Source organism: Strix uralensis, chromosome 5, assembly GCF_047716275.1.
Source record: "Strix uralensis isolate ZFMK-TIS-50842 chromosome 5, bStrUra1, whole genome shotgun sequence".
NCBI classification, from domain to species: Eukaryota; Metazoa; Chordata; class Aves; order Strigiformes; family Strigidae; genus Strix; species Strix uralensis.
Window position 1 is genome coordinate 22352412 of NC_133976.1, and position 144179 is coordinate 22496590.

The window sequence follows — 144179 nt, forward strand, 5'->3', positions numbered from 1 at the left end:
TAATTTATCTCCCTAACTGGAGTAACCACTAATAATGCAGGTTTTTGGCTAATCATTTGACATGTAAATCAGAAAACCCCATCATGCTTCATCAGCAGATGATAAATAATATGTTTCTGTATATAGTCATGAATAAGGAATTTGGGAATGGAGAGCAAACCCTTTAAAACAATACTTTCAATACTTGAGCAAGCCATTACTATGAACATACTTTATTTATTACTACTTAAAACATGACTAAGTCATTTTTTGTTGCACATTAAGTAACAAAGAAAATTTGCATGGCAATTTCAAAGCGCTCTCTTTCAAAATCACACTGTTACATTTTTAATGTGGGTGGATTAACCATTTCTTCTCTAAGTATTGCAGTGTATTTCTTTTTCTGAATATATATGCTTCTTTGCAACTGAAGTCAATGCATTAGTCAGGCTATGACCACTATAAACAAATGTAATCTATTTCATCTATTGATTAAACCAGCAGAGCCTGAAGGAATATTTCATCATCCAGGAAACCAAATGAGTATTTATAACTTCCATTCATGCTCTTTTTGCATACAGATTGTGAAATCGTAGAGAGGGCATTTTGGTTTCCGAGCTAATGTTTTCAAACAGAGAGATCAGTCAATTTTGCAAAAGAAGCTTATCGCAAAATTTAAATAAATATTGCAAAGTCTAAGACTAAATCTCGCAGTAAGATGTTGTATATTTTAACATGAACATTACACAAGTTCCAGTCTGAAACCTGAAACACACCTGGTTTAAAGAACATTTTGTTTTACAGATGAGACACAAACAAAATAAGGAAAGAATCCTGAAGAAAATGGAGGCTCATACAAACTTTGCCCAGCTAACCTAGATGCATTCCTCAGGCCTGGCATCCTTCTTCCTCCTCCCAGCAACAGAACAAAGGAAGTTCCAACATAGCTTCCCTGCTATCTCCTGCCAGTTTAGTCATCCCTCCCATCCCAAAGACCCTCCAATGAAGAATTCTTTCTTGCTGTATCCCTTTTCCTACATTGTTGCCATTATAGGTTCCTTAATTTTTTGTATCTTTGAATGTATTGTTACTGTTTAACCAGAATGGCATATCCTCTGGCGCCATATGCATGGATCGTTGGTTGCTCTGAGTGGCCTTTATGCTGTCTGACATTAGGGATCCCACTACAAGTACCTAGTTCAAAAGAAGCTAACTGCAAAGTAGACGTCCTGACCCATCCCTTGGAGAAGGTTTATTGTTCCTGCTAGCAATGTGAGGCTGGTAGCCTCCTGGACCTCACTGTTGTCACTGCTCCCCACATCTGTGGCCCTGTGAAAGGCAGCACAGGGAATTTAGAGACATGCCACAGGGACTGAGAGAAGGAGAAATTAAATTGACCATAATCCACACCAGGTGGATTCTAAGGGAGGTGATGTAAATACGCATATTTCCAGCACATGTTTATTAAAACTGAATACTCTCATACCTACTTACGTACTCTTTGTAAGTACAATTTAACTCCACTAAATTTTCATTTTCTGAATGAAAGACTTTTGTCACAGCTTCATTTCCTTTATGTGCAATTCCAGGGGTTTCAAGTAGTTCAGAACCTCCCTGGGATCACAAACGATTGTAAAAGAAACTGTGTGTTTGGGTTTGTTGTTGGGGGTTTTTTGAGGGGAAAAATCATTTATCCAAAAGAGGTACTGTCTTGTCTAGAAGAGTTTATCTCTGCAGCCTTCTGACCATAGCCAAGAGTAGTTACTTAGGAGACTCAGAGGAAGGCTTGTACCCAGTGGTTCCTCCTCTTCTTTTTTGTAAGCTTTTGCATTTCTTGGGAAAGAGAGCATGAAGTGGTTTTGTTCATTACTTTTCCTCTCTACATTTCTTTATTTTGCCACAAAGAATTTACGTAGAGACCATAAATGTCAGAATTTCTTATTCAAATAAACAATTACATTCTGAAAAGATTTTTTTAAAAAATCTGAATCACAAAAAAATCTTCATCCCAAACTATAAGAAGAAGATATTTAGAAAAAATACAGAATTTGTAAAAGGTAAAAACAAACCAAAGGAATGGCTAACATAATTTCTGGTGTGAAGGAGGGAAGGGGCACAGTCAGGATCATCTGTGTTTGAAGTATAAGCAGAAAGTGACATTACCAACTGCTGTCTTACTAAATTCAAAAAACTTTGATAAAGACTCTGGTATATCATGAAGTTTGTTTTTAACCTGGTTGGGTGTTTAGGTTTAGATGTATCTATAATATCAAGTTATTGGTCAGAGATTTTTGCTTCTAAAACATACTAGATGACACGGTGCTCAGAGAAGAAACAGGTAAATTATTTGTAATGATTATCAAAATCCACATATGACATTTTCAGAGTCAGTATGCCAAAATACTGAAACAATACAAATTGTTAGTTCTTCCAAAGCAAAATATAAATATTTTCAAAGGTAATAGGATAAACAGGATTTGTGTTCCACTCAGGAAACGCAAATCACTTCTTTTGGATTTCCCAAAATCAAAGATGTTCTATAAGACCCTACCCTGTAGCTTCTGGCCTCTGTTCCACATCAGCTTTCTTTGGCAAAAATAACAACAAATCCATTTTGAAGTGCAAAAACAACAGAGATTAACAAATTATAAAAAGCACCTAGAAGACAAAAAGCACCATTCTCTTTTACATTGCAGAGAGTGACTGAAAAAGACATCAGAAGACCCTAGACCTATGTATTATCCCCCCAAAAAATTTAAAATAATCTGCAGACTGCAAGCAATCATGTAAAGACGTAACAAAGAAAGGATAGAGAAATCAAGAGTGTTATGCAAGCACACTTGGGAGAAAATGAAAAGTGGAAAAGCTGGACAAATTACAGGATCAGAAAAAGTCTGAGGATGGCAAGGACCTCTGTAGATCATCAAGACCATTCCCCTGCTCACAACAGAATCAGCCAGAGCCAGTTGCCCAGGACCATGTCCAGATGCTTTTGAAAATCTCCAAGGATGGAGACTCCACAACCTCTCTGGGTAAGCTGTGCCAGTGTTCCATCACCCTCATAGTTAAAAGTTGTTTCCTGGTGTCCAGACAGAGCCTCCTGTGTTTCTGTTCACGTCCCTTGCCTCTGGGCCTGTCACTGGGCACCACTGAAAACTTCTGTCTTCACTGCCCATCATCAGGTACTTATACACATTGATAAGATCCTCCTGAGCCTTGTTTTCTCCAGACTGAAAAACCCCAGCTCTCAGCCCCTCTTCCTGTGCCAGAGGCTCCAACTTAAACAACTTTGTGGTCTTTCACTGGATTTTCCAGTATGCCCATGTTTTTCTTGTATGTCTTCTTAGCATATTATGTTCACAATTGTTATTCTCCATTTGCTACATAAGGACTTTTGGACACTCAAATTAGTGAAGAAATCATTCACTAAAAAACTGCAACAAACCTACAGTTGAAAAAAAGGGCTAAATATTCCTAACAGGGCTACTCTCAATTCTGCATAATTCTAGCGTTTAGTTATGTTTATTTACTTGTTCAGAAAACATTATCATCTCAACAAACTATATTAACATTTTTTTTGTGTGTAGCCTGTGTTCTTTAAAATTTAGGTATTATAGTATAGTGTCAAACTTTCATGAAATACATGTTTGTGTGGAGAGAGGACAGGTAGTCCTTTGCTTTTTATGCTTCCAAAGCAAAGCAAATGTCCATCTATGATAAGAATACAGATTTAAAAAAAAAAATCTTGCAGCTTTTTGTATGTATTTTGGTAGTGAAAGACAATATGTATTTTTTTTTAAAGAAAAATATTACATGTAAAGACTGCATTGAATTTATTCATATCATATCAGACAGATACAGCATTAGATACATAGATAATAAACAGTTTGTTAACCATAATATCTACAATTATATTATGTCTAGTAGTAAATCCCATCTATGACACATTTATATTGAGGGATGGGAATTTTCAAAAGAAGGATTTTTTTTTTTAATTGTGAACTATTTCAGAATAATTTGGAAATACAATTTTTCATATGAGATTTCCGGAAGATGTATTACAAATTATTAGAGCAAGTGTATTCTTCAATAAATCACTGTTATTCACACATGGAAAGCCAGTAGGTCTTCTCACGCAATTAGGCACCTAACTGTATTGAAAAAAACCCAAACAAATGAACGCTTAAATAAATAACTCTGGTAGAACCACCCACTCATTTCTTGTCTTAATTCAGTTTTTAATAGCATATTCTTGCCTGTACTAGCTATAAAAAATATTAAATGTGTGCCTGTGCAACAGGCACACGCTTAATATTTCAGCTTAGATCAGTAATTATTGTTTTAGTGTGAGCAACATACACAGTATTTCTCTGAGTTCAGACATTAAATAATTTGCCAGAGTATTTGACCAGTTAAATCTGGTTCATTCTGTTGACTGGTATTGATTCTGACCAAAGCAGCTAGCATTGCATTTTTCAAAACCTAGACTCCATAAATTCACAACTACACCATTGAGCTGACAAACCAGAAGCCATACAATACATTTACATTCACAGCTGACATGCCTTCTCTGATCTTTTTCCCCCAGACATGAGGCTGTAATATGATTTATTCTACTCTATTATTGCTTTCTATGTCCCAGTCCATGTTTGTGCTTAGGGACGCATGATGAATCAACTGCCAGGGGCCAGCACACTGCAAAAGTGAGAATATGAAGACGTGATGAGGTGAAAATGTGATTACAGTTCCAGACCTGTCCCAAAAGAAAGTCCCTGTCACCACAGCTTGCACACTACAATTCAGAAGACTAATGTGAACCAAGAGTGAAAAGTCAACTAGAAATTTTAAGCAGACCATCAAAATAAAATCACAGAGTGCATGCCAAAAAATGAGTTGAAATGAGAAGGAAAAGTAAAAATCCCTGTGTCGTCTTATGTAAACTGATGAAGACTAGCCTATAATTCACCTAATTTGTCAAACATTTTCATCAGCTTGGACAGGACTGTTATTACAACATTTGCATTTCCATGGACTGCCTTCTAGAGTAGCTGTGAAACAAAAATTTACAAATCCCGTTATGATAACTGCACTTCTCCTAAGCACTGTTCAGCCCACTGGAGCTCTTGTTGCCTGACCCAGGGCTGGCAATCAGACAGCCACGGAGCCACAGGCATCGCCCTGCAGCTTCCCCTTGCCACCCAGCCAGGAGTCAGCCAGGGTCAAATGGCTGAATGCTGTTGATAACAGGAGATGTATTGTGGACACTAAAGGCACTGCTGCTGCCTGCAACGTGCTGCCATCATTACTGCCCTTTATTAAGAAAAAAGAGATCCTTTCACAGTAATGTGGAAATATTTCCTGGAGCATGAGGTTTTGCTGGAAGGCGTCATACCCAAGTACTGCTCTGCCTCTGCAGCGCTGCAGTTCTGATCCTCGATGGAATTTCAGTCTTAATCACTTTTGACTGAAGGTGGGACAAGACTAAACAGGGCAAAAGCTCACCAGATACATACTGTATCAGACCTTGTAATGAAGGGCAGGTCAGGAAGCTCCTCTCTGTTAACCGGTTGAGTCCACTGTTGTTCTTGCTTACCAGCCAATAAAGGTAAGTCAGTGCACTCTGCAGACAAGAGACAAAGACAGATGCCAGCCATTCCCACTAAAGGATTTGAATCACTTTGAGCCAATTCAGATGACAAAATGTAGGATGTTTAGATCTGGGTTTGTTTCCCCAGACTCTCATTATTAAAAAAAAAAAAAAAAAAAAAAAAAAAACAAAAAAAAAAAAACGAAGAAAGAAAAAAGTGTCTCCAAAAGGTGACTCAATCCATATGTTTTAGATACATGTCTTAAGCTGAGATGAATCACCCCTTGTAAAAATTGGGTGAGTTGTTCTCTTCTAACTATAAACGTGAGCTGGTGACAGCATGTCTAATTTTTGAAAGAGAAGTTAGGGACAGAAGAATCCCAATGACAGTACATGTGAACAGAGTAGCATCCCTACTGGACAAACCACCTGGAGCTACAGGCTCAAAAAAACTATGCTGTACTCAGTGCATCTGATCCTTCAGCTTTATCTGAAGAGCTGAAAGGCTTGTGGGTGTTTCAGAACAGACACCAGAATAGTGAATTACACATTCCCCATGTCTGTCCTTGAGACAGGAGCCACTGCCCATGTTGTGGAGTACATAAAGAATCAGATCTGGACCAAGATCATTTCTGCATCTGGATGTGATGTGATGTGATACTAAAGGCAAGCCAGCCTTTAGACAAATCACTCAAAAGCTACCTATTTTTCACTATAATATCATGCAGACATGCAAATCCCTGCCTGTCTCACATTAAAAGGGATAAGAGGGATTAAGGAAGGACTCTAAAACCTGCTGTGCATTTTTGTTCCCCAAACTTTGTTACTGTTACGTCAGGCACTCCTGCTCTCCCCTCCATCTATTGATAATTTTTAATCTGATCTTTCTGAATGGTTAATGGGGGTGCTACACACATCTGCATCTGCATAGGGCACTTCCAGGAATATGTTTCCCCAACACCACAAAGCTAGTAGTGCTGGTGTAATGACTTTTCCCCATGGCAGAATTGAGTACTCTCTCATTATCCCAGCACTGTATTTCTCCAAAAGCAGCACTAACTTCCCACTTATTTTTAAATGAAATTGTTTCTAAAGTTGTCCTAAAAGTTCCAAATTAAACTTTTTCAGAAAAATAGACCATTTCATCTCCAAAATTAGTTTGGCTGAAACTCCATATCACTGGAAAAAGCTGAAGAAAAATATCTAAGCAATTTATAAACCTCTAAACTTTTCACAAAGAAAAAAAGTTATTTTCTGGTTAATTCTGTTCACTCCTCATCATGTCAGATTTCATGAAAAATAAAGTTATTTTTCAATAAAGAACAGTTACCTCAAGTCAATATCAAACAATTCTCCAACAATTGAAACAAGAAACGCTTATATAACTAGAGATCATCTTAAATATTTATATAGTACTCCACATTAAAGTGTTTTATATTAATGTGTCTAGCGATAGAGGGAGAAAGCAGAAGTGATGGAAGACAGAAAACTGACAGAATAGGGTATGTTATGGCCTTCTATGGGACTTTTATTATGGTTTGTGAGTAAAGCGGTGTGACTTTTCTATGGCATATGACTTTCAGAGTTTGAGACCAAGCAGCAGTAACAAAAATGAAGACAAGAACAGAACATATATTAAAAAACACCTATTAAAATAAAAGCAGCATTCCTGCAATTGACAGACATACGGAAAAATCCCGAGTTAGATCCTAATGTGGTCCAGTTGATTTTCTGCAGTTTATCAAATTACATAGCTCCTAACAGCACAGAAACAGTCTCATGATCACACAAGTGTGTGTCTGTGTGCATTTATAATGTATGCAATATTATGCACATAATATGACTAATAGTATATGTGAAGAGCATTTCCAGTCCAAATGCCTTTTGCTATTGATCTGGAAGGCTATTTTAGTCCTTGAAGCTTCTAGATATGAAAAAAAAATTAGGCACAAGGATCTTTTAAATCAAGCAAATGTGGTATCTTTGATTACAATTGAAAAGTACATTCTAAACCAAAAATTTAAGACATTTGACCAGTTCAGGATAGCCCCATCTGAAAAATTGTGCCTTGAGAAAACAGTTTTCTCCTTTGCTGCATTCTTTCTTCTTCTTCCTTTTCCAAGGAGGAGTGGGTGACCCTGAAGAGCCAGTGAAAGATTACATACAAGTGCTTATCATATTTTTGTTATGATGTAAATACAGTGCATGCATAATTTCTGTTGAGCTCAAGCATTTGGTTATTAATTTTTATCTAACAGGACTAGTTTTATTATTTCAACCATTAAAAATTACAGGACAATATTTGCACTATAAATTCATCTATTAAACAACTTACAACTATGACAAAAACTTGCCTTGGGTTTAATCACTTTTGGTAGGTACCAGCACAAAGATTTACAGATGTAACCCCTAAGGTCTCTTGTTCAGTTGCAGAGTAAATCCACTAAAGTTTGAATGGCTGGTAAATATTTAATGAAACAACACGCTCCTTGAATTTTTTTAATGTAATATTTCTTTTCATCTGTTGTGCCTCAAGAAGAATTTCATACATCAAAATGCATGAAGTAACTTAAAGCAATTTTCAAGTGTCACATTGATTTAAAATATTTCCTCTCACAAGATTCATTCTTCAAATTGTGTCATGATTAAGCAATAATTGGAAGATTCTCTTCACTTCCCTAATTCTGTCTTTTAACACTAACATATGTGATGATCCGTATACAAAGGATTAAAATCCTTTTGTAGTACATCCTTTTGTGAAATTAATCACTGATATAAAGAATATGCATAATGAAATTTCTGATTTAGTGGAGGCTAAAATTACTAAGGGAAAAATAGGATAGAAGGCTGTCTTGAAATCACCACCCTTGATAGAGAATTGTAAGTCAATTGGCATTTCTTCTTCCTTATTCTACAATTTCATATTATTAATTGGTTCTATAGCAAGCCCTCACAGTAACAGAAAATGAGCTAAAAGCTCATAGTAAAGTCCTCATAGTAAGGACTTTAAGGGAAAAAAGTTTTGACCAAGACATACTTATTAGTTAGGTCTCCTTGCATTTGATTTCTAATTTTCTTTGATCATAACTGCCCTTTTACTCAGATAATTTTCTCTGCTGAGAAAAGAAGCAAAAATTAAGTATGTTCTGAGCATAGGCTAAAGCCTATATTTCACCTGGAACTAAACTTATTTAAATATTTAGTGAATATGGTTTCCCCATGGATTTAAAGGCACAGATCTACAGTTTAGAGATGCTTTCTTTTAACAACTGTTGGAAAAAATCCTAACCATGTATGTTAAAAACACATGTGCTTACAGTAAAATCCACAAAGTACAGGGAAATTTGATTAGCCCACTTTGCTGCTCCCATCTCTCACTTCAGTGACAATCATATATAATGTCAGGCTTAATCAGGAACTCTAATTTTAGGACACGTGACAAGGGATTATCCATCCTCTCTATTTCTTCAAATAGTATAAAGGATTTCTACACAGAAGACAAACAAAAAGCTAATATATGTCTAAACATGAACTTTTTGCCTATCTTTTTAAATAGCCAGAATCAATCAGCCCAAGTTCAGAAATACTTACACAGTCATCGGTAAGGAGCTGAACTGAAACTATCTAAGAGTGATCTCCAAAGAGACATCTTAGGGACATAATCTCTGCATCCTACCTAAGCAACCTGGAGCACAGGCAAAGCTCATTGATGGCTCCTTGCACCCATTCTTACATCCCTAACCAAAATGATAACAAAAGCAAGATAGCCCAAAAATCACAAGACAGAAAAATGCAATTTTGTATGCTTTTGATGACTCTTGCAATTGGGAAAAGCCAGCACAGATTCACCAAGGGCAAATCACGCTCGACAAACCTTATTGCCTTCTATGACAAAGTAACCTGTTTAGTTGCTGTGGGGTGAGCGGTGGACATTGTCTACCTGGATTCCTCCAAGGCTGTCAAAACAGTTTCCCACAGCCTCCTCCTCAAGAAACTGATGTGTTCAGGTCTAGACAAGTGGTCTGTATGGTGGGAACTGACTAACAGGCCACACCCAGAGGGTGGTGGTAAACAGCTCTTTTTCAAAGTGGCAATCTGTTATAAGTGGGGTCCCCCGGGGATCAATATTGGGCCCAAGGCTGTTTAATACCTTCATAAGTGATCTGGATGGTGGGATCAAGTGTACCCTGGTGAAGTTTGCTGATGATAACAAACTGAGTGTGGAAGTGGGCACTTTGGAAGGGAGAGCCACCCTGCAGGAAGACCTGGATAGGCTGGAGGAGTGGGCTAACAAGAAACTTATGAAGTTCAACAAGGACGGGTGTAAGGTCTTGCACCTGGGAAAACATAATCCAGGAGTGCAGCACAGGCTGGGATCTACCTGGCTGGGGAGCAACTCTGTGGAAAAGGACCTGGGGGTCCTGGTGGACAACAAGCTCAATATGAGTGAACAGTGTGCTGCAGCAGCAAAGAAAGCCAACAGGATGATGGGTTGCATCAACAAGGGCATCACGAGCAGAAATAAAGTCATTATCCCAGTCTACTCAGCACTTGTCAGGTTACACCTGGAATATTGTGTTCAGTTTTGGTCCCCACTATACCAAAAAGATGTGGACAGGCTGGACAGAGTAAAAAGAAGGGCCACAAAGATGACCAAAGGACTGGGAAGCCTGTCATATAAGGAAAGGCTGAGAGAACTGGGTTTGTTCAGCCTTGAGAAGAGAAGGCTTAGGGGAGACCTTATCACCATGTTCCAGTATTTAAAGTGTGGCTACAAAGACGTAGACTCCCTTTTTACAAGTAGTCACATGGAAAAGACAAGGAGTAATGGGTACGAGTTACTCCTGGGGAGATTCCAACTGGACACAAGAGGAAAATTTTTCACAATGAGAACAATCAGCCTTTGGAATAATCTCCCCAGGGAAGTGGTGGATTCCCCAACACTGGACACTTTTAAGATTCGGCTGCACAGGGTGCTGGGCCATCTTTTCTAGGCCATGTTTTTGCCAAGAAAGGTTGGACCAGATAATCTTTGAGGTTCCTTCCACCCTGGTATTCTGATTCTATTATTCTATTACCTTCTGCTACTCTTCTCACTTAAGTGTCTCAATAGCTGAAACGAATTTAGTCCCAAGTGGTTCATGAATCCTGAAGAAAATAAATGAATATTGTACAACCCTTAACAGTGGGATTTTGAGCTTTACAGTTATGTGCAGCTGGGTTGGTCTGAGTGCTTTTGTTTTCTGTCTCTGATATTGCATGAGATATAACTAACCTTAAAAAAATATGTTTACATTTCATATCCAGCCTGTCTCACACATTTTATTTGCATTCTGGTGTGTGATCACTCAGGCTAACCTACTGGGGTGATCACTATCTCACAGCAATCTTCATATCTGTTTTTAAGAGGATTTGTCTGTTCTTCATTAGCCAAGGTCAAATAGGACTAATGCTTGGAAGATTTGTACCTCATTAGCATTATCTTTATTGCCATTATTTCACAAGCTAACAAAACAAAAAGGAATTATTCCCCAGTTAGTCCCAAACATTCCTACCCTTCTCATTAGTATTGGCATAACCCTTTTCTCTAGGGCAGCTCAAAGCTTAGTTCTTGAAGGAAAGGCTGACAGCAGCAAAATTATAGTAGCAAGAGGGGTAGGCAGAAAACACTCTCCTGATTTATAATCAGATTCTCTTATTGTAGCAAGCACTTCCTCATTGCTGAGCTACTTAGATCAGCTCATGCAATTTGTCACCTAGTAGAAATTACTTCTCATTCTAGCTAACAAAGAAGGGCGTGTTTCCCCCCTACACTTAGTTAAGAATGCTGTGCAGAATTCTTGGAGTGGTATTTTAATACAGCTCTTAATAAAAAAGAAATACCATTCTGAACATCTGTTTTGTCCTTCTGAGTGACAGGCAAGGACAAAGAATGGTTTCAGGATGAGATGTGACATGGGGTCTCAGATGTTCTGGATTCTCAGTGTGCTTCCCATATAAACCTTGGTGATCTTTGCAATTCACTCGTATCTAAATGCATCCAAGAGATAAATCTGAAGTACAGCCAGCTTTGGAGGAGACAGACCTAGCAATAAGGCACCTCAACTGAGTAGAATCTTCTACAGAAATGGAGATGGACAAACCCTCTTGGCCATCAGTGGTGCTTCTGTGGAGCATCAGAGGATTTAGGCACAGTTTCCCTTGATTTTTGGTTTCTCATAAGTGGCACCTAGCTGTTTAGACCAAGCTGACATATATACAGGCACAAGTACAAGTACATAATACCTAACTATGATGCCTGGGAAGGGCTTGGATAATGGAGGTATCAGACATTTAGCTACAATTAGTTGAAGCCAAGTATTTTAGGTAAAGTCAGAGTCATGAGTGGGACATATCTCATTTCTTTAATCAATGAAACAGTCACCTCCAGAGGGTGATTGATCTGACTTAATTTAGGATAAGATGTTGTAGCATAAGATAGATCACTCTTTTTAGGTGTTTGTTTCATTGACTGTAAAAGGAGCTTAAAGACTTGCCTCCACTTTTTTAGATGTCCCTGACAGAAGACAGAAATCCCCACCTTGGGCACCACGAGGGTTTTCATATCACCAGACTTCAGATGCCTAAGGATCTAATTTCCTCAGGTCTCTCTATGGAGAGAGAAGGAAATGCAGAACATCAATTTTAAATTACAGCTTTACACACTTACTTTGTTGCTTCTTCTTTATCCTTATTTCTAAGCATAAATTGAAGTAATCTTAGGGTGTTGTTTTGTGGGCAAACATTTGTGTGAGACAGTCTTATAGCATAGTGTAGGTATTTAATATATCTCCTCTCCCGGGAAAAAAGTCCTCAATGCAGCGAGACTCCAGTTCAGCAGTGTCCTTAAATATGATGTCTCAGAAACCCAAGTGCCTAAACCCACTGGTCTTCTGTCAAGCCCTAAACACAAGTTTTAAACTCACCAATAAGAAAGACACATAAGGGTTTATAGACACCAATTACACATAACCAGTACTGTGATACCTGCTCTTAGAGTGAAAGGTGATCTACTACTTTTACATCCTGTTTCACTAAGCAAGATAGCTGAGGATAAAATCATATCCCACCAACTAATCCGCTGATGCCCATGACCTAGAAGGTTCATGAGTGCAGTGGAGGTTTCACTGAACTAGTTACTCAGTAATGACCACAGATCTGAAGGATAGCAGCCCTGTGATAACCTCCCTCTCCTAATGCCTAGCTCAGCTGGGGCATCAGGAACCTTTCAGCTCCACAGAGCACATATGGCTGCAGGGTTTTGGTTTGTTGTTGTGTAAGTCTCTTGCTGTCACACATAAATAAATGGACAAATGTTATAAATAAAGGTCAGCTGGAATGCAAAGCTGTAGCTGTCTAGCCAGGGTTTTATAAAAACCTTCTCCCATTCCACCTCTAGAATTTTTTCTCCTTTGAGAGAGTCTGACAGATTAAGTGACTTCTGAGTAGGTTCAGTCTCATGGGGGAGATGATTCTGTCCTTTTGCCAGCACCACCATTTGAAAGAATCCAAGTCACCAAAGGCAGAAGATAGTAAAGATATCTTTACTACTTAATATATAATCTTTACATTTCATAGCATAATAGGAAGCAACAAGCCTACAGCTGATGTGACTGACACAGCCCCCACGTTGCTTTCATAATTGGCAGATAGACACTGCACATAAAAAACAGACTACCAGAAATAAAAGGAGGGCATGACAAAATTCAGTGAAGCCAGAATTTCACACTTAAGTTTGCTTTTTTGTTTATTAGTTGTTGTTTTTTCTATCTTGACTAATTTAAGGTCACCTAACAGACTAGTAATTTGAGTATAGGGCTGATTGAAATAACTTTTATTTGACCCTCCTCCCAGCCTCTTCAAGAAACACTCAGAAATGGCAGTCCTTCCTTGCAGCTACAAATATCATATTAATCCACCCAGGAGAAATGGTTTATCCAGCATTGACAGTCTTTCATGTCCTTATCTGACCTCATCAACTGCTGTTGTAGGGGACTGACAGAGGAATCAGTCAGTGACTCTCTGATTGATTACAGTATTGATTTTTTCTTCTTCTTCTACTTAAAAAAAAGTAAAAACCCAGAACTAAATGATCCATCTTACCAACTACAAAACCATTTCAGAAGTTTGTAAAGAAAAGGCTGTGATCCCTTGACAAAAATATGTAGCTCTAAAGTGCCAAAGATTGAACAGGTATTTGGAGTCTGTTCCTCACATTAGATTTTGGCTTTCTTTAGTTTTCTACAGCCTACTCCACACCACTGAAAATATGCAGTATTTCTTTCTTCCAGCAGGGCATATCAAGCAGTTTTTGAAATTGGTATTTTATTATATACTGAGAATAAGAAAAGCAGATTGTAAACCTAGGGTATAACACTTTTCATGTCCCTAGTATAGGGATCTTAAAACCATTCTTGAATGTGAAGAACCAACAAAAAACGCTTTATTTCCTATTCCAGTGGTAAGACTGATTTTTTTCACAGTATACTTTATTCATATTAGAGACGTTTCCTAAAGCTCAGTAATAATTTTCCTCTATCAAGAGTTTTGCAGCTCTCATATGCACCTTATTTGTATATCATGTAATTAGAACCATGGAAGACATTGGAGTGAGGCCATTAGTATAAGCTTAAAGGATGCCTGCATAGACTCCCTGGGACTCTCATTCTCATTTGTGCAGAAAGGATGCAAGTAGCAATCCATCATTTAGGATTTCCATTTGAAAGCTGTTCTAACTTGATTGTTTTTGTTTAAGAACTATATTACTTGGTACATTTCCACTGACACTGGGAAGACAATTAAACAGAAGTGCAAAGTAGCAATATAAGTGCTACTTTTCAGTGTTATGATAGTATTTAAAAATAATAGTTCAGGATATCCTATTAGCTAAATAAAAAAACTTCAGGTTCAACAAAATGCAGAAGGACAAAAGCTCATCTTAATTCAGAATGTCTTAGCCGTAATGAAACAAAAGACTTGTATGATTATACCTGAAAATAATTTGCTAAATATCTTTTTATTAAAAATTTTTTACATACTAAGGAGGATTCAAAGAAAGAGGATGCTGATGTGTGTTAAGGAATTTGTTTCTTTTAGATCAGACCAGTGACCTTATTAAAATTCAGTAAATATTAATATGTTACTCTAAGTATTTTGATTTGATATTTTGAACTGTGAATCACACACTTCATAGGTTCCTCATAAAGCATATTCTACCTTTTGCATTAATTGTGAGACTGAAAAGTGATTAATTTAAATGATTATAGTTACTTTACATATAGGTAACTATGTGGGGCTTTCTGGTAAATAAAAAAAATGTTGCATTTAAATTTGAAGAACAGTGAATTTCATAGTAGTGTACAAGCATACACATTAACTAAGAGTAAAAAAGATCTTTTTGCATTCCTGATCTACACTAAAAGAAAGGACAAAATAAAAAGACATAAACATTTGTGGATGATTTTGTAATCTGTATTGCAAGTCCTAAAAAAAAAAATCCAAACAAACTCCTCCGTTCCCCAGAAGAGATAAAAAAGAGCTGAATACACATAGCATCAATTTAAGAAACAAGAGGTTTCATAAGTATGCAAAAAGTAATTTCTGAAACCTGTACCCTTTGATATGATGCAGTTCTATCACTTTCAAGAAGCTAAAAGATTTTCAAATAGAGTTAAAAAATGTTTATTCGTTGCTGATGCAGCTGAAATTCATTTTGCAGCAGGATTCAAATAAAAAAAAGAAAGCTTTAATTGTGTCCGAACCATGGAATATGACAACATAAGCATTCTTCTCCAAAATATGAACATTAATCAATTCAAGGCATGATTTTTTAAAAAGTCAGATGATCATCTGTCCTCATTGGTATTAATGATGCTTTCTTATTAAACTGGCAGTTGTGTCAGATATGGCAGATTAGACCCTTTGACAAAATGGATGCTTCTAGTTTTCAGCTGGGAATTAATATTGATTTTACCTTTGAAGTCCTAAAAGCTTGTGATAAACAGTCCATGTAATTCAGAAAAACAAAAAGGATCATCTCCAAAATACTTGGTTTTGTTGACATATATGCTAGCCCTCTTCTTTACCAAACAGTTGATTTTCTCAGAAGACACATGAAACTCTACAACATATGAGAAAACCATGTCACATCTAGCAGTTGTAAAAACAACACGCACAAAGAAAATTAAAATGCTCCTGTCATTTTGAATTATACTGAAATATAAAATATTAGTTACATAACTAGACTCAACAAATCTAAGATGATGCAGGGCACTATCATGACAGCTGATATTTCTCTTGCTGTACCCAGATCCAGGCTCCAAATAGGTTTGAGGATTTGGGGGTGATCTTGTTACTTGTTTCTACCATTTTTTTTCTTCATATAAATGGCTTCTTGAATCCAGCACATGAAGTTGTCACAAAGGCAGTGGAAGAGTGATGGCTGGGTAATATAAGCCCCAAGCTAATTAACATACAGGTAACTGAGTGACATATAGCCTCATTCTCAAAGGAAGACATTTAAGTAGACATATAAAGGACACTACCCAGACTTCGGAGGTAAAAATGAAGCTGTTTCCTCTGTTCACCTTCCAGACATCATTTGTCTCTAATTCATATTTGTAAGACCACATTTGTAAGGGAGAGAGCTAAAAATAGGCTATTCAGTTAAAAATGGAAACCGAACTTATATTTATTTGCTGTTTAAACTCCTCTTGTGGACAGCAGGCTGAGAGTTAGCCGCAGTGCCCTGGCAGCAAAGAGCGCCAACAGCCTCCTGGGCTGCATTAACAGGAGCAGAACCAGTATATCAAGGGAAGGGATTATTCACCTCTACTCAGCACTCCTTAGACCACTGCTAGAGCACTATGCCCAGTTTGAGTGGACCAAACAGCAGTCCACCAGCACCCTCAGGGATCTTTTAGGAAGACAGATCAGGATCTTCACAGTGGGACATGATGGGCAGATGAGACACAATGTGCATAAGCTGAAACATGAGCATTCAGCCTGGATATTTTTTTCCTCATGAGGATTGTTAAGCCTTGGAAGAAATTGCTCACAGAGGCTGAGCAGTCTCTCTGCATCCTTGGGGATTTTCAAGACTTGACTGGATAAGACCCTAAGTCAACCGGGTCTAAGCTCAGACTGACTCCTCCTGAGGACCTGTAAAACCTGAACTATTCCATGATCCTACCATCCCCTTGACCAAGAAGAGCAGTGATGATTTTCAGGCCTGAGTCCAGAACAGGCCCTCCAGTGGGTGCTATACTTCTGAGGCTATCCCCTGCCACTGGTCAGATCTTACATGTCTACCTCAAAATACATGTGACTGCTACCTTCCTCATGCCCTCCCAAAATGGGCTTACATATTCCTGCAGTGCCATGCTATGTGCTGGGGCTTCAGTCCCACCATGCAGCCCCAGCTGTTGAGGCCACGTCATCAGCAGAATGTCTCGTGCAGGATGCCATGGCTGGAGAACTACTATGGCTCTGGGTGAAGAGAGAAACTCTGCGGTTTCAAATCCATGCGCTTAAGAAGGACCTGTTGCCTTAGCCTCAACTTTGTACTGGTAGGTTTTCTAGCAACGGAGTGCGTAAATATGGAGAATGAACAAACCTAATCCTAAATATACCCTGATTATGCCTTGCTTTACCCGATCGCCATTTAAGTAGTCAGTAATCTGTTGCATCATCCTGATTATCTTCAAAATAGCATAATAGAAATGTCTGCAAAACATTAGATGGAAGTGAAAGGACTTGTAAATTATAAAGTTACAAAAAGCTCATATACCTTAAGATCTCCACTCTGGTACCATTCTTAATTATATAATGGACTATATTTTTTTGCAGAAACAAGTTACTAACAATGGGATAAAATAAAACCAAATAAAAATCCATGAATCAAAATTATGACTAACTTATATGGTTAAAAAATGTATATAAATATTATACAGTGTTAATTGTAAGAGGCTCATGTTTCTACAGCACTGTCATTTTATATAGCTTAAAATCTAGCAAAACAATCTCACACTGAGAACCATGTGGGCTGTATTCTGACCATAAAAATATTCTTGGCTTCAGTACAATTTATTGCAAATACAGTCTTTCACTTGTATGAATCACTACAGAGGACTGGAGTTTTGTTTTCATGCTTCTTATAACTTATTATTTTGATTTTAGAAAAAAATGATCCCTCCATATTCTGACCATGTAAAACTTTGCATAAATATAGCTATTCAAAGCACAAAGACATGGCAAGAAAAATATATCTATGAGAGAGACACAACCTATGTAGTAAAAGAGGACTATGATAGACAATATCTATCTGAGATATAACTGAGAATACTTTCACTTGAACAATGTTCATAAAACTATTTACAATTGTGTCAACTGCTCAGTTTCAAGAATATTAAGAATCCTTTGTCTACCAAGTTCTCAAATAAAGCAAAATGCTTAGTAAATCTAAAATTGAACAGAAAGTTCAGGAGGAAAGTAAGAAATCTACAAGAACAAGGTTTTCTTGACTTTTTGTATCTATACCGCATAGTCACTTGAATAAGGCTTTTTTTCTATTTTTAAAAAAAGAAAATTAATTTTTTAAAAAACTCCTGTGATTTAAACATCAAACTTATGAATATAAAATCATATATGGAGGATTTTTCCCATCTTGTTGCCTTTTCCTGTTTTCCCATCTCAGAGAGAATCTCAGATTCACAGCTGGAAATTACATGGTGCAGGTTCATCTCCAAAAAGGTAAGCGGTATAATTTAGGCATCTTTGACTGAGTTGCTATAACTCAACAAATCAGAGTTAGAAAAAAACCTCAGCAGCCAGCTGTTTTTTGCATGGACAGACCCTCACCACGCTGTCTCTGTCCCACACTGCCTGTGCAGTAATGCCTAGATAGAGATACTGACAATCAGGAAAAAATGGATTCACATGATAATATTATCAGCTTGAAAGAAACATCTACTGTAAAAAAACATAAACAGCTTTACACCATCTGGCACCAAAAGCAATTAAATCTGATTCAATTTCTAAACTATATCATTTGTATTTGACTTTACAGGCTAAAATAAAACCCTTTCCATGTCTAAAAAAAGCAGTCAAGTCTTTTAAGTAAAGCACAGAAAGTAATTTTTTTAAATAGAGATAAGTGCATTCCACAATCTGTGAGATTTTTTCTAGGAGCAAACGGAGTTCTGTAATGCACTATAATTATTACTGCTCTCTATATGTGCTAAAATTGCTCTGACAGCTCTCAAACAGGAACATGATCTACTGTTGGAAAGCATCAAAAGATGCCCCAGACATTACTAATTATGAAATATTATGTTAGTGGAGTTAATGATTTAATTTTCATTTTTCAACCTATTCAACAGAAGTTAGAGGGACTAAACAGAATTTAGAGGCTAAAACAAATATTTCTAGGAATTTTTAAAGACAGACTTTTAAAAGGAAGAGATGCGCCAGATTCTGGTCTTATTTCTACCAATCATAGGTGCCAATGCTCTTATTTGTAAATTACCATCATTACTGCAGAAGCTGAATAAGATTTTAAAGGGAAAGTTCTTCCACTTTGGCAGGACATCTCACTATCTTCAGAACTCTTCCACAGTTCTCATCAGTTTGATTCACATTACTATGATTCCTATTTGCAGCCTGTGTCATAGGAGAAATTCATGGGGTTTTACTTACCTATTAAAAAAAAAAAACCTTAAATACCTAATATAAAAAATTATTACAAGTAAGGAGGTTGGGGGTTTTTTAACTTTCTTGACACCACAACACAAGTCTTAAAGTCCTTCATTAGCCTTTCTGAAACCTAGGAATGGACTTGAACTATTTGCCTATTTTGGCCTTGTGACTACTCTGTGTCTGAAATATACACAAAGTTCCTCTATCTACACTTTTAACTGTGGAAAGTTCTTTTTAAAGGTGATTTTTAAATTGTAAATGATAGGGAGAAAGTGTTGAAAACACGTCTTCCAACTTCATGGGTTGCAGCCTCTGCCTTCTGTCAGCGCTGCAGCCACAGTATGATCCTGCTTACACTACAGCTGAATCTTTCTCTTCAGAGTTTTAGTTTTCATGTTTATCTCCTACTATTACTTTCTTTTCAGAAATTCCAATCGGGTTTAAAATCTACTTCCAACACAGAATGTGTATGTATGAATGCTGGAAGAAAATTAGATACTTACAGTTACATAGGACTAGCTTCTTAATACAGGAGTCATCACATAACCTATGGCCATGAACCAGATATCTAAACTCAGAGAATGAGCTCTCTAGGCTTTTCTCAATAGTGTCAGACAAACTTGCTTATAGAAAAAAACAAAACAAAACAAAAACAAAAACAAAAACAAAACCACAAACCTGGTGCCAAATTTATCCATTCTGTGTCTTCCTCTAAAGATACCCATCTCTCTTTACCGCATCACACCCTATCCAGCAAAAGATAGCCTAATCTCAATTATGGATATGTCCCCTTGTGTTTCTGTGATGCAGTCCTGGCAATCTTTGCAGTATATACTCTGGAGCTAGTCGAAGAGCAAACTTGAACCAGTCAAAATATTGTCTGGGCGTCACAAATATTACAGGTAGGTGTAGGACTCATCTCATCTAACTCATGGTTGATGGAAAGAAGATGTACTTCTAAGGAACTATCCACTGCATCCACTACAAGTAGACAACTAAAGAGGATAGATTAATTGTACCCTAGAAGTGTTGTGGGTTGTTTTCCAGAATCTAAAGATGCTAGAGACTGGAGAGGTCTACGTTTGTTCAGAAGAATCCTCCCTATTTCCCCTAAGAAGTACCTTGTTATTAAATATTCTCCCAGGTGCCTGGGAACCAGCAGGCTCCAGTTCCCAAGTGCTGAAGGAGATGTGCTGAGTGGACTTTCTAAAATAGCCAGTGGGCTTTGGCAAAAAATAACAAATCTCAGCAAAGCATGACAACAGTTAATGGAATGTTTCTGTTCTAGTTGCTGTGGAAATGCATACAAGGAATTACAACTCCATATACTATTGGAATCATCTATCTCATGCAATTGCTAAACAGTGTTAAGTAATACCAGAAGGAAGGAAAGGGACAGAGTCTTGTAAATTAATCACGTCTGTAACCTTCTTTAACATTATACTAAATGCTATACTTTATTTCCCTGAATTGGAGCTGGGTTAAAATAAGAGACAAGTCACAATCAGGGATTCCAAGGTCACACAAGCAAATCTTCCTGCCACTTCATACCTATTACGTTAATTCAGAAATTTTTGTTTTGTTTTGTTTTCTCCCATTATCAGCACAGTGAATGTGTTCCGTTCAAAACTGTTACTATAAGAACCCTATGGTAACATTTAAAATTTTTTCTTTTGGATAAAAATATCAGAAAATTGACGGATAAGTTGTTTAGGTAGAACAATAGGGCATTTGATACTTAATCTGCAAGCACTTAATAAGAAGTATTCCAAGTAATGGCACAGTGCTATTATCATATCACTTAGTAAAATGGCAGCAAATTATTGTATTATTCACATCTCGTTGGGTCCATGCTATTATCACAGAGATGCCTTTAAAGATGACATTTAACATACTCCTTTTACACAGTAAAGTGGTTAAAAGCACATTCAAATTTTAAAATGTTTCTGATCTCTTGACAGCTCACCGAAGCATTTTGTGGGCCCCCCTGCCTCTCCAGTTGTTAACTACAGCTCTAAAACTTCTTATAATTATGAACATTGCAGTCACACTAAATTAGACTGACAGCTGAAATACTGATTACTAAGGACTTATTAAGGACTACTTTGCAACCAATTATGCTGACATTTGACTTGATTTGACAGTTGAATTGAGTGGAAGATTCCTCCAAAACAGTAGAGAAGAATTTAATTTATATCCTCATCATTTTAAGATAATTGTTCAGGACAGATTCATTAATATACACTACAAAATTTATTTTTATCCCAGCTTGGAGCACCTATGATTCAAATGATAGTCTTTAACATGCATGCATTCTCACATATTTTGAGATTTCGTGACTGTTACCACAGGATCTCTGGCACAAAAAAAAGGAAAATTTAATGCCAGATTCCAGGAATTTTCACTGACCATCAACTCAAGCAGAACAAAAATATGTTTTCAAGTTGTGAAATATTTTTCCCGTAAAATGATCAAAATTGTTAAACAAGATTATACCCAATTTCCACTGTTGTAATTTTGCTGTACCATTACATGCAAATTCAGTGTTATTACATTGTTTCCCAGTAATTTCTCAAATGTTCCTGCAATTTAGTGAGTTTCACCTGGAAATTCTCTGTAACGCCTACTCCATCTTTTTTTTAATGTTCAAATAAAAATTAGCAGAAAAAATATTATCTCTTACTTTAAACTCAATTGGTATAATTTCAGAGCAGAATGCACAGCACAAAGTTTGGTTTAGCAGAAAGGTGACAAACATTGATTCCCAGGAAACCATCTCCTCTAAAAGAGGTGAATATGCACATACAGGAAATGAAGAGATGAAATTTCCTCATTCAAATCTATTATGCCAACCAACTGAGAAAAAAAAAGGAGAAAACAGATCTCTTCAGCCACCAAAGAATTAATGAAATATTTTCAAAGGTTTTTTAAGGCTACTCTAGGATATAAGAAATATCACCAACCTGTCACAAAGTAATAAATTAATGGCAAATACTTTATGTATAGTCTGTTTATTTTTATTTTCACTTGCTGCCTTGTAGAATTCATAGAGAAAAGGAGTTAAGTTGGATTCAAAAAACGATTTTGCTTCTTATAAGGTACTAACTCCCTTGCATGTTTCCAGGACCAAAACAACATCAGAAGTGAACTGAAGCCTGAGACTACTGTAGAAATAAACAAAAATCAGTATAATTGTCACAATAAACAGAAAAAAATCTGTCCATAATTTGAAGTAGATAGCTGATAGGCTTCTGTTTTAAATAAAATCTTTTTATAAGAGTGGCTCTTATTTCATAAAGTTGGGTAAAACACAGATATCAAGCAACAGGGTTTTCTCACAAGACTGCATTTCATTCCTTCCATTTCTTGTCTCAGGAGAAATCCAAAAAACATAAATAAGTCTGTTCTTTAATACTAAAAATTGCTAGATTTTTGTCCAAAACTTAAGGGTGCTGTTATGACTCTAATCAGTTAAGCTTTTTCACAACTTCAGCACATAGGCAAAGAACAGAATGGCCAAGGAGGCTAAAACACACTAACTTATGAAAAACCTTGTTTGAAATAGTTCATCTTACTCCCAGACAAATGTAAGACATCATTAATATTACTGCATGTGTTGAAAACACATATTCAGTATCTGAATAATTATTTTAGTTTCTGAATCTACCATTCCAGCACCTTTCTCAAAAATTGGGCGAGGGGGATTGATTGAAAGTGTGATGCTGCAAATTAGTTATATTGAGTGAAAATAAAGTTGTTGGTGGAGTAAACTAAAAAGTTTTTATTTGCTGGCATCTGAGTGAAGAGTTTTATGTGTTTTTCCTGCCATAGCAAATTTCATCATTCACATCAGCACAACAGGACATTTATTCATTTACCTCTTATTTTAAGCTACCAGTTTTCTTCTTTGGAGCACTGGCCAATATGTCATCGTATATATAAACAAAATTCTTTTCTAAAATTTCTGAAGTAAAAATCCAAAGGGTGTCAGCCCTTGCGAAGATGTTGGTTTTCCTCTATGGATCCTGAATAGCATTCTACAACAATCAGCTCTGTTATTTCTCTGATCATTCTGACTTCAGTCTTGTTTTCTTTATGGTTCCACTGTAAATTATAACATCCACTGTACAGTACCATTTCTTAAACTATAGTCCAATGAGCTCTTGATATTCATATGACATAAAAAGGTGGTCCATGAAATATCAGTATGGAAATCTGATTTTTTTTTTTTAATAAAAGCAAAATAAAATGTAGGCACACATTGTCATAAGCACAAGCAAAGAAGCAGTCAAACAAAATTTTAAAAACCCAAACAATTTATAGACAAATTAAATTTATCCTGATTTTTATTTTATGTGAAGGTGAAAATCTTTGTATTAGCACTGCACAACATGGTCCTTTAATTAAATAATGAATCAAAACATCTGTTCTGCACTAGGTGATTGAAAGTAAATTACATGATTGTGACTGAGTAAGTTAAGTTTATAATATAATAGTAAGCTTTAGATATAAACATTTCTAAAGACTCTGAGTGTTTTCTTTCTTTCTCCCTCTAATGTTTTTGTTTCGGGTTTTTTTGCTATAAAGGACACAAAATATTTTGTCTTAACAGCTCACATACCGGAACTCACTTGAACCTATGGTAATAACAGTGTTGCCTACCCAGGCACTACAGTTTAAAGCAAAATCTAAAATTATAGAGACTGCAAAATCCATCATGGATCAGGTGAAAAAACATATGAGACATCCTTAGGATGGGGTGGATATAGGACAGCCACATTATCTGAGGACATAAACAGAGTCCAAGATCACTGATGATTATCCATCTGCTGTGAGCAAGTGAAGTGAAGTAAGTGCTTTAAAGCTTAGCTTAGCTATATAATATAGCTGCCAATCTTTTTAGAATAAGCTCTGACCTGAGATTTTCATTCTAACAGTCATTTTGAAATTAAAGTATAATTTTTAACTTTTCAGAGAAGACTCTAAAGGCTGTCACATGTACACACATGCAGCAGTCACACCATGATAACTAAAAACAACTGAACTTTCAGGGAAAAAAAAAATGAAAATGAGATTGGAGGGGGATCATTCACACTAAACAGTACTATACTCCACAGGCAAATTCAAGTACATAGAGCTTCTTCTGTAATATGGTGGTGCCAAGTACAAATAAAACACTCAGAAAGAAACATTCTAATATTTGTGATAAATAGGCTTGCTAAAATTTATTTAGCTTAACTGGATTCATGCTTAGCTTAAATAAACACAGTCAGAGACAGACAGTTCTAGATTTACATTCTTTTTCTGTTCTACTAAATTTAACACATCTAAGTCCAATAAAAAAAAATCACATATGTACTTTTAATCATGGGAATTATATTGCTCATAGGTATAAGTATACACAGGTGAAGTTCCAAAACAAGTTATCTTTAAACATTGACATATAGAACTATATTTTCCACTGTCATTGATTAAGCTGCATGTGGCATATTTTATGAAGAAACAAATCATTTTTAGATGAAATAATTTAACTATTGGTTATTTTTATTCTCAATGAGTGATCACTTGAACAGTTTGCACCTTTCACATTTCTTGGACATTTCTTTTATATTGGACAGTTTAATGCCCCTTACTTCATATTAGCATTTTAGAAGACTCTTGTCCTGGGTGTAGAAGCCTTTATGTCCATTAAGATAATAACATAAATAAAAAAAAGTTGCAAATCCTTCCCCATCAAAGACAGCTAATCACAAATAAATAAATGAGGATACACCTTTTAGTTTCCCCATTTATAAAGTTATTCACTTCTCTTCCCTATCTGTACTATAAAAATTGCTTACATTTTTACACCTGGCTCAGCAAAATAGATGCTTTGTAATTTACAGGGATGCTGAGAATATTGATTAGAATCCAGACAAAGCACCGGTATAATCACTTGAAGGAGAGATTCCAGAGATGATATAGTGTTTCCATCATTACTACATGGACTTCATACTAGTCAGGCTAACTAGACTCCCTGTAAATTATCCTGTTTGCATATATACCACGGAAACATTTTATTATTCACTCGTGTTATTTATAGGATTAGATTATGTACATGTCAGTTTAAAAAAAAAAAAAAAAAAAAGTTATTGCAAAGTGAAGTTACACTTAACTGTAAAATGAATTTTTAAGCTTTTTTAATGTATTTCACAGATATCATGTATTGATGTTATTCTCCAAACCCTGATTTACATAGCTGGTTTTGCAGATTCAACCCCCTGGAATAGTTCCTTAGATGTTGTGGACTGTGTGACAATTCCTTTCCATTGATAGTGTGAAACGACAGATTTCAAAACCTTGGGTAGATAGCAGACTGAATTTGTCATTGCTTTCTTGATCCTAGAGGTCTATCACAAGCATAACAGCTAAAACTAAATAACAGCTGAAAGCGGACAGAATAAGACCCTTTGGTTATGCGTTAACCTCGTTAGCCACCTTGGGTTGGAGAAGGTGGAATCTGACTGATTTTCACTTACATAGTACAAATTTTCCGTTAACTTTGATGAAATGTTATTTGGTCAAAAGGTTGACAAAAGCCTTTCCAATGACAGTTTAACGTATTTCTTATATTATTAATGACTCTTGATGGACTGTTACTTAATGAGGCTATGTCTTTACACCTCAAAGAATTATTTGCAAGTGTTTTTGTAGGGAACCTACACAAATTATATTTATTCCCATTCAATCATCAGCAAGTATTATGCATTTATTTCTTCATCTTTCTCCAGTTAAATACCAAATTAGTTGGTGGCAAAGGTGGTAATAATTGGGAGGAAAGAGCACCTGTGAATGGAAAATAAAGTTCAAAATTACATATAAAAGCTTCTTTGCAGATTGTTTGAGGCATAACAATAATTTCGCTTCCCAATCTCACCAATGGGGTTTGAAAAAAAAACATCCTAATCAAAATAATTTGAATGCTGAAAAATCAGGCAGACAATTCAGGAGTGCTTCCAACTTCCTTGGACAGTTTGGCAACTAGGAACCTATGGTTAGAGGTGAAAATCCGGGAAAATAAGCAATAATTAAAAGTGGAAATGTTTGCTCTTCACTAATGCTGGAAGGGAAATTTCATACTACAATAGGTTTTGAAACTGTGCAGTGTAAAGAAGCAATACAGTTCCTTTAAAAAAAGAGAAAGGACAAACAGTGACTTAGGGCTACAGAGATGATAAAGGGATTACAGTATCTGACATATGAGGAGAGGCTGAGAGAGCTGGGATTTTTCAGCCTAGAGAAAACAAGGCTCAGGGATATCTTACCCATGTGTATAAAAATCTCATGGGTGACACTAAAGAAGACGGAGCCGGACTCTTCTTAGTGGTGACCAGTGAAAGAACAAGAGGCAATGGGCACAAGCTGATATACAGTAAATTCTACTTAAACATAAGAAAAATAATTTTTACTGTGAGGGTGGTCAAAACCTGGAACAGATTACCCAGAGAGGTTGTGGACTCTCCATCCTTGGAGATATTCAAAATCCAAATGAACAAGTCCCTGAGCAACCTGCTGTAGGTGACATGGTTTTGAGGATTCTGGCAACCTCAGTTGTTCACTGTTTTAGTGTCACTTGCTGGTAACAGGAATGGCTGTTTATCAGAACTGAAAAAATTTCCATGTGATGATAGAACTGAAAGAAAAGTGGTGTCAAGTGTATTTTTCAGATAGAACTAAATGCACAAAGGTATGTGGGTGCTTGAATTTAGGCATATAAAGTAGATACTAAAATTTGGTCAGCTGAGTAACTCTGTACTCCTCTGGCTGTGCTAACTAGGGGCTTGGTTCAGTTGACTGAACAAAATCATTAACACATTTGAGATTCCCTGGGTTTTCCAAGACACTGGCAATATGCTGTTTCCTACAGGAGGTCTGAGTCCCTCTGGATTGATACCTGGAGTCTACCTGGGATACTCTAGATCATCTCAATTGGTATTTCATATCCATATTCAGGCAGCGAAGACATACAGCTAATATCCATTGATTATGATTACAGTGAGGTGGAGGCACCTAGCTCATAGGAAGACATGTACATGCAGACATACAAATTCAGGTGTCTTAACTTGTGAGCTAAATCTGACACCTATTATGGATTCTAATGGAAAGTAAGCATCTAAATATTTTGTAGATCTGTGCTTAAGCTCCCTAATGTGAGGAATATTTCCTGAATATTTGAATAGTGTCTCTCTCAGTAAGGCCCTGACTTGACTAAGACTCTTGTTTCTACTATTGTATAAATGTTATGCAATTAAAAAGACACCAAGAATTTCAGCTACAATTTCATAGGCAGCAAACAAAATTATCCACTGTTTTTTTTAACTAAACTCAAGCAGTATAGACTATTCCTAGTACCCTCAAATAAACTTTTTATCCCACAGGAGAACAAAATCTTTGGAAGTTGTGCAAGTGGTAGAAATCCATAAACAGGAGGAAATTTATCACTAAGATAAGTGAATAATGTCCCAATCACTTCAAAATCTATTGCATCATGTGTAAATGTCTATTTTTTTGGGGAAGCCAGTTTGGAAGTGAAAGTGGATAAATTATGAAGAATGGTCACATTCTAGCTGGTAAAAAATGCTCATCATCTTCCTGTTGTCACTATATTAGTTTTCTGGTGCATCAAGCTGTAGATGACAAATAAGCTATACCTTAGGATGCAGTACGTGCATACCAGTGTATTCCAAGAAGGCATTAAAAAGAGTAAAAACGTCAACAATTTTCTCTAAAATGGGTACCACTGAGCAGTTAATATAAAATAAACATTTCTCAACATTTTGTATTGTAAACATTTCTCTGTCAAAAGATTTGTAGTCTTCATTTCTACCATATCTGGAAACTTATCAATATTCTGTCCTTTTTTTCTTGGGTTTCTCCAGGTCTTATACTAAAATTCTGCAGTTAAATAAAAAGAGAAGGATTAGAGCAATTTTCCTCTGTTGAAGCCCACTCTCTCAGATGAATCAGCTAAATCACTTCCCCAAAGATCTACAGTCCTCACAAGTAACTCCACATAGCAGGGAGCTTTTTCAGTGTGATTGGTTGAGCTTTGAAAAATGAAGAAATTTCCTCCACTGAGAAAGATATCCCTTGGTACTAGCAGGTACTCAGTAATTGTACATAATGAAGGCTGCACATTAATCAATATATCCAATTAACTTCTTTCACAACCAAATTGAAACATTTTTACTAAGGTCAAACTGCTATAAAGCAGTTTACCAGGTGTCTTGCCACTCCGCTTGATTGCAGTTTCAAAAAATGCAATTTTCATTTACATGGAAAAATCCTTATTTTATCCTATGCACTCACAGCTATCCTCTTTAAAAGCTTTTACAACTTCTGACACATGGAGTTTATCACAGGCCAGCAGGAGAGAGAGAATTTTATGGAAGCAGTTTGTTAAAACACTGCAGAGCAAAGCACTCAACGGAGAGAGTTGTGTATCTTGCATTTCCTTGGCAGAGCCCACAACACAAACACCACAGCACAGGCTGAGCGACAGCGAGATCTCATCTGCTATAGCCATTTTAGTCAGATGCCAAACCCACACTGAAAACTGACAGTGTTATGTTTGGTCTATATGACATACCCCATGCAGCATGAGAAACTTCTCTATTAAGCTGTCTCACTTAAGTAAAGGGTTGCTTATTTGGTAATGGACATTGTTATAACCCTACACGTATTGTGGCTCAATATGGTATAACTAATGCATCTAGTTGGTGTTTGCTGACCACATTATTGCAGTAGCGAGCAATTTAAACGGTAACCGTGAAGTTAAATATGACATCTTTTAGACAACCTTAAAGATACCTTTTCCAACAGCATCAGTATTTGCCTTTCCAAATGCCATCTCTTTGTACTGTCTTGGAAAACTTCTAAATCCCCAAGACATAGCCATGGTTTTGCTATTTTGAAATTATCTTTGTATAAGATCAGTATTTTGTGCTAGTATTAACTCATGTGTTATTGCAGTAAATCATGTGTAAAATCATGAAATCCAAGACAGGTAGATCATACAGTTGCATTATTATTTGAAAAGATTGCAAGAAGAACTTCTAGAGGTGGGAGGAATAAAAAAAAACCAGTTCTTGTCTTTCAGGTCAGGGTACTTCACAGTGAACAGACAAGGCTAAAGTGGGAATGGGCTGTTCATGCAGTCATGAACAGTCACTTTCCATATACTAACACAAGATGGGAGAACACCAGCTGTATGGACCTGATTTGGGATTAATGAAGGAGCGATCTGGTGCATTCTGGGTGAAACAGTAAGCAAAGAATACAGCCTTGCCACAGATATATGTAAAGTCCACCACAGCAGAACTTCTTAGCTCTTTAATAAGTGTACAAAGTCACAATGGACTCTGAGTACAGGAGCTGAAGTAAGAATAAGTATTTCAGGGAGGATGAAAATCAAGCCTCAGAAAGAGAAATATTTATTAAAAGATGGTAAGTTAAAGAAGTGACAATTTGTCATATTACTATAACTCTTAATCATCAATGCTATCAATAAACTACCAATCTTTAATCACCAAATGCTATTAATAAACTACCAATGCTATCAATAAACTACCAATATATAGAAGTATAAGATTTTTTTTCCTGAAGGCCAAGTAACTTAAGAGATATATTTAACTATGCTAAAAGACATATTCATGATTATTGCAACCACATTCACGTATTTAGTATCATGCAAAGAGTATGTTAGAGAGCTAGGAGCTCTTGGCACACATAAATACAACTGTGAAAATGCACATGCCCATTTACAGAACACTTGGACCCATATTAAAAAAAAATACAGTAATCATCTAATTGAAACATAGGAGCCACACAAACTTTGGAGAAACAGATTGCTGTCACTCTCATATAACAGAACACTACCACTTTCTTTTCCTAGGTTCAATGAACTACTGATTTGTTATGAAGTTATTACACAGAAACTGCACACTGTTCAAGAGGGGAACATACCTCTCTTTGCATACAAGTAAACAGGACATACCTTTCAGCATGGTATTTGTCTAGAAATTATTTAAGTTTTATATTTTAGAAAAACATCCAAGGAAATATAGCAGGAGTGATCATTTTGTGATGGATTTTTTTAATCCTTTCTGAAGTAAATACCTTAATATTATCTTCTTTTTTAAGATTCTAATTTTATTAAACTAACTCCAAAAGCACTACACATAAACTGCATTTTCTATGGGGGCTGTATAAAATCATTACTGATTTGATCAGATGCCTTACTGTCCAATAAGTGCTGTGCAATTTGATGAGTGCGTGATATATCAACCAATGTCTTCAATTCATCTTTACGAAATTAATTGACTCTTCCATTTGATGGCTCATGATACCTGAGCAAAATGCTAAATAAAAATTGGCATCAGTCTTTCATGTTCCTGAAGCCTTAAAATATTCCATTGTAGCTCTCAGAAAGATACCAAGAGTAAGGAAGGTAAATAGCAGGTCTTTCTGCTTATGAACAAGATATCGAAGATTAGCAACTAAATGTACTGTTTGATGTTCAAGTTGGAATTTGGGGAATAATAGCAATGTTTGGTGGTGCTGCAGTTTTCATCTGGTAAACTTATTTTAAAAACAAAGCTTATTGTATTACTAATAGGAGTACAAATGTCTCCATAAGAAAGTATAAATGCTCCATGATGGAAAATTATGCAATATACCTATGAGAGGAAAATTTTTTCCAAGCTTGAAAATTTGTTTCTCATTAATTTAATCTGTAAATTCGAGTAGTACCAAACTTGGCTCCTGAAGCATACTGCCAGACAAAAAAAAATTCAGATGCCTTTGTTATGGAGAATTTATGAACAATTTTAATTTGCCATAGGTTGGAAGGGGCAGTAAGAGACAACAATCAGAACTGCCAACAATGTGAACTAACAGTCTTACTGTGGCAGGATTATGGCCCATATTGTTCCCAGTTATTGCCTGGCACATTTTCAGCTGCTCATATGATTTACCGTGCTTTTCCCTGTGTGCATCAGAGTGAGGAATGGCACACCATTTTCACTCATCATCAATGCCTCTCATATTATAAATGCACAGGATTCAATAGACTCTGGTCTTCTACAGGGTGACATAAACAGTGCATTAAAGCATGGTAGCTCTCATTAAACCCTGGTAACTCTCTCTAGATTTAAAGTCACTTGACATGCCCCATTATAAGACCACATCCTAAATTACTTATAATTTTGCCAATTTTTAACCACTGAGTTGGAAACTTTCCCTGCTGAGTGTCTGTTTCAATACAAAAAAAATCATGTCTTCAAATTTCATAAAAGTACGTCAGATGTTTCTTAAAGGAGAAAAATTTTGCCTCTGCTAAAATCTTTGTTAAACTGCCTTTGAGTAGCTGAAGGTGATCCATGTTTTGGATTGACAGTTTGTAATTTGGTAAGGTAAGTCACAAACTGTGTCTTCTCCTGTTTACATTAAAATTCACCTTTTTCCCAAGTTTCAACACTGAGAGCAACCTAGAAGATGTTAGAGATAAGGAAAGTAGGCTGGGATCAAATGAGGAGTCCAGAGTGTGGATCACGGAAAAAAAAAAGCAAAAAACCAACAAACAAAAAAAAACCAACTAGGAAGCAGGAGAGCAAATAGGATAAATAAAATAATGAAAAATATCAATATGAGAGAAAGAAAATGAAAATTGATGGAAAATCTCATTGCTGAGATGTGGTGGCAGGGAAGGGGAAGAAGACACTTGAATTTTTACCCGATTAAGCATCCAGAGAAGGAGGGCAAGAGTTAGCTGGACAAGGGAACTATGAGGAGAAATGAGGAAAGGGAGGTGGGAATGAGAAAGACATTGAAAGAGGTATGTTCCAGGCATGCATTACAGCACTCTCTTCCCTGGTGCTTACAGTCACACCTGGGTTTCCTAGTTTTTCCTCATGACCACACTCATGCAAGGGTCAGGAGTGCATCACATGGCAGATACAGCTTAGGGTGTGCTGTGAAAGAAAGCTATTCCATTGCCTCTCATCCTATCAGCATGAACCTCTGAGAAGAGTTTGTCTTTATACTATGTATACAGAGAAAATTTTTAAAAGTTTTAAAAGTACTTAACACTACATCATTTTCTTTAAAAGAATAATAATTCTCTCTAATAGACCTTTTGACCCAAATCTCCCTGACTATATCCATTACCTTTATTCAATGGTCTCAAGGTCTCAAGACTTGTCTTGTTACTGTCTACCTTGTTTCCTGTCAAGAATATGTTTAAAGTTTTCAATTAGCTCAAAAGTAACCTACATTACAAGATTACAGGCATCTAAGTTAGATGACTTGAATCCCTTCAAATGTCTCCATCTACTGTGGTGAATAAAACAGGCCTGTTGTCTGTCCCTAACAGCCGTTGGCAAGGTGCAACTTGTTTCCATAGAGCTAAACTCTCTTCTTCCCCCCCCACAGGATGACCTCTCTAGTGAGAACAGTCCTCTGTCCTTGAAAAACTGGGTATTTGAAGCCAAGTCAAGCCCATGCTTTACTTTATATTCTGGTTCTGCTCAATTTATTAGTATAGTCATAGCCAGTGATGGCACATGGCTGAAAATGAGCGGTAACAACCTCACTCAGATTCTTCTAGAAAGGCTATGATGTTTCCTATTTCAAAGGAATAAATGGGTATATTTCACATAGGAAGTCACGTACCCTTCAAGGGAAATACAGAGACATGGATACAAAACTGGAGAGCACGCCCTGCATTCAGGACTGGCTATTTCAGATACAGCCTCTATGCTCAGTTTTTCATCCGTGAAATGGAGAATAACATCACTTTTTTCAGCACAGATACAGTGAAACAGACTTACTGCTGTCTAGAAAACACTACATATCACATTGATAAGCACAACAGGGAACTCCAGAGGGGATTTTCAGTAGTGTGAAATAAATGAGAGGCCAGACACTGAAGAATAAAAACAATATACTGAATAGCTTCTCAGTCAGTGAGCACTGAGTGAGATTGGGATCTTACGAAAACATAATGTGTTCCTATAATTAAGGACTGTGTAATGTGCACACAGAGAAAGAGCAGTAAAAATATGCAAGACAACCTTATATCCGACATTTCCTAACTTTTGAGTCTTTCCTGGCTTCTGTTCATAACAGGCTTCTAACACACTTTTTATGTGTAATACTCTTTGCTAATCTAACACTTTCTTAATCTCAAAGAGCTAGAGCAAGAGCTGCAAACCATCTGGAACAGTTGCAAAGCAAATTACTGCCAAGAAATCTGTACTGAAATACGTCCTATCCCACTCCAGGTCTGCCCTGCATCAGATTTAAGGCTGCATGACTATAGGAAGACACATGTCCTAATTAGCCAATAATACTTCATGCTGCCTCTAAAGTTTGGAGTATTTCCACCTATATCTAAACCTCATTAATATGTCAGCATTCAACCATTACTATGACACCTTTAATGAAAACAGCAATAGCATTATCTCTTCTGTCACTTAGGATCACCAGCAAAGAATGGATCAGCCAGGTGTATCTCAAAAGGCATTTTCTAAGATGATCTAGGGTGCTCTTCTGCTCCTAGCTGACATTAGATATCATACATTTATGATGATAAATCTATGTGACAACACTATATTTCCCCTTAACATTGTCATGTGAACTTTTTATTAAGTATTCCCATAGATAAATAAAATAGTGAAGGGGATTTTTCTGATTTATATTAGTAGCCTCACTTAATTTCTAATTTACTGTAAATTATATAGGATTATTCTTTTAATATAAAATGGTTTATAATTCTGAAGGCTGTTAAATAGATGCATAAAAGAAGGCTACCCAAGCAGTTCCTTCAGACCACTTCACATTACTAGATGTCTTTGACTGATGGATATTATATTGACACAGACAAAAACATTCATATCTATATATCCCTCATATTGCCCAAAATCCAAAAGCTCAGAGCAGTCTAGAGGCGATTGGATAGTATATAAATCTGCTCATGAACAGTTAGCAAACTTAAAATATAAGTTTTGATCCAGGTTAATCAAAGTGATTTAGCACTCATTCCTTGAGAAGGTTCCTAGTTGTAAAGCTTTATTAGTGCAAATGAAATTTATGAACACAGCAAGAGAGCAATCTTTCTCAGCTAAGTCTCCCTTAACTAGAATCACTTTTTGCTCAGGCAAATGTTTATGTCATGCAGGGAAGGATTCACTTCATCTAATTTTGGGTAATTAAGAGTTAAAAATCCCAGCTTGTCACTTTAGGCTAGTCCCACAGTCTGTGGGAAGAAGCAGGCCTTTTGAAGATTGCATGTGACTTAGCAGGAATGCAGGGTACTTCACAAACATATTGTGGCTCTGTAGTATAACACATAACATAATATAACATAGAGCAGCCACAATGGATCAACCCAAAATCACATCTAATCCAACATCCTGCCTGTAAAAGTGGCCAAAATCAGATGCCTAAGGAAGAGTAGAAGAAAATAAATGACACTTGACCTAAGTAACCTCCAGGCATCTAGCTACCAGGGGTTCAATGACTTCCTGAGCTAATGTTTTTCAATGTGTTTCGTCATTTCCTTTATTTTTTTCCCAATGAACTTCACCAGACTCCCCTTGAATTTCTGTAAAGCTTTTAGCTTGAATCATGTGGAAAAGGTTTCTACAGCTTACCTAGACACTGTGAAAAAACACTTTTGTTTGTTCATTAGGAGTTTGCCTGCTTCTAGTTTGATATAAAGACCCCTAGCTCTTGTATTGAAGAGAAGGTGATTGGTCCCAATACAGATTCTTCGTGCCTCTCATGGTTTCACAGATCTCTATCATATTACACATGAATTTATTCTGCAAATCTCCAAACTCAGACAATGAAGGTGAAGAATGACTGTATTAACACATATGCAAAGCTTGAAGCACACCTGTTTGTAGCATTTGTGAGCTCAGATGCATTAACTTTCCAGAATGACCAAAGCAAGCTCTCAGATAGCCACCAACACATGACAGAAGTATACTCCTAGACTTTGGGTGAAGAATTAAAAATGAGAATTCGATAAAAGAGAAACAATATTCTTTGAAGAAAGGATTTCAATTTTTTTACATCAAAGTATTGTTGATACATACAAACAGCTTCATCTACTGGCATATAAGAGAACTGGTCATATTACTCATAAGTTCATAGATTCAAGACAGGAGAATGATTTCTTGGCTATCCATGTCTCAAGGGTCCATTTATGCTAATCTGATCATAAGAGGACACATGCCTGAAAAGTCTGAACATTAAAAACGCTCTGTTGATGTGAAACTTTTCTGAATGAGACAAAGCCAGCATAGACTTCTACATCTCATGACTACTACATCCACTGTAAAAGATGGAGGCTTGCTGATGAAAGGAAAGCGTGAGGGCTTTAGCTTCCAGTAGTAGCAGTTGATGTGGCATATGTTCTTATACCATGCAACATGATCAGAAAAAATACACAGGACTGCATTTGGACCCTTGGCAGATGTCATTATTTTCAGCTGCCAGAACAAATTTTGGCAATCCAAGTGTAAATTAGATTAGCCTTGGAGTTGCTGTAACTCAGGCCAAACCCACCACCAGCCAGACTGCAAATGCAACACAAAGGTGGCCTAAAACCACACTTGTTCTCATTCATTTGTAATGATTGTATCGCAGCTTGAACTAAAAATCAAGCCCACAGCCTGTGGAGTAGGGGAGAACAGTGTATTCACTACCCAGAGCTCAAACCTGCTCTTTTCAAATCCTGAAACTGAGGCTGTTTTTTGCCAGTGAACACCTTTCCTGCCCATTCTGCATGCTCATTAGCTATCATAACAATAATTGATTTGGGTATGAATAGCACATATAAAACATTGTGGAGCTGAAAGCTCTCGTTTTTCTAAGCAGCATGCCCCTTTTTAAGATGTGGGAATGCAGTAGCTCTCACCATGCAAGGCTCTTTTAATATACCTCTGGGAGAACAAGGCTTTCCTGGCAAATCTATCTTTTATAAAAGAGCCTTAGCAAGCCCCTCGTCTTTCACGCAGTGGGAGGAGCAGGGCGTTCAGTTCCACTGAGACCCAAGTATCTCACGTGGAGCACAGACAGCCTGAGAAGTTTTATGGTTACTTTGCTCTCACTTATCACAATGAACCTTATGAGTCTTATTCTATAGAGGCACTTGGAGATCATTTTGCAAGCTTTCACACTCTGTCAACATGGAAAAAGCCAAATAAAATACGTCTGTTTCAGGTAATAGTCTTAAATTAGAGGAGTCATAACAGACTCTAAGAAGCAGTGTGAGTTCTTCATTCAAGTGAAACAGCTACAGGGTGACCTGATTCACAACAAATCCTGGTTCTCTTACGGCAGAGGAATATATAATTATAAAAAAATCTGGAAGCAGCAAGGATTAAATTACATTGCCAGAGCAGCTTGTTTCTAAAGGGCTTATTACAAGCATGAACCGCAAACCTGTGATTTTTCTTTTTTCACATGAATTGATGTCATAATGAGGTTTAAATGGAGACTCAGTGTCTACTTTGCCTCCCAAAGGAGAGGGGTTCCCCCTCTACCCTGGGCATAGTGCCTTCTTCTGCTGTGCTACTTAATACAAATGTAAACAAAAAGGAGAGTCAAACTATGAGAGCTGAATTCATTTCCAACTGGCTGTCATGGGTTTTCACTTTGGCCTCCTCATGGTTCACAAGGGTACCTTTCAAGTCTGGTTTATACAGAAGATGCTTATATGATAAAAGGGTAGAACCTAAAGCAGAAATACAGTACTGATTGTGAAGTGGAAACAAATCTGCTTACAGAAGCAATCCATGTGGAACCTTGATTGTAGAAATCTTTAACACTTCTATTATTGGAACAGCTGAGACTAGAGCAGAAAATCTCAAATGAACAGCTATTTTTTCTACCAGTCCTGAAAACTAATGTTTTAGTATAAATCTATCCTTTCCAACACATATTGCACCCCCTCAGGGCTAGCTCCACTACGTAGGCAGATTAAGTGGTTGCCTATGGCAGCAAAATGTTAGGCACAGCAAAATGTTTAGAGACTGTTTATTGTGTGACCATAAACTGGATGAAGCAGACATTTTCCAGTGTGTTCAGGGCTACAAAAACCCTGGAGACATCAGCAGCTTCCCTGGTTCTTCCTCATACAAGTGAGCAATAAAAATGTGCAGTTTCACAGCAAGGAAATCGGTTTTGTAAATCACAAGCTCAGTGATAGAGAATAGTGAAAGCCTGTACCTTTTAATAAATAGATAAAAAGAATATTGAAAAATCCGATGCTGTAGCATACCAATTAGTGTGCTTTGTACTCTAACCTTCAACAGAGTCAGAACTGTATCATTTGTATGTCAACCTATTAAGAGCTACAGGGTCATCACCTTGAGCCACGGAGTATTCAGGCAACTGCTGAGTATTTGAGAAGGCACTTGCCAATCCCAAAGTGGAATGAATATAATTATGAATGTTTATTCATGCTAAGAATCTGACCACAGGGACTTTTACTCACTACACTTCCTTTAAAAGAAAATTGAGTCACTATTAAGGACACATATTAAAATATTATTTTAGCAGAGCAAATATTGAACATGGGGAAAGGATGGCCAAAGATGAGAATACAGCAGCAGGGCAAAAAGGGATATATTCTTTCTGTAATGGCACCTGCTCAGTCTCCAGTGTCAAACCTGTTTCTCACAATACACTCCACCATTGCTCTTTCTGCTTGTTTTATACCTGCAGTCAGGGCCAGATCTGTGTGGTCATGGGAGTGCTGAATCAGACTAAAACATGAGTCTTCAGCACTGCACCATACTCACCACTCCATGACAGATATTTCTGCGCTAGTATGTATGATGGTCATGACTTTTGTTCAGTAATTATCAAGTCAATGGCTGCATCAGCCAGTGCAAGTTACCAGAGGGGTGCTTAGACACTGAGAAGAGCCATGCCATTTAAGAGGGTGACAAGCTTGCTTGACAAACATAACTGCAAGGTATAATTGACTGCATGAATCAGGCCTGTGGGTAGTTATCATTGCTTAGGCTGTAGTTTCTGTCAGTATGTTCATGCTAGCTCTTCAGTAGCAGATGACTTGCCATGGCACAGATACGGATGGCACCACAGGGCTCTGTGCAGGGCTACTGTCTGGGGACTTATCCCATCTGCTAAGCATGCTGAATACATGCCTTTGTAACTACACCTGGGGACTATGCTGGCCAGCTAGTTTACACTAGCCTGAAGTAGCCAACACAAACTGCAGGGATTAAGCTACAGAAATGCACCCCAGTCTAGAAGCAATCTACACCTCTAGGAGACAAGGAATTTCTAAGCACATTTCTTTCAGGCTGAAGTAATTAAATGCCCTCTGGTTTTATTGGGAACTGGCGTCTATAAGAAGACACTGATGTAATGAGCCATAGGCAGGGCTGCACTGTTTGGACTAGGAGATGTCCCTGGGACAGGAATAGGGCTTTTTTAAGAGAAGACAGGGGAGGCAATTCTAAATGCCACCTGCAATCAACAGTCTCTTTGGAAGTATTGTATGCTGGCTGCTTTCAAATTAATATCCAGGCCTCTTGGACTTGGTGTCTTAAATGGCACAGAATGATTCTAATCAAAGGAATTAGGGAGTGGATTGGTGGTGAAGGTGTACCTGTTTGTTTGAAGTATAGTTTGCAGTATAAAGTATACAGTAAAAAGTAAGGAAAAGAGCAGTGAATCAGAGAGCTTTGAACAAGTAAAGGGTAGAAAAGCAGACTTGTAATTGTTGGCTGGCTGTTTCTTCTGCCTTCAAAGGAAGAAGGTTTCATGGACTTGTTTAACTAAGAAAACAAATCCACTAGAATTTATTATCATTAGACCCTCCATCAAAATATATCCAGTAATTCCAATGGTAACTTCTTGTCGTGGTTTAAGCCCAGAGGGCAACTGAGCACCACTCAGCTGCTTGCTCGCTCCTTCCCCCTAAGGCATGAGGAGGAGAAAATAAAACAAGAGGCTCAGGAATTGAGACAAGGACAGGGAGGGATGACTCACTAATTATGGTCATGGGCAAAAGACAGAAAATTGTTCTAAAAAAAGAACATCCGTTTAATTTGAACACCACCAACACTAATTTATCAATCACAGTAGAACAGTGAGAAATATAACCACATCTTAAAAACACCTTCCCCACACCCATCCCTTCCTCCCAGGCTCAGCTTTGCTCCTGATTTCTCTACCTCCTCTCCCCCAGTGGTGCAGGGAGCAGAGGACAGGGTTTGCAGTCAGTTAATCACCTGTTGTTTCTGCCACTCCTTCCTCCTCAGGAGGACTCCTCGCATTCTTCCCCTGCTCCAGCGTGGAGTCCTTCTCATGGGAGACAGTCCTCCACAAACTTTCTCCAACATGAGTCTTTCCCACAGGTCTGCAGGTCTTCATGAGCTGCTCCAGCATGGGTCCCTGACATGGGCTGCAGTCCTCCCAACACCGAACTGCCAACAGTGGGGGCTTCCCTCACAGTCCCGGCCTTCTTCAGGCACAGCCATCTGCTCCTGTGTGGGGTCCTCCATGGGCTGCAGGTGGGCATCTGCTTCACCATGGACCTCCACGGGCTGCAGGGGGACAGCCTGCCTCACCATGGGCTGCAGGAGAATCTCTGCTGTGGTGCACCCCCCACCCCTCCTTCAATTCTTCAACTGACCTTGGTGTTTGCATAGGTATTTCCCTCACAACTCCTCCTCCTGTCAGGTTCCCCTTTTTAAATACATTATCACATAAGTGTGGCCACCATCACTAATGGACTCGGCCTTGGCCAGAGGTGGGGGAGCTTTGGGAAGCTTCTCATAGGAGCCACCTCTGTAGCCCCCTCCTCCACTACCAAATCCCCACCACACACAAACCCAACACACTTCTTCAGACAAAAAGACTAGTAGAGCAAAGCAATGCCATGAGCACACTTTATCCTAATGTTAATCAGTATTGGCTGATGAGTGGCTCATGCTTTGCTTGCAATTCCCAGGCAGTCCTTAGCCGGACTGCTGGGGCTGAACCTGAACCACAGGATGTGGAATAAATAAGCCAGCAGCTTGGTGTACTGTCCCACGATGGGACATAGTTGCCTGCCCATCCTGTTACACATCGGATGTGGAACCCCGTGGCTGCTTTTTTGCCCACTCTGACATTTGAGTTAGTTCTCTGCATCCTGTGTGCCTGCTGTGTAAAGATTTTAATGTCTGAAGTCAATAAATTGAAGTCAATAAATCTACAATAGAAATCACCAGTCAGGTAACAAATGGCAGGTTTTCTGCCATTATTTAGCAAACTAATTTATGAAAAAATAACTACCCCTCCCCTTGACCAGCTCTAACAATCAGTTCCTTTAATTGAATTGTTGTCTCCTCTCATCAGCCCAATTATCACATATAAATTACTATTTTTGGCTCAGATATGCAAGTTCAGTTGTAGGGTTAAAACCTGAAGTTAATCAGTATCTTGCTGTGGACACCAAAAGGGACAGGATTTCACTCAAGGTTGAAAGGTCTGGCAAATTCCTGTAATAACTGCATGGATTTGTTGACTGCCTCAAATAAAGATACAATATTTTAGAGTATTAAATCCAGTTATCGAAAACGCATTGTTTCTCTTTCTACAGATCATTTTCACATAATTTATTTTACCTGTGAATACAAAATCTAAAAAAATATTTAAAAGTATTCCAAAAAAATAAAATTATATTTTCTTTTCAATATATTTTGTTTCTATATTCTAGCATTTTCTAAATTAAGTTCTGAATCCTTATTTCAGATTTTTCTTTCTCCCTCTGGAAGTGTCATAAATCTGAAACAAGTAAAGGTTTAAAAGGGTTAAATAATTCCTACCAACTGTCCCAATCCAATGTCAGGGGAGGTTTCAATATGATCCCAAGAGCAAGATTAAGACACAAATGAATGCCATACACCCAAAACAGGTTTTATTATTAAAAGTGAAAAGTGGTAGTGATAGGACAGAATGGAAGGAAAATACAGAAATCAAGCAAGCATCCGGAATAGAGTCGCAAGAATAGACACCACCGTGGTTCCAGCAGCATCCCGTTGGTCCTCAGTCTTCAGTTCTTCACACACAGCAAAGTTCTCTGTTGCCTTTTAAGCTCATTTTATCAGCTGATTTGCATACTAGACAAAGAGAGGCAGGTATTCGATGAACTCATTTCCATGAGCAATTGAGTCGGTGGTCATGCTCACCCTGCCCACCTTTGTTTTTGCCTCAGTTCCCACAGGTCTGTTGACTTCATGCTTCTTGAGCAATCATCTGGCTTCTGGAGCAAAAATGATCACCTCTTATCAATTCTTACCACCTCCTCACTGGTGAAGTCGGTGAAGTTTGCAAGGTATGCATGGCATCTGGCGTACACAATAGAGCCATAGAGTATCAAGCTTACACAATGGAGCCGGTGATCAGCGGTCCTTGTGCTTGAGGAGAAAGGCCTGGTTTCACTCAGTCCACGTTTCCCCCTCTTTGAGGATTATCTAAGGAGTTTGTCAATACAACTGCAAGGGAGTGGGGTTGTGCATCCTTCGATACACTCCTGCTTCCTTGGGTGACATTCCTTAGACTAATTACAAAGGCCACAGCTGGTCCTTGATGAATGTTTGAGGTATTACTTACACCACCCCGTGACTCAAAGCACACACACAAGCAAGCTTTGAGACAATCATTTGACATTTCAGTCTCACACCAGCAAAAAATGTACTTCAGCTAAAATGAAAGGTTTCAGATGAACTAAATTTATTATTGTACGTTTTTGCCAAAACAATTTGGCAATTTCTGTTTCACCTCACCTTGGTCTGAAATTTATTCTCGCTACTGGTTCACTTACTGGACTTAAAAATTATATGTTCTTCTACCTCTAATTCTGAGGAGTGACAGATACTGCCTTGGACCTATACATGCTGTCTGAATGCACCTCTTTGGAAGTAACAGAACCATTTCTGAATGTCATTAGCCTTCTATCCATAAAAATTCTCCCCCACAGATGGAAATTTCAGCTATAAAAAATATTGGGTGAAGGAAATTATAGTTTTATGGCCCAACTTTTATGTATCAAGTTCAAATTCACAAAACTGATTTATTTTTAATTTATCCCACCTCCTTCACGGGATCCAGACCGCATATGCAGGGCACTTTAATTTCTCTCCTTTCTTAGAATCTGAACCCCCATAGGAACAGTTCCTTTGCGCTTATTATGCATCTCCAGGGTACACAATTCAAACAAGAGCTACCTTGTGCTAACAGAGTGTTGATTTGCTTGTGCTCTACGAAAGCAAGGAGAGAGCTTTTCAGGATGGGAGCCAGGGAGGCGGGTGCGGGATGCTCTAGTTTTTAATTAAAATATTCTTTCAATAACATTGTAGAGTTGTTGAATGGCTGCAGATTTTTCTCTTCCATATTTTAATTGTTCTAAAATGCCATTCACTTATGAAAACAGAACTTTCTTTTCAACACATAACTTCTATGAAAGAGTTGTCTTGAAGGATACCATATTATTTATGGTTGAAAAATATCACTCTCCTCTGCTTTTCCTCAGCATTTTTTTCCTCACCCACAGCATACTGTGAATTTTAGGATTCAGTCTTTACTCTCTACTTATGCATAAACATTTGCAGAACTATGGCCTTCAGCCCCAATCCTGCAAAGATCCAGCCTGTTCCTAAGCCAGTAAAGTGGCTACTGTTAAACACACGATTTAGAAAACCTCTAAAATTCTGGAGTAAGGACTGCCTTTTACAATTTCTCTGAAGCATCTCACTGAAATTCTTTGGAGTACTTTAAAGTAATTCTTGCTATGGAATAATTTTCACATTTATAATAATTCATAGTCTTTGCAGAGTGTTCTAGCTTTCTGCTGTTCTTTTAAACTGTCATTAGACCACTTCAGAGGTGAATAAAAACTTTACTTCTCCTTAATTATAGTAGAATGTCTGAAAAATGTATTGTCTTTATGCCACTTGTTATGCATTATTTCCCTGCATTTCTTCCCTTACTCTTCATTGCTAAAAACCTACAGATTTACTTTCTTAGTCTGGATCATAGTATCTTCTCAATATATAAAAATACTGTTTTGTCTGAACCAATTACACTATCGCTTCATTTGTCAAAAAGTTTCTATTTCCATTTCTAGAGAGGGTAGCTGGGGGCCTAATGAATAAGCAGCATTGCTGGTGAGAGTGGCCAAGAGGAAGGAGGGTTAGGGGAATGAACACGTGTGGACCTGGATGGTCAGAGATGAGCCCTGCAGAAGACTGTGGGAGCTCAGGCGTATATTTATCAGTAAAATCGCAAGCAGCAGTCAAGCACTTAGCACTGAAATGGTCTGCCAGAATATTCTTTATAATTTGGTATTTCCTGTTCTTAGAGGCAGGTGAATAATCCTTAGCAGGCAATGGTAGCTGTGTTGGCTTTCTGCTTCCATCTTCCACTCACCCCTTTGATCACACAAATATTGCTTAGGCTACAGCAAGCAAGTAGGATTCTGGTGTGGGAGCCATAATCAGGCTTAATTTGACTTCAACGGGCTAAAAATTTATTTTAACACCATTGTAGAAATATCATAAAAATAACACTTGAAGAGATCCTGGCTACAATCCAGATTCCTGGCAAATGATGCAAGTGCATCAAGAAGAGTGTCATCAAGGGTTAAGGGTAGGCCACCCGTCTCCAGGAGCTTCCAGCAGCAGCAGCAGTGTACTGACCTAAAAGGCAAGATCAGTACAGGCAGGATCATCAAGCAGTTGACAATAACAGTAAAGCATTTTGGTAACCACAATGGCCATCAGTACAACAGAGAACCACTCCTTGTAAAGAAAGAAGTGGAAAAGGTCAGAGAATATGGTGATGAACGTAGCAACTAAGGAAACATACATCCCTGGGTGATTGCTGTATGTGACTTCTTGATGCACATAAGCCACCGGTGGCATGGACCAAAAACCTTACAAGAGGTAAATATTGCCTCCTAATTCATAGCATAGATGCTAGTTCCTACCTCAAAAGTAGGAAAAGTGGAGTAGTACAACTCAGGAGCTGCCATTTTCCAAATTAAAAATGCTTGTCTTCTTCTCAATGAGAAATTGAGCATCTTAGGATGCTTTGTCAGATGCGCTCAACAAAGAGGTCCATGAACATTGCCTTTTTACCTCAGCACTCTCCCTTTACACTCCCTTCACATATTTGCAGAATGACACTCTGCACGGGCATTGTTTTTCTCATGGCTGCAGGTGTTCCACAGTCAGAGACACGTGCTTTACAGCCTTGATTGTTTTGTTTCATGAGCAAAGGAACAAAAGCCTAGCAGTACATCTGGCTCTTCAGTTGTTCTTTCTTCTCAGCTTGTATCCTTTGCCTTCCCTGAAAAGGAGGCAGTGCTTCTCCCAGCAAAGCCTGTTCACACGTGATTTCATCACCTGACCCTCCTGGGAAATGGCAACCTTCACAGCCCTTGCCAAGCACAGACTCGTGTGGCAGCATACCGAGGCTTGGAGCTGGATGCGGAAAGCTGCAGACCTGGGTGTGCTCTGGACAGCAGTGCAGTGTAGATGCAAACGCATCTTCCTCATGCTGATCTTCCAGAGAGCGCTTTCAAAGATGGGACTGAGTATGTATGTAGAGAGTCTGCCCTAGAGCTGTGTGAAGGCATGGGTCTGTGGGGCCCAAGCACATTGTTCACAAGGGGCCTCCTCACTGCTGGCTGCCCATGAGCTTGAGATGTCTGCTACATTCATTAGTCCCGATGCATGTGTATAGCCTCTCAATTACACGAGTAATGCAGCAACCAAGGGAGTCGAGTTAGGAGGTAACTTAATGTGGTATATTGGGCAGACATATTATCAGCCAGCATAAATAACACAACATACACCCTGGCAAATTCAACAGAAATACATAGCTGTAAATACATGTGCTCATACCTGACCTAAGCTTGTGGTTGCTAATGCTGTCTAGACTTAACAACTGTGGGACCATGACTTTAGTCACTCTCTACAGAGTGTCAAGGGCAGGTGGAGTAGTTTTACTTTCCTTCTCTGTTTTTTCCACATAAACCCAACATGACAGGACTTGGCCAAGTACATTCCCAAGGTCATATGTATAGATAGGTATCCTGAACACAGCTGCACAAAGTAGTGGCATATGCTACAGTAAGTTACTTGGAACATACTGCGATTCAGCATTACATGGCTTTCAACACATTAAAAAAAAAAAAAAAGATGCAAGGTGGAGCAAAACAAGCATGTAGGAAATATAAGTGGACTCTTAAGATCCTGGTTTACTGAAATCCCTGAAGTTAATCTCCAGCATCTGAATCCCAATACTGTTTATAGCACTTCAAATGTGTTACGTTTTTCTCTGATTATTTAAGGACTAATCAAAACTGTACCTTCACTCTGGGAGACTTTGCACTTTCCTCTGATGGCTAATGACATCCCAAACAAATCTGAGTACAGGCATTTTTCTGTGGGTTTTTTCCTCCTCTTAGATGGATTAGTGCTGTCATCAGCAGGTGTGGGGAAAATGCAGAAGCCCAAGCACTGAGTATAACAAGTAAGCAGGAACTGCATTTAAATTAATTTGAAATGCAAAGATAGTGACTCACCTCCTAAGCAGGATTTTGGAATGCTGGAGCATCCTGTTCCCTCACTGGGAAGGAATAACTGATGCCCATACTAGGGATTGTCTCTCTTGGCCTGATACATGCAGCATCTCTTGAGAACTACTCACATCTGTGACATGAAAATATATAGATATATTTCTGCTATCTAGCCAAATAGAGGGTTCGGCTGTTGTTGTGTATAAATATATATGTATATTATAACATATATATGTATAAAACAACAGCAGAACTGTATTATGCCAGTTCCAATTCTAGAACTACAGTGAAAACAGCATCTGTGCTTTAATAATATTTACTGTTAACATCCTCCTTGTCCCCATAGCTGACGCTGGATCCCATCTGCACTATGACAATGCAGAATAAACAGCCTTCAAAAGCCCCTTCTACACATAAGCTACAGTAGCCAGTCTCTGAGATGATGCTCCTTTCATCATGAGTTAGACTCATTCTACCTCTTACCTGTCACATTTGACTTCAACCCACTGATTTTGAATTAATTTAGGGAAGGCAAATTATGTGTGACCTACTTTTTAAGCTGACAGTGTTTCACCTAACCAGGGGTGCCTAAGCACCATCACCCTGTGGTTAACTTTGGTGCCTTTGATGAGTCAGTTCCCTGATGCTTCCCCTGCCAGGGGTGCTGTGACCACGGGGCTCCCTGTCACATGCAGCAGAGCAGGCGAAAGGGTAAAGTCCGGGGGGGGCGGGGAGGGCAGCCATTAGCTGGTCATTAGCTAATGACGGTAAATTGATCCACTAAATCTGAGACAGCCTTTGCCTACTTGTGTTAGGTGTGTCTAATTCACAAAGGCAGCCAAGAGGATTATGTAAACTGAAAATTTACTTACCTTGGAGAGGCATGTCGCCTGCTGCCGGCTGGGCAGAAGCTGGGGGCGAGCTGCAGGCAGAAGCACGGGCTCAGGGCAGGGCCTGGGGGCACACAAAGCCCTCACTGACCCACGGCTCTCGCCTGGCCGCCTGCCTGCCCACGCAGCAGCCTTTATTGCTTTTCCCAGGGTGTCCACCCAGCACCTACAAATCATCTTTCTTACTCATCCCCGCACTGGTGGGCAGAGCCTGGGGTCTCCCGGAGAACATCCTACTGCCCTCCAGGCACCTCCCTTGGCAGTCGCCCTTCCTGGGGGTGCAGGAGCAAACCTCCACCCCTGTCTCAGCCCAGCTCCTCGCACCTCTGCAGCCACCAGCAGACATCTCCCTCCCTCTGCTAACACGTCTCTGCAGCCCGTTTCCAGGTGGAGAGGGAGCAATCCCCCTTCTCCTCCACCCCTGCCCTCAGGTCGCGTCTTCTGACTGACCCCGAGCTGACGATCCAGGCTAATGACAGGATTGTTTTTAACCATAGCTAGAATAACACCGACAAAAGGACATTTTCACATGTGTATCTACACAAGTAAGAGTTCCAGGGTACTTTGATGCAGATTTACATCGATGCCCATTACCAGTGCTTTGGAAGTAGAAAAAGGCTTGAAAGTAATGTTCACCGCCGAAGTGATATAGAGAGGGCATATGGAAAATGAAAATCAGGGGCTTTTACGTTTTGTTTTTTAATCAAAGCCTTGCATTTCATCATTTGAAGTATTCTTATAACTATCAAAATATATTCCAAGTGCTTTTCACCACAAATGTTGATCATTATGTAAGCACTGCAAAGTTTATAAAGATTATACTTGCGGTTCCATTGCCTGTATCCTGGGGATGTGAGAAATATCCCTTTGTGTCACACAAACACACAAAGAGTGCAATCACATCACAAAAAGCCACTTTCCAGGAGAAATCGAAGCTTTATGCAAATTCTTCCAAGTGATGAAAAATGTTTAGACCACTGAACTGCAATAGCAACAAATAAATGCAATATCATTAAAGTTACAAAATATTTTTTATTTTTATGTTCTTTTTATGTTTATGTTATAAACCCTGAATATTTAAGGACTGCAGGCCAAAGATGTAATAATTCTTAGAAAGAGTAGGAAAACTTAAAATATGGAGGAAATAAGACTTCATAAAATACAAAGAAAATTCAGAGTGGATTTACACAGAGGAGCTAGTGTGTGTTCTCCTCTAGCCCTTGTACAATGTATACATTGTGGTCAGATTCCCCAGTTTAATAAATTTCACCATTCCTAATATTTCTCTTTATGCCTTGGATTCCCAACCAAGTAATTACATGAGAACTGCAGTTTTCACTTCTTAAGAAAAAAGTATTTTTCTAGTCCTTTGAGATGACTAAAATTTCCCAAAAGAATAAACCACAAATGAAAAGAAGAATGTGTCATTTTTAAACAATTCTGCATTTTGTGCAGATGTACTTCTATACTGACTGCTGTGCAAAACCATGCTGTTACATTTATCACTTCAGCCCATGGTTAACTCAGCCAAAGGGCACAGTACAAGAGAGTGTAAACTATATTGATGTGGGCTCTTTTACAAAGACTGTCAGACTGACCTGCACCTAATTACTAATGTGTGGCTCACACAATTTCATAGTGCCTCTTGTCTAGAGTTGCAGTTTCCCAAGCAGGATTCCTTCATGAGTTGGAAGGAGATGGAGGAAAGAAATGATGCCCTGTGGAATGTACCCATATAGATGACAATGCAAAATTGAAGTCTCAGTTCATTAACATTTCATATTGCTAAATTTCCCACTTATTTTACTTTGATTGTGGTGAAGACTTATTACAAGAGTAATGAATCACAGAGCAAAATAACATTACCACAATCCCATTTCTTCATATCTGATGCTACTCTGCATTTAGAAGAGCCCTGTAGAGCTTGGGGTCTTCTTTAACTTTTGCTGAGATCAGTTTGTAGCCATGAATCTATTTCCATTATTCCATTCACTTAAGAGATATAATCCAAAAGAAACAGCGCATAGGTCAAGATGCACAAATCCAGGCTGGGGTAAGAGTGGATTGAGAGCAGCCCTGCGGAGAAGGACTTTGGAGTATTAGTGGATAGAAACTGAATATAAACCAGTCATGTGCATGCGCCATATCCTGGGCTGCATCAAGAGAAGTGTGGCCAGCACGTCGAGGGAGGGGAATCTGCCCCTTTCCTCTCATGAAACCCCACCTGCAGTAGTGTCTTCAGCTCTGGAGGCCCCAATATAAGAAAGACATGGACCTGCTTGAGTGGGTCCAGAGGAGGCCATGAAGATGATAGGGGGCTGGAGCACCTCCCCAGTGAGGACAGGCTGAGAGAGTTGGGGTTGTTCAGCCTAGAGAAGAGAAGGCTCCAGGGACACCTTATAGCAGCCTTCCACTACTTAAAGGGGGCTACAGGAAAGATGGGGAGGGACTCTTTATCAGGGAATGTAGTGATAGGATGAGGGGTAACGGTTTTAAACTGACAGAGGGTAGATTTAGATTAGATATTAAGAATAAATTCCTTACTGTGAGGGTGGCGAGGCACTGGAACAGGTTGCCCAAAGAAGTTGTAGTTGCCCCCTCCCTGGCAGTGTTCAAGGCCAGGTTGGACGGGGCTTTGAGCAACCTGATCTAGTGGAAGGTGTTCCTGCCCATGGCAGGGGGGTTGGAACTAGATGATCTTTAAGGTCCCTTCCAACCCAAACTATTCTATGAATCTATTCTAGTCTATGATTCTATGATTTTTCAAGCAAGCTGCTCACATTTGCAGGCATTTCCTTAATATATTTAGGCTCTCAATAAAGAATTTTGTAAAACCTAGTAGGATTTCACTTCATTTTTTTTGCTTGAATTTAACAATTAACAAATAAAAAGTGTTGAGTCATCAACAGCAAATCGATCATAATGTTGTTGGGTTTATTATGTGCTTATAATGAAAATTTAGTTTAAATTTAGACTTAGATGAAATAAATAAATCTTATATGCTATGCCCTTGAAGCAAGTTTTGTATGGAATCTTCAATATATATTCAGGTCCGAAACAGGGACAAATGGTATCTTCAGCACAGTGCTTTAATGAAGAATCCTTAAACTGCTGTCTTGATAATCCTTAATTTCTACCTATGCCATTGAAGATTTTCTAGATTTCTGAAATGTTTATTTTAAAATGTACTTACTTCTACCATTGTGCAGTACTAAAGTGACTTCATTCATACTAAGTGGGGAAATAGCATCCCTCTGCAGTGCATTATATGATAGCTACCTTAACCATGCACATTTAATTACTTCACCTGCACTACATCTACTAATCATACCATACTTCAAACTCCTTGGGGTACACCCTGTTATTTTCTTCTCATGTTTCTCATCTCTTTCAGGTCCTGCTAGATTTATTTCTGTCTTTTCTAATGTTTACAGCACCTTCTAATTTAGCATCACCTGTGATTTTTCTTAAAGTGCTTTTTACCCTCTCTTCCAGAATGCAAATTAAAATATTCCATACCATCAGTTCTCACACGTGCACTAACACTGATACATAAGCATACATTTCCAGAAAATCATTAGCTCTATCTTTCTACTGCAGTGCACTGCTGCTTACCACTGGTTTGCAAAGGGGAATTTTGTGCTGTTTTTTGGTTGGTTTTTTTTTTTTTTAATAACATTGAATTAAGCTATTCATTCTTAAAATGGCAAGGAAGGAAAAAAGAATCATTTTAACTTACTGTAAATGACCTTCTGAAAAGAGTGTCTAATTTAAAGAATTAACTAGCATGTAAACAACACTTTCTGACACCTTCTTCATGGACTTTGGTATCGAATTATTGCTAGAATGGAATGGAGGAAAAAATAGAAGAAACCTCATTGTGAATCAGCACTTTCCTTCGTTAAATTCAGCAGTAATTCCTAAGTAACTGGGTCACTAGTAAATGATGACAACTGTAGTCAGGTCTCTGGTGCTGTAATTAGCAGCTATTTGTGGAGCTTAAAATACTTCAATTCAGATAAACAAACTAAAGATCTAGGTTCTTTCTATGTAAATAAATAGGAGAAAAGACAGATGTAGCATATAAATACATGACAAGCAGGCAAAATAGCCATTTTAAAATGCAGAGCAAGTGATATCAATTTGTAAGCTATCTGAAATTCAAATTTTTGTTAAGAGCTTGCTGATTCCAAGAAAAGACAGTTGGCATTTTGATTATAACTACTTCATTTATTGGCTTAATGCTGTATATAATCTTTCTAAAAAAAATACACCAAATTAATAATTACACAAACTCCTTCAGTGCTCCCAAAACAGGATTCACTGTAGCTCAGCGTGGTGTGTGTGTGTATTTTTTTTCCAAGCAATTAAACTGTATCCTTTAAGATCATTAAGGCTCAGGGTCAGACCAGGCTTTTTATTCTTTTAAACAGATGTTTGGGGGATCCTGGATGCCCTTTTTTTTTATCACCTTCTGCTAATTACTATCTGCCTATTCTCTCCACTCCCTGGCTTTCAAGCGGCCGGTGGGCCCCTGAATACCATCTGCTCAAAATTCTGGTCTCTGCCCTCTGTTAGACCTCGCTAGACCTTAGTCTTTTTTCTTTTCCATTATGAAGATCATGCATGCATTAGGTGGGTCATGTTCCTTTTGCTATACACAGTGGCACGTGCCAATGCCCTTGAGGAATCAGCTGCAGGGCTAAATTTACAATTGGCTTACTTCCTCCAAAACAACATTATGCTTTTGTTCTCCCACTCACAATTTCATAGAATTACAGATATATAACTGTCTGCTTTAGATCATAATGAAATTTTAAAATATCTTTTTAAAGCAACAGAGCTTAATTGAATAGAGAAAGGCTACACAAATGTAGCTGCCAAAGTTTACCATTTTGAAGTACCCACTTTGAATCCTTGGATTTAGGCAGATTTCTCAGCTTCCTCTGAACAAAAGCTAAAACATGACACTTATCTTAGACACAAGCTACCTCTCTCCACCACTTCATTTCTGTAATTTTTTTTTATCTAAGAAACAGTGAACATCAAAGTGAAATAAGGAACGTAGTCATGTTAAAAGGCATCTATCAAACACTGCTTGCAGCTCCGAAAGGCGGTAGAAGGAATTCCCCCTGTAATAAACAGAGTTCCCGTCTCACTTTGGTTGTCACTGTCACCATACAAATTACTTTGTGTTGGTCATATACTGCAGCCTACAGAAAGAGATTTAAGGAGATTTGAAAACAAAGAGCAGAGGCTGTTGCTTCCTGTACTGCTATTATGATTAAACCCTAGAGACCATTTTAAGACTATGTTATAATTTGCACATCTTTTGTATAACATATGAGTCTTTGGAGCGTCCAGCAGTTCACAGTTGGTTGACTGTCTTGCTTGAACAATTAAAAAAAGGCATTCTCTCCCACAGAAGAGATCTAGCTGAAGCCTATGGAACAGCCTTCCAAAGCCAGTGGCAGTATCACTTGTCAGGGTCATAAAATCTTCTCTTGCACTCTTACACTCTGACGTATTCTGCAGGATTCATCTATAGCAGAAACATTTATATTTAAATTAATCTAGTTTCAACTGTATTATCCCTATCAGCATAGATTGCTATTATTATCCATACCAAATGGATTGCTATTATTAGCAAACTTTTGATAATTTCTGACTGGCAAAAGTCACAGCCACTCAAAGCTGATGCTGTTGGAATAAACAATGCTATGAATTACATAAATGTAAATTAAACACACCATACTATATTTTACTCTATTTCCTGCTCCCCTTGTGCCAGTCCACCTCTACCAGACTGATTTTGATAGTCAAAAAAAACCTTCCTTAAGCAAAAAGCCTATCTCCTGGAAGAACATTTTTTTTCTCTTCCAGTCTCTTCCAGTCTGTGCATTTCCTCCAAAATATAAACACAATTTCTATCTTGTGACACAGAAGATATAGTTCTGGGAAAACGTCATTTTCAAACTTGTGACATATTTGTGATCATAAAGTGTAAACACTTTCCTCTGAGCCACAAATTGTTTGAAGTAAGAACCTATTCCATGCCTATTGATGTCATTTAAAAGACCCATATTGACTTCAGTAGGCTTTCAATCAGCTCCTGGGAATCTGTCTCCACTGACAGAGGGATAAAATACCCAGGATAAACTGTATGTCAGCTGCTTTGATTATGAAACATCTAGAGTTTATGGTCTCAGGAAACATAGTGCTTAGGAGAGAAGGTTCAGTCAGAGCCTCACTGTCGTGTATCACTGGGAGTTTTCTGGCATGAAACCAAAAAACAGAAACGCCACAGACATACAGGTTTTCTAGTTTTCTTTGTTTTAATAACAAAAAATTGTCTTGATTCTAATGTAAAAGTAACAAAACTAATGCCACAACTTTCCCCATCTTGGAATAAAGGTTCCATCATGTTATCTTCTCCAGTGTTAGTCTTCCTATTCTGAATATCAGTAATATCATAGCAGCAGATCAGAATTAATACCTTTATACCTTTTGGAAAACTGATGGAAAATTTTTTCACAAAAAAAAAAAGGTTCCCTAATTCATATTGAAGTGTAGTTACAGGTAATTTTGCAAACAACAGTTTTTATTCTCAGAAATTCTTTTGGATGTTTTTGTAACTCAATTTAATTATTTTGCATATTAGAAGACATTTTAGTGTAACATTTTAAAATGACCCATTGTTATTAAAATAAGTTTCATTTTCAGAAGTGAGAGCATTTCAATAACAATAAGGTTCCTTTAGCAGTACTGTCAAAGTCTTTAAGTGAGATGGACTTCTCTATGAATTTTTTTCATACATAGGAAACAAAAGAATTTAGGAAAATGGTACTGAAAAGAGCCTATAAATCTGGACATTCAGTCTCCTACTCCAATCACTGTTAAACCTACTGGTCCATGGGAGTTCAAACAAAAACTAACAAATGCTGAGTCTGTATTTTCATTCAGCTCTAGCTATGCTCCACATTCGCCTTTAATATTTATGAAGAAAATTGAGAATATATTGCTTCAGAAATGTTTCTGTACTGTACAGAGAGAACGAAAGAGCTCCGACACTCTCCTTGGGAATTAGATCTTTTATATAAATGAATGTATTCAAAGAGCTCAGGTATAATAATGTCAATCTGAAGAATGCATGTGTTTTCATTAAAGATTTACAACTGAATTTGTAATGGAAGTGGAATAATATTCTGAGGACTATTTCAGAATTGTACTGAATTAAAGAGCATGTTGTATCTTATTTACCTGTTAATTTGATCTATGCTTGTCCTCAATTCTCAGTTAATTAGTTTGAAGGCACATTCGAGACTTGGACTGTGTCTGAGTACTGATATGTCTATCATCACTGTCACAGGTGAACTTTCTGTGAATCTGCACCTCCTGTTGCTTTTCATTATTACCTTAAAAGAAATGACCATTCTTTCTATTTATAATAATTGTCACAGAGGAGGCACCCAGGAAGAGAAAGAGTCTTCCAAATGTTAATATTTTTACCACTTCACTAGATAAAATGCCAACAAATAAAAGAAAGCAGCTGTGAGCGATGGTCAGAGAAAGGGAGAGTGCTGGTCACCTGAAAATCATCTCACTTTTGTTTCCAGATATATCTTTATACCCATTATGGACTGGGCTTCATGCTCAACAAGGGACTCTCACGAAAATTAGTGCTGAATCCTTACACAATCACACAAGAAGGCTTTCACCTTCTCCAAGAAGTAGGCATGGAAAGTTAGGGAACAGTACATGTAAGATTCATCTGCCCTATTCTTACACATCCAGAGCATATACAGGTACATAGGAGCTAGTCATCATATGTTCCCATTACAGCTGATGAAGGAAAATGAACATCTTCAGGATGTAGTACATCTAATATTTATTAAACTGCTAATTCAGGAAGAAAAGGATTGTTGTTGGCTAAAATGACTAGGTACCCATGACTATCAAGGAAGCCTAAGCCTGTGTGTTGATATTAAATGACTACTGCCCATAGCACAGGATTATCTCAGATCCTTCTTGACAAGTCAACTTCCTTATTAACAGGCTTTCCAAAGGTATGCTATGCAGATAATGGACAAAGCCTCTTTTAACTGTCACATGGCAGGGCAGAAGTCAAGGGGTTTTTTTCTCCTTCCTAGAAATAAGTTTAAATGTGGGGAAGGGGAGGAAAAGCGTTGTTTCATTTTTGCATTCTTGAATATAGAAATAATAGACAGGGACTAATTCCTGTGATTCAAGAAGATGGAGCAACTGGCCCTCAGAGTTTCCCAGTACGTTTCTGCTCCTGTGGCAGAAGCACTTTGGTGCACAGTCAATATTCTGTGTGCCATTTCTTACTTAGTCTTATTCAGTACTTTCTACCAAAATCATATTGATTTCTGTGTCTTTAAATGGAGCTTTAGAAGACATATGGCTTAAAGGATAGCAACGCTTGGGTTCCCCGTAGCGTAGTAATACAAATTCTGGACACATGGGTTGTTCTTTGATGACTTACTTTATTAGGTTTCCAAATCACGCTGATGCCCAGAGGGTGTGAATAGAATTGAAATAGCTTTACACTGCCACAGGAGAGTTGAGAAGGCCCCATTTTGTGAGGCCGAGGTTAACACTAAAATAACATGTGACAGATGGTCACTTTTTGCTACCCATCTTACTTGACCAGTATTTTTGTAACAGACACAAGCAATCCCTTTCTCTTTTCTCAACAGAGAATAAATCCATCGGAAATATTTTAACTGATGACTTATTTCAGCTTTACTGTTTCTAACCACAGCTGAGGAGGAAAAATTATATACTGGCAGGTCAGTAACATTTACTGGAACATTTTCTTCATGAAAAACAGTCATTGAGTAATAGAACATTTGTTTCATCTCTAAGAGTTTCTGTTTCTGTATTTACAAATTTATTGTTTTGAGAAAGCTATCCTACCATTTTTGTTTTCAGTGTGCAATGAGTTTTACAGTAGTTAAGACCAAATTGTCTGTTTACTCCAATATCCCATTTCTGACAGTAGCCAGTGGCAGATGCACAGGAAAAGATAATCAGAAACTTGATAGGTCGTTAATGTTCCTTCTGTTCATTTACTTTCTCAGTTTCTGGAAATCAGAAGTTTAGGAGTTCCTGAGCTGGATGTTTTATCTAGACCTTTGTAGCCAAGATTTATTCCATGAATTTGCCTAATCCCCTTTTCAATCAGTTTATATTCTGACTATCACAATATGCTGTGACAACAAGTTCCACAGTTTAATTACATTTTAGGGGGAAAAATGCTTCTTTTTGTTCATTTTAGGCTTGCTGGTTTATAATTGCATTGAATAGTCTACATATTTTCATGTTACAAGAAATATTGTATAACCATTCTTTGTTTAGCTCCTCCACAGCCCTCATATCACTTAGTAGACTGATCATGTTAACCCTTGCCCATTTCAGTATATTTCTTTTTATTCCATATTAACTTGTGTGATTGTCTACAACTTTTTTTTTTTGTCTTCTCTTAGAATTTTTCATTATTTGAAGTTCTAGTCTGATGGTCTTATGAGCCACAACCTCATGAGTGTTTGATGAGAGACAGTCACCTCCAATCATATACCTAATCAGCTTGCTTATATAATCTCCTCTTAATTTAGAGAGGATAACATGTTTTTAATTACCTTTTAACAATAAACCTTACTCACAAGGGTACAGCCTATAGTACAGTTTACTCTAAGCCAGTCCCTGAGTAACATCTGAAACAGGTTATGCCTCAGCACTTGGTTTGCTAGGTCTAGTCTTTCAACAAAGGTTACTTGAATCATCTAAGTACTTCCAAGTAAACAAATCAAAACAGGCCATAGTGCATTCTTCAAAATCTTCAAGTCTTTCTTCTTGATGAAGAAGATTTAAAAGTCTCCCTCTCTCAAAGCCACTTCTGGTGCTTTCAGCAAGAAAATATTTCCAAATCATTTTTCTTGTCACATGCTAAGAAATATCCCATGCCATCCCTCCTCCTTTCACCACAGTTCTTATATCCTTCCCTTTAGTGCTGCCCTTCTCAGCAATCCTTTATTATTCTAAGCCTCTTTATTATCCTCATGTTTCTTCTCACTTCAAACCTCCTTCTCCTTTTTCTAGACCTCTCCAAAACAAATTTTGCAGGATGGGAAATACATGGTATTCTCCCACACTCCCCCAGGTTTCAGAATCTTTTATGCCACAGTGGAGAAACTTCCTTGACAAAGAAGGAAACACACACATGAAGGATTGCACAGATATCAACCATAAAGCACAAAGCACATGGTTAGGGGGCAAAACATACATCTTTTTCCAGGAATAGAAAAGGGTTCCTCTCAGAACTGCTTTAGACAGATGTTCAGAAAGATGTAACAAGCCTCAGAGAGGAATAGGACATCATCAGTCAGCTTACTCAAGCATCAGTAGTTTGAGTAAAGCCTGCAATGCAGCCCTCCCACCATTAATGATTCTACTTCAAAAGGTGTTCACAGGTTGCTTTCAGTTCAAAGTATAACCCTTTACAGTATGTACAATTTTTGCAACAGTGGTGAAACTTAGACTATGGTAATCCTCCATTAACATTTCTGTAAAGTTCCATATTCCCATAGCAAAGATGGACTCGTTATCGCCATTGATGGCAAAATTTCCATCACCTCAGGATCTCCCCCTCAGTGAAGCCTGTCAATCAGACTTCTTTTCAAGTCCTTGCATATTGCTACACAGTTGTTTTCAGAGTTCAGGATCTAAGACTTGCTATCAGATTCATTATCTATACTCAACATAGTTTCTGTAACTAATTGAGTTATATTATGGATGACCTATATTTTTTGCCATCATTAGGGAGGGGAGAAAAAGGAAAGAGAGCAAAGAAGCAGATTTGAGTCCTAACTATGAGGTAGTATATAAGTAGTGCAAATTACAGCTAAGGAACAAAATTATAGACATCTATAATAGTGTGCAAATAAAGTAGGTGAAATCACCATAAGGTCCTTTGATTTTTAAGAATTTAATTGCAATGAAAATGTAATACTGATTAAAAAGCTAAGATTGTGCCATGTCATATTTCTCATTCTTTTTCTTTTATCATAGTGTTTTAAAGAACATTTTTTATTTTCATAAAAAAGCAGTCTGAATATTTTTATATCATAATAGCTCTTATTATTCCATTATTTGCATGCTGTACAAATGAAAGTCAGTAAAAAGTCAAAAGTAAATAATTAGTTTCTCTTTAAAATGGGGAGAGAGAGAAATGTTGATATTAGCGTGTCAGTGTTTGCTATTTTTTATCAGAAATCATTTGTTTGCCATTCAATAGATTTTATTTTCTACTGACTTTTCAGTCAATCTTAAACAATAAATGAATGCATGAGAAATCTTAACAGGAGAACAGTTACGACAATACAGAAGACCAGATGGCATCCAGGCCCAGCCATGCCAGGTTGATATTAGCTCACTTAGCTAATGTGTAACTTAGTTCAGTTACTCGGGAGACCTCCAGGTTCAAACTATAACGAAAGAGACTTGAGAATGGGAAGACCTATAGGAGGATTCACCTTAACTAACTTCATATAACAAATTGCAGAAACCATGGGTTCTGAAACAATCCAGTTATTCCAGACTCCCTTTACAAACAGTGAGAATAATGGGCACATTTTAGAGCAATTTTAAAAATCCCTTTTAACCTAAGAATTACAGTCTGGATTCTACTTGATACACTGACTGGAGAGGTGTCACCCTCTATGTCAAGGACCACCTGGACTCCATGGAGCTCTTCCTGGAAAAGGATGAGGAGTCGACCAAGAGCTTATGGGCCAGGAGTAAAGGGAAGGCAAGGACAGGAGATGTTATAGTGGGGATCTGCTACAGGCCACCCGACCAGGAAGACCGAGTGGATGAGGCCCTCTATAGACAGATAGGAGCAGCCTCACATTCACAACCCCTGGTCCTCATGGGGGACTTCAATCACCCCGATATCTTTTGGAGGGACAACACAGCAGGCCATAAGCAATCCAGGAGGTTTCTGGAATGCATTGATGATAACTTCCTTCTCCAAGTGATAGAGGAGCCAATGAGAAGAGGTGCTGTGCCAGACCTTGTTCTCACCAACAAGGAGGGGCTGGTGGGGAGTGTGAAGCTCAAAGGCAGCCTTGGCTGCAGTTGCCATGAAATGGTGGAGTTCAAGATCCTTAGGGCAGTGAGGAGGGTGCACAGCAAGCTCGCTACCCTGGACTTCAGGAGAGCAGACTTTGCCCTCTTCAGGGATCTGCTTGGCAGAGTAGCATGGGATAAAGCCCTGGAGGGAAGAGGAGCCCAAGAAGCTGGTTAATATTCAGGGATCACCTCCTCCAAGCTCAGGAGTGATGCATCCCGACAGGTAAGGTAAGATACCCAGTCAGGTAAGAACACCAGGAGGCCTGCATGGATGAACAAGGAACTCCTGGACAAACTCAAACACAAAAAGGAAGACTACAGAGACAGACAGCTTGGGAGGAATACAGAGAAACTGTCCAAGCAACCAGAGATCAGGTTAGGAAGGCCAAAACCCCGATAGAATTAAGTCTGGCTGGAGACATCAAGGGCAACATGAAAAGCTTCTATAGGTACGTCGGCGATAAAAGGAAGACTCAGGAATATGTGGGCCCTCTCCAGAAGGAAGCAGGAGACCTGGTTACCCAGGACATGGAGAAGGCTGAGGTGCTCAATGACTTTTCTGCCTCAATCTTCACCAGAAAGGGCTCCAGCCACACCACCCAAGCTGCAGAAGGCAAAGACAAGGACTGGGACAGTGTAAAACCTCCCACTGCAGGAGAAGATCAGGTTCAAGACCATCTAAGGAATACCCAAGTCCATGGGACCTGATGAGATGCAGCCACGGTTCCCCTTGGGAAGTGGTGGATGAAGTGGCTAAGCCACTATCCATCATATTTGAGAAATCATGGCAGTCCGGTGAAGTTCCTATTGACTGGAAAAAGGGAAACATAACCCCTGTTTTCAGAAAGGGAGAAAAGCAAGTCCTGGGGAACTACAGGCCAGTCAGTCTCACCCCTGTGCCCGGCAAGATCATGGAGTTGATCCTCCAGGAAACTATGCTATGGCACATGGAAAATAAGGAGGTGATTGGTGACAGCCAACATGGCTTCACTAAGGGCAAATCGTGCCTGACAAATTTGGTGGCCTTCTACAACAGGGTTACAGCACTGGTGGCTAAGGGAAGAACAACTTATGTCATCTACTTGGACTTGTGCAAAGCATTTGACACTGTCCCACACAACGCTCTTGTCTCTAAATTGGAGATACATGGATTTGATGGATGGATGATTCAGTGGATAAGGAAATGGCTGGATGGTCAGACTCAAAGGGTTGTGGTCAGCGGCTCAATGTCCAAGTGGAGACCAGTGATGAGTGATATTCCTCAGGGGTCGGCACTGGGACCAGTGGTGTTTAACATCTTCACTGGCGACATGGACAGTGGGATTGAGTGCACCCTCAGCAAGTTTGCTGACAACACCAAGCTGTGTGGTGCGATCGACACGCTGGAGGGATGGGATGTGCCATCCAGAGGGACCTTGACAGGCTTGAGAGGTGGGCCCATGTAAACCTCATGAAGTACAACAAGGCCAAGTGCAAGGTCCTGCACATGGGTTGAGGCAATTCCAAGCACAAATACAGGCTGGGCAATGAGTGGATTGCGAGCAGCCCTGCGGAGAAGAACTTTGGGGTATTAGTGGATAGAAAACAGAATATGAGCCAGCAATGTGATCTCGCAGCCCAGAAAGCCAACTGTATCCTGGGCTGGATCAAGAGAAGTGTGGCCAGCAGGTCGAGGGAGGGGAATCTGCCGCTTTCCTCTCATGAAACCCCACCTGCAGTAGTGTCTTCAGCTCTGGAGGCCCCAATATAAGAAAGACATGGACCTGCTTGAGTGGGTCCAGAGGAGGCCACGAAGATGATCGGGGGCTGGAGCACCTCCCCAGTGAGGACAGGCTGAGAGAGTTGGGTTTGTTCAACCTAGAGAAGAGAAGGCTCCAGGGACACCTTATAGTGGCCTTCTAGTACTTAAAGGGGGCTAAAGGAAAGATGGGGAGGGAGTGTAGTGATAGGATAAGAGGTAACAGTTTTAAACTGAAAGAGGGTAGATTTAAATTAGATATAAGGAAGAAATTCTTCACTGTGAGCATGGTGAGACACCGGAACAGGTTGCCCAAAGAAGCTGTGGCTGCCCCCTCCCTGGAAGTGTTCAAGGCCAGGCTGGACGGGGCTTTGAGCAACCTGATCTAGTGGAAGGTGTCCCTGCCCATGGCAGGGGGGTTGGAACTAGGCGATCTTTAAGGTCCCTTCCAACCCAAACCATTCTATGAATCTATGATCTCCCCTAACTAAAATGCAATCCTGGCATAGGTTGTGTTGCCTGCCCCTTGGCAAACACAAGGTGTTACTTATCATCACAGCATGCACACTCAGTTCCTGACGACCTGAGAAATATCCTGTCATCAGCACTGCACAACAGTTAACATAAAGAAATACATTTTCACTGATAGATAACAGCTATCAAGCTCAGGAAGCACCAGCGGTGAAAATCTGGTTCTGTTATGTGCAAATTTGTATAGCAGAATCAGATTTTTGTTCAGCTGTTTAAAACACCGTCTATTTACTTCACTGTTGCTCAATGTTTGTGAAGTACTTTAATACCTGATTCCATTATGCAGTGTATTTTCTTTTTAGTTAGTATTTGTGGTAATAAGATAAATAAAGGAAATTAATACATGACATTTACTGACTTAATGTTGTGGAAAACTGAAGATTTAGTACCCTTCAAAGTAAATGTAGACTTTGGCTTTACCCAAGCAAAATATTAACTCTCATGTCAGTAAGTCTCGATGTTCATTGCTTACTTTAATGGGAGTCAATTTCAGTTTAATCTGGTTTACAGAGAAAACTACGTTCCTGCTACAGTCAAATCATTTTATTTCAGCATCATAATAAAATGCAGCCTTTTTGGAGAATCCAGCAGTACAAATTTTCATGATTATATCTTAGCCTCATGAGAATTGTTGTTTTCTCCTCTTGAAGTCATGTTATTTTGGTTATCTCTTCTCATCTTTGTTCTATTCAAATAAAATGAATCATCCACACTTGTGGTTTCAGAAAAAATGCTTGAAAAATATGAATCTTAAATCTCAAAACACAAAAGTTAAATTAAAAGAGACTGCAATTTGTTTATGTTTTCAGCTTATCATTTTTAAGCGGTACAATTATTTTTTAACACTGAGGATTGCAATTGGAAAGAACAGTTAAGAAATATGTTGGGTTTGTCACAACTGATCATAAATGATTTCACAGATTAAACTATTTATTCTGAAGACCTGTATTTGCGATAAGAATATATATGAGAGGTCAGAACCTGGCAATTTGGAATGTCCATGATACTAGAATAAAAATATTTTTCTAATGACTGTATCATTCAGATACACTACTCTTTAACAGTGAAAATGCATGTTTACATGACAGTGACAAAATTCTAAATCTTGGCCATAAAATATAAGTGTACAAAATCTTGAGAACTTCATAAAGCCAGGAAATCTTCCATTAAATTGAATAGAAATGTATCTATATATACAAGTGAAGTCTTTGTATTACCAATTGTAATAAAAATAACATATGCCATGGCTGTATTCCAATAGACAGCTTCCGAGATATATCAAATTCATTAACTGTCAGACTGCTGCATGTCATTGATCATGTTACTATCCTTTGAACAGTTCGCTGAAAACTTTCTGCTAGGGCTCTCCTGGCCAGAAAGGTGTTACAGAAAGAGTAAGTTGTGTGTATTAGAAAGTTCTTTTCCTAGTATAGGTGAATGAGGGATAAAGATCTGCTCTCCATGGCTCCTTCCAGCCTCACCTCAAGTGAGAGTGTTATAAGCACCCAACAAAGATATAAGGATGGGCACTGGTGTCTTAGTTTCAACCTTGAAGAGCATTTGCACTTTAGCATTATACCATGAATTAATGGTCAGACTCAATGAATGAAATGTGTCTTGGATAGCACATATCCTCCCTGCATGCATAATGGATCAAACACCTAGGCTAGGAGATGTTATTTTTTCAAGTCAATTGAGTAAATGAGGCATCAGGAAATCCTGGCATTATAAAGTGAAATTTTGTAGCATAAACAGCTAACAAAGAAAAGTATAATAGTTAATGGAAAGCAGAATATGAAAGCATAATTAAATCTGGCATGCATATCATCAAGTCAAATTATCACTTGGTTATGGAAAAATGTGGTAGAGAAACATTTATGAAGGGCACGGTGTAGCTTTAGTCTTCTTTTCAAGTGTTGTATAAAATTACAGCAAGATTGTGTTTTATTTAGACTGGCAGTGTTCCTAGAAAGCACTAGTTGTGATGCATGGAGCCTGAAATAGTGGCTTTTTATTTGTACTCAAAGCTCTAGAGTATTGTCTGTTCAATCACTTATAGATCAGGCTGCTCAGTAGCTTTCATAAGCACTTGAACAGTGTGAATAAATTGTACTGACAATGCTGACAGCTCCATACCCTGTCTAAGAAAGGCCTGAAAGGCTTTAAACTTTTGCTTTTTGCATTCATTGAACGGTGTTCCTTGTGTACAATACATTAGTCTCCATATTTTACAAGACTTCCCCCTTCTTCCCACACACACAACTCTTTGGCAAAATGAAATAAGCTTCCTACCATTAGTTTCTAAAGAAAGCATTTTAAATCAGTCTCTAAATATAATTTAGAAGACCAAAAGAAAGCTATGTGAGCACAATAAAGTGTTGTTCTTAATAAATTCCCAGCTGGCAGAGGTCCAATTCCTCTGATATTTCTAATCCTGTCCAAGTTTGCTCCAGACAGAAATAAAAATACAATAGAATTTTCTTAAAATAGTATCCAGGGTACCAGTTCCAGACAACCCCCATATTCAGACCTTCTTTAAAACAACTATTTTTTTTATTTTTGGTTTCACAAAATTAATTTTTAATTCCCTTTAAACTATTTTCCTTCTCCCAAATAAAGATTGTTTAGATGAAGTTTCCAAAATTTCTGTGTAGTTGACAATTCACAGTATTAAAGAGGGAGTGACAAACTTAACCATAAAGACATTGAACTTGCAAGTTACTACAATAAAGGAAGTAAAAGCAAATGTGTTGATAACTCTGAGGCAATTAGTCTTTTTCACAAAACTTTTTGCCACTGGCCATTCTGGAACTGCAGACGGAGATGCAATAGGGACACATACCATACCTTTATCACCAGATTACCTACCTGCCTTCTTTCTTTTGTTATAGACATTCCTTGATTAGAAACATGTATTTATATACCTTTTAGTGAAAGGAACTGCAGTAGTTTGAAGGTACATAGCATTTTGAAGAGTTTCCAAAGTACCACAGTATACAACTGTCACTCCCTCACATTCAATACAGCAGGAATTCCCAGATTTTGTGCACAGAGGATTACACTCAGCTTCCTAGGAGGCAAATAGGTCAATTTAATCTGCATACAAATTGAGAAAGCTTATTATGCAGGGACCTACCTTTACATTTTCAAAACAAGAACAGTTTTATCAATGTAATTCTATTACAGGAGGAATTTAGCAGCTAATGTCACCTTAGTTACTTATTTTCCCTCTCTCTTTTACAGCAAAGGACAGCAGAAAACTGAGTGGTGTGGTTGACACACCTGAGGGATGGGATGTCATCCAGAGGCACCTGGACAAGATTGAGAAGTGGGTCCATGTGAACCTCATGAGGTTCAACGAGGCCAACTGCAAGGTCCTGCACATGGGCCAGGGCAATCCCCAGTATCAATACAGGCTGGGGGTTGAAGGGATTGAGAACAGCCCTGTGGAGAAGGACTTGGGAGTATTGGTAGATGAAAAGATGGACGTGACCCAGCAATGTGCACTCACAGCCCAGAAAGCCGATGGTATCCTGGGCTGCATGAAAAGAAGTGTGGCCAGCAGGTTGAGGGAGGTGATTCTCTCCCCCTCTACTCCACTCTTATGGTACCCCACCTGGAGTACTGTGTCCAGCTCTGGAGTCCTCAGCACAGGAAAGACATGGACCTGTTGGAGTGGGTCCAGAGGAGGGTCACAAAAATGGTCAGAGTGCTGGAACACCTATCCTATGAAGAAAGGCTGAGAGAGTTGGGGTTCTTCAGCCTGGAGAAGAGATGACTCCAGGGAGACCTTATAGCTGCCTTCCAGTACTTAAAGGGGGCTTATAGGAAAGATGGGGACAGACTTTTTAGCAGGGCCTGTTGTGACAGGACAGGGGATAATGGTTTTAAACTGAAAGAGGGTAGATTTAGACTAGATACAAGGAAGAAATTTTTTACAGTGAAGGTGGTGAAACACTGGAACAGGTTGCCAGAGAGGTGGTAGATGCCCCCTCCCTGGAAGTTCAAGGTCAGGTTAGACAGAGCTCTGAGTAACCTGATCTAGCTGAAGATGTCCCTGCCCATGGCAGGGCGGTTGGACTAGATGACCTTTAAAGGTACATGCCAACCCAAACTATTCTACGATTCTAAGTTCATCTTGTTGTCTAATTTACTCTTTTGACCTTAACTTATTGATACGTTAGTGATCAATAAGTGGATATTTCTGCCTTCCCCTAAGCTAAGCCTCTAGTATTTTGTGTGAAACTCCTAATGTCTGCCCCTGGATTCAGAGTTTGCAAGCTTCTGGAAAGTAAATTGCCTTCTGAATTTTTCTGCAAATCAATAGATGATAGAAGTATTGTAACTCTTTGAAAGATGTCACACCTGTCTGTAAACAAAACAGGTAGACCATTTTTCCCTGCACTAGAGTGAAAAAAAGGAAATAATTGTGTCACACGGTGCTTCATCCATCTTTTCACTATGCTCACCAGCTTTTTCACCTCATTGTGAAACGTACATACATTGGCTTCCTGCACTACGTCTTTATAACTGGACGTGTGTGAATACACACATGTGTTTGCACGTAGTTCCCAGAACAACGGGTCAGTGACTACAGGTTACCACCATTTTAATATTAAATAGAAGGGAAAAGAAGAAATGAGGCAAAACCACAACATCATGAATGCCAGAATGCATTATTACTGTCAGTTCTCAGACCAATATCTGAATAAATTTGCTGTGATAAGAATGAAATACCAAAAGTGCAAAGCCAGAGCTCCCCATGGTCGTAAAGTGGAAGTGGAAGGAATTGTCAGAGCCTGAGTCTAAGGCCACAGTCTGTTGATTATTGTTCTATTGTGAAAAACAAACAAAAATGTGAGCTTGTACAGCATATGAAAACACACATCAAATTGCTGGCAGCATTTCAGCTTTCAAATGCAGCAAATGTTGAAACATATTTAAATTTCCTTCTTAGTCTTTAAATCCTGCTTTATCTCCTGTCATTTAGATGACAGGGACTGAAATTTTTGACAGCTGAAAGAGGTGCCAGTGCTGTACACCCAGAGTTGGATCCAACAGCAGCTGAATTCAAAGGGCATCTTTCCCTTGACTTCAGTGGGAGCTGGGTGACACTCAGTATCAAATGAAAACCCAATTATGAGGGGGTACAATCTGAGTAATTACCTCACAAGTGCATTTACCTCAGATAATCCTCTAGTTCTCCCAACATTCCCCTCAGTCAGCCATGAGAAGCAAATCAGACTCAGGAAGCCTGGATCCCCCAACCTCGCAGCCCACTCATGAAAGGAAACAGAAACATCGCTTTCATTAAGGCTTTTTGTCTGCTGGTAATTCACTCTGAACCTCTAAGTCGTTTGATGTTGCTTCAGGAACTGTCCTCAGCCTACTTAGCAAAACTTCTCCGTAACAGTAACAAATGAGCTTGTCACTGTCGTACTGGCACAGGAGCACCCTGACAGCAAGGGGCCAGCATGAACATGGCTCTCCCAGCAGATCTCCCCTCTGAACTCATCCCCACCCCACTAAAGCTCTCCTGGCAGGATTTTAGCAGTGGGGGGTGATTTTGCTCATTATTTACTACCTGCATGTTCACATCTTTAGACCGTTGTGCCTGTATTTTTGAGGTAGAAACTGTCACGTTAATAAGGGGAAAAAAGGTTCTCCACCCTATTGGAAAAATTCTGATATTAATGTTTTTCTTGGAGACAATCATTATGAAAAAGGTCAAATGGTGAGTGGTGTTGTGGGGTTCTTTTTTATAATAGAGTGGAAAAGTTAAGACATTCTTTGACTCAGAAGTATGAGATGTTTTTTAGTTTTACTCCAATGTTGAAACACTGCCATAGAGCTGCAGTTCCTGATGTGACAGGCTTTCACAGATTCTCTACCACTGCACATGCACAACTCAATGAGAGATGTGTGCAAACTCTCCTTTTAAACCCAGCAATTCCACAACTTCAATCAGTGAAGGCATACCCTTAGAAAATTTAAAAAAAAAAAAAAAAATCAAATAAAAGATTATATAGGAATTGGATACATAACAGGAACCTTTAAAATTACGGTTTGGGAAAATACAAAACATGCTTATGGCTGCCTGGGTGAGCCCATAGCATTACAGCTGCTGGGGAGGTGAAGACCTCTGGACCACCAGGTCCTGGTTCCCAGATATTGACCCCTCTCAGAGATCTGACACAATTTGCACAGTTTACCAAAAATTTTTCATTCTACAGAGCTAGCATTGACAATGGAAACATCATCAAAAATGTTTTGTTTAGTTTTAATCACATGTGACGAGGTGCTAGATGGAAAGACACAAACATGCTTGCCAGAGCTCTGGATGCATACAGAGCCAGGAGTCCCAGTACATGTATCCCTGCTCCCTCCTCAGGCACAACCACATGGAGTATAAACACAGTGATATTTGAAGAGGTTATCATTCATGTAAAGACAACTATCCTGGTCATAGTAATTTTAAAAGACCAATTATTTTGCCAGCAGGGTCTTTGTAAGAAGGATTAGGTGAGTCTATATTTCTGAGAACTCCATGTTGTTTTGATTGCATCAGTAAGAAACAGATCATTCAATTCAGTTGACACTATAAACTCCCTCATTATTCTTTTAAGGAAGACATTCCTATTTTGTAATTTAATAAAATTTAAATCTCTCTATTTTCATGATCTCTTCAGACAAAAGAAAATAAATCCATACAATCTCAGACGTTCCTTGTTCAGGAGACAGCAGAGAGCAAACACTCCAAGGCTTACTGAAAAGCATGCACATGTTTTAAAATCAATAAAGGAGAACTTAGTCAGTACAAGAGATCTATATTCAATATAGTGATATGTTGTTGTGGGGGGCAGAACTCAGAGAAGCACTGGGAACAAGCAAGCTGTATAGGATGTGGCTTATAGTATTTTGGGTGGTTATCAGCACACATAATTGCAATGGTGGAAGGAACTAATTATTCAAAATATTCTCTTCTCAAACTAGTTGATTTGTGGTTTAAGATGACAGTTAATTTCAACGGAATATGTGATGAACAGCTCGTCACTGGGCTGTATGTATGACACATACTATACAGTGATAAGACATGGGATAAGTTAATTAACAACTACTGACGTGACCAAATGACATGCATACTCTGCAGTCATTTCTATCCCTTCTTTCATCTTTGATATTCCACTTGTGTATGATAATGACAAAGTTATGAAAATGTTGTGACGGTCTGATTGAAGAGACTGGGACAAAGAGACAGAAAATAGAATATATAATAATGAGGCATGTTAGGTCTCTATTTCCCTTTATATTTTAAAATATTTTTTCTGAATACTTTCTGGAGGAGTTTTCTTTTAACACAGAAAACAAAACATGCCATACAATTCACACACAGATGTGTCAACCTTTTGTGTAACTCCTTGGCTTGTTGTCTCAAAACCCCTACGTCGATTACCATGCAAGTGTCATCTTTGGATGATTTCCAATTTATGGTTTAATAAAAAAGACCAGTCTTCTTTTGTCTTTTGATCAGGTCTTGTTCTGTAGAATATCCAGTTCTAAAGAAAAAATGTTTATTATATTCTGTTGATAGTAAACGTATATACAGCTTATTTTCATTGTCATTAGCAGAAGTAATGATTTATAATTACAAGTCACCAACTGTGAAATATAAGAAAGTGCATAGTCATTTCTAAATTCAAACAAACTGATTGTGTTTTCTGATATCTGATGACCTGTTCATAGAATAAAACAAAAATGGAGTGAGTCTGTAGTGTTTGTGGTCTCAAAACAGCTATTGTTGCAATCATCATCAATTAATGTGTAATGCACTGAGTATCTAATAGTGTGTAATTTAATTTTCTTATGTCTCTCTGTCATCCATTTGTTAGACCTATAGTGGCTGTAGCTTTATTTGAAACTGCCACAAAGAAGCCCCCCCCAAACACCTTTATTTTTATTCTGTCAGATGTCTCGTAGGGGAAAACAGTGTTATATCTCTCCCAAATAAATTAGTTACTTTGCAGGCACAATAATATGATAAAATGCTAATACAGGCTGAGTAATGTCCTTAAGCCCTCCTTGGCCTGGAGCAAACTAACTTATTAAGGAAATTCGCATTTGCTGTGTGATGCAAGTACAGGCTTTTTTCATTTCTTTGATGAGAACTTCTGCTCTGAATACCACCATGTTTGATGAATGTCTTTATGAACATGATCCATTGCCAGTGTCAAGACTTTAAACACCTAAAACACTAAGGTTGTGGCATTAGTTCTTTCCATTAAGACTGGGCTTTTTTCTTCACAATTAACTGATATTAAGAAAAGTAATCTGCAGTTCCCTGTACTATGTCCAGTACTGATCTGAGGTTTTCAATTTCATGAGTGAGCCAGTCATTTTAAAGTGGCCATGCGTCCTGGTTTGAGTGGGGGTTTTTTGGTAGCAGGGAAGGGGACTACAGCAGTGGTCCCCTGTGAGAACCTTCTTGAAGCTCCCCTGGCTTTGCACCAAGGCTGGGCCAGTTAGCTGTGCCTCTTTGATAACATTATTTAAGAAGGGGAACCTGGGGGGTGTTGTGGGAGTTGTGAGGAGAAGTTGCAAGGAGAATGTCTGTGCAAACACCAAGGTCAGTGGAATAAATGAGGAGAAGGGGGGGAAGTGAACCGGAGCAGAGACTCCCCTGTATCCCATGGTGAGATGGCAGGACCACCCCCTGCTGCCACCCATGGGGGTCTATGGTGGAGCAGATACCGATTTGCGGCCTGTGGGGACCCCATGCCAACCCAGGTGACTGTGCCTGAAGAAGGCCAGGACCCTCTGGGAAGAAACCTCCACTGTTGTAGTTCGACGCTGGGAGGATTGCAACACGTGGGGGTGACCCACAGACCTGTGGGAGTGACTCATGTCGGAGCTGGTTTGTGGAGGGCTGTCTCCTGTGAGAGGGAGACTGCGCTGGAACAGGGGAGGAATGCCAGAAGTTCCCCTCCCCGAGGTGGAAGAAGCAGCAGGACTGACCGCTCATTCCCTGACCTCTGTGCTGCTGGGGGGTAGGAGGTAGAGAGATCAGGAGCAAAGCTGAACCCGGGAAGAAGGGAGGGGTGGGGGAAAGTGTTTTCAGGATCTGGTAATGATTCTCACGGTCCTACTCTGTCTGTTGAGTGTTGTTGTTGTTGTTAGTGTCCGTATTAAATTTATGTTCTTTTTCTCTTCCCCTAATGAGCCTGGTTTTTCCCTGTGCCTTAAAGGATGAGATCATCCCTCCTTGTCCTTATCTCAAAGTCCTGGGTCTTTTGCTTCACTCCTTCTCAGCACTGGGAGGGGGGAGTGAGCAGCTGTGTGGTGCTCAGTTGCCCTCTGAGCTCAAACCACGACATCATGGAATTACTTTCTATTTAGAACAGTATGCCCACTTTTCCTTTATTTTCATCATTTTGCAATATCTTTTTCAAACACACTGAAACCAAACCTTTTCATTTATTTCATTGTTAAAACCAAGCAGTATTACAAACCAGGCATGCACACAGATTCTCAGGGGGACTTTTTTGCTGCGTACTCCAGTATGCTGTCTACACAAAGTGCAATCTAAGCACACTACAGTATTGTCACTTAACACTTCTGCATCTATTGCTTTTATAACAAGATTAGTGAGTATATAACAAACCAAAACAAGTTCTTTTTCTAAGTATATTACAGCCTTTGAATAAATACTATTTTTAGTCTTTTCTTGAGATACTTTTACAAATAGTAAGTTTGTTTTCACTCTATGGACTGCATTTACATGAACCTACCATAAAGTTGAGATCAGTAACCATTTTCATTTACGTCAAATTTTTGTCTATACCATACCACCTGTTATAAACCATCTTCTGGAGGCGTGATCTCTCTAGTTATGACGTAAGGTTATTTTTTTTTTTTCTTAGCTGATATGCACGGAGATAAAATAAACAGTCAATCAGTGACATTTTTACCAGGAGGCAGAAAACTAGTCTTCAACACTGTATAATTCCAACACCCACGTCATAAAACAAACTGTAAGGAGTTAGGATGAGGGTCACTTCAATTAATAATTTAAAATTAGACCTTCAAGACTCAGTTCTGTTGTCTACACATAGGTATTTAGTCTCATCTGAAATGCTTAGATCCAACAGATATGACAGTAGATGTAGAAGTCCTGTGCTTTTCTGGTGTGGTGGCTGTCAACCAGACAAGATAGCTCTAGGTATCTCAAATGGCACTGAGTGCCTGTGGGTGAGCAACAGAATCAAGCCATGACTGAGACAGGTAGGTAGCCTAAAACAGGGGGCAACAGACTATTTCAGGAGAGAGTTCTCCTGCAAGACTGATTGCTCCCTGTTCATAGCAAAGAGAGGTCAGGTGATAGCTTAGACTGGACATCCAGAATGAGATCAATTTTAGTTAACTGAGATCTAGTCTATGCTGTCAGCTCACTCTAAACCAGAAACTGACAGGTCAGCCAGTCAGCTGAATTGCTGTCAAGTTCCCTGGATTGTGTTGACTGGATCTCTGTTGACTGCAATGGAGACCTTGACATCTCACCCACATGGAGACACCTGAACGTAGGTGCTTTGATGGGCAAGCTCAGTTCCATTCTTCACCTTTATAGAGCAAAGTCTATCCAGTGTTTGTGACTCACTTCCTCTGCTAGGAAACTTTCCATTCTTTCATACTTTGTGTACAGGACTGTTCTACATTGCAAACTTCAAATTATCATTCAAACACTTAAATTTGCCACCATCTCCTTAGCTTTTTCCCGACACCGTTTGGTTTTATACTTATCCCTTCCAGCCACTCAACAATTCCATCACCCACAACACCCCGGCTGCATTCTGCATCAGCAGCAATGTGCAGCACTCCTCTGGCCACAGAGAGATACCTTCTCCACAGAGGAACTGGAAATGTTTTCTTCCTTTCCTTAGCCTCCACTATGAAGGTTAGTTTTGAAAAGCTAGGTGAAGAAAATATCCACAAAACTCAATGAAGAGAGGAAAAGACAAATAAAGACATTTAGAAATATTGCAACTCTGGAGAAATTATGGACAGGAACTGGTGAATTTGTCATTTAAATAGGTGAACAAAAGGATGTAAAGAGTGGTTTGTGTCTCTGACTTTCACATGTTTAGGATACTGAGTACTTAGGTAATTAGTATACCCATGAAATGGAAGGATGCATGGCAGCACTGTGATCTGGACCTGAGCTCAATATGTCTGAAAGGCCAAAGCTTCACAGCAGGACTCAGTTTATAAGAAAGCTTAGAGAGTTTTACACATAGAGGAAAGATGAGTTTGGTTTGAGAATGACTTAGGCAGTTTGGGTAGACAGTCTCTCTAACCTCATTCTTGGAGCTGAGTTGCTTCATCACAATTATTGAGATTCTTGAAAGAAGGGACAGCCAGCAAGTTATGTGTAAGTAACTCTCTCTGGGAACCAGAGAATATAACTGAAATAAGAAAGTACTAAGACTCTGAATCATTGATTTTTGTTTCCCCCAACAGGAAATTAATTTGACCTGCTAGTCCCTGCCATCTGCTGCTATTTGGTAGAGAAGTAACATTATGCTTTTTAATGCTTCTGTTCACCTTCTTCCACATGGTACAATGTTACTGAATCTTATGCCTATGTGTATCGTCCAACAAAGATGTTTTTATGATGTAAACTCTGAAATCTTAAGTAAATGTATTCAATATATACAGATACATAGGTAGGGAAGACAAGATATGCTGTTACCAGTTCCGTGCCTTTACAAGACACACTAAATGGCAACAAATGTCTGATCCCTGCAAGCTACTGTGCCCAAGAAATTGGGAGGTGGGGGCATGCAGATCCATGAATACAGAATTATAGAGAGATAGAAGAGTAGATTCTTTAGGTATCAGTATGTCTCATTTTACCTCTGAATAGATCTGTGGCATTTTGCATGTTCAGCTACAGTCAAGCAGAACTGCATTTTGTCCCTCCTTTCTGCAGGTTTCTCTGCTGGGAGAGAACCAAAGTCAGGCAGGAATGGGGGACATACAGCATCACCTTCCCAGAGCTCTGCCACAGGAGCCACATGGGAGGAAATGCCATTGCAAAACCATTATCTCACAAAGCTTACCAAAAGAAGTCTGTGTTTCAAATATATACTAAAAACCAACAAATCTGTCCTCTCACAGATAAACGTCACAGGAAAATAAGACATACGGCCATAGATGATTTCTGCTTGATTCACATATAGTTTTCTGTATGACATTCTAAGACAAAGGAGGTGCCTCTTCAAACACTCACTGTTCAGCCTAGTTTAATTTTGTCATATCATATGATCTCTTCTTAACTGGATTTGTTGTGTAATCGTTAGAGTTTACATCTATTATGTAATTTCTGCACTTTCTGCTGCCCTACTTTTACCTTATCCTATTCCTTTTCCCAATTTAATCACATACAAGTCATGCTCTGGCTCATACAGCTAAGGGAAAGAGATGTCCCTTTTTTTATGAAGATCATACATCCCAGGGTAGTATTCACAGAGGAAGCTGAGATGCACTATTTCCTGTCCTAAATCACATGAAGCACTCAGCATCTACACCTAATTCTTGGTGATGTCAGCAATAGGTACAAAGCCAGGGTTAGATATTTTTTTCCCAAAACTGAAAAACACTTTCTAACAACATGGAGAACTGGATTCAATGGCCAAAATATCCAGAAGCCTGGTCTTTAGAGAACACACAAATTCTCCAGATTATCCAGTGCTTGTGCCAGTTAGTCTCCTGTAGGTTTTATTCCTTACACCAGGCTTCACATAATTCAAACATTAACTGCTTACATTGCTAGAAGAGAAAAGATTTCTAGTCTACTCTTCCTTAAGAGGAGAAAAAGTATAAAACTGCAGTAGGAGTAACATTCAGCCTATACCACAATATGTCCTCAACAACAACTTTAGCAGTGATCTCATCAGAAAAACAGTCAAGCATTTTCTGGAAAGTAACCAAAGGTCTGCTGCAAATGAATCAAATATTTCATTTACTATTTGGTTGCAAGTGTTGAACACATGGTGCTCAAAAGCATTTTTCCTCCATTGGAATGCAATAAAAGCCTCAAACATTTTGATTAAAGCATTGATCCAGTCCACTGTCCCATCTTCACACGTGACTGCATTGCAATCTGTCTAGGCCTCTTTTTAAACTTACCGTGCAGCAGCAAATGAGATGGGCTCTTAAAAATTTATATGTATATATATCTTTCTTGTTGCAGCTACAGTCTCTAAATTCTGACACATGTAAAGGCCAGAAAAATCACTTAATGTACCTGATGGCTCAGTTCTGTCAGAAGGGGGAAGGGGGGTGCCTGGCGATGCGTGCAGTGAGGCACAGCTTGCTCCCACAGGTGTGCCATAGCTCCTTAAAACTGCATACACACACTTGACTAAATTCATAAATAGGGCTCTGTATTTGCTACTGTGGTTCAGTGTCTGATGCAGAAGTTAGAGACATCTTCTGTGCCCTGGCACTCATTGCTGAGGGCTCCTGCCCTGTTGTCTGGGGATGTAACCCCAGTTCTCAAACTCTTTGCTCACATTGCAAAGTACATCACATGGCAAAGTCCACAGCACAAATCCCCAGGTCATATCCAAATTCCCTTCCTCTTACATTGTTCCACTTGTAGCACAAGGTCAGTAAGCCATCACACTTCATAACCAGGCTCACAGGTAGGATAATGTCACTGGCACACTTACTGCTTTGTAGTCTGGTTTGTAAACAATAAGCAGAGAACAGAAGCAATACCTATGTGCAAAATGCCCAGGTAGTGCATCCAGTTTTGCCCCACCCAGAGGGCAAGAAAGACCACAGGGTGTCAGCAGCCTGTTCCACCCTGCACTGTAATCCTGTGCTTGCTAAGGTGTGGAGAATTGCAAGGTTACACAAGGTTAAATTCAGTGGTCAGTTTCTTCATTTTCATGTGATTCGGCTACCCTGAAACAAGTTCTTTGAGCAAGCTCAGAGTACCGCACAGAAGAAGAAGGTGTCGGATTCATTTTAAGTTCTCTGTGCTAATATTTGGCATTGAATGCAGTGAAGAATAAAGTTTATTTAAGGGTAGTAGTAGGAACCATGAGAGAACTTCAGCCTAAAATAATAGACCACAGCAACTTACTGCTTCAAATTTCAAAAGGTGTAATGGCTTGAAGGTGACTGAATTGAGCCTTTGACATAATATTCTCTTTGTCCACTTGAACCCATGGAAAGTCTAATAGTTCAATTTTATAGTTCAGTAGTTTTAAATTAAAAAATACTTTAGCCTTTTGTTCAATAAAATTAACATAAAATCCTGGCATCACTGCAAAATTAGCATCCACAGTAATCGGCAGCTTAAGCCAGCTACTTAGAATGTCTCTACACAACATTATTGCTTCCTCCATTTAAGATTATATTTTCCAGATTCTTTGCATAAAAAGGCACGGCAGTCCTGCTATCAGGTTCCTTAGGCAAAGATGGTATTTCAAATACACTGTCAATACTTTCTTCTCAAAAGGGATACTGGAACTAATTGTACTAACTGAACACAACAGTATATATCAAATGACCAAACGTCAGAACATTTCTCTGTATTTTGTAGGTACTTATTTTTGAAACTAAATAAAAACCCTAAGTATTTGTGGTTAAAAATATCTGATTACTATTAAACTGTTGAAACATTTTCATGCTCAGTTGGCAAGTTCCATCAGAAGTTTTAATTACATTGGCAGCTTAATTTTTGTTGTCAATTTCATAAGTGGAACCAGAAGGAATATCTGTTGCCGAGGTTACCCGAAAAAGTGCAGGTTAAAGACCCCTTCCCAGTTGTTTTTACTTTTGATATCCATAAATATTATCTGTCCTGAGGGAAAGGGAGTTGTCACTGGTTCTGGGGTTTGTGTCTGTGGTTCTTTTTTTCCTGAGGGCAATGGGGAGGAAGAGATTAGCTTCAGCAAGTAATTATTGGAGTGCAGAGGACTGCGAGAGCTAAATTTTCATCATCTTATTGACATTTTCCCTCTTTGGATCAGGGATCTACAAGAATTGTGAGACTCATGAATTTTCTGAGATGTTTCAAAGAAAGCATAAAAGATTTTTCTAAGTTAAAATTCTTTAAAATTTTCACAAGAGCAGCTGTAGAAGCAGATGCAAAAGAATCTAGAGATTGTAAGAACTACAGTTCCTGGAGGTGTTTCAGCCAAGATCTGCCTAAAGAACATTTCCTTGGTCATATTAGGAAAAAAAATAGATCAACTAGACAGTTATATTGGACTCCTTATTAAAATGCTTGAAATGCATCCCCTAAAAAGGGATGATCCAGACAGGAATATTTTTTGGTCATTTACAATTATATCCATAAATACTTACCATGGATATTTACATGTGGTAGCATCTAATTGTGTAGTTGACATGGGCTTTTTCTGGACACATGATGTTTAGTATGTGTGAACAGTGAGGAAATGAGAATACAAACATGTTTGATGTTATGCCACAAAGATTCATTGCTGTTCTAAGCACTCAAGGAGTTAACACTTCCATATGAAACAGGTTCAGTCCCCAGTTAGAAAAGATGTCATTCCACACCAGAAAGTCTGTCCCCTCCACAGCTGCAGTCTTTTTAGTCATGTCTCACATATTTCTTCACTCTTTCACACTTCTCATAAGATACAGAAATGCTCAATACATAATGCCTAATATATAACCCTGGCTCAGCTCTCTTGGTTTATTAGATATCAGCCTTTGTTGCTAAAGGCATGCTGGAATTGCCACAGAGTCAGCCCAGCATTTGCCAAAGCTGGATGGGAACCATTCATCCCTTCCCAGCTCCCAGCACTGGATGGTGAGATGCCAATACAACAGGGTCAGGGAAAGTCAGACACATACATCTGTGAGAAATGTATCACAGCTTGCCTGCTTCCCAGGAATATTTCTTTGAACTGCACAAAGCTTTAGAGTTACAAAATTGCCTTGCTGCAAGAAAACCCAGGGCTTGCCATGTCAGAATCAAGTCTTAAAACAATTCTTACATATAGATGTGTGGGAAAATGTCAGGTTTTTCTTTCCAGAGCTGCTATATCTTGCTTTCTGCTGTTGCACCTACCTGTGGTCAAGGAACCCACAAGTTGCTGTCTGGAAAAGTTGATAATGTAGTTGAGGTAATATCAATAGAAGAGATATTGCAAAAATTATCTGGTCCTGCCAGCTTATAGTATGTGAAAATATTGGGTTTAATCCCACATGACAAATATAGCTTCAAAATTGCCTATATTGGGATCAGAAAAGTATATTGTATCTGCAGTGCACTGACTAGTCTGTCAATGACAACTTTCAGAAGTGTGTTTGACACACAAAAGTAAAGAGTTAACAGACAAAATGGAAGCCTACATCTGAAAACAAAGCCCTGTTTTATTTCTGTGAAGGCAAGATTCTCCTGCAGGAGGCAGTTGATGTGAGAAGAGAATTTCAGGAACCACTAGCCCAGTGTTCTGATGGCAACCAAACATTATCTTAGTTCAGTCAAATTCAGCAGCATCATTAAAGTGCTGGTTTCAGACATCAATTATTGCTGCTCAGCTACATTTTACCGTGAATTTCCAGGATCATGCCTGGATGCACAAAGGAACAGTATCTCCAATTGCTAATCTTAACTGCTCTTTCCTTCTGTGTACTGTTCACAAATGCATGTTTATTTCTTTTCTCTCTTTTGGTTGTATTTTACCACTTTTTCATGACAATAAGTACAGCATGTTTATCAGGAGCCTTGGTCTTAATACTCCTGTATGGTGCCTCCATTCTTCTTACATATTCCTGTAGAATACATAAGCTATTTAAAATGGAAGGGAGGCCAGGAGAGGGGGGAGCAGAACTGACATCCTGGACTTCCACAGGGCTCACTTTGTCTCGTTTGGGCACCTGCTTGACAGGATCCCTTGGGAGACGGTCCTGGAGGGTATAGGGGTCCAGGAAGGCTGGACACTCTTTAAGAAGAAAGTCTTAATGGCTCAGGAGAAGGCGGTCCCCAGGTGCTGTAAGAGAAGCCAGTGACAGAGAAGACCACCCTGGCTGAACAGGGAGCTTTGGCTGCAACTCAGGGAGAAAAGGAGAGTTTACAGCTTTTGGAAGAAGGGGCTAGCCGCTCACAATGATTACAAAGATGCTGTGAGGCTATGCAGGGTGGAAATCAGGAGGTCTAAAGCCCAGCTAGAAATTAATCTGGCTTCAGCAACCAAGTACAACAAGAAATGTTTCTATAAGTATGTCAACAGCAAAAGAAAGACCAGGGAGAGCCTCCATCCCCTGCTAGACGCAGGAGTAAACACGGTAACAAGTGATGAGGAAAAGGCTGAGGCGCTTAATGCCTTCTTGCCTCAGTCTTTAATAACAAGACTAGTTGTACTGAGGGAATCCAGCCTCCTCAGCCAGAAGACAGAGACTGGGAGAACGACCCCCCCGCATTCCAGGAGGAGATAGTCACCTACTGCATCACATAGACATACACATGGGACTGGATGGGATACACCCAAGGGTGCTGAAGGAGCTGGCTGGGCTGCTCGCCAAGCCACTTTCCATCATTTACCAGCAGTCCTGGCTGACCAGGGGGGTCCCAACAGATTGGAAATTGGCCACTGTGACACCCATCTATAAGAAGGGTCAGAAGGATGATCCGGGAAATTACAGGCCTGTCAGCTTGACTTCAGTGCCCAGGAAGCTGATGGAGCAGCTCATCCTGAGTACCATCATACAAGTGTGGGACAACCAGATGATCAGGCCCAGTCAGCATGGGTTTATGAAAAGCAGGTCCTGCTTGACAAACCTGATCTCCTTCTACGACAGGGTGACCTGCTTATTGGATGAGGGAAAGGCTGTGGATGTTGTCTACCTTGACTTTAGTAAGGCCTTTGACACCATTTCCCACAGCATTCTCCTGGCGAAACTGGCTGCTCATGGCTTGGATGGGCACATGCTTCACTTGATAAAAAAACTGTCTGGATGGCCGGGCCCAAAGAGTTGTGGTGAACGGAGTTAAATCCGGTTGGCGGCCGGTCACGGTGTCCCCCAGGGCTCGGTTTTGGGGCCACTCCTATTTAACATCTTTATTGATGACCTAGATGAGGGGATCGAGTGCACCCTCAGTAAGTTTGCAGATGACACCAAGTTGGGTGGGAGTGTTGATGGGCTCGAGGGTAGGGAGGCTCTGCAGAGAGATCTGGACAGGCTGGAGCAATGGGCTAAGGCCAACTGTGTGAGTTTCAATAAGGCCAAATGCCGGGTGCTGCACTTCGGCCACAACAACCCCCAGCAGCGCTACAGGCTTGGGGAGGAGTGGCTGGAGAGCTGCCAGTCAGAGAGGGACCTGGGGTGTTGATTGACAGCCGGCTGAACATGAGCCAGCAGTGTGCCCAGGTGGCCAAGAAGGCCAATGGCATCCTGGCTTGCATCAGGAATAGCGTGGCCAGCAGGGACAGGGAAGTGATCTTACCCCTGTACTCGGCACTGGTGAGGCCGCACCTCAATTACTGTGTTCAGTTTTGGGCCCCTCACTACAAAAAGGACATTGAATTACTCGAGTGTGTCCAGAGAAGGGCAACGAAGCTGGTGAAGGGTCTGAAGCACATGTCGTATGAGGAGCAGCTGAGGGAACTAGGGTTGTTTAGTCTGGAGAAGAGGAGGCTGAGGGGAGACCTCATCGCCCTCTACAACTACCTGAAAGGAGGTTGCAGAGAGCTGGGGATGAGTCTCTTTAATGAAGTAACAAGCGATAGGACAAGAGGAAATGGCCTCAAGTTACACTAGGGAAGGTTTGGACTGGATATTAGGAAGCATTTATTTACAGAACAGGTTGTTAGTCGTTGGAATGGGCTGCCCAGGGAGGTGGTGGAGTCCCCATCTCTGGAGGTGTTTAAGAGTCGGGTTGACATAGCGCTGAGGGATATGGTGTAGTTGGGAGCTGTTAATGTTGGGTTGATGGTTGGACTGGATGATCTTCAAGGTCTTTTCCATCCTAGACAATTCTGTGATTCTGTGATTCTGTGAATACATTTTAAGTCTTAGGAGTGGAGAAGGCAATACTGTGCCAGGAAGGGCCAGGTGGCAATCCATCACCAAAAAAAGTAACAGATCATTATGCATTGATCGAGTAAAGCAGTGTACTTGTTCTTAAAATCAAAGGGAATCTGGTTTCATTTAATACTTATGTAGGCAGGGATACAAAAATATAAAGGAGCACTCTGTTTTTAAGGAGTATATCTAAACTCGATACAGATTGTATACTGGAAAGGCAGCATCAAAATGGCTTGTTTTTAAATATACCTTGTATGATGTTCTTTGATTAGCCAAAACTTAACTTGAGAAAACTTTATATTTCTCAGAATTTCTTGTATTAAATTCCCCTAAGACAATGACAGAATTGAAAGAATGTCAACATTAAAAGACCAAACCATTCTGCTGTCTGCCAAATGTGTGAATGTTTACCTACTCCTTGAGCTTCTGGCTAAAAATTATTGTGGGATTGGTTATGAATGAATATATTCCATGCTTGCAAGAGTGAGGAAAATAGATTCACTGATATCTGACTTCTGTGATTAATTGATTCCTTTAGGGAAAGTAAATATATTTATCACCTTTAGACTGCAAGAATCCTACAAGGAATTGTCATATCATTATAATGGATCGGAGAATGTACAGAGAATGTACTCTGTGCTCTGATATTGCAGAACATCAGGACAAGGTGAGAGAGGGAAGATTAATCTAAGACTAGCAGGTAAAGAACAGCTAGAAGTGCATGCCTACGTGTTCACCTTAGTGGCACACCCCACCATTCCCTTCTCCCGACAATATTTAGGAGCATGTACTTTGCAGCACTTGAGCACCAACAGTTTCAATGAGTGGACAGCAAAACGGGAGGATCCAGCTTAGATCTGGGACCAGTTTTCTAAGCCTACCCCTGTATAAGATTGGTCAATGCAAAAAAAAAAACTTTTTCAAAACATTTCAGGGAAAAAAGAAGAACCAAGTCAAAAACCTTGGCATTCCAACAGAAGTTGTAACTGATCAGAAGAAAATGTTTCTCTCCACACCTTTAATGAATGCAGTTAGCTTATAGAAATTCCCAGTATTTGGAATTTAAGCAACATGTAATATTCAAAAAACATCAAGAAAATTAAAGCCAGACAGATGGTTCACATACATATTTAATAAAAAAGAATTATCTTACTTTGATATTGCAAGGCTAATGACCATGTCAAACACACAATGTTGTGTGAATATACGTAGATACACATGAAGTGGGAGTCATTTGACCCTACTTAGACATCTGAGGAGTAAGTGTCTAAATGCATTACCTTACATTCCCCTGCAGTTTACAGAGAAAAATAGCTAAATGCCCCCACCTCCCAGGGACAATTTATTACATCTAAAATGCTTATCTAAGACAAATCAGGTGAATCATCCTTCAAGGATAGCCACGTCTCTCCATGTGTTTCAAGAGGAGTGTACGGTGGCCCATTAAGCCTTTTCAACAACTAAAGGTGACTGAGGTGAAACCCACTCACAAAGTTTTATAATATGGACATTTTTCCTTACAGAAATGCAGATCTGAGAACAGGCATGCACTGGAAAGCATCAATCATGTGGCTGGCAGCCACGCTTCCACAAGTACTTTGCAGGGTCCTGCTCAGCTTCACACAACCATGCGTTTTAACTGCTGAATGGAAAACAGTTAAACTGTTATTTATTGGAACAGACTATGATATAATGTGATCATAAAACACTTCACACAAGGAAAATTCCTTATTTGCCTCTTGAATTTAAATGAATTAAAAGAACACGCAAAACTAATAGTTTTGAACTTGAGTCCCTATTAGGGAAAATGTCCTTATTTGAGAGAATATTTAAACAGATGTTTAATATTAGGTCTGTGCTTAAATCCCATTGAGATCAATGGGCTTCAAATGCATGCTCAAATTTAGTCTTGTGCACAGGGTCTTGCTGAATAGGAACCAATTCAGCATGCACTGAAGAGCTTCCCTGAACTGTAGCCTGAGAGATTAACTTAAATATGTTTTCAACTGCACAACCACACACACCCTAGTGAGAAAATTTAGTCACAACCTTTATCTTGGTATAGCTTAATGCATGTTGTTTATTGCCTTACTGGTTTGACACTGTTCTTCTAGAACTATATTTTGGGAATCTGTTTTGGTTTGGGTTTTCTTTTTAATAACAGTGGTCACTTTTTGCCTTTAGCCAAAGTATCAGAGGAGTGAAATTTATTCCAAGTGAGGGGCAACTCAACCATTTTCTCCATTGCAGTTTCACAGAGCTTTCCTATTCTGAATAGAGGTATAACACTTTGCTTTGCTTTTCTCATCCATGCTCTGAGGAAAAGCATTTACTTTCTTTCTTCAGCAATCTGTGCTGCGATTTTGACATGGAGGTTATTAAGTTCTATTTGATTATTATAATATGGATACCACTAGCTTTTGATTATTAGGGCAATCTGTTGCTGTTATTGACTTGTCCATTTTGCATTCAACAGCATGACAAATTCAGAAGTGTGCATCACCATTTATGTGGTTTAAGACCTGGATAAAGGACCCTAAATGGTGACATTATCAAAAGAGAGCAAAAAATACAAACCCAGATATTTTACTGTTAAAGACATTCATCTACACAAGAATAATGCTCTGTGGTCTACATTTGCTTTTTCTACTTCAGGCACACATTCTAGAAATCCAGTGGTGGGGGTTTTTTTTCAAATTTTCAATATCAAAAAATAGCCCAACTGTTTAAATTTGCTGAAAACAAGACGTAAGTATTGTTAATGTTATTCTCATCTTAAAAGAAAAAAAAAAAAAAAAAAACAAAACAAAAAACAAACAACAAACCTTGAAGCATAAGATTCTCTATTACAAATAAATGAGATTCTTTAGCATTATTCTCTATGTCACACCTAACTACTTCAGTGACAAGTCTATTTTTTTATCCTAGTTATTCCCATAAGTGATGGTGAGGCACAACCAAAAATACTTCTGATGCATCATAACCACAACTGCTTACTAAACTTAGAAGACCAGTCAAATGAAATCTATACCAACTCTTTGAAAGCTTCAGGCTTTGCTTGTTAACCAATGGTAGAAGAATCTAACTGCAAAGCTTTCATTGAGGATGACATAAAATATCACTTGGTATAACTGTAAGTTTATTTTGGAAAATAAGCTCAGTAAGTGTTTGAGTCCCATATAAGTTACTAGGATCCGATATAGCACGTTTTTAAGGATACACTTTAAATATTGTCATTAATTTATATCAGAACATTGGAATTTGATTCAAAGCCAGTGAAGATCCCTTCCAGCATGGTCACTGAAGTTTGAATCAGGATGTTAAACTGCGACTTTTACTGGTGCTGAACTCTTTAGCATAATAAAATCCATGAAGAAACTAAATATTCAGAGAGGGTTTTATAGATATAAGAACTATTTAAGTTAAGCACAGGAAGCAGAATCAGTCTTTTGGGGTTGATTACAAACCTAGTGAAGTAATGTATCTAAAGACTAAGCAGTTTTATTTATAAGGTAATTGTCATTTTCAAAGCATCTTAAAACTTCAGTTCATGCTATGCTTTTGAGTAATCAGTTCATGGTATTTAGCTAGCCTTATTGCAACAATATCTCCTCTTGCTCTGCCACTAAACCCCTGGTGTTTAGCAGATTCTTTATATTTTACTTAATATTACAAAAGCACTCTATAATATAAAGGTTGTGAATTATTTACTGGAAAATGGCATACACCACAATATGCAGGGATCTTAATTTTTTTAATGGCAGTGATACAGAAAATAATATGAATACATTACAACTATATATGTTCCAGAATGTTTCTAGGGCAGGCATAATTCTGGTTTTGTTGTAAGATAATTTGTTTAAATTTCACAAGCTAGATATGAAAATCACTGATATTCTACTACAACTATTATGTGGTTAAACTACTAACACATGACAGTCATTTTCATTGGAATGTGTCCAAGTGCCTTTTATAAACAGAGATTACGTCTCTTCTCCTAATCTTTTATATTGAAAATCTTTACAGAACTGAAAGGGTGACTGAATTCATGCAGAACATATAGTAGCAAGGTGAACCATAAGATATGTGAGCCACATTTTTACTTGATGAATAGATAGAATTCATGTAATAGAAAATTTAAACTGCTAAAAAAATCCAATAATGTATCCACTGAAGATGATGGAGTTGAAAGCCTGTTCCTTCAATGACATTTAAACTAAAGCTAAGATGATATAAGACTGCATATTTATCAGGCTACCTTGTATATTTTAAATGTCTGTCATGTGCTGTATTCACAAAAAGTACTTATGAAAATAAAGTAACTGTAAGGAAATCCAAATATAATCCTTTTCTAAAATATCAAAACAGGAGCAAACAAAAAATTTGAAAATAATTCTATACTTTAATTACATTGTTCTCAGCAATCATCTTAGATTTCTTCTTGCACAGTCAAAATAAATTAAAACGCTATCACCCTCATGGCCTTCTGGTTCAGCCAGCCAGGCTTGAGTGCATTTCTGCCTTTAATTAAGTATGGATAGATAATGTCCTTTGTTCTTTTTCTGATGTGTTTGACACCTGCTGTCTTTGTAATCAGCAAAATTAGGCAGGAAGTTCCAGCAGAGAGGCTTTTAGTCAGAAGCAACACCTGGGTCCCCATCTATGTTTTCACATCACCTAACACTGTCCTGCACTGACAACAGAGGAGATGAAAAGCTGAACGAGTGGTGAGCTTTCAGCTCCAGATATAATATAGGCTCAATGGGCTGCTGTTGCAATCAGTGGCAAAACTCGAGCCATATGCTAACCCCTTCTTTTGCTAAAGTGATGGAAAAACTGCCGCCTTTTTTTTTCCCCCTCATTTATTTTAGGATGATTTATAAGGGAATGCTGTTGCATTCCACTTAAAGCAAGAAGCTAGGGCCAAGTCTATGAGTTTTTGTAGCCAGGCCTGTCACAATTCCTTACAGTGTGATCCTGGCCAAAATCACCATTTCTGTGGACTGTCTTCACTTCAAAGTTATCTTGAGTTAAAGTAGTCACTGCATCGTTTCTTCCACACGGTAAATGCCTTAGCTTGGTGAGGTAACATGTTTAACATGAGCTCTCTCTCCACAGAGGGTATGGGCTAAAACTCATGCCAGATCTTTAAGAGGTTATTTCTGCCTGATTGGTTTTTAGTGGAACCCCCCATTCATCATGCAAATTCGGATTGGCTGCACAAGTCAGAGCCATGGGGCATGGGGAAATAGCCTATAGAACAAATTAGCATATGGCATGTGAAAAAAGCTGTGGGATTTACCCTGCAGGTCTCAGAGGCTCCATACACTAGTGGTTATAGTCCCACTATGAAGACTGGTGGTATTTCACACTGACACCGTTTTCACTCAGACTGATTTTACTTGAGAGAAACTATTCATTTGTAAGTAAATTCAAGCTAGCTACAGTAAAGGTACACCTAACAACTACATTAAATTCCTACACAAATAAGCGGAAGTGAAAGGGGTGATGATGAGGAGATGGTCCCTTCCGGAATCAGTAGCTTCAGTTAGAATTTCATCTCACTTCATAAAATTTTGCATTTCCTCATTTTTTCTTTTGTTCCTGTCCACCCTGCCTGCACCCATGTAAGCAAGTAAAAACTTTTGTTGTCCTCTCATAGTCTTATTGAGACAGCAGATGAGTCCTTGGTGGTGCAGCAGGTCTTGTCCTTCATTATAGGACATCACAAGCTCAAAATCAGCCCTATCCCTTCAGCCTCCCTGAAGTTATTCCCTCTTCGCTGTTCACTCCCACTCCTCCATGGTGGTCTTTCCCCAGCTTTCAGAAAGATTGGCAACAGAGATTTCCCATCTTCCCATTAGCATCTGGGCACTCCATAAAGCGAGTAACAGTTAGGGGGCCGAGCTGCTCAAAACTGCTGGGTTCTTTTTAGTACTTCCTACCTACATTTTCCTTCTTTCCCCACAATGATTTGAGCATCCTTGGTTAGCTGCTCGACTGCCATGAAACAGGCAAGTTGATGCAGACAGAAGATCAGAGAACAGGTTGGGCTGTAGCTGAGCTGGAGAAAGTTTCTTCTCTTACCAAGCCCTTGTGCAAAATCCCACCATTCACAAAACTTCTATGAGCTGGCAACTGTGACTTCTTCACACAGTATGTCTAAAGTTTAATTATTGTTTAGAAAACGTTCAGAGAAAGTTGTCTTAAGAAAGACACCACTCCACACAAGTGGTGACACCAGCACCTAGCCTGCAGTTTGCTGTGTCGCTTTACTGGGTTTAGACCCATGTGCACTCTCAGACCTGAAAAAACAGCTTTCTCTCTGCACACTGGGTTTTGAGATTTGTGGTATATTTTCAGGTCTCATTAGGGTGAAAGCACAGTAAAAAAGAAAGGCTGGTGGTGAGAATAATATTCTGAGAATAAATTAGAGTCATGGGTCTGAACTGGGCAGAACAGGGTCTGAGTGATGGCCTCCAGATACAAATACAAATGCGGCTGGTGCAAGCATAATGCTAACCACATGCAAGTACAGAGGAACCAGAAAACGTAGCTGGTTTGGAGAAGGGGTTAACAGTGGTTCCCTTGTAACCTTAATTTGTGAACAACATTCTAAAACGTTGTTAGAACACAGCGTTTTTCAACATATTTTGCAGATATTAATGAATTAGTCCTTTCAGTGTTGAAAGCATTACAGCATTATCTCCTTTTCTGCAGAACTGAAGAGAATGAAGCAGAGGAGATTAATAACTTATAGAAAATGACAGCAAAATAACATGGTAGAGTCAGGTTTAGAATTATTATGTTTCCACTTTATGATTCTGTGCCACAGTCTGCATATCATGGTTTTCCTGGTAAAAAAAAGGGGGAAAAATGTAAAAGATAGGTATAATAAAATAATATTATTTCTCTAATTTGACATTTTAGACATTTGCAGTGTAATTCCCTTCCTTCCCCCCCTTTTCTTAAATTTATTTCCCAACCAATGGCTCATAAATATTCCTAAATACTGAAGATCTCCATGAACAAATTAAGTATCACTGCCTGCTTGGATTTTCCTACACACTGATTATTCTTTAAATATAACATTTTATTTATTATTGCTGGTGATTAAAAGAATCCTCTTGTGCATCCTCTTTCAGGTCTAGATGCACCAGCATTATTTTTAGTGTGCAAAATTCTCCAGCTATTCCACTTCAAAACATACTCTGTGTTTTTCATAGCTTTCTGGATTACCCCAAGTGAAATTATGTCAACTTTAGAAAACTGCTGTAATGCTACAATGCCACCATCTGGTTACAGTCAAGGATCTGATCTTGCAGGTGGTGAAGGCTCTGAGCCTCAAAGAATTCAGCAAGATACCACTGACAACATAAGCTGGGTATGGAACAGATGTATGCACCAAATTGGTCTTGTTTATTGAGGGATTTTGATTAGCCAGAGATTGAGAGTAGTATTAAAGAGCAAGTAAAGCATCTGCTTTTCCTGTCTTTATTTGCCACATCAGTTCTGCCTAAGAGGCTGTGAATCCTGAATAAATCATACATATATGTGTGATTGCGCATAGCATTTAAAGAGCAGTTTCATCCTCCTGATGCCCCCAAAGCCTTCTTCCAGAAGACCCAGGGAGCCGTGCTGGGGAAGGCCGGGGCTCTCACCCAACAGCCCCCACTCCCAAGTCCTCGGGCAGACCTACCTCTGGGCAGGGCAGTCTGAGCCGGGCCCTAAACTCCCAAAATCTTACAGCAAAAGCTGAAAAGGTTTACTGAGGAAATTCCAAATATTTTAAGCATTGTAAACTTCCTTTTGAAATCGTATCATGGGAAGTAATCTCACTCTTCTTGGAGCAAAATATAGTGCTTTCTTGCTTTGGAAACATCTGAGCACGTGGGAAAGAGCAGAAGCTGATGTGGGAGCATGAAGCAAAAGAACACCAAGATAAATAAAAACCTGCATTATCTCTGAATATCAGTCACAGCCAAAAGGGGTGTCTATTTCAGTGTTTAAACCTGACTAGCTGGAATCAGATTTTACATATGTTGACTGCAAGCAGCACTGCAATATTTCTGCTTACTTCTTCCTCTCTCGTAAAATGCTAGTTGGTGGGGAATGCCAAGCAGCCACATTTTACTTCTTGCAGCAGAGAGAAAAGGCATTAAGCTGATTTGGAAACATATATTATAATTTGTTTCTGCACTACTATTCTGAGTGCTGATCTTAAATCAAAACCATTTGGGGCTCCTAAACTGGTTTCTGCTGAATGTGAGTAAAATGTGAGATAAAATGGTATAAGCAGCAGGAGCAAGTCCTAAGTCAAAGGGCAGCCTCTCTTATTACAACTCATTTTCATGGGCTAAATGAAACAGAACAGTAATGTTAAGAATATAAAGGGAAATGAAAGAGTTAACAGTGGTGCCTCAGAAAAATACATTTTTAAAATACATTTTGGAAGATTAAGTCATAAAACCATCTGCTCTTGAGAACCATCAAGGCAGAATTATTTGTTTTCTGTGTTTTTATTGGAGGGGGAATCATTCTAAAGAGCAGAGTATGCAGGTCCTGGCACATAGTATAACAGGACCGGGAAATTACATCCAACAGAAAGGTAAAAACAGGAGATGAAGGGATTGGGGAGGCATCCTATTTTTCTATCAAAGTTACTAAAGGACAGGGAAGTTCATTCAGTTTCATATCTGAAAAAATTATTATTATTCTTGGGACCTAGGTGAGCTTGCTATAAATAGATGTATAATACAAAATCAACAAAACATAGATTCACACCTAAAATATTAAACAACAGATGGCAAATTTGTCCTAGGACCCTTGTGTGAGCTATAAAATTGTAATATTTGCTAAAATTCTGTACTTAACATAAAGCTAGTAGGAAACCCCAAAATGACCCAGAATAAAGCATAAACCCATAGATAGTGATGTGTTTTATCATGAATTTGAGCACAACTAAAAGGTAAGGAGTTGCCTTTATATGTTCTAAAAGTGCAATTTATCATTGATTTGTACCTTATGCAAATGTGAATATCTCAGAAACAAAGGTGTAAAAACACAACTTTTTGAATGTGGCATAGCTTGCATTGTGTAGATAAGAATATTTGGGCCAATAATTTCTTGAACAAATAGACATGTTAGACTCCTATCTGTTGCCTTGCCAAAACATGTGACCTGTTCAGCTTTTTTACTGTTGCAGAGACCATGTTATTCCCATTCCATCACAACAGGACCTACTTGCACAGGCACTGTAGACCCAGGGATTTGCAAGACCACTGGGCAAGTGGTACATCAGCTGCCCAGAGCATCTGTACAGAAATATCTTTGTTTTGGGAATGAGGTTGGCTGGGAAAGAGGTCATCAATTAGCCATGAAGTCTGTTCTCAATCGTCCATTTCTTCTGGACAATTTGAGAATGAACTCTGGCAAGAGTCCAACTTGGACCCATTTTTTGAGATTGCTCCACTATATGACCTGCATGCTTCCATATACATCTTCACACCTACCCAGGAAATCCTTACTCCTGTAGGTCTTTTGTGTTAATGTGTGTATTTTAACAGAACGTAAACCAGAATTTATAAAAAAATATTCTTAATTTTGCTTGAAGAAACATTGTTGATATGATTGTTTCTACATTCAGCATTTCTGAGCAAACAATTGCCTGACATGGACACACTGAGATACTCTGGTTGCCTTTGCAGAGGGGCACAGGTATCCCATAGGTCTTAATGACATCCACCAGCCCCATGTGGCTAACTAAGACAGGGTATCTTAAATAGAAACCTATCTTTAGACAATTTAATAAAGCCCTGAATATTTCAGAATGAAAATCCCTAGTGTTCAACCACAGGCAGGTAGTGTATTCAGAAGACAGAATGGCCTAATTGCTTGGACTTTCATTTTTTTTAAAAAAAATCATCCAAACTAACATTTTTAAACTGTACAAAGTTTGGGAAGTTTAACTATTTTCATGCAGCTTTAATTGGGACAAGAAGACAAACTACTGGAGTAGAAGATTCCTTTCACATCATTCTTGAACCGAGTGTGGTCATAAAACAGAAAGACAGAAAATACAACTACTAGCAATAATTGCAAATGATTACTATTTATTCATCAGCATACACTTCATCAATATTGTTACCACAGTTTTCACTTGGAATAAGAGATTGAATTGTGTCATTTCTGATGACAAATATTTAGTTTCAAGTCCTCATCATGCTGCAAACGAATGCCTTAGTTTCTGCTTTCTGGGTTTCTACATTATGCTAATTATTTGTTTTATAGGCTACTTTCTCCTGCATTCATTCAGTCTCACACTGTAGTTTTCTTCTATATTTCTGGTATCTTTCTCTGCAGATCTCTGCAGATCTCTGTATTACCTAGCTGACACTAGTTTTTGTAATACCTCTCCAGCTGGTACTTAAAGAGTTTTACTGTCAAAGCATTTTATATCCTGCTTCTACCATTAACATCTTTGTTAAACAACAGCATGGCCCTGAAAATCCTTGCTAAACAATAGTCCTCATGTATATGCCTACTGAAATCAACTATGTGATTAAAGACTCCATAGAGGAACTACATGTTCCTAAGTGAAAAATGCTTAGTGCTGACTACATGGTTAGACATTCTCCTATCATAAGTCATTGACATTAATCATTATATGTTTTACTTTAAAATAGCTTGAAATAAGAAGTAATGTGAAGATGTCTCTTGACATCAAGAAATATCTCTTGATTTCTATTAATGTCGGAAGCAGTGTTTTATGAGATCTTCTTAAATGATTCACCACAGCCTAAATAATGCAGCTACATTTTCACATCAAGTAAGTCTGTATACTTCCACATATATTGTAATACACGTTAATATACTGGTAGTTCTGTCATCCTCTCTAAATGGGATAGGTAGGACAGAAGCACCATTCTAGGGTATGTTTGCTGAACCAGGGAAAAAGTAGCAATCCATTGATGGAGATTTTAAGGGGAAAAAAACATGGGACTGAATGTAAAATGAGCCTCTAGCTACAGGAAGATGCATGAGGAATAGCTATTGGAAAGAGCATTATTGAAAAGGCAGCAGGTAGCTGAAAGCAGGACCAATAAAAGCTGAGAGCTGAACAGGAAAATCAGGGAAGAGCAAGCATAGGGAAGAGGCAAATTATACTTATTGATGAGGGCCCTTCCAGGCAAAAGAAGGTTCTGGTATGAGCAGGGGACCATAAACTCTGGTACTAAACAGCAGCTGAGTAGTACCTTGAAAATGTCTGATCCCTTTGAGCAGGGACTCATGAAATCACCCTCTTCACACCTTCCTGAAGCGAAGCAGTTATGTGTGAAAGGGCTAAGACAAAAGGAACTGAGATCTCAGGACATTCATCCAGCCACCTCGTCCATTAAAGGCTTCACAAAATCAGTCCAAGAGCAGGAATGAGAAGCCACATATGACTAAATTATTGATATTCTGTGTGTTAATTTATAATCTATCCTCTATTGTTGTGTTGCTCACTGATTTCCACCCTCTTTCCACCAGTCAGCTCTCCAGTGAAGAGCCTTTCTATACTTCTTAATTCCTCTGAGGCAGTTTTTCTCAGCTTGTAGTTTGCAGACTGTTAGTATTCAGGAAGGCAGAATAGTAGTCCGCAAACAACTGAAGGTACTCAGGTACCAACTTCCTATGCATGGAAACATGTGAGCAAACACAGAAAAGAGGGAAATTAAGTAAAGAAATATTTCAAGGCTTAGCCAACTTTTATTTGATGGTAAATGAAAACATCTGTGGTAAAGAATTTTGCCTGTGCAATCTGTATCTCCTAAAGGTCAACTGAAAAATTCTAATCCTTTACAGAAGAAAAAAATAATAAAATAGTGTTCTCATTTTGGTTATTGTCACAAAAAATTATCAGTAATTTTTTCCTCCTCTTTTGAGAGGCTAACTTCTGAAACTGCTCATAGACCTCTGTTTTATAAAAATATGTAAATATATATTTATTCAAATGCTCTAGCCCTGGACAAAGTTCCTATTTATTTATTCATCTATTTTCAAACTCAGCCCAAATCCTTTCTTTTGTTTTGTTAAGTTAGGCCCCTGCATCAGTATAGAATAACATGAAGCATTAGAGGCTTTTTAGTCAGAGCAAAGCCTCTCTTCTTCTGTAAAGTCAGAGCAATCTCTTTTTTTTAAAAAAAAAAAAAAAAAAGAACTGTCTTGTGGAATAACATCTTCTGATGCCATTTAACAGCAACCACATTTTTCCTATTCTGGGAGCACATACTGCTACTGTAGTTAACAGAATTTCTGTCCGCTACAAGACAATAAAGATAGCAGATGTGGAGCCACAAGACCCAGGGACCTCTACCAATTAAAGGTCAAAATCTGTCTCACTTTACAGAATGCAGCATTTGAGCATGAGATCTTGTGTATATTTGTCATCTTGTTCAGTCAGGAAGATATGACAACAAATAGCTGGTCAAAAGCTGTCAGGGTCAAACTAAACTTGATAGAGTGCCCTAGGTCACCTCTGTGATTCCAATTCCAGAAATCGCCCTGGTGTCAGTTTGTATTGTAGTCAAACAGTACGTGGCACACAATAGAACTGTATTCTGCCACTAATTGCTTCTTTGACCTTCTTGTTAACCAAATATTTTGATTAGAAATATGTACTGTGCTATCATGTTCCACGGCAATGTAACAGCTGCCTTGTAATAGATTTGTAGTATTGAACGTCTTTTCACCTCACACACAGAGAAATCACAATTAAGGTTGTATTAGAGTTTTTGTTTCAAGTGAAAATGCAAGAAGATAATAAAGCATTCTATATATAGGAAGGCATACTCCAGAGAATCCACATTTCAGTGACCTCTTGGTAGAATAGATTTAATTTTTTTTTGCAGTTTTCAAAGAGGTTTTTTAAACACTAATTTGGCCTGCAGCTAGACAAACAAAAAGAGAGATGATTGTGTAAACATTTCAACACTTTCTAGTCAAATGAGTATTTCTCACTTCTAGGAAAAAACTGAAACTCCCCTGCACAATTTTTAGGGTGTCCATACAAATGGATACTGAATAAAGAAGTCATTTGTTACTGCTTTGGAATTCTGAGATGCGATTTACTAATTATTCCAGTGAACATGACTGCAGAGAAAGCTTGGACTTGTAAAGCGTTCTCAGCTTGTTCAAGCAGACTCGGTAAAATTCATACAGAGACTGCAGAGTGCTAAATCCTGATCTCCAGCAGACTGGTTCCACAGCAAGTTAGAAACAATCAAAGCTTTCATGCTTGTCTATTCCAAATTTTCTGTTTAACAGATCTTTCATTGTCTCCATTTTTACACACACACCCCTTTTACTTTCTTTTTTTTTCACTTAGCAGTTTTCTTCTATTTTCCTTTTTATATCATTTTTCTCAAAAGCAGAAGTAACTTCTTTTCATCTAATTTACAAATTTCGACTCATCTCTTTCCCTTTTCTATTTCCCAGCTAGCATTAGCATACTTACAGTATAATAATTTTAAAGTAATAACAACACTACACTTTTTGTTATAGGAAAATAAGCCTTTCTGTGCATGCAATAGAAAGCACATGTTAATGCATGAAACTTAAGACTTTTAATATAAAATTTGTCTTCACCCACCTTTTGCAAAAAAAAGAACATCAGTTTTGGCATAATTGTGTTAGAAAGTAAGATTTACAATTTAAAATCAGGCTTTTAAGTTCCTTGATTTATTAGCAACTATACTGACAAGAAATGTATTTGAGCAACTTCAATTCTCAACAGACACGTTATGAAAGCATTTGACAGAAAGCAAATAGGACTGAAGCTCTTTTACCCTGAAATTTCTCACATTTTTTACATATTTTTCTGTTCCAAAATTTTTCTTTGCAATTTACTACCAGCCACATTTTGTAGAGGTGGTCATATTTTGCTTGCTTGTGCTGTTGTGAATATTTTCAAAAGCATCTGTTCAGCAGAATGCATGTTTCATTTTGCACATGTATGTAAGTGGATAACAGAAGAAAATATATTTACACCTGGGTGGCAGGAGTAAGAAGACTTACAGAGATTTTCCCCACTGCAGCCTACATGCAAGTAATGTATTTGGTTCCCAGGTGCAAACTTCTGGTGGTGCCTACCCATGGAAGGAAGCTCCAAATTCCTATGGTTATGACTACAGCAGCTCCCTCATGGGAAAGGCCTGGGGCTGGAGACAGTTGTTCTGCAGACCACCCTATCCCTGGGAAGAGGTGCAAACTGCTGCTAGACACTGCTGAACACCCTGAACCATTGTGCCATTGTGGTCCAAGCACAACTCTCTGTTTGCTATGGTGACCTCATTATCCCATGCACAGCGAGGAAAATATTTTAGCAACCCTGTTTCAGAATCACTGGGGAACATTTTATTAATTTCCTTTGTGCAAAATGTTTACCTCTGTGCCTTCATAAATTGCATTCCTGGCCCCAGGAACCTTTGCAAATTTAATGAAGGAGCTCTATCTATCTATGTTCTTGCATCGTCTTTTTACAGTTCCCAAAGAAGAAAAATTAAGAAAAAGCAAACACTTCTATTATTTCCCTTTGCAAAAAAGCTTATACTATTGCAATGTTGTTTTAGTTGCTGTTTTACAAATTATAAACACTGAAAGTCTAGGTGTGGAAAATAACCCTTGCTATTGCTGCCTGTATATGGGCATGACCCCCATTTTCATAATCCTGATACTAAGTGAACTTTAAGATAGGAAAAGATAGAAATGATTTAAATAAAAAAAAAAAAACTCAGAACAATGCTTTGATTCTGAAAAAGACTTTCAGACATGTTTAACTTTACACATCTAATTAGTCTCAGAGTAAAATCACACTGAAACCTTTGATTTGCTATAAATAGAAATCTGATGTACCTCTAAATCATCTTATTGTACTTAAATAAGTACAAAACCACACATTTTTTACTTGAGCCTTATTATTGGATATAAATTGCTACACCATTTCAGAAGTGGTCAGTGCAATTAAGAAACACTTTAAGGTGTATAAATTTTGTATTGAATGGAAAAATATATAGGTCAATTAGAAGGTAAGATGTCAAATGGAAGAAGGGATTGTCCAGGCCTTGCTTCAGGGACCACTAACATGATGTTGTGTGTCCATATACTTCTCACAAATCTCCCTTTAGGGCACTTCTGGACTACCACAATGGGAATAACAGCAATGATGCTAGTGAAGGTAGTACAGGACGAGAGGGAACCAAAAGGAGCTGCTGGTTCAGAAATATATATGGGCAAGATCCACTGTGATTAATGAAGGTACCTGAAGGTACGTAGAAGTGCAGTTAAACTGTAGATAACAATCCCAGTGTGGCTTACAGAGGGAAATAGTAAACTGAAGTTCTCCCTTGGGTCTCCCTGTCTACCTGAGCTTGATCCAGGCTAACCAGCGCACGCATCTATGTTCTGCGTTTGCTGTTCATTCAGCAGATGCTTAAAAGGACATAAGAAAAGATGAAGCCACTTGGCCATATGACAACACAAGTAGCTGGAGAGACCAGGGGGAACTCAGACCATTTGTAGGATAAAGGATTACACAAAGGGGTAACACGCCAGGATTAGAAGAGATTTCTATTAATTCAATAGAAACTGAAATCATTATGTTGTAAAGTAGATAAGCTCCACTGAGCTTATTTTTGCCCTAGTCCAACAACTTTTAGCAACCTGTGGTTACTCAAGATAAAACATTAGTATTAAGTGCCTATAATTTAAATACAGTCATTATCTTATGTGCAAATTGCTGGTGAAATCTTACCAAGTTCCTTCCTCTTCTAATACTTTATATTAAAGTAAAGTCACAGAAGCTGTGTTGGCTAAAGGCAAAGTCTTCTTCCTAAAGAAAGTGTGCAGAAATATACTAGATCTAAGAGTTTTCTTTCCTAATATTATTAATATGTTACTTTGTGTTTCAATTAAATAACCAGGATAACTTATATCTTAAAACTTTCAAGATCATGCCAGTGAAGATATATTCACAAGATGTAGTGTCCTGGAGAAATCACTAAATGTACAAATTACCCTCATTAGAGAACTAGAGTTGTCTTGTTAATACTAAAATGTATTGTGGTGGGAACAATACACCAAAGAGCCATTGTTTTAATGGTCTTTAATCCTGCCCATTTGTCAATACACTGAAGTTACTTAATGAACTGTCTTTTTTTAAATATCACTCCAATACAAAATGTAACATTCTGCACATAAAATGAAATTCACTCTTATGTAGATTAAAAGCAAGTTAACATAACCTTTGACATACAACTTGTTAAGAATTTATAACCATTGCCCGAATAATGAAATCACTGGTTTTGTACTACCCCTGTTTAAGGTACAGTGGTTTGAAAAAAGTAATAAGAATACCTTATAGAACAGCAGGATAAAGGACCAGATATACTACCCTACAACAGTGAAATTAAAAAGTATTATTTACATAGAGCCATTGTACACAATGCCTTCAAAGCATTGAAAAGTATCTTCCTTAATACTTTTAAAACATAGAGATCAATTCTTGTGCTCCAGAACCAGTACAAGTCTTTCACTTAATTTGGATGTGAATTTGGTTGCTGTCTTAGGTAAAATTCTGCATTACTTCGAAAAGATGACAGTTAAATCTGTGTTTTCACAATTCAAGAAATGGCTGTGTCACAATAATAAATGCCAAAATAATAATTTCTGTTAAAAACAAAGTAATTGTAACACTAAAGCTGTAGTGGGAAACAGAAGTAAATAGCTTTTATTTGATAAAATGTCTCCCTGTTGGATTCTCAGCCAGATCTCACAGTTCAGCTGTTATTCTCCATTTACTCTTGTTTTCTAGCACCAGTCCCAGTCCACTGTTTTGCCTCCCAAACAATTTCTTCATCCCTGTTCTACCATCTTTTCCTCACTTTTTTATATCTGAGTTGTGCCTGACTCCGCACCACAACCAAATCGATGCAGCCCCTAATAGAATCCTAGCATTAATAGCCAATGCATGTAACCAGCTGACTGTGTCCATCCACCAAAAGCAGACATCTCTTTAGTCAACTGTTTCTAATACAGAAATAAGACACTTATTTCACATTAATCACTTCCAAGTCACTGGGGCATCTCAGTCAAGCCATTTACCTCAATCAAAATCAGACTGCAAAACAAATTTTATTCAATCACTAAATTTTAGTTGGATAAACAGAAACATATTTGCATATAGAGACCAGATGTATATTTCATATGAACAGACAGAAAAATTACTTTTGAATACTTTAACCCAAGTATATTTAATGCCTTTTTACAGAAGATTAAATTTATTACAAATTGCTCTATTATTGTACACATGTACGTATGCAATGAAGGAAGAAAACTATTGCAGGTGAAGTTACAACTTAAAGTTCTTCTTCTTGCCAATCTGAGCAAATGTGTTTTACAACAAAAGGAGTTGCATGGTCCATGTCTTCCCCCCATTCCACCTCAGCTGGATCCTGAGATGGAGAGGAATGATGGCACTTCATTTTTCAGGCACACCCAAACCTGTTCTTTCCACTGATGCCATCTGTCAGATTTCCAAAGATAGAGTGAGCTGAATTTGAAAAATTTTGAACATTTAAAATTAAGAAATCATAGAATCATTCAGGTTGGAAAAGACCCTTGGGATCATCGAGTCCAACCATCAGCCCTACTCTACAAAGTTCTCCCCTACACCATATCCCCCAACATCTCATCTAAATGACCCTTAAACACATCCAGGGATGGTGGCTCCACCACCTCCCTGGGCAGCCTATTCCACTGACTAACCACTCTTTCTGTGAGAAATTTTTTCCTAATGTCCAGTCTGAACCTCCCCTGTTGGAGTTTAAAGCCATTCCCCCTTGTTCTGTCACTAATCACCTGTGAGAAGAGACCAGCACCAACCTCTCTACAATGTCCTTTCAGGTAGTTGTAGAGAGTGATGAGGTCTCCCCTCAGCCTTTTCTTCCTCAAACTGAACAGTCCCAGCTCCTTCAATCTCTCCTCATAGGATCTGTTCTCCAGGCCCTTCACCAGCTTCATTGCCCTCCTCTGCACTCGCTCCAGCACCTCGATATCCCTTTTGTATTGAGGTGCCCAAAACTGGACACAATACTCAATCTGTGGCCTCACCAGTGCAGAGTACAGGGGGACTATCACCTCCCTACTTCTGCTGGTCACACTATTCCTAATACAAGCCAGGATGCCATTGGCTTTCTTGGCCACCTGGGCACACTGCTGGCTCATGTTCATCTGCTTGTCAATTAGAACCCCCAGATCCTTCTCTTCCAGACAGCTCTCCAGCCACACCTCCCCAAGCCTGTGGTGATGCATGGGGTTGTTGTGGCCCAAGTGCAGGACCTGGCACTTGGCCTTGTTGAAGCTCATCCCGTTAACGTTGGCCCACCGATCCAATCTATCCAAGTCTCTCTGTAGTGCCTCCCTATCTTCATGCAGATTGGCGACCACGGCAGGACGTGAACCTGCAATCTTCATAGGTTACTACAGAAGTATCTTCTTCTGCATATTGATGTGTTTTTTCATATTAATAATAGCTCAGTAAGCCTCTCAGTGAAACACACCTTGTCAATCAATAGTTCTCTACTGCATGTAAGAAGCAGGTTTACAAGATATTTAATGCAATAAAAATAGGCTTAACTAACATTCAATTAATTGTTTTGTCCATCAGTTATGCTTATCAGTATTTAATGTATATACTAATAGTCTGTGAATATGTCCATTCTTTAACACAAGAAACAATATGGTTTTAATTAAACTACAGAGCAGTTCACTGCTTTACATATTTTCACTCCTCTGGCAAATGAATGTTAATTAGTATATGAAAGTATAGGCTATTATAACATCAACCTTTAATCCATTTTCAGAAATGAATATTGGTTCAGTGGCAAGATCAGCTGCAGTGGAATTCATGTAAATCATCTAAACTAGTGAACAAAATCTGTTCATTAATCCTTCCTGACAGGTTAATTTCATTCCATTTCTAAGTTGTCAAGTTAGAACATGGAACAAATAATCAAAAACCTTTAAATCAAATATACCAAATCAAGACTAATTGAATATGCTTCAAGTATGTCAATAACTAGATTCATTTTTCAAAATCTAATAGGAAAGCTTGTTAAACTATAACAATACATGCCCTGCTAAATCTGGGAGGGCAGGAAAAACGTTGGCACAGCAATTTTATTTTTTTGTTAACTGTATTCTTTGAATGTGTAACACAATATTCATAATGCACATACATATATATGTCTCACACACTCCTTTCATATGCACATGCTGTGTGTATATCAAACAGCTATGTAAAGTATTGAAGTAAAATACAATTGCTCCATGAATTAAGAGGTCCTGAATTTCACATTCTGTATAATTACACTGTTTTATAGAATCACATATTTCTGCCCAGATCATTAATTTGTCTAGAATTTGGAATGTCTTTTCAAGGAAATGGGACTGGCTTTCAAATTACACTGAAGATTAATGACTATTAGTAAATTGAATAGGGCATAATTTTTCAAGTATTGGATCTCCATTCTTAGATCTGATGTAAAAATTCTTTTTCCACTTAATCACTGGTGGCAAGAGAAGTTTAAGAAAATTCACTCAAAGGCCTGCTCAAGACATTTGCCGAATATTCCCAACTTTCCTTATACTATGTCAGATTTGCTAGTATTAGTAATGATCTCAGTGCTACTGCTGGATGAGAATTGTCAGCCATCACATGGAAACATTGGGTGGAGCAGTTTTAAATGAAAACTCCCAAATCTAGGAGTCTACACGAGCCACTGTCACTTGAGATACAGAGCTTTATTCTGCTGTCCATACATAGTCCTGCAGCCAGAAGATATGGTATTGTAACAGCTTATATGCTGCAAGAAGTTGTTCTGCTTCTTCCAGTTGCAAAGCAGTCAGGTTACTACAGTCTGGACTCTGTTGTCACCACCCCAGCTCTGCTTACCCTGCTCAGCTGCTACAGGACAGCACCCTTCAATGAGGGCACAGCCAGAGGTGGGCTCACCTGTGGCACCAGGCTTGTACCCCCTGGCAGAGCTCCTCTGCCCCTGCTGCTTCTCAGCAGATATAGCCCATATATCTTAACTCCATTGTCAACTTCATCCCATTAAATTAAATTACTTAAATTGAACAGTTTATATTATTGGCAGGAGCATGTCATTTAACTGGACTAGCACCTGCTGTGGTTCTATTTTACTTGGACTGGCAACAAATTCTTGGATCCATATATGGAATGTGCTCTTTTTTTCACAAATCACATCACAAATTTGGATGTGACAAAGCATCTAGGGTACTCCAAGACATTGAGTAACACCAGTCCATGTAGGACTGGCAAATATGACATGGGACCTATATGACATGGGATCTAGAGCCTTCTGGATCCTTCTGAAGTGGCAGCTGGAAGCCAAGCAAGAAACCCTAAGGAATCCCAAGGTGCTCTAGATATCTGTTTATGGGGGAAAGCAATGCAGTACTAAATGTCTATTTCAGGGTGACTTGAATCTCTAGGGTCCATTGATTAACAGTCCAGAGACTGCAGTGAGAGCTCAGATATCCAGCCCATGTGTAGATGCCTTGTAGACTCCTATTATTTCATACCTTCATCTGGAGCAGAGTCCTACTCTTTGCATCTGTTATACTTGCATTGACACAAACTGGGAAATACTAAAGTTAAGGATATATAGCCATCAGTGATTTTTCCTGTTGAGCTCCAGAGGATGTAGCAGACACAGACCTGACCTGGAGTCTGTGGGGGTGAAAACCTCCTTGGTTCCATTTGCCTCTTCTCTCTGTCTCCAGAGATTCATTCAAATGTGTCTACACCACAGCATTTTAATGAGTTTAAATGTGGCTGCTGACTTTTCTTGGGCTCTGTATACAGGAGTCTGTTTCATGGCAACTAAATAATTAATCAGTGCTACTCTGCAATTAACAAAATAATCTCAGATATTACGGTAAAATTAAGGAGCTCATGTCAGATTATATTTTCTTTTATGGCAAACCAGACAGTTACACTTCTGTAGCTGACTGATTTCTTTTATATTTCTGTTTTGCTCTGCACAACTTTATTTTCTTTCTTACCAAAACAGTATATTCACAGCATCAATTTTAGGCAGCTACAAGAACTCTGAAATACTTTAATTTATTCTGTGTTGTTCTTCAAATGCTCTAGATTTCATTTCATCTTATTTCCATCTCCCTTCATTTGTATCGTTAAAATGGCAATATATTATGTAAATAAACTGAGGGTAATAAGTTGAGTTTATTCTATATTTTCTTCAAAAGAAAATTGCAGCTAAGAAACTATATGTAAGCTTTATTTCAGCTAGCTTTATATGACTAGAAAGGAGACACTTAAGCTAGACATCTAAGCAAATCACCCCCAGCATCTTCATAGGTATTGTATCTTCTTGTAAGGTGGGCAATCTAAAGTAGATGAGTCCTAGGCACCTATTTGGTGATCTGAATAGCTCTCATCTCTTTTGACCGCAACGGCAAAACGTTGTGCAGGTTGGAAGGCACCTCAGGAGGTCAGACTAGGTTGCTCAGGGCATTAGACACTACGGTCTTGAAAATCCCCCAGGATCTTAAAACACAGGAATATATTCCCTTCCAAATTCTACTGCATAATAAATCAATTGAAAAATAAGTTTTTACAAATTGTAGTGTGGAGTTATTTATGTCATAATCTACATTTTAGAGCTGAAAAGCTGATTCTGAGTTTCCAGAAAATTTTGAATCTAAAATCTGAGAAAAAATTGGTGATGTCAAGTCATCACTCAGTTTTCATCTCATTTCTGTGTAAGTTTCGTAACTCTGTTACAGATAATTTTTAAGTGAAACAATTACTTGAAGTATTTTAATTACTTTTTGTTAAATAACAGCTATTTATCCAAAACAAACAATGTCTTAATTCAAACTGAGCAACATAACCTTAGCACAATCTATGCAAACTTTCAAACAGAACATTGCTAGAAATAGTCAGCTGCAAAAGAGGTTCCGTTCTTTCCTATGCATTCATGTTTCTAGTAGAAATCATCTTTTTGGGAAGTTGCCGGAGCTTTCAATTCTGTTTAATTAATATCTTTAGCTAATATCTGGTACCAAAAATGTCTGCAACATTAAGAGCTATTCTTAGTCCTTAATTCAAGTAATCTCTTTATAAAGTACAACAATTAAAGCTTCCTTCTGAACTAGAGAATTTGAGACTTTCAGTTATGATCTCTAGTTTTACAGGTTTATAATTGCATCTGAAAACATAATATATATCTATATAACTTCATTTTTATCTTGAAAAATAAAAACATAAATAATAGATATCAGTATTCTGAGTACATAGTAAGACATGGAATTTACAAGGTATGCATAAGTATTTCCTGAAATAGGACTAAAAGAAACTGGGTGTGGTTTGAATTCAAGTCATTGAGTTCTAATATATAGATATTTAAGCATCTAATATACATGGATTTAAAGCCATTTTTACAACTGAGGAATTCATTATATGGTCCTAATCATGCACAAAGCTTCTAATCAGTGATATCTAAATGTTTAGTATTTGAAAATAATTTTGTACCTTTGTCTTCCAGGAGCACATTAGTATATTTGCATAGTTATGGAAATGGAAATTGCAAACTGATTACTCACTTTAAGAAAATGAACAATACAATAGTACTATATTTGAATCATAAATCTAAGAATGAATTAATCAAGAATATGCATGGATTTTCTAGTATGTACATCAACTGCTCATCTTCCCACTTATATCAGATTTCAAAGCAATACAGGTATGTATGAGACACACAAGTGGTTCAAGTCAATAACATCCACCTGTGACCCTACAAATTATGTTGTTCAAACTTCAGTGATATTCCAATGGAAACTTGAAACAAGTTACAAATCTTGAAAAAATGTTTTAAAATAAGCTCAACTTAACTGAAATGACCACCTCTACATAATAAATGTTATGGAGTTTGTGTTCTTTTCCCGTACACATCCACTCAGTGATGCCTAATGCTAGTGGGAATGCCCACACACTGTGGGCTACTGCGTAGGTGCAGTGTATTTCCCGTGTCATGGTGGCTGGCTGGGTGCTGGTATAGTGCACCACCACACTTAACACAGCAGGGAACTAAGGCCTGGGATGTGTTAAGAGATTTATAAAGGTCTGGTAGGGATGAATCCTGCTGCCTCCAGCATCACAAATATCCCTGTTCCCACCTTTCAGATATTTAGATTTCTTGCTCTGAATTTCTTGTAATAATAACATTTCCTTCTGGAATCATTACAGCTTTCTTACAATGTCTACAGTCTAAAGTTTCCAATGTATATTCTAATATTTAAGCCCAGCTTTACAAGCTGCATCTGGAAATAGAATATACATGCATAAATGTGTGCGCATACACATGAAATACGTACACAGAGGTGAGCACAAGAATATACATTTAATAATGTTAGATTATGGAAACTTCTTTTCTTCAAATGAGAATTTTATCTAAATGAACAGATTTAGGGTTAATGACATTTCATTTTCATGGCTTCACTTCAAGAGCATCAGGTATATTACAGTACATTCCTGATGGAGTGTGTTATCTTTTCAACTTGTTGCAATTTGCAAAGCACGGGGTAGCTTTTGATTGAAAACTGCATGAAGGCATTCAGGCAAAAAATTTGTCAAGTCAAATATCAAAAATAGCATTTTGTCTCCCAAAATGAATAAAGGCATATCATCAGCAATCTGCTATAGCAGAACCTTATTGAAAGTAGTAGTTCATACTACAGTGAAATTAAGAATATATTTCTAAATTGTGTTCATTCTAAATGTATGTGTATTTATATGTTAATCACCATAACATTCAAAGGAAAAAAAAACAAATTTTAGAATTCATAACTCTTAATTAAAAATCTTTGTGAGGAAAAAATGGTTTAATAAAATAAGTGTATGACAGTTATAAATATGTATATGGCAGTTAAAATAAGACCAGTTTTTGCCTGAATAAAACTTCCATAATTGCTTTAGAAAGAAGTTAATGCTAAATTGAGTTTAGTTTTATTTATTTATTTTATTTTATTTCACGTTTCAAATATGCCATATTAGAAAGTTAAGGTTATACGAGGTAATGCATTTTCTCAGTATTATGAATTTATTATTTATGTCTGTAATTTCTCTTTTATGTTTTGAAATCTTTTTGTTTCTTCAACTCTGAAATTCTTAGCCTAAAAAGAAAATTAAACAATCTAGGACCTTTTAGGTGTTTTGCCATAAAAAGGGGTGATAAACGGGCAAAAACCCAAACAGGATCTGCTGTGTTTGGATAATCAACCATATCTAGAAGCAAAATATTGGAACACTCCAAGTCTGCATAATTATATTGGTGTACTCATGAAGAGACCATCTTAAGAGACATCCATCCAACACAAGAGGTACAAATACTAGCAACAAAGAAACCAGTTCCATTCTCATTCAGCTCTACCCTGGCTGAATTCATACTTCAGTGGAATTACAGCTTTTCCCAGTGTTTAAGATGCCCCTACTCTTCATAGCAGTCCGAGCAGCTCCATACCTCTAATCTTTGACAAGTTCAGTATGCATTTCCTACAGTGAAGTCTAGTGACTTTAACTCAAATTTTTTGGTAAAACACTGCTGCAAAAACAATGCTATCAGTCCTTGACATGCTGAGGACATTATATGCCATTTTACCTGTGAGCTCTATCTACAGCTGAGTGAATAACAGGACACGATGCTGCTGAGGCCCAACTGCAGAACTATCCCAGTAGTCTTTGAGGAAACAAAGTTTTGCTTCCAGTATTTATATGGAAAAAAAGATTCTATAGTCACAGAACACTCAGTATTCAGAGTAATACAGGCTTTCTTCATCAGTAGCAAACTCTTAATTATGGAGGAGCAAAGACTCATGGTGCATACCCAGGAGGGTCAGAAGCAAACAGTCTGGACAGGTTCTCAAAGTATTTATTTCATCTGCCTATGCCCAGGCAATGCCTCTACTAAATGGAACTTTGAATAAATCAAATTGCAGTTACTATAGTGAAGTCAGACATTCTGTATGAAAAGTATTTAATTTCTAAACATTTTTCTGATGCTTTCCCAAGTAAGTAGTGGAACAGAACATCTTCTTACAATATGCTCTGTTGTTTAAATCAATTTTGGTATAAGAGCCAAGAGAACTGTTTTCAGTAAATTATTTATTCAGCTAATGTAGCTCCCTCTTGTTCGTGAACAAGCTGATTTTTTGCAAATCTACTTCACTTAAGTGTTTATGCAGCCTCAATTACAGTAGTATCAGAACGAGTCACAGTCTTTTGATACATATTTATCATCATAACACAATAGTCTACAAAGCACTACATTTGAAATGGTCTTAATATATTATCAGTATTACTAGTATGTAGTATCCCAGTGGGGGACAAGAGCCCCATTTGGCTAGATGCTATACAAACACAAGGTAATGTAACAGTCCAAGATCTATTTCAGGGTGAGCGCAGCCATTCGTAGCCTCCCTTGCACCATACTGACACTAGGTGCTAAATTCAGTTACCCAGACATAGGAGTATATTTCCATCCAGATGGTCTAGGTTATTCTGCCTGGTCTCTAGCAGCCACTCCACAACACTGCATTTCTTTCATGTAAGATCTGAACATGTCTTAGGTGATTCAAAGGGCAGTAAGCACCTGTGATCTGGTCTCCATTGACTCTAATAGGAGTTTTAACACCTTGGTCACACATAGGCTGGTGCAGGTATGCATGTGACATCTTAATCATAACCCCTCTATCCTAAGTAGGTTTGGGGCACATTTCCATACACAGCTGCCTAGCAAATTACTGCCCTTGGTCAAGTGTTGTTTCTTTATATTTTCTTGTTTAAGAAACTGCTGAGTTTTTATTGTCTGGAAATCAAGCCATTAAGAGAGTCTAAAAATGGAGACTTCCAAAATCAAACCTTTTATCTATAACTGTGTTATCTCCTACTCACATTGAGCAACTGGTTATCTAAATCACATTATTTGCATTTAAGTCAGACTAGTATGAAGGCCTTACACAAATGAAATAAAGGCTCACTCTACTTTCCTTCTTTCCCAAACGGTTAACATATCTTTAGACTACTGAATACATTTTCAAATTTTCTGTGGCTGCATTTCAGATAAGTTTGAAATATCAACACCTGAATTTTTACCTAATTTAAAGTAATTAAGTAAATAAGTTATAAAAACAATTCTGAATGCTTAGACAAGTCTAAAGTTAGATTTTTTTTCCAAATCTGTTTTTATTAGCCCAAGCCTGAGTGAGTGATAGTAATCATAAGCATAGCATTGGTCAAGTTACAGTAGTTGACAGACAAAGAGAAAGAAATCCAGGGTCTTGGACATATTAAAAGAGGCAAAAAGGGATTTGAGAAAGTCTCTAAAGTTTTAGGAGGGCAAGTCCCATTGAAATCTGTGAGAAATTTCTTCCTCAGTCCTTTTGACTTCTGATTGTCTACTCAGGGTTGCAGTCAATAGACACAAATTTCTTTTCACAACTTGTGCAAAAGTGCAAAACAATGTAATGAATAAATAAATTTGAAGATTGTGAAGAATTCATGTTAGTAAATGCCATGCTAGCAAAACATCATGAAATAAGGAAAGCAGAACCTGAAGTTTTTAATAACAAATAACAGCGATGGACAAAATAAATAGTTTTACATCTGCAAGAATTCTGAATAAAGTGTAAGCTCACTTACACTTTTCTAAGTGTTTGTATGGAGTTTATGCTTCACTTGAACTGTAATTTTGTGCCATGTCAATGGGAATGATCTTTCTCACTTCAGTTTTAGATGTGGTCACCTTGTCTTGGAGATAAATCAAATATCCCACCATTTGCAGGAGTTTACGAAGATACGAGGTACACTTACTGCACCCTGTAGGCCAGAGGTCTTCAAAACTCATCTCCAAAAAGGAAAGAAATAGCTTGGGAAAACAGCTTTCAAGAAGAGCTGGGAAGCATGTGCTGATCTTAAACTGGCTCAGCTTAACTCCACTTCAGAACACACGTTCTTAAATTGTTGACAAAGAAACCAGTCCAGGAAGAGTCACTGCTTTATTCATAGCTGACTAGTGCATTCTGGCAGTGGATTCTGTTGTGAATAGCTGAGGGTTAATAGTGTGCATCTTTCAAGATTGTAACCAGTGAAAAGAAAATAAGGACATTACTAAGAGATAAAATAGTAGGGAAATGTAATATCTTTTGTACAAAGATTCCACTGACAACCATTAGCATTATTATCTGTGCCAACCAGGAAATCACTATCATTTTAGATACTGTTTGACAGCTCTGATTTATTCCTGGAGAACTCAACTTCATTCTCACCAATTAACATACCAGATCCATAACCAGCCTTAGACATGCCACGTCTATTCACAGGGGATTATCTATAAGCCATTTATTCCACATGTCTGTCCATTCAAAGTAGCTGTATTTTCTGCAAGATTACAGACTCTCAACATTATTCTAAAACCAGTCACCAAAGCCATTCTCCCCTGCTGAAAAACTTGTAGAAAAGAGGACAACATCATTTATCTAGCAAATATACCTTTCACCAGATGCAAACATATTTTCTATACAGCAAATAGTCTCAGATCTCTTAAGGGAAGCCATTTCCCTTCTCTCTTTCTCCTCTCTCCGCCTTTTTCTCTTCTCTCTCTACCCCCCAAAACATATACACACACCCCCCAAGAGTAACACCAAAGGAATTTATGGACAGGAACAGAAAAATATGAATCACTGCAATTAACAATACTGATGTGTATTTAGAGCATCTTTCACCCCAAATAAGTCTATGGTGCTTTAAAAAGCCTTTTTCTATATCAATAAATTATCTCACCTAACAAGTACTGCTGTGACATGGTTCTTGGCAGACACATAACAGGAATCATTTATATTATTCAATTCGTATAAAAGTGAAAGTGGAGAACATGATAGTCCATCTGCTTGAAACTTTAGGTAGATAGATTTTACTTCAATGGCATTTGGGGAAGTCATTCATAGGATCATAAGATAATCAGTGCCCACAGTCCTTTGCTGTTGCATAATAACCCCAAAACACCTTCAACAATGGTCCTGTACATCCTAGCCCCTAAAACTGCCTACAGAGCAAAGGATGATACCCTACATTGCTCCCTGTGTAGCAAACTTTTCTTGACAATTCATATAGAGCTGTTTAGCAAAATTTGTTAACATTGTCTGTGAAGTTTCCCCAGGGAAGGCCTCTCACATTAACGTGAGTTGGTGGGTGTCACCTCTGAACCATGGAACTGGTCACCCTCCCAGGGTAGCCCTGGGACGAGCCAGGTCAGGGACTCCTGATGAAGTTCTTGGTGTTGCCCCACGTGTAGTTGTTCCTCTGGGCTCCTTTGTGTTCATGAAGATGAGCCTTTAATCACATAACCTACCATGCAAGGATAGGGTAATTTTTCTTGGTTGATCCAAGGAGCTTTGTTAGAACTAAGGTTTATTTTAGTTTTCAGTTACTGTTATTTTTAAGTAAATTCAAATGTCATTTTGAAACAGAGTCTGAATACAGTGGTTCTTTGACATGGGAAACCTAAATGCAGCCCAGGCTAATTTGCATATACTAAGCCCCTGTGGACCCAAAACAGAGTAGCAACTTTCTTCATAGAAACCAAGGCAGGGCCAGCAAGGCTTTACCATACATGATTATATGGTTCATGACTTGTTTGGTTCTTTTTACATACCAGACTATCAGACTGTCATTACAAGCACAGTACAGTCCCATTTCTGCCTCACACATTACTATCATTATAATCAGTATACACACCCTATATATATGTGATATTTTGATGGAAAGTAGCCATTTGACTCCTTTCATACTCAAACAATTAATATTCTTGCTCTGCTACTCTTGTAATTGTGTCCAATATCTGTGCAGAAGGAGAACTAGTTTGGTTATTGTATTCACATATCAACAGAAAGAAAAAAGTTATTTACCTATCTGAATCTAATTATCTACAGTATGTTATTAGCATGCCACTTCCAAAGTGTGTAAAGGAATGGGTAGAACAGCACAACCTTTCACATACGGAGAGATGGTGATAGCAGACCTGACTACAGCAGAAAAAAGGACCGAAAGTTTTTGAACCAATATAGACAGAAGATCTTAAAGAGCTGTGTTTATAAAAAAACAAGCAATTTCTCTTTGTTCTTCCAGAACTTGCTTTTATGTTCCATTCTAGTTACTAAAAAGCCACTTGTTAAAAGACTGCAGGCATGTGCTTACAGTCTAATCAGGAAAGCAACTGCAATGCACTTGTTCTGAATCAGGCATACAAACAAGCTGTCCTAACACCTTCTTCATATTTAATAAAGAAACCACTGCATTTATTTATAGATTAAATCCATTAGTGGCAAGGGAACATGGAAATAACTAGAAGGAAACTCCTGAAAATCCACTGCAAAGAGGTGTTTTCCACCTAAATTTCAGTGAGTTGATACTTCTAGAACAAATGTGTACATTTTTATTTTATTTTCTGTTTTACAACAGTTTGGGTTGGAATGGACCTTAAAGATCATCTAGTTCCAACCCCCCTGCCATGGGCAGGGACACCTTCCACTAGATCAGGTTGCTCAAAGCCCCATCCAATCTGGCCTTGAACACTTCCAGGGAAGGGGCATCCACAACTTCTCTGGGCAACCTGTTCCAGTGTCTCACCACCTCACACTAAAGAATTTCTTCCTTATATCTAATCTAAATCTACCCTCTGTCAATTTAAAACCGTTACCCCTCATCCTATCACTACACTCCCTGATAAAGAGTCCCTCCCCATCTTTCCTGTAGCCCCCTTTAAGTACTGGAAGGCCACTATAAAGTCTCCCCTGAGCCTTCTCTTCTCTAGGCTGAACAACCCCAACTTTCTCAGCCTGTCCTCATAAGGGAGGTGCTCCAGCCCCCTGAGCATCTTCATGGCCTCCTCTGGACCTGCTTCAACAGTTTTCAATGCAGTCAGTGTGGAGCAGGCAGAGCAGAGCCCTTGAATGGCTCCAGAGGAAGATTCTTGAAGTGATTCCTCTCTGAGACGACAATCACCAAACAAGTCATTTTTAAAATTAATATTCCCTTAGAATTTTTTCACATGTATGCAGAATAAATCCACTGGCAAATAGGAAGAGAGATGAGAATGAGCCAAGCTTTTTCTCCAAAAGGCTGATGAAGAGAAGGGAAAGAAATAGAGGAAATCAATCTTTTTAAAAAAAAAAAAAAATATCTATGTGACACTCACAGCAAGTGGTGAAACAAATGAATACTTTAAAATTATTACTAAATACACTGCTTAAAGTTAAAGGGGTAGGAGTGAGATATGTCATTCCAGAGCTGAATCTCAAAATGACAGGTGTCTGATTTTTTTAAGGTCTTTTTTCAGAGGTAAATCAAAAGTATTTGTTTCAACTCCCTTTCTATTTGGAAATGGTCATTTGGGAGCTTATATAGATCAGCCTATTGTGATTCCATAAGATGAGCAAGGTCTGGAGAGGTGTCTTTGTTTTGTACCAGAGGTTATGTGCAACCACAATGTCACTACTGTTCCAAAGATATTTTAATCCAAAGATGAAAAATTCTGTAATCATTCACCTTTTACCACCATCATACCTGACCATGAATCATCACCTCACTTAAAATATTACCTTAAAATATAATCACATCCTGACTTCAATTGCTACTAAATTCTATATTAAAAGAGTTAGATCACTTAAAAACTTTCATCTTTCAGGGTAACACAGGCACTGCAGGTACTACAGGAAGTTACAGTGTTTAAGATTGCATCATAGCACACTAATTGAGCTCTACAGCTACTTTTGTCTAGTTGTTAAAATACATAATAAATCCATTACAAAAATACTGCCGACTTCTTGGCAAGGCTGTAAACATCAATTATGCAACACTATATTATAAAAGTGACAAAAGGTTATTAAACAAAATTGTTCAGTGAAAAATTGAACCTCTGTGTTAAGGTTATGATTCCTTCAAGTCAAACTCTAGAGCAGACAAAATAATTGCTGATGTGTTTCTGACATAACAAATAAATGTTGAGTTTTTAGCAAGTTTGTTTCTAACAGCTTCAGCAAAGTGTCAAAGTGGAATATGTTAACCTTAGTTCTTTAAAAGTAAAATCTTATATTTATCAATATTTAGTAATAGTAAAAGCTAATATTTTCAAATTATTAAAGAAGATTGCTAACATAAACATTAAAAAGACTCCTAAGTACATCAAAATGCCAATTGAAACGTAAAGGCACTTCAGTTTGTCATATGAGTAGCTCTGTTGACTTAAATGGGACGACCCAGACACATGGTTCAGAATTATTTAAGAAAATCTAAATACATTGCATCTAAATTTTTAGCGTCATCTTGAACAGAAATTAATAAATAAATCACAACGGTTTTACCAGGACTAAGGTTGGCTCCTAATTCACTGATTCTCTTAAGAGTCTTAAAACCATCTTTAGCTAGTGAATTCAGGTGATCCTAATAGGTATTGCTGAGAGGTGAAAATCACTGAGCTGGTTAAAACAGATTTCCCACTGCACTCCCACTTCTTTAACAGGTCTCTCAGTGAATAGTAATGTACAGAGCAACATTCTGTTTGCTTACTTGCCTCTCCTGCTTTTAGTGGCTTGCAGAAAAAAGGATGTCTATGCACCTGACATAAACACTCTTGGCCATGGCCGTGTGATTAGCATAATACTGATAGGATCACTTCTGTATATCAGTTGGGGTCAATGAAGGGAAGAGGACTGACACAACGGGCACATTCCACCTATTCGTTAGTAACCTAGGATCACAGCGGAAACTGTGCATATTGACAAGCCTTGGAGCACTCGTGTATATCCTCCAACATGTCCTCTCACTGGCCCTGGACTACACAGGGCAGCATTCCCCAAAGCAGACGGCTGCCTCAGTTCTTGCAATCACTATCATGATTTCAAAGTTGACAGCAAAATGAGGAGTACATATTGATATGTGGAGTCCCTTCCACAGAAGCTTAGTGAGAATGGAAGAATTTAAGAATCTGCATTTCTCTGTTGTGCGGCTGTACAAACCTCCACTCAGAGTTACACTTAGACCAGTGATCTCATGAAGGAAGATAGTGAGGGAGCCTGTGTTAAAAAAAAAATTTAAAAAATTTTAAATTGTGAAACTGTTTTACCAGTCAGAGCATCCAAACTTGAAGCTAAATCAAAGATGTAATGGTCTGCAAAAGTGTAAATGAAACAGCTGTTGGCAGCTTTTCTGATTCCAACAACTGGAGCATGTCAAAATCATGCAGGCAATGCTCCTTGAAACCCACCACACTGAGATTTCATACCTTCAGGTAATATGTAAGAGCCAGCATACATAGTACATAACCCAATTCTCCTGAGTAGAGTGTAAAAACACAAACTATACTTTTCTCTTCAGAAAAAAATATTAGAAAGGCTTGTATAAACTTTTATCTAAATTCTGACCCAAAGCTCTCTTAACATTGAATGTATGAATGTTAGATGTATGATACATGTGTGATTTTGGGAAAACCAAAACTGTTATTATTTCTTGGACTAAGAGACATACAGTAAAGCATATATCTTTTTCCACATGGAACACAGTTAAATTTTGGAACCCTTTGTCACAGGATGGCTGAAAATGCAAGGGGACTCCTCAACATTGAAGAAATTGAGAGAAGACAGTGCTATCAGCTGTTATTGAGTACAGTGTTTTAGAGGCAACCTTTGGCCCAAGAAGATCTTACACTGCCACTGGACCAGAATCTCAGGGTCAGGACCCCTCAGCTACTACTTATATACTTGTACTGACTTTGCTGAATATGAAAATGTGCCAAATATTTTTATAGAAATCAAGCAGATTTTAAAACTACTCTGGTTTCAGGTACATCTACCTACAAAAGTTCTTCAGGAAGTATAAATAAGAAAAATCACCAAAAATACAAAAGAAAAGATTGTAAAAGTTCGCATACATATTGCTAAGATTTTTTTTTTTAATCTAATAAAAGCAACTCCTGAGTGGACAGTGGTTTGTTGTCAACTGACATATGAAACAGTAATTCAGCCAACATTTGTACTTTCATCATGATAATAATATACTTACCTCAAGCAATACTTAGAGAAAACTAGGACTGGAACATTTAAAAGGGGTATTCTATTCCTTTTGGCTTACAAAAATAATTCTCTATTTCTTCCTGCAATTTTTTTTTATCTCTTTCTAGAAGTTAGAGGGAGTTGACTATGTGAAAATAATTATAGTCATTTCCTGACTGTCTTGGAAGCATTGCACAACTAACTATAACTTCACTTTTACTCCACCATTCTATTTTGTCAATTACTTTGGAAAACTCCTTTTAAAACCCAGTGAAAAAATCTGATTTCTTATGAGTTTCTCCTGATCTATGTGATAACTCAAACTTTTCCTGAGTTTTATGTGTTCAGAATAACCCATCAGACAGACTTATGCTAATGGTTTTTATTGATTAATAATACTTGTATCATCTTAGTACAAATAAACATCCAAGTCTCCTCTTCTTGAGTGATCCAGTACTAGAAAAAAAAAAAACAAAAAAAAAAACAACAACACCAGACAACACTTTATAACAATCGCAGGTGCATGAGAAAATATAGGAAGGTGGTGTGCTGATGACTTTTCATTGCAGTAATATGATAGTATTGCCAATGAAATTGTCTTATAAAAATGGATTAAACCAATTTGTAGACCAATTCTCCCAAGAATAAAAGGATATTATGAAGCCAAAGATCATTAGCTGGAAAAAATGTTGATATAGTCATTTAAACTGTAGATTTAAAGTAAACAAGTTATCATCCTTCTTAGGCATTGCGAAGTTTCCTCAGTAAAGCTCTTTCCCTTTACATTTCTCCAAGACTTCACATAAACCTAGACAAAGACAAAAGTTTCAGTTTCAAGAGATTGGTGTGATAGGGATTTAGTGTTCAGACAGAAGGAAGAAATTTGACAGAAGAGGAAGAATTTCAGATCACTTGAATTATTTCAATGAAATATTTCTTCCTTAAAATTATTGTATTCATAAATGATAACATGCTGTAACGGTTAACATTGCTTTTGAATATGCTATAGAACATTAAGAATGCCTGAGCAAACAGGTCTACAGCAAATGTAGCACTGACTTACAGCTTAGTTAAAATTAGAGTTATAATATTGAGAAAAAAATATAAAATTATAATTGTAAGAGAAGTCCACCAGTAACCTAGTCCTTGACTTAGAGAAACTCTTTAAACACCCTGGCATATCCCAAATGCAGAAGTGCTCCAAAACCTATGAGAGTTCAATTCACTTTTCCACTCTGATACTTATTAGAGAGCAGTGAGAAAGTATGAGTAGTATTAGCATTTCTCTAAGCCAAGCAAGGCAGAACAATTTAATTCTTCACAGCAGTCTGGAAACTGTTTTAGAAAAAAATTCCATAAAGTACTTATTAGATCAAATTCTCTGTTTATGTTTGCTATATTCATTATACCGCTGTGACATAATTATACACACCCAGACTACTTTGTTATGACACTACTGACCACTGTACTAATAAGAGGTAGCAAACAATCTGTTTACTCTCAAACTGATTTTGAGCAAGTTACAGTAACGCAGTTATAAATCATGTTATAGTGTTCTGAATGCATAAAGCCCATGCACTTTAGAAGACAACTTATACTTTACCTATGTTACAGCTGATTGACTCAGTAATTATAAAATGGAAATGTACATCATGCAGAGCTGTGGGTGCATCAGTGCATCTTTTTCTAAGGGAAAGATTCCAAAACATTATAGCAGAGATAAAATACATTGCCAGAACATACTCTTTTTTGATAGGAAACATGCTAGTTAAATTCTGGATGAAGAGTAAAGTATGCCTGTCGTTGTCCCCTTCCAGGTATACAGAGAGCTGCTCTCTGCAAACAACATTCATCAAAAGGTTGCAGTCACTCATCAAAAAAGAAGACAGGCCAGCAGAACTATTATTTTAAACTACTTAAGCTAACCTAGTTCATTTTTCTTAGAAAAGGTTAGGGAGTGCTCACACGAGCAGTGTGCAGACAAATCTGAGAGGGCAATCATCTTTGTCAGTGAAACAAGGAGCTGAGGGCAGTAACCTTTACCACCAGCAAAGCTAGATGGTATGTCCATCCACAAGGCTACAGAAACCTCTAGTGCTCCAGGAATGCAAACCTTCAATGAGGACAAATTTTGAGCAGCCAGGAGAAAAAAAACAAATACCACCACTGCTACTGACAAGCATTAGTCGTAATTCATCCTAGCATCAAAAAGGCAGATGGTTCATCTAACAAGAAAAATCAATAGTATTTGTCATACTTAATGTTGACATTTTTTAAACTTCTCTATATTTGCAGGGCAAAGGCCAGCCAAGCTATGCATATTTCATCTGCTGGAAGATATGATGACCTTACCATCTTGCCCTTTTTCAACCCTGACCTTTTAAGACTACAGTGAAGAGGTAATCATCATTAAAGAAGGCATAGATATTCACATGAACCATAAACTAAGTTTTACCCCATTTTTTTACCTAATTCTTCCATTTAAGGAGTAATAAGATTTTGGCTCAGTTTCCATCACCTAAAAAGCAGCTTTAAGTTTGCTTTGTTTTTTACAAATTTGCCAGCCAGTCAAACTAAATTGTATGTCTTCAGAAGACCAAGGTTATTCCTGTAAAGTAGGAGCATTCCCTAGTGTAGTAGGAGCATTTCTGGCCACATCAGGTCTGGAATTTCCAGCTGAGGAAGCGATACAGAGCGCTGGAGATTCTCAGGAAGAACATGCTGACCTGATGTGATACATCATGAACAAGGCAAGGTAGTTTCCTTTCAGGATTAATTTTTTCAGTGGTTGTGTCAATATACGGGCTTGCTAAAGGAAACACAAATTAGTTGTGTGTCTCCACTGCCAAATGAATCACAACTTAGTTTTGGTACAAGTGATCATAAAACAATATTCTCTGACAGCTGCTAATAGACTTAGTCTTTTCACTTCAGTTACTACTTCTCCATTTTTTTATTTGTAATATGTGCTATGAGCTACTGATTTCCTCACTTCATTTTCCCTCTATTCTTGCAATCACCTCTCTCTCATTCAACCAATCACTTCTACTTTCCTTAATTTTCCTTCTCTGTCTTGCTTTCCCCACTAATTTTGCTCAGCTGCGGACCACTTAACCTCCCATCCCCCCTTAATGTGTTCTAAATAAAAGGGGTGAAAAGCAAAATCTGGTCTTTGGTTTGCCTCTCCTTTTATCTTCAACAGCACCTTCCTATATTCTGTTGGGTATTCTGGATTTCATTTTCAGGTACATGCAGCACAAAGCAAGGTTTTGTGATACCTGTTTCCATGTGTTTTTTTGGTAGCTGGGTACTGCTTCTACCAGATGCAGAATGCTATTTGCTCACATTAATCTCAGAGTGATCTGAAACTCTCAGCATCCAAAGGCTCAAGTACTCAAATGACAGGAGCCTCTGGAAAAAGGCAAAACCAAAATCGTTCTCCCCACTGAAGTCAAGAAGAGTTTGCTTGTTTCTTAATTAAAGCTCACTCAAACTATTTATTTGCTGAGAAAGTCTCATCTACTGTATAAATAGTGACATGAAAGCAGAGCATGACTTTTTACACAACCGTAATTACTAAACTACGGAATTCAGTGAAGAGGTGTCCATAGAAAAATTACTAAATGGTTGCTAAGGGGTATACTTAAGAGATTTAGCATGTTTACATTAAGTATCTCTTTAAGACTAACCTACTAACTCACATTTTGGCAATTTAAAAAGACTAAGCATAGTACCATATTGTGATAGCCAGGTAGCAGAAGCGTTTTTAAATGCTTTCCAGAAATGAACACAATACCTATTTGTACTAGCTAAGTCCTTTTGTCTTACTGATTTGATTCACAATAGATCCAAATTACCTCAGTTTATTTTTTTTTCCTGGGGCATGTTCTGAAAATGAATTCATATACTTTATTCTCTAAAAATAGACATTGTCAAAATTATGAAGGTGATTATTCCTAAAATAATTACTGAAACAAAAAGCTAATTGACCATGACTTAAGGTCCTTTATAATACATTCCCTTTGTGAACCATGCATGAATCTCACTCCTTAATGTTGTTTGTCTGTTGTCCATTCTCTTCATTTGCCACCAGAAAGCTGTCTTTAAATAAGATATTGATGATGGAAATTTCATGTAGCAATCAATTTATTTACAATGATTTCCTTATTACAAACAAGGACTCACACAAGTGAATAACATTATAGCCAACGTGAGCTAGTTAATCCATGCTTAGACTACTCAGGAATGCATATAATAAGAAGTGACTCTGTCTTTCTGTATGTCAATTTCTTGGATTACCATTTTATTCTGTGTTTTAGAGCGCACAGTAATAATAAAATGCATTAGGCATGATTCATTTCCAGTACTGTCATCTACATTTTAATAAGTCTCAAAATTACAGAGAAGAGAAATGACAAAGATTTATGATAGTTAATACAAATTTCAATCTATACACTTCATTTTAAACAATATTCTAGGCTGTTAACTAAGGGTGAAAAGGGTTTGTAATAACAAGATCTCCTTCTCTGAAGAGAACTGAGACAAAGAAAGACTAGTGCTATGTGAAATATGGAGGTAAAACTGACACAAAGGTACCCTCAATTCACTAAAAATGACAATGAAAACTGATGAAGGGCATAAAGTATACTTGTTCATATACAGTCAGATAGCTTTCTTGATGTTTAGTGAAATCTCAAAAAAAAAAAAAAGAAAATAAATCAGATCTAATAAGATTAGTTTATTGATATCAAAGGTGGAACTCTCTCACTTAATGCTATTAAAAAGGTTTGAGAGACTGATCCCTCTGGAGAGTGCTTTGCACCTTCCTAGGTTGAATGACTAAACCCAGTAGGGTGAATCGCCCTGGGGAGGTACCAATTACATCTCCACCATCTACTGAAAGAGCTGAGACAAGCAGCTTAGATGAGGCAGGTAACTCTCAGAGAGCACATTAGAAGAAATGAATATCTCCCAGTGAAGGTTTATCTGCATTGCAGATGAGACTGCATTTGAATACAGGAAGACATATCTGCTCCAAGTGTAAGTTTACTAGCACGAGATAACAGTAATGAAAAGTTGTCAGCACAGGCTTCGGCAAGAGAGATCCCCTTGCTGGTCGCTGGCCTACATTCAAGGCAAGGTACCACATGATCACTAAAGTGATGCGATTAAAGTCAGAGCAGGGTTTTTTACCTGTCATATAATTATACCTCTGTTTGTTCCAAAGACTTGCCTGAAGCCTAGAGGTAACCTTTTCACCTCAGATTAGCGCACACACAAAAATTTCTTCACAGAAACAATGGCAACTGTTTCTACCTCTGAGACATGGAAAATTACAACCTCCAGGAAATCCTGTATTTTAACATTTAGTTTTACCCATACAGGGATAAAAAAGATAGCAGAATAAATCAACATTACCCAGTAGCTAGGTGGGATAAACTAGATGGGCTGCCTGATTAATTCAGTGGCCTAATACAATGGAGTGATTGCATCAGGGGACAAGGGAAGAGTTATGGATGTCATCCACCTAGACTTCTGTAAAGCCTTTGATACAGTCACCCACAACATTCTTGATGCTAAATTGGAGAGATATGGGTTTGACGGATTGACTGTTAGATGAATAAGGAATTAGGTGTGTGGTCATCCAAAGAGTTTATAATCAATGGCTCAACGTCCAAGTGGAAACCAGTAACGAGGGGTGTCCTTCAAGGGTGTATACTGGGACCAGTACTCTTTAGTATCTTCATCAGCAACATAGACAGTGGGATTCAGTGCACCCTCAACAAAATTGCAGATGACACCAAGCTGAATGCTGCAGTCAATCCACTTGAGGGAAAGGATTTGAGGCCAGGAGAGGGGGCAGCGGAACTGACATCCTGGACTTCCACAGGGCTCACTTTGTCTTGTTTAGGCACCTGCTTGACAGGATCCCTTGGGAGACGGTCCTGAAGGGTATAGGGGTCCAGGAAGGCTGGACACTCTTTAAGAAGAAAGTCTTAATGGCATAGGAGCAGGCAGTCCCCAGGTGCTGTAAGAGAAGCCAGCAACAGAGAAGACCACCCTGGCTAAACAGGGAGCTTTGGCTGCAACTCAGGGAGAAAAGGAGAGTTTACAGCTTTTGGAAGAAGGGGCTAGCCACTCACAATGATTACAAAGATGCTGTGAGGCTATGCAGGGTGGAAATCAGGAGGTCTAAAGCCCAGCTAGAAATTAATCTGGCTTCAGCAACCAAGTACAACAAGAAATGTTTCTATAAGTATGTCAACAGCAAAAGAAAGACCAGGGAGAGCCTCCATCCCCTGCTAGACGCAGGAGTAAACACGGTAACAAGTGATGAGGAAAAGGCTGAGGCGCTTAATGCCTTCTTGCCTCAGTCTTTAATAACAAGACTAGTTGTACTGAGGGAATCCAGCCTCCTCAGCCAGAAGACAGAGACTGGGAGAACGACCCCCACACAATCCAGGAGGAGATAATCAGTGACCTACTGCATCACATAGACATACACAAGTCTATGGGACCGGATGGGATACACCCGAGGGTGCTGAAGGAGCTACCTGGGGTGCTTGCCAAGCTGCTTTCCATCATTTACCAGCAGTCCTGGCTGACCGGGGAGGTCCCGACAGATTGGAAATTGGCCAATGTGACGCCCATATATAAGAAGTGTCGGAAGGATGATCTGGGAAATTACAGGCCTGTCAGCTTGACTTCAGTGCCCAGGAAGCTGATGGAGCAGCTCATCCTGAGTACCATCATACAACACATGCGGGACAACCAGATGATCAGGCCCAGTCAGCATGGGTTTATGAAAGGCAGGTTCTGCTTGACAAACCTGATCTCCTTCTATGACAGGACGACCTGCTTATTGGATGAGGGAAAGGCTGTGGATGTTGTTTACCTTGACTTCAGTAACGCCTTTGACACCGTTTCCCACAGGATTCTCCTGGCGAAACTGGCTGCTCGTGGTTGGATGGTGTCCTGGTTTCGACCAGGATGGAGTTAATTTTCATTGGAGTATTTCATACCATGTGATGTCATGCCCAGGGGCGGGGCTCTCTCTCTTGGGCTCGCTCACTTGCCTTCAGTAAGCCACTGTTGCATTTTACCCATTTTCTTTTTGAGCTCACTATTGTTACTGTTGTTCTCTTGTTATATTTAGTAAATTCTTTCTTTTTACTCAACCCATGAATTCTCTTCTTTTGTTCCTCCCCTATCTTACCAGAGGGGGGAGGGGGAGGTGAATGGCGTCTGGCTGCCGGCTGAGTTCAAACCTCCACAGATGGGCACACACTTTGCTGGGTAAAAAACTGGCTGGATGGCCGGGCCCAAAGAGTGGAGGTGAATGGAGTTAAATCCAGTTGGCGGCTGGTTACAAGTGGTGTCTCCCAGGGCTCGGTTTTGGGGCCACTCCTGTTTAACATCTTTATTGATGACCTAGACGAGGGGATCGAGTGCACCCTCAGTAAGTTTGCAGATGACACCAAGTTGGGTGGGAGTGTTGATGTGCTCGAGGGTAGGGAGGCTCTACAGAGAGATCTGGACAGGCTGGAGCGATGGGCTAAGGCCAACTATGTGAGTTTCAATAAGGCCAAATGCCGGGTGCTGCACTTCGGCCACAACAACCCCCAGCAGTGCTACAGGCTTGGGGAGGAGTGGCTGGAGAGCTGCCAGTCAGAGAGGGACCTGGGGGTGTTGATTGACAGCCGGCTGAACATGAACAGCAGTGTGCCCAGGTGGCCAAGAAGGCCAATGGTATCCTGGCTTGCATCAGAAATAGCATGGCCAGCAGGGACAGGGAAGTGATCTTACCCCTGTACTCGGCACTGGTGAGGCCACACCTTGATTACTGTGTTCAGTTTTAGGCCCCTCACTGCAAAAAGGACATTGAATTACTCGAGTGTGTCCAGAGAAGGGCAACGAAGCTGGTGAAGGGTCTGGAGCACAGGTCTTACGAAGAGCAGCTGAGGGAACTGGGGTTGTTTAGTCTGGAGAAGAGGAGGCTGAGGGGAGACCTCATCGCCCTCTACAACTACCTGAAAGAGAGCTGGGGATGAGTCTCTTTAATGAAGTAACAAGCAATAGGACAAGAGGAAATGGCCTCAAGTTGCACCAGGGAAGGTTTAGACTAGATATTAGGAAGCATTTCTTTACAGAACGGGTTGTTAGGTGTTGGAATGGGCTGCCCAGGGCAGTGGTGGAGTCCCCATCCCTGGAGGTGTTTAAGAGTCGGGTCAACATAGCGCTGAGGGATATGGTAGTTGGGAACTGTCAGTGTTAGGTTAATGGTTGGACTAGATGATCTTCGAGGTCTTTTCCAACCTAGATGATTCTGTGATTCCATCTGAAGTGACCTTGAGAGACTTGAGGACTGGGCCCGTGCAAACATCATGAAGTTCAACAAGGCCAAGTACAAGGTCCTGCACCTAGGCCAGGGCAGTCCCTAGTATCAATACAGATTGGGGGATGAATGAATTAAGAGCAACCCTACAGAGAAGGACTTGGGGATACTGATGAATGAACAATTGAACATGAGCCAGCAATGTGTGCTTGCCGCCCAGAAAGCCAACTGTATCCTGGGCTGCATAAAAGGAAGCGTCACCAGCAGGTCAAGGGAGGTGATTCTGCCCCTCTCCTCCACTCTCATGAGACCCCACCTGGAGTACTGCTTCCAGCTTTGGGGTTCCCAGTACAAGAAAAGCATGGACCTGTTAGAGCAGCTCCAGAGAAAGGACATGAAAATGGTCAGAGGGATCAAACACCTCTCCTGTAAAGAAGGGCTGAGAAAGTGGGGTTGTTCAGCCTGGAGAAGAGAAGGCTCTGCAGAGACCTTACTGCAGTCTTTAAATATATAAAGGGGGTTTATGGAAAAAACAGTGAAAGACTTTTTACCAGGGCCTGTAAGGACAGGACAAGGGGCGCCAGTTTTAAACTGTGAGAGGGTATGTTTAGACTGCACATAAGGAAGAAACTTTTTTATGATGTAGTGATGAGACACTGGAACAGGTTGCCCAGAGAAGCTGTGGATGTCCCATCACTGGAAGTGTTCAAGGCCAGGTTGGACAGGGCTTTGAGCAACCTGATCTAGTGAAAGGTGTCCCTGGTCATTGCAGGGAGGTTGGACTAGATGACCGTTAAAGGTACATTCCAACCCAAACCATTATATGATTCCATGATAAGGTAACTCTGTAAAACATTGTTTGGACTAGCTCTGCTGGGGAAATAAAATAATTTTATTGATTAATTCCTGCTTATAATTAACATAAGATATGAAATTAGTGAAGCAAAACTGTGTATAACAGGATGAAGCAGATGCTTGTTTAAACTTAGCTCCTGAAACAATACAGCTACAATATATTTGCTTTCCCCTTAACATATTTTGTTGCATTTTGAGAGTAGATGGGATTATTCAAATTTGTTATAATGGCCCTGTAGATACCACTTTGATGCGTAAAATGACGGTAACTAAGAGCTAACTAGAGGAATCTGCAGTTGGAATATAGACAAAATTCTTTGCTATATGTTTTTCCTCTGTCTTCAAGCTAAGAATCATGTTTTCTTGCAGTTTAACACAAGTAAATAATCTTGTTTCAAGGAATTGAAGCAGTCCATATATGTATTTCATTTCTATGCCTCTTATTTTAAATCATTCTGAGTTACTCTCTGATGATTTCTTATTTTCAGTCAGAATTTCTTATCTGTCTAATCTCTGACTGGCATGTATGTAGGTCAAAGCAATTATATTCTTTTGTTAAGCAAGCTAGCTTGAAACAAGGGAAGCCATCTCCCTGTTACATAGCCTTAAGCAGAAATAAACCATTCAAGCTGGAAAATTTCCTGAAGAAAGACCTGGAGAGGAGATGAGGACACTGATTATGCACGTAGGAAGTAAAAAGCAACCAGAAAAATCAAGACATGCTAAAGAATAGTTCCCTAGAATGGGCTTGGGAAAAGATAGAACTAAAGTATCATGATTCAAAACTGCATGTTGGGATTGGCATTTCTGGCTAAAAAGAATTGCTTTCTCTGTTTCTGTTGACTCAGCAGAAAGAGATTTCCATGTGTACTCTTTGTTTAGCAACCGGATTTCACTAAGAAATGCTGGAGCCAGAGTCTGTCCATTACCTTTTGGGGTGGTGCAAAGAGGATAGGCTTGGAGGTTGATTTGTGGCTGTCCACTGGTTTTAGGCCCTTATGTCCACACTACATATTAAACAGAAAAGAAATTCACTCCAGTTGCTGATCCTAGATGCACACCACACATGGGATCTTACCTGGAAGTGGGGTGCTCTAGATGGTGCTCTGGTGCATGAGTTCATCTCTCCAGGAGAGAAACTAGTGGGTGCTTGAGTATCTACCCCAAAACACAAAGTATATACAATAGAAATTACCAGATGGGCATATCACCAGATTCATTTTCATGCCCACCTATTTCTAGGCTCAGATCTTCTGCTGAATTGCTGCAGATCAGATTGCTGGTGGAAGACCTCACTCCACCAAATTTATGTCATCAAGGAGTTTCCTGTAAAAACAAAAAAAAAATTCTGCCTGACAACCCCAATGATACTGTGAATCCATGATTCTATAAATATGTATTCTTATATAGCTGTGTCCTCACTTTATTCTTCTTTCCATGATATATCTGTGCTATTCCTTCTTGAATACCTGTGCATTGGGTGCAGGTGCCCAGGTGCTGGCAGCAGGGACCTCTGTGAGGAGAGGCTGGGGCTACCCCATGCCCAACACCGCCGGTTCCAGCCAACCCACAGCAGGGCACAGCTGAGCCCCTCGGCTGTGATGGTGGCACCTCTGGGAAAACAGATTTAAGAAGGAGCAAAATGCTGCATGGCAGAGAGAAAAAAAAAAAGTATGAGAAACAGCCCTGCAGTCACAAAGTTTGGAGAAGGGGAGGGGAGGAGGTGCTCCAGGTGCTGGGGCAGAGATTCCCCTGCACCTGTGGAGGAGACCACAGTGGAACAGGTATTTCCCTGCTGCCCATGAAAAGACCCCAGTGGAGTAGGAACCCACACTGAAGCCCACAGAGGGCCCCACACCAGAGAAGGTGGATATTTGCTGAAGGACTGCAGCCTGTCGAGAGGACCCATGACAGAGCAGGGAAAAAGTGTGAGAGGGAAGGAGCAGCAGAGAGGAGCGGTTATGGATTGACCACAACTCCCATTCCCCACCTATCCTGTGCCACTCAAGGAAGGGAGGAGGTCGAGGAGTCAGGAACAAAAGAGTGAAGTTGAGCCTGGGAAAAAATCAGAGAGGGGAGGGAAGGTGCTTTAATTTCTGTCTTTGTTTGTCACCATCCAAATCTATTTTAAATGGCAATACATTAAATTGATTTTCCCCAAGTCTGTTTTGCTGTGAGAATAATTCGTAAACCATTTCCTTGTCTTCATCTCAACCCATAAGCTTTTCCATCTTATTTTCCCCCTCTGACCTTTTGAAGAGGGGGAATGAGAGAGCAGCTGGTTGGGCATCTGGCAGCCAGCCAAGGTCAAGCTACTAAAACCAGGCAGTTTCTTAAATCGAAACAATACCTTGGGAAACCCTCTATCTATGTAATCAAATTATTAATCAGTCTTATAAACTCCATATATGACAATGTCCATCTGCTTTGATTAGAGGTTCCCACTGTTTCAAATACCTTTTTCTATAAAGGGACATCAATGGCTTTTTAAATTAGCTTAAAACAAAAGACAATGAAAACAACAATCATTTTTTAAGAAATGTTTTCTAAGGTGCACACTGTAATACCTTGACCTTTTGTCTCTCTCTACTTATAGCTTAAAACCAAAATTTAGGCAGTAACTACTCCAAATAGCCTTTAGTAATCCTGTAATGTATTTTTGTAGTTCTAAAAGCTTTTTCAGTAACACAATTACTCTTTTATCCAATTACTGAATTCAGAGTAACAGGCATTTTCAGAGTACACTTCTCACATCCTGGCTAGATTTAGTTTCTTAGAAAGCAGTTTTCTTTCAGAAGAGAGCTGCTGGAGCAGTGATGCTACTTCAGTTATAAGGAGCAGTCCTTGGAGCAAGACCTGTGACCTACTGCTCTTCAACATAGAGGACTTTGCTGACAACTAAATTAAAAGACAGGTGCTCTTTTGCACAAGAACTTTCTTCCTCTTCTCTTCTTCCTCTCCCATAAATCTTACCTTCTTTTTTTCAAACACTTTCTTAACTCCAAGAAGAGGTGTTGAGGCTGGAAGCTCTGAGAACAGATTGCAGCATGATGTTTAGAGTTGACTCCTGAAAGACAGGAGAGTAGGTTTTGAACACCTTAGGGCAAAAAGATCAAATATGAGATTCCCACTTTCTGCATGGATTTTTTGAGGACAAAGCTATTGTATAAAAAGCTCTACCCCACAGGTCGTTGGTGGCTATGTTATGAACTTAAAAAGACTGAGTTTTGAACTGTATGATTTTTGAAATAAATCCTCATTCTCTTGATCAGGATTTATATTCCAAATAACTATATTTTCTGTATTTTCAGTTCTGGTAAACTGCAGTGGAGCAGCTCTTGGGTTTCTAAAAATAAGGAATTGGAAATATGGAAATAATTCTCTCTCATAGGCTCCATTTTATGGAAGGCTTATATAAATGTATGATTCCACTGCTTGCAGATTTATGCTATGCCAATACAAAACTTTAGACTCTTTACAGATGCTTCAGTGTACATTTTTCTACAGAATTACAGATATACCAAGATGTCAGATGCATCAAGTACTGCAAAAGCTGCTTTGATCTCTGCTGATAGGAAACTTACTGCCTGTTCCACATACCATACTGAAGTGCAAAATCAGCAAAGCCACAGTAATGGCACTTAACACTATAATGCAAGTGAATTTATAAAAAACATCAAATCATATAGCAATACTGCTACTACAGGCTGCTATATATCATTCTGGAAAAATACCATTAACATCATTCCACTTTTGAATGATATAATATCATCATGGAATCAAGGAAATTCCAAAATTAATCTGCCTCTTTTCAAAGTCATCAATCTGATGCCTTTTCCAGATTCTGTTCCATAACGTTCACATTTCTAATCTCCATGTAAGAGAGCAGATGTGTACTGGGATGCTGCTCAAACACCCTGCAGAGGGAGAACTGAATAAATATGTTCCTGAAAGTTAATTTATTACTCTTATGCTGCTTTTAAAGATCAAGACTTTGAGTGAGCATCTTGACAGATGAAACAGATGGACAGCTCCACAGAGTAAACATTTTCCAGAGGAATGTCCCTTGCTTTCCTGTTTACTCCACAGTTTTAAAGCAGTGTTGACTCACCCAAGTGATATCTATTAAATGACAAACAAATAAATGACAATACAGAATTTTGGGGGCATGTATGAGCAATCAAACTACCCTTAAATACTAACAGAAGTCAACCAAGAATTTATATTTAATATGTACAACTTCATGTTTTGTTTTCTGAATGAAAAATAGGGTAAATATTGCTTTGTTGATTACATTGTACATACAGGTCATAATATCAAAAGATCCAATGGCCTTTATTATTTACATGCATTGAAGTGCCTAATTATTAAGCTGTATTTATCTACATGCTTCTATATGCCTCTGTATGCAAAGAAATAAAGACAATGATATTTGTTTCAATGTGCAGCTACACTAAAAGTACTAAAAGAACCTTTTCTCTCTCACACCAATAGTATAAAAGTTTACTGAAAATACTTTAAATGAAGCTGTGGAGATATGAAAAAGCTCCAGATTCTTCCAGAAGGATAGCCACTTTTAAAATGTTGTATCCATCTGAAAATGGACTAATATTTTAATCCATCTTCAGCTACACCTTCATATACCTTTTCTATAGCAAAATGAAAGTTTTAGATGTCTGTTAGCTGATATACACGTTCTACTTTGCCAAGTCTCAAATTATCATTTGTATGAGAGTTTCTGAACCTATAACCATTTGTGCAAGCACTCAAAAAACACAGCAAAGTCTCTGCCCCAAAATCTGTGGTATGCATGAGACAATGAAGTGTTAATAGCCTTAATTATAGTTAATTGTAGTTAGCTGTAACTGAAGCAATTTCCTGAGGGAGCAGTTTAAATTGCCTTCTTGTAGTAATACATATAGATCTTATTAAAATGATTGTGAATTGCTTAGAAAATTAACACACACAAACACCTAAAAATTCAGTCAAGCAATAAAAATGATCAATACATTACTGGCCTATGTATGTGACTTTCATCAGAAAGCAAAGAAGAAACTGTTTTCTAGGCTACCTGAGGCCAATATGGTCAGTCACCTTGGTCAAATATTAAGTGAAGGGTAAATTCCATAAAACTGATTAAACTTGTACTCATGGTTTTGGTACTGAAGAATATTTTATAAAATGAATTGCAACATCACATTTATTTGTATATCCACGTACTTGGTTAGCATTTTTGGATGAAAGGGGTGATTTAATACCTAATATAAAATTTCTGATAATATTTCAAAGATATACTGTAGTACATATTAAGCAACGTTTTTCACACAACATATAGAAAGACTAGGCCAATGAACAGAGTACAAGACACAAGTTTTACCATGCACATCTTCAACCTACCAGCAACTCAGCATGTCAATGAAGTGTGACAGCACCTCTGGGCCATTTTCTTCTGATGCCTACGCTGAGAGAGACAGCCAGGTGAACGACTCACAAGTGTTAAAAATTCAGTAGGAAAATCATGCAGGAGCATAAAGTGCTCCTGCCCAGTACAAGGAATCAGGAGAACTCGGGTAACTACTCCTTCACTTCTGTACAGTCCTGCAAAGGGCAATGAGTAGGGAATTCCTTCATTTCATGCACACACCACACTTGTATGAATCCACACTCATCTTCCAGCTAGGCTGCTACAGCAGAATATCCATAGGAGTCTACAAAGAACTTGTTCTCCTTGAGAGAATCTAATCATTTCCACACAGCTCCAAGGTAGACACCTCCTCACAACCTAAATTTTATCCTCTCTGCCTCACTAGAAATGGAGTATAGGGGGTAAATGCAATCAAAATATGCAATCCCTTTCAGTGATTTCCTGTTGTGGTGCCCTGGGTTGAAACAATTTGTGCCACTTTGCCAGAAAAGATCAAAGGCTTTAGTCTGCTCCTGTTTTCTCTCCATTTGTCAGAGGGATGGTCCCTACATAGTCTAACATTCCTTGCCTCAACCAATTATTCCAACTGGGACAACTGGCACTGGAATGCCTCACTCCATACAGCAGCTTCAAACAACTCAATTTCAAACTGCTGTTTGGGTCTGCTCTCCAAAACAAGATGCAATCCTAGATGGGTCTCACAATAACACAGAATATCCAATATGCACCCATGAAATCTTAAATTAAGCAAAAAGATCAATCAACCAGAAACCCTGACTGCAGCACACCACATGTATTTGTTGAAGAAGAAATAAAATAAAATAAAAATAGATCAAACTCTTAAAAATAAAAGATGGGCAGGGAGGAGTCAATTTGTCAGGTACCTTTTCACTTCTTAATTTTTGTCTGGTCCTAATCTTCTGTACTGAGAAGAATTTATAAGTATGGGAGAACCGTACTGCTGGGTTCTCCTTCCCCCCCCCCCTTCCTTTTCATTTTGGTGATAAAATTCAAAAGCTAATAAAATCAGACAGATTATAGCAGCATTGATGAATGGCCATGTCTGGATTTCCTGTCTGGAGACCGGAGCAGGCAGTGTCTGAGAAAGAAGACAAGGCAGTCACTGCATAGAGAGAAAAGGAATATCCAGCAGATGGATTATGTCTGGCTGCTCCCATTATTAATACTGATCTGTATCAGGCAGTGATGAATACATAGAAGCACTCAGAAATACTAATGGTTTCACCCTTTAAGTACTAATTTCTACCCTTCTATCCTATTTAACATTAAAAATGCTTTCTGATCTTGTCATTGATGGAAATGGTTATAATGAAGAGGCAGGACTCTTGGGAAGAAAGAATATACTAGATTTAATGAAAAATATTAAAATCAGCTTTAGAGGTAGAGAAGTCATAAACTACAATCACAGAATATCAGAGAAAACTCTCTCCCCAAAACAATTTATATTCTTATTTAAATGTAATTTTTAAATCCTAAATCTAAGGTTATTTTCAGTTATCAAGACTGAACTAAATACATTCTGAGCTATTAAAAAAACATAAGGAAGACAGGACATATTAGGTAACATATAGAAGTATAGACATATAAACAACATTCATGCTCCACTGAAGTTAAGCTTAGTATTACAAAATCTCTAAAAGTCCATTTCCTTGAATCTTTAACTCTTTTAGAAGTCTCCCTGAAGAAGTCAAAGAATGTGTATGCAGTGACTACTAAACAGGTCAAAAAAAAATCTCACCTGAAGGCCTTAAAGTGCTTAAATATCCACTAGATCAAACTGGAAATGGAGGTAGCTCACCAGTCTGGAGGGGACAGCTAAAGAGACCAACCAGGCTGTAGTACCTACTAGTAGCACTTACCCAGGATGAAGGAGAGGAGATCATTTGGATCAAGGAGGGTTCAGGTGTTGACTCTCAGACTGCAGTTCTTGTTGTTTATTCTGCTAGGAGCTATATGGGTTATTCATCTGACCCAGGGTAACAGGATAGGCTCTGGCCTAGCTGATAACATTTTTTTATGAGCTCCAGCTGCTTCATGACACTCAAGCAATTTTCTTTTTTGACGTGAAAAAAAGCAAAGTGACATTTTCTCCTGAGGCACTCTGGGATTTGTGTGACATGTATTTAAGTACCAGGACAGGCTTTTAAGTTCTAGTTGATGAAAAGGAGTTGCTAAAGAGAATGCAAGCTTGACTTGATGACTAAGGGGAGTGGGGAAAATGTAAACAACTACAAACGTAACGTAGGTGGTATCTATCAGCCAAGATAGAAATTAAATAACAGAACTGAGAATGACAACAAAATTTCTCATAGTGGCTCAGTCTAAGGATTGTAGGCACCAGGTTCCCAGCCACCAGGTGGTTGAAATCTGTGGATCTGCATTGTCATGTGCCACACCAACCATTTGCATTAACCAAGAAACTTCTCCTGAACTTAACCTTCATTATGAAATGCCCCACAAACAGATGTATAAGGGGAGAAGGAAAAAAGAGGTCTCTATCATTTGTCTTCCCTTCTCTTTTTCCTGGAAATACAGGTAAGCTTTGGTCTGGATCATACTATAAAGGTAGGCAGAACAGGGACTCCTAAAGCTGCTCTGGCTCCTGCCTATGCCACTGATAGAGTGTTCCCTGACTCCTTTTTCTGAGTCTGAGATCCTATCCCACAGCTAAGAGTGTTTATAAGCTTAGTTGTGGGCTAAGAGAGGACATAAAACTGTGGAGGTAGGTCACTAACTTTATAAACCCTGCCAGCTAAAGCATTTCTTTTGTTCTAGCCAGCAGATAGTTCTGTTGCAGTTTGATGCTTTTTGTTTAGAAAAACAGGTATGTCTTATAAATCTATGTCTCAAATGCAGAATAGTCTTCTAGACTACATTATTCCCAAATAATCTTATGGACTATTTTATTTAGAGCAACCTTCAGGAACTCCAGTATTGTTTTGAACACAGTGTCACAAATTCAGGGCCCCAAGAGCCCTCTAGGAAAGCCTATTCCAATCACAAAATACAACTTTTTGATGCAAATTTTCCCTGAAGTGAGACTTCATTCTCTTGAAATAAAAATAACATTTGCTTTTTCTTCATTTTTTTCTGTCATTTGCCATTTTTAACCCCAGATTTCAATCACACTGGAGAAGCTGTGGTTCCATGCCTAAAACCAAGGACAGGAAATGAATAGTTTTGGTTATTTTCATTACTCTGCCAGTAACTTTGTGTGCAACGCCAGGAAAATCAGTGTCTAATCTGTTATTCTCTCATTTTTCTGTAAAATAAAGGTACTAATATACACTTTTTTTTTTTTTTGATGTTTAGTTGCAAGCTCATGTTATATGACCTTTTGTAGAATGCTTTGACATTTCTTGGAAAAAAATCAAAGTCTGTAAATGCCATCTTCTTATATATATATTCAACTGAATCATTCTTTCCTTCCTTTACTTTCACCCCTAAAAATAAGAGGTTTATTCTTGTTTTGTTAGCAAACCTTCATTTTTACAGTGAAGTCTTTATTATTACATACATGAACTCCCAAAAAAACAGAACATAATTTTCAGAAACTTTGTCTCCTTTCCAACAACCCCCATAAAAACTTTTTAAATTTTTCATTCTTGAGGAAACTAAAGGAAGAATATTGTAGAACCTTTCAGTAGGCTTTCAAGATACCCAGAGCTCTTTGCAATTTCCTGAAGGAATTGAATGAACATTGCAAGCCTTTTCCTCGTGTGAACAGTCTCCAGTCACACAAGATGTTCTATACAGTTGGAGAAAACTTTGATACTCTTACTAATACTGAGTAATATTTAACCAATAGGTTTCAGAGGAAAGTATTACTCAACATAAGATTCTGAGCAAGTAAGACTATTAGAGCCAAAACTTTTTATGTAGCCTTTCCAGAATAATTTCTCTGAAAATGTTTTTAGATCTAGACATAAACAAAGTCAAAACAATGCACATTATTAATTCCAGAGGGAAAAAAATATCAAACAAACATAAATAATTGTTTTTACATTTCTGTTTTACTGCCTTGTGGATACTATCACAATATCATTGCATACACAGGTTTTATCTTCAGCATTTCATCCTGATTTTAAAAGCATTATAGTTCATGTATCAATAAATTTAGAACCACTACATTGGAAAATTTAGAGTTTCTTTATACATTTAGGTATGAAATTAAGTTATTGAAATTACATTAATAATTTAGAAAGGGAGGCCGTATTTTTCAAAACATAGCACAAGCCATTAGTTAACACAAGTATTTTAAAAACAACTCTACCAACGTGGATGGAATTTATTTTAATAGCCTTAAAAAACCCATGATTTATGATGTCTGTCAAAAGGCATTATGCATTTTTACAGTTCCTATTAAGATCAGCATATTTCTAATCTCATAATGTAGTATGGAAATTAACTGCTTGAATTTCTCCATTTTGCATTTCTATTTCCAGTCCAACACATTTCTTTAGGAACATGAAGTTCCATATGTCTCTCTTCATTAAGTCAACAGTAAAGCAAGATATGTTTGTCTAAAGCCTTTACAGTTGTCTTCTATTTCCAGATGTTATTGTACTATTGGGTATTATATAGTCTCTGAAGAATGAGATCTCTAAACAGTTATTTCAGGTGTGTATGCCATTAAAACCAATAACTATACTAAATATTCAGAAAGGTCAAGGCAAAATCTAAATGAACTTCTACAGGATTTGGGAGTTTCAGCTATAAATCAACATCAAATATTTAATGATACTTCTTATCTGCATCTTATCCTAATATATCAATAACATCCTTCTTGTTGTAGCTGAAAACTAGGGTTGAAGTTCCAATTTTTCTCAAGTCAATATCAAGCCTCCTGACAGCTTTACACAGAATTGTGATTAGGAGAACCCACTAATTTCAGCATTTCAGAGACGTCTGATATAACTCTGTAGAGTTAGCAAGCCTGGAACAGCCACCCATACATATTTAGGAAGGAAGAATGATGAGCTGGTTAATCAGGGGGAGGAGTTTTATGAAGGCATTTTGTAGCTCCTACAGTACCTCAATTTTAGCAGATATTTGCTTAACAATTTCATGCTTGCACACAAGTAGACTCACAGATAGTTTCTACGATATGGAGCTGCTTATGGTATAACATTGGCCTTCAATTCATTGTACCAAAGGAAAATTTGGAGAGTGCACCCTTTGTAAATTCCTTCTGCACTACCGAGTTTCTGTTTCATTCCTGTTTCAGCTGCTCCAATCAGATACGATTCCTGTTTTTTAGGAGGACCCGTCTTTGTTTCACTGCTATTGCATAGCTCACTGCATCAGAGTGTTTGCTACAGGTGAGGGAAATGACCAGTGGCCATTCTCATGTTTCCTGAGAATGTTAAAAGGAACAAGTCCACCACAAGCAAGGAAATAAAGCAAATATTTTTAAACCATCATTCCTAAATGTTTCTTTAAAATTCTGTAAGATGTATTTTTAATTTTCAGACCTCTCCTCAAACAGGAATGCTTTGTCCAAGTCTGGAATGCATCTGTGATACTCTTCTCTGAAAGGCAACCACCTGTGCTGTATGTCAGGCACTTAGTTTGGCTTTGACAAAGTTAAAGAGGGGCAAGAATCCAACTGGAATGAAAGCTGAAATCAGACTTGGTTGAAGTTGCTTGCTGTGAAGAATGCTGTGGGTGAAGACAGACCACCCTCACAAGATGGTAATCACAACACAACATTAGCTAAACACAATAGTTATGCAGGGTGATAGTGCTGCTGCCATCCTAACAATGCAAATCCAATTACTTCTATGGAGCTTTCATTAGGATTTAGGATAATAGAAAAAAATGCATGCTTTCAATACACTTTTGCAGAGCATAGAGTGTAGTTTAAGCCAGTTTATCAGCCTGAATAATTTGGAACCTCACTGTAGACATCACTGTACTTACCATTTTTTCACATGATCTTTTTTATTGTGTCAACCTTAAAGGCATCCTCGTTTCTCTTTTGCTTCTTTTCCAGTAAAGACCTTTCTCTCCTTGTTGCTACACCAATCACTCAATTTCTAAAAGATCCTCCAAGGATTAAACTCTCCCCCAAACTCAAAAGCCAGTGAAACTTGAGGGCATCCACATAATTAAAGGTGCTGATCTTACCTGTGCCAAGAGCAACAGTGGTACCTAAAACAGCAGATAAGACTCAAACTGAAAGGAGGAGGAGATACCTCACACCACTGTTTGTGGCTCAAACTCAGTCTCTTCTGCTGTGATTCACAGAAGTCCTTGACCTTTGGTTACGAGACATTTCCAGCCCTTACCCACAAATGGACGAGGTGCCTTTAGCAGCTCCATTGTCTGGTTTGTTGCTTTTGGTTTTAAATGCAAGCTTGTATCTCACAGAAGTGACCTATAATAAAATCAAAGAACCTATTTTAGCATAGTTTTCAGTATGTCTTCCTAGGTGATCCTAAGGCAGGAAATGATAACACAAAGCTCTGTGAGGATAGTCAAACAGGCAAGCTGAGAGTCGTGAAGGAAATGGTGGAGTTGGACTTCTATCATTAGTCCCTATCACCTCAGAAAAATGACAAACACTGTCTCCACAGAGATCCAGCATGCACAGAATAGTGAAAACAGCACATCATCAGGTCAGTTCAATCAGCAGTGAGAATGCCAGATAAAGGCTGCCCTGCCTTCCACCACCCACAAGAGGAGAGCTGTAATTCTGGAGTGTAATAGTCTTCCCTCCACTCCATATCTAGTGATAGGGCTCTTCAGTTGTCTGTGGTTCACTGAAAAGATATGGAGGCCTGACTATGGGACACTCTTGTCCCTAAAGATAAGGGACAATAAAGCACAGCTAAATCATAAATAATATCCACCAGCCATGGCTTGTCGCCAAGATACATATGAAAACTCGGGCTCTCCCAAGAGAACAGAGTGAAGGCAGCAAGGAAGAAGCAGTTCCACCTATGAAACCTGTTTATTACATATCAGTTTATTTTTTCACTGGACAGGCCACTACTAAGGGAAAGTGACTTTAGCGCTGGAGCACAAGGAGGAGGGAGCACAATGGGACAGATGAACAACAGACTTCAAAATATGCGCTGTTAATGCAAAAAAGATAATGAGCTCATCGTATAATGTAAGCATTTCTGGAAAAAGCTCCACGTTAACAGATTTTTTTCTTTTTCCAAATTAGGATTGCTAGTTTTCAGTTACTCAACACAGTTGAAGCTGGAAAAAATGAGCTATATAAAATGTTAAGAATGATATAATAATCATAACAAACAGTATTTTCACCCTTCCTTCCTCCTTTGTCTTTCACAGCTTTGAGGAAATATAGTACATGCCCATAGACAGCTGTACCTGCAAGTTGTTACATTGCATTTGTGTTGCCTCTATTCACCAGGTCCTTGCTTACAAGATAGAATTGGACAGGTTTATTCTGTTAGAATTTTATAGGCAATATAAATTTTTAAGTCTTGCCTGTACTGTAAGCCCTGTCTTGGAAATGCAATCTGCATTAACAGGCTTTTGTAGGAAGGAACATCTAAATCAATAAGGTGAACCCAAAACACCCCAGGTTTTGCGCATTCATTTTTGGATAAGTAACTGGAGAGCAGGGCAAAGCTTTTTTGCATGCCAGCTTCTTTTATCTTCAAACAGATCCACAAATGGATTATTTATAGATGTGACAGCAGCCCTCTGAGTAAAGCATAAAGGGCAGAGATTACAAAAGATTGATTTCCACAGCTCGTTACTGCTATAAACCTATAACCCAAGCAGATGCACAGGGGAGAATTCTCTTCCTTAGGTCAGCTGTTTATTTCTGGCACGTGCTTACAAATCTCCAGGGAGGACTAAAAGGACATCTATATACTACAGTTTGAAAGGGCCAGTAAAGAAGTCTTGTTGCTGTAGTTTCCCCCAGTGTTTGCCTCCATTTCATGAATCATGTGGTTAACTCAGAGAAGAGATCCATTTCTACCTGTAATGTAAGCCATATGCATACTTGTATGTGGAAACACCACCACAAGCCTGGTATTCTGTGTCCTCTTTATTGAACTCACAACTTTATGAAAATCAGCAGAATGAATTTACAGATGGATTTCAGGTTATTTCCCAATTCCATTTGGTGGCCAAAACACAGACAGGAGTTATTCCTGTCTCATTTCCATGAACAGTGAAAATATATAACATAAAACACCCCTAAACCTAAAACAATGTGGACCTGGACATCATTTCAATTGCTCACAACATATAAATGCTTTTATGGACTTAAGACAGTGAGATGTACAGTTTAGGATCAACTAAATGACAGTCAACAGTGCTGGGTCCTGCTCTAATTATACGTGTAATGGAACACCCTAAAAATTATACCAGCTCAAGTCCTCATTTTCATTTTTTAAGAATTCTTATCTTTCCTATTTGAAGCACAGCTATAAATATGATAATACAAGTATCCATTCTACCAATTTTAATTGATTCAACTTTTCAAGCAGGTTCAATCTCTCCCTTTGCCTATTTGTTCCTTAGAAGTCAAGAAAGCTGAGAGTAAACAACAGCAAACTAAGCTCCTGGCGGTTCGTAAGATAACTCTTCTACAGAATCAAAACTAATATCATTAAGTGTTCAGACACTTCTGTCAACTGACAAAAAGATATTTTAGTTCCATTTTTAAACTGAATCCTTAACAGGCTGCTTTGTTCTTCCATTTATTACAGTTTTCGCCAGTCTGCTCAGTTCAGGCATAGATCCCAGAACATGTAAGGTACAGTTTTCATTCATTGTATCCTAAACATAGGAAGAAATCAATACATTCAGCTTTCCCCTTCTGAGCTAAAGAAGCAGTGCCTAATTGGTACAAGCAGTCTTCTGTCAGTTTGCTGCAGAACCATCACTCTGCAATGTTACAAACACCTCAAACACAACCCACTCAGCAACATAAGCAATTATATTGAAAGTTAGTAGATATTCTTCCATCTCCGCTTTGAATACAAATCAGCTTCTAATTTAGCAGCTAGCCTCTTGAGACACACACACACACACACACAGAGGAAAAAAAAAACACCCATAATAGCAGCTGCTTTTGTGGCCAAAACTCTGCAGTTCACATTCCTATGGAGAGCATCAATCCAGTACCAGCAGGGCTCTTCTACTTCACACAGAGGCCAATTCTTAGTTATAAGTGTTTTCAGTACAAAAACAGTCAGACTGCTTTACTAAAAATAATGATCTAGGTCCTATTGCATTTTGGCCCATCTATCTTGTGCTAAGACAGCTCCTCAGTATTACTTTTTTCCTTAATAAAAACTTTGTGGACTTTGAGGGGGAGTGGGGAGAGGGAAAAGAGAAAGGGACTGATATCAATCCAATGTGCCCATTTGTGGCAGCTGTGAATTTAACTCTCCTCTTAGTAGGCATTCAGCAGTTGTGGACATTAAGCTCTCCACAGATACTTTCTTAGCCTAGAAATTCATGACAGCTGCTACAGTTAAGCAAGGTACCTTCAGTAGATGTACTTAATATAGTGTCTAGGTGGCTTTGATCAAAGATATTTTTTATTTCATGGGAATAAATGTACTCAGTGTGGAGAAAAGCATTACCATCTCGATTTCCATGGCCATGTGCCTAAATATGTATTAACTGGGTGAAATTAACTACTGGCCCTCCCTAAAATTTATCAGCCAGTTAACATGTAGTAACATACCAACTTGAGCTTGTGGCCTAGATATTTACAGGTGGGCTAATATTATTTTCTCCTCCCTGTTTCCCTCTGCTCCTACCTCATCTGTGTCTGGAGACATAGCTAATAAAGTCACATTAAAAGGACAAAAGGAAAAAGTGCACTCATGGCAATGGGTGGCTTGTTCATTCCTAAACAATAACTGAGTCTAGAAATCCAAGATATGTGTAGCAGGAAAGAGCCATAAAAAAATTTGGAACATCTCACAACAATATATAAACAGTGAGGCACTGTTCCCAAGTTTTACATCAACACTTTCATTTTTGACAGTCTTTATAAAGGCAATATTTTAAAAAGAACATTCATATCTTAAAAATTGGGCTGAACTGAACTGATTTGATAAAAAATGCTTAGAATTGTCTTTAGAAATACATTAGATTGTATTATTGCAGCTACAGTTGGAAATTAAAAGCAAAATTTTTGTTAATTCTGAACACTCAGTCTAATGGAAACCTTTCAAAGATTACTATATGCATAAGAATATGGTAAGTTAAATCGCTCAAGTAATTTCTCCATGTCAGACTTCCTAAATAAGCTCTGGTACAGAGATATAATGAATTTTAATTGCATACAGAAAATGCCTGAAATCTAACCACAGGTATAACATGTTGTGCCAGCTATTTCAGACCTGCTTTTTTTGTCCCTTGCATTTCATTTTGATCACCCTTTTAAGAATAAGCTCATACGCACAAAGAGAATCATTTTTCTTTTAAATTATTAATTAAAAGATTAATGCACACCTTCAGATCTCCCATAAGAGCACTGTTCCAATATCTGTACAGCTTTTAATGAGGTGAGCAAGAGAGATCCAAAACTATTCTTTTCTGTGGTCATATTTTCAGTGTGAAGAAAATTATCATCCAGTGAAGCACAAGCCTCAAAACGTGCTACAAAATGTCACATAGACTAGGTTGAGATATGGAAATAGCCTCTTACAGAATTTCAGAGAAATGGCTAGAAATGAGGACTGCTCTGTTGGACATCCCAAGTCTCCCAGAACAACTCCTTCACTCAGTATGCATATCAGTAAGAGATCGCTATAATACTGCTGCCACTCCGCACCATCCCCTATTTTACCATGGGCTCATTGTTTCTACAGGGAAAATTAAACAAATACACATTATTTCAGTTAACTGAATATGCAAAATATACCATTTGTTTCAAGAGGTATTAGGCAAACCTTCTAGACCAAGATCCCAGCTCATGGCATGCGTAATTTCATATGTCAGCCTTCAAAATGCCTAAGCAACTCAGTTCTGCCAGTCCTGCTATGCCAACTCAAAGGCCAATGCTAAGCATGCACTTTTTTCTTTTATTTGTGGCTTCTCTTTTGAAACATATACTCACTTTACAACATCCCCAGGGCCATCTGGTATCAGGTTGCCTTTCTAGGCATATCTGTCCATCCCCAAAGTATTACCTGGCTTGAGCTCAGAGGTTAAGAAAGCTTACAGATAGAAACAGGCAAATCAGATTTTAGCCAATAGAGAAAGAAATAAGTAAGTTTTTAGATATATTATGTTACAGTTCTTACACTGTGGTCCTGACTAATTCCTTTACTCCTGATTTCCCTAAGCCAATTTTTTTTTGCATTTTAAAAGACAAATTTTAAACTGCAGCAAAAACAAAGAAGTGATTGAACTCTTATTTTTTCTTTATGCATTACAATTACAGGAAAAATATAAGATTGCTCTGGGTCAATCTTCTGTGAAAATTCACAGAGTATTAAATAGCCTTACTTTCAGCATACATCATTTTAAATTGCATAAGCAACAGATGGGAACAAAGGGTCATTTTATCCATTCTAGTGTGTGTGTGGTTTTTAAGTGTTTTACTTCTAGTTGTAAAACCTCTAAAACTGAGGCTTTATGGAAGAAATTACGTAAAATAGCAGATAGTTAAATTCACCACGGGAAAGAAAGACAAGAAATAAATATGATAATAGGATGATTTAAAACAGCATGATCTCCTGATTGCAGTCTCAATACCTCTGTGTTTACTGTCCTAGTGCATGGAGAGAAAGAGAGGAGTCAGGATGACAGACTGCAACAAGCACTCCTGGTGCTCAGCACCCAGGGACTAGGATCACTGTTAATGATCTGTGGACAGGATTTGATTTGCCCATTCCTGCCATACAGAAAGGAAGAAGACTTAATTAATGACAAATTATCACTTATCTGATAATGCATATGGCTCCTTGCCATACTCTGAAAATTACTTTTATAGTCTTAAATTGCTCTTACTCTTTTGAAAGGTGTTATATATTGACCAAAAAAACCCATAAAATCTTGGTTTTAATCTTATTGCATAGTAGAAAGCAAAAAATAGCAAAGAATAGTGGAACAAAAAAAAGCTGTTTTAGCAGGTAGACTTTTGTCTGAATTCAGATTTTCATTTAGTTTCAGCTGTAGAGGCTCCCTTTTTTATGTTATGCTATATGAAATTCCTATTCTGACATTAAAGCAGTCTGGTAAACTACTAATTAGAGCTATTAGCCTTAAATGTCCTTTGAATTTTGTACATTCAGTCAGCACCCATCCCAAACTGTGCTTTGATCTTTGATGCAAATGTAAAAAGCATCCTCACATCCTCCCTTGGGGAACATAGTCCTGTCACTTTAACTTTATGGTTGATGCTGCCTGGGGTTAATATGCTATTGCTCCCAGATGCAATAAAGGAAGAGACCATGTTTTGCTGAGAAAGAGAATTAGACTCACAGTCCCTACAGACTCTTGAATTCTAGATGTCTTATTTGATATTTCAAATATTTTATTTTGTACTGTATTATAAAAAGAAAATAATTTGAATATTTTTTATTGTCTGCAGATAAAATGCAATGTTTCATTCTGCCACAGAGTCCCTTTTCCTTTAAGAATGGCTGTATGGATGATTTATTTTGAAAAGATTCCTTAAAGGACATTTTGTAAGACAACAATTGTAAATTAAAGCACAATTATAATTTATATTGAGTCCTTCTGGTCTTTTATGGTCTGACTCTTTATTAGAGCTACTATTAGCAACTCCCCGCAGAGACTCTTTTTGTAATCAAAATGACAACTCACACCATCAGTGGTAAACATTGTTTGAAATGTAATACAACACTTCTTTGACAGAGGCACAGGAAATTTTAAATTTACAGCCCAAGCCTACACTATCAAAATCAGTGGGAAAGCTCATCAAATTCAGAGGGCTTCTGATTAGGACAGGAGTCACATAAATAAGTAAATGTTTCAGGTGTCATTCTTATACTGATAAGAAAATTAAATCATTCCTGTGTAGCTTTGCTGTTCTGGGGTGTGATCCTTCTTTCCAGTGCTGCTGAAGCACTCCTTCCAGTAAGTCCTTAACACAAAACACATAGGCAACCCCAAGGGCATCCCTTCTCCTCCAGTAACATCAGGTTAGTGATGAGGTTTCTACTTGCTTTTTACACATGAGGTTTCACACATGAGGTTTCTACTTGCTTTTCTGTGATGTCTCTAGCCCATGATTCCAGTGCTCCTTTCTGCACAGAGGAACTAATACTCTCACAGGTAAAATTGCTCATCCTGTCATCTTAGACTTGCTTGTACCCTGATGGACACGACACTCTTGTGGAGTTCAGGATTCATGTCTCTTTAACAAAAGTTATTAATTCAGTCCTAGGTTTTCCCCTGCTGAGTAAGTGCTCTACCACTTATGTTACTCAAAAGACATGGTCAGTGTTTCTTTACTATGAACTGAACTCATCATCCTCAGTGTGTAATTCATTTGCTTGATAAATCAAGCCCTTCCAAAGACATATGTATAGTTTACACACTTCTCTTCCTGCCTCTGAGATACAACAGATCTTGGATGGGGACTTCATATTTCTGAACAGTGACATGACAGCAAGCGAACAGTCCACATGGCAACTTTAGCCCTTAATCATTTATGAGTGCCCACTCTCATCTCAGTCCCTAATACATTTTAGTGCAGTCTGTCTGTCTGCACAACTGCTGCTGTTTAGTGCCTTCTGCACAAGTGCTTCTGTATTTGTCAGACAAGTGTTAAAGTGATTAATCCAAAGATATTGTACATTTTATTTTTAATACAAAAGCATGCAACTAGCAAGGCATTTTAAATTCTTCTTTCTATAACTCGGTAGCTAGATCACATGCATCTGCACGAATGTCAATTCCTCCCCAGTGACCCGAAGAAAGTAGTTTCATAGCTCAGTAAAACACATTAAAGTGTGCATTCAAAGTGAAAACAAAAGTTAAAAAAAAAAAAAAAAAAGAGGCAAAAAGGATCATTGTTATGAAATCTGTAGAGGATTTTCTTTTTTCTTCTTTTGGAAGTCAACCCTTGCTGTTCACAATTATATTGTTCCTTACAAGCAAGGAGCTGCAATAAATGGAATTATATTTTCCCTGAAGATAGTGCCTCAATTCTAAGGGTGATGATTTCATGTACTTACATTGGGAGAATAATTTGAATTGTGGGAACTATTTTATTTTTTTTAAATACACAAATTTAATAGAAATGACAAAATGACAGTATTCTTATATATGGTGTTAAAAAAAGAATTTACTAAAAAGCAAAATACATTTTGTCTCACAATTACATAATTCTTGTACTAACCCTGTTGCCTACATCTTCACATTTTCAAGAGGTGTGAATTTGACAGATCAGATGTCAGTTCAGAAAAAGTACACTGAAACTTGCAAAAGGTTGGATGCCGTTCTGGCTACACCGATTAAAGACTGACACATATTTGGAACATGCCAGTTCAAGATTGAAGATGACAACAAAGGAAAGTATGAAGACATGGAAGTTGTGATTGATGGGTGGTACATTATTCTAAATTAGTACTTAAACTGGGAGCTGACATAGTGGAGCAAAACAAAAAATGTATTTTATCTGATATACTGCCCCTCACAATAGCATATACTGAAAGTTCGGAGAAAAATACCATCCTATTTATAGCAAACACATAAAATATCATCTTAACTCTTTACAAATACCTCCTTTATAACACAAATCATACAAGCAAATGCCATCTTGATTTTTATAGTTGATTATGTATTATCATTTACCCTGTCAGACCCAACCTTATGAATCTGACAACTTTAGTACCTCTGTAACCTCAGCACAGTTATCTGCTTCTCAGAGACGGCTGTATTTCAAGGTCAAGGGTGCCAAAACCCAAATACCTCTTTCTCCAGTCTTCCATACATACTCCTTTCACTTTATAACAGTGTCTCTAACTTCCCTCCTAGCACTATCTCCCCAACTTTATTTCCCAACATCCACCCCCTTGCCCACATCCCATATATCTCCAGTGTTTTCAGGTATCAGCACCAGGCTGCCTAACCCATGCTTGTCAAGTAGTTTCAGTTGGGGCAAGATGGGAGGACATGTGCACTGGCAAGGGGACTTCACATGTCAGTGACTAACTGAGCAATCTGACCACCTAGTTTTCTTTTCATCCTCAGATTCTTTCCTCATGGCCAAGAGAACTGTTCAGTAGGCTACGAATTGTGCAACCCTTCTCCTGGATTTCTAGCTGCTGTGTAAAAGTGCCTCATAGGCATGGATCAATGCTCCACATCAGCAATTGGCCATGTCTGATTATGCAAAAATCTGATGAATGTACTTATAAGCATCTTTATAAGCCTGTAACTTCTCTCCTTTACATTCTAACCCACTCACAGAAACTATAAATGCCTCCAGCCCCTTAGGACACTTCTATCTGCAATCTCCTGTGACATTTTAAGTTACACTTAAAATTTTGCCAAAAGCCAAGGCCAATACAATGGTGGAGGTGAAAATATGCAGTCAGGGATGGAGAGGAAGGTCCTATCACCCCTTTGGGCAGCATCATGACCTGAATATTCAAACTAAACTCATGAAACTGCAGGTTAGCCACAGACACACACAGGGTGCTTCCTGTGTCCATACTCACTGAACATTAGCTTCAATATACTCTCATACAGGACAGTTTGTGACACACACCTTTTGAGGAACCACCAAGCAAAGTAACAGATTTTAAAACCACAAGGGAAATTCCTCACAGCAGCATTCTTCCTGCAAGTAAACTGTTGTAAAACCCCCTCCGCTTTTGGAAGCTGAGCTCTTTCCTGCAGAACAGTCACGGGATGCTGAGTGGCCCAGCCCCAGCATCAAAAATGGAGAGTCAAAATCACAAGTGTAAGCCTGTATTTTGAGCACTGGAAAAGGAAGGGGTTTCCTCTACTTGCAAGTTCTTTGTCCAAGAAGGGAGCATAATCAAAGCATCTCTTCAGCAGTATAACATACACTACTACTACTATCATGGTTCCA